The sequence below is a fragment of the Patiria miniata genome, unplaced genomic scaffold (assembly GCF_015706575.1).
Source record: "Patiria miniata isolate m_02_andy unplaced genomic scaffold, ASM1570657v1 HiC_scaffold_20, whole genome shotgun sequence".
In the NCBI taxonomy this organism is placed as follows: domain Eukaryota; kingdom Metazoa; phylum Echinodermata; class Asteroidea; order Valvatida; family Asterinidae; genus Patiria; species Patiria miniata.
Window position 1 is genome coordinate 8,749,650 of NW_024037059.1, and position 144,179 is coordinate 8,893,828.

The following is a 144,179-nucleotide window of genomic DNA, read 5'->3' on the forward strand; positions in this document are numbered from 1 at the left end:
AATTCTAACTGCAGTTATCAATGCGGGGGAATTGGCCCCGTTGACCGCTCGCATGTGTACAATTGGGCTCGGTCACGGTTGAATTTAGTACTCTGACAGCTAGTCGCCTGCAACCATATATCCCATAGTGGAGTTTGTTTGCAGTATGCTACAGATACAGTCTTATTTCAAGTCTAATAATCACTTTATAATTGATGTATATAATCAGCTTCATGTTAAGAAAAAGTTGAGGGGAGAAAATTGATGATGTCACCAGACCGGAAGTTTAAATAAAACAACCTTTAAACTTTAAAGGGAATATAAAACATTGGTTTTTGCCGTAATTTTAGAAGTGGATGGTTTTAAGTATTTAACAGCAAATATTGTTTCACTGACTTTTTTGAGGTTTTGTGTTCGTAGATGCTGGAAAAACCAAGAAAAATAATCATTTTCTTGTAGTCAGGTTCCCTGACCCCACTTAAGATGAAACAGAGCAATTTAAAGACGTCAGGGAATTGTAAGGTCAGGGAACCAGTCTGGCTGGCTTGCACCCGTTCACGGACGTATAACCAATTGCAAACAAAATGTGGACTGAATGAATTTGGTAAACTAGGGGCAGTTGTTGAAAAAAGTCAGGTTTTTCCAACGCTGGTCGGCTGACCAGTGTTGGAAATCGATACAAAAATACCACCTTTCTTGAAAGTGACAGCACACCGGGTTCCATGATTTTACTGGATGCTTTAGACTGTCATTCACTAACAGTCCAGTAAGGTATTTCATAATTATTTGGCAGGTTTTTTTTTTCAAGTTTGCAAATGTTGTATATTCCCTTTAAAACATGCTGAAAAATCAACCGCTAGAGATATAATCCACACCTTTGCATCAAATAGCACAGGTGACATGGCTCTCCAGCTTTCTGGTTAGCTCGTCGCTATGACGTCATCAAGTATCAGATTACAAGCAACCAATGATTTCTAGATTTAGTCTTTGAAAATCAATCTAAAATCAACAGTGAGTGATCTGATTTTTTTTTTTTTACGGGAATGGATAGAATAATCCATGGTTCTTATTTTTGATATAACATGCAAAATCGTGTGATCCTTCTTTTTGGTTGAAACCAGAAGTGATTTGTCATGTTATTTTCAATTTGTAAAAGATGTGAAATTGCTTTCAACAATGTTATTCTGTGGAAAGGGTGGGCTTTTCAAAAATCTGACCAGTGACGTCATGCATTATTCCAGCGCACTCTGGTGGCAGGTGATCACGGGTCTTGTGATGTAGTCTTAAAGGTGCATATATATGTATGTATATGTATCTAAAGAACCATAGGTCCGATTCGATTGAAACGTTGTACATGCATAAGGGACGTGTTATTGATAAAAAAGAATAATGCGGAAAAGCCCTATGCTCTGTTGCAAACAGACATAGATCTCTCATTTGTACTTGTCATCAGTGAACAACAGTTCACGTAAAGGCGCCTATGGCTGCCGGCCACATCGACCCATATATGACAACGGAGCACAGCCTGAGATCAAAAGTGTTTGATTTTTCCGGTGGAAGGAAAACTGGAGGGTCTGGAGAAAAACCCTTGTGTCACAGGAAAGAACCAACGCACAACAGACTCTACTCACATGTGATCTGCGGCAACAAAGTAGAACATGATCAAAATGTTGTGTTACTTTACATTTAAATAGCTGTGATGTAGTCTTAAAGGTGCATATATATGTATGTATATGTATCTAAAGAACCATAGGTCCGATTCGATTGAAACGTTGTACATGCATAGTAAGGGACGTGTTATTGATAAAAAAGAATAATGCGGAAAAGCCCTATGTTCTGTTGCAAACAGACATAGATCTCTCATTTGTACATCAGTGAACAACAGCCGCTTTGGTGGGAACATGTGGGGAGTGCGGACTAAGTGTGCCATGTACTTCACTTGAAGTCCCTGGACAAACTTCAATATAGGCCATGTCTTGCAAATGTCGTAGATGGCTTTGTTGGAGTGGATAAATGCATGCTAATTCATTTTTTTTCCTTTGAAAACCTCGAACCATTTGCCGTAAGGAACGACAGTAGGCTACGTTGATCCTTGTTGTTTGCTGCAAGTTTACGGTTCAGTTTTGAGCAGCATAGCATAGCGCAGAACGAACGATTGTATTTAAGAGCATGGCACGAGTAGTTAGCCAGATGTTACGAATAAGGAGAAGATGTTGATGCTCATGAAACTTTATCTGGGCTAACTGAATGCGGTACGCTACTTCAACATCTCCTGTGGATGGATCACTCTCGGTGAGCTGGACTCCAAGGTACCTGAACTTGTCTATGTTGATAAGACTATCCTCACCGATGGAGATGATTGTAGTTGGATAACGTTGATCTGTCCCTAGATGCTTATATCCCCCAAGCATTGGTTCTGGTTCTGTTGATCGAGAGACCGTATCAGCTGAACACATCATCCAGTAGAGAGGCAGTATTTTGTAAGGCCCCGATACTTCACAGGTACACCACAAGATCGTCTGCAAATCCAGACCATGATTGTATACATTTTCCGCGTGTGGGGTTGTCGATAGCTGTACGGAATTTTTGCACGATCGCTGTGGGAAACCGCATTGTTGTTATGCTGGAAGCTGTATTCAGAGAAATCGATCCCGTTTTCCTTCTTTGTAGCTTCAAACATGAAGGTGCGCATCTCGAAGTCAAGGTAAAGGTTGAAGAGGAAAGGTGACTCGGGTCCACCTTGACGTACACCAGACCCTGTCGAAAAGGTGACATCATCAAGGGTGTTGCTGCTTTTTTTATACAGTTTTTCCAGGAGGTCTATCAGCGCTGTTTTTTTGTGCCAGGCTGAAATCGTAGGCAGATGGAGTCAAAGAGCCATTTCCGCACAATATGATTGTTGCAGATTGTCACCAGTGGTTTGTGGTCTGTGTGCACATGGAAATCGGTGCCAAACAAGTATGAATGAAACCGGGTGATAATAAGTACAGTCGGCTCCCGTTATAGCGAAAACGGCTAGAACGAAATTCCGGTTATTACAAACAAATACCTTCGGTCCCGACAAAATTGTGCACATGTCTATGGGGAAAATTTCGGTTAAGACGAAAACGGACGGTACGAAATTGCTGTTAAAGCGAAAGGTTTTGGCGACCTGGTTGCGTAAAAATGCATTGTTAGCGACCCATTTATAACGAAAGGTAATCCTGGCTCACGGCTTTTTTCGTTCAATTTGAAAGCAGTACAATGTATTAGTAATCAGCAGGTGTCCGTCTTGTGTGAGTAGTTTCATGTTGCCGACGTAGATGTATTCAGATGGAGGTGCTAATCGGTTTGCCGGCGCACAGTCAAGTTAATCCCGCGCTGCAGTTAGGCCTGTCATCGCAGTGTTGCAAAGACGCGTGCCAGTCACCCGAGCCACTTGCACATCGCCATTGTGCCATTAATCAAAGACGTACTTCGACCTTTGTGAATGGGCTTTCCCAATTTGTACCTAATTCTGCCGGTTAACAACAAAGGCCCATCATCAAAGTGTTCCGATGACGAGTGCCAGTCACCCGCACCACTTGCACATCGCCATTGTGACATTCATCCAAGACGTGACCTTCGTGAATGGAGCCGCCAACGGAGGAACAACGGCCAAGAAATGTCACCGACTGCCTGAGCCTAATGCACCAGGTTCGGGACTATCTCTGCAGCCAGCCTGACATGGACGACGATGTCTATGATCACGCTGCTGCAATCCTGCAGTACCTCTCCAGTAGGCAGCAAGACAAGATGTCACAGCGGAAGATAACGGACTTCTTCAAGGTGTAACATCACCTTCCAGATAAATCAAACCAAACGGCTCTTTTCAGAGCCACCACATTTTCAACAAAGGGATTTGAATCCCGACTCAAATAAAAATAATGAACCCCCACCCTATTACCCGGAGCAAATAAAAATAATCCCCCTCCCCCAAATAGAACCCCTTATAAAAAATTGGAAATTAAATAAAACATAATTTACCCTCTCCCTCCCTGGCACAGATTTGATTTGATTTAAAAAAAAAAATGTAAGGTTAAACAAAAATTACAAAGCACCCCATTTCAAATCCAAAATAATATAAACAATCTTAGACTATCCCAAAATTCTCCAAAATGTAGTTTCATTCAAAATTATTCACGACCTCCCGTAAATTACTCCCCCACTCCCAAAAAAAATATTTTCTTAAATTATTTATTAAATTATAACCAAAATTGTCTTATTAAAAAACTTATTCATTTAAGCACCAGCACAAAATACGTTAAGCTATTTCGTAAAAAAGGAAACCTGCTGGGACGATACGAAACTGATCACCATCAACGCTGGACATTATGCATACATATGAAAAGCTATGAATAAATGAACTAGTGCACGCCAATGAGCTCGTCCGCTTGCGTGACGTTGAAATCGTCAGACGTTAATATCCAATCACGATGTAAGATTATGACATCATCACTCATTAGGACACTGACTCATGAGGGCGCTCTACCAAGTTGTAAAATCTACTCAGATCACGGACGGACCGGAAAAACTGGAACGTAAATGACAAAGGTTTCTCGGCCATGTGCTTGAAAACGCTTTTCACATTGTCACATTGAAATCTGCAAGACGAAAGGACAATACAATTTAAATGTCTCTCCATGACACAATTTGTGCTGGAGAGATTACTTACTTTGAACATCGAAGTGATCCAGGTCATCCGCTGTTGACTTCTTCCTCATCGATGATCAAGCAATGAAACGTCAGATCTTCGTAATGTTTATTTTATTTTCGTTTCGTTCATTAAAGATTGTTTTTTCACTTGACACAATGATACATTTTAAACATTATTTTTTATTTGACAAATCACATCATAGAGAGCATGTTTTTAATTGCTTTCAAACAGAAAAAGTCATTGGGTACATTACGTACGTTCACAAGCGTGCACAATAGGGCCAATTCAAGGTGAACAATGGACGGGAAACATTGTATCGGATATTACGAAATTCGGATACAACGAACATTTTGGCCGGTCCCGTGGTTTTCGCTATAATGGGAGCCGACTGTACCACAGCTACAGTTTCTTGCTCGATGTTGGAATAGCAGGCTTGGGCAGGTGAGAGGCTTTTTGAGGCAAAAGCGACTGGGTTGCCCTCTTGCAGGAGGCATGCCCCAAGCCCTTTCTGTGATGCATCAACTTCCAAGGTGGTTGGTCTATCGGGGTCGTAGTACTGCAGGCAGGAGTCACTGGTGATCGAGTTCTTGATGGAGATGAATGCTACTTGGTGATCCTCCTGCCCCAGGTACGGGACATCTTAGCAGAATAGATCCCTCAGGGGTGCTGCCTTGGTTGCGGAGTGTGGTATGTATGCAGAGACATAGTTCATCAGCCCTAGAAACTTCTGCAGGTCCTCTTTAGTTATCCTGTGGGGTCGGGATGGCATGGATGTCCTTGACTCACCCTGGGTCCGGGCAGATGCCCGAGTCGGAGTATACCGAACCAAAGAGGTTAATCTTGTTCCCCTTTATCTTGCATTTCAGCTGTTGAAGACTAGGCCCTCGTGCTCAGCAGTCTGCATGAGGCGCAGTAGGTTTGCATCGTGTTCAGCTTCTGTCAGCCCATATACAGCAATGTCATCGGAAGCAGTAAGCGGAGTTCGGAATGTCGTCAGTTCCTGAGATTATTCATTGAGGTGGAAAGACCAGTATCCTGCCTCGGCGTCTAATTTGGAGAAGAATTTTGCTTTAGTGAATGCTGGGTTAAGCTCTTCCAAGGTCGGTATCTTGTGTGGACACCACTTGAGGTTGTCGTTGAGACACTTGGGGTCTAAGCAAATTTCTCAGGGATCCATCTTTTTTTCACACTTGTGGTGATTGAGCTGTACCAGTCAGAGTTCCTGAGCGTGTCAAATTGCTTCGGGACCCTGCTTTTGAGGTCATCTACTGTCTTGATGGGTAAGTGTGACTCTGGACAGTTGTTCTCGGTTGGCAGCTCTAGGCTTGGCTGTACGTCTGTGCTGGGCGTAAGTATTGGTAGTGCAGCTTGGCTTACGGAATGGATGGTCACAATCCGGAGAGCCTTGCACACAAGCCAGCTATGGCTTGGCCTTGCACATCTACGATTTAACACTGCTGCTTTGACCACATTGAGTCTTTGTATCGGCACATAATGTGAGTGCACATTAGGCACGTAATGTCAGACCCGTTATATGCCGTTAGCCTTGCCTCAGTTGGTAGTGCGAGTGACTTCCACTTGTAGTCGTACATCTGCTTGATGGTACGTAAGGGCAGAGTGTTGGCTCCTGCTCCTGTGTCGACTTTGAGGCGGAGGCGCTTTGGGCCTGGCAAGTCTGGACACATCACATCCAGGGTAATGAATGCCTCGTTGGGTGCTGGCATATGCATGGTGTTCATATCTGACAGGGTGATAGAGTAGAACACGCCTTCCGAAGACGGGTCAGCTGTTCGTTCGTCCCAGGTCACAGACTCGTCTGCAGTGGTACCATCGGTCATGAGGTCCACCTGGCTTTTATTGGTATGACTCCCTGCTTTGCCACTTTGGGAGATTTGCCCTGGCTTTGCATGCACTTCGACTTTCTGCAATGCCTCGCCCGGTGGCGTTTGGAGCCACAAGACTTGCACGTATTGTTGAATGCTTGGCATTTGCCTGGCTGGTGCACGAGACCTCAGTTGGAACAAGCACGCTGGGTCTGTCGCATTGCACCGGCGTTATGAGGGGTGGTGCTCTCAAGAGATTGCAGGCATTTTTTGCTCGCTGCCACGGCTTCGTATTTTCAGCCTTCTATTAAAAGCTCATCTATGGTAAATTCTTTGGGTTTGTCAAGGAGATCTTTCTGGAACGCTTCGAATGGTGTGGCGGCAACTACCAGCTCTAGAACGCGTTCGCTTAGCTCATCAGGCTGAAAATTGCAGTGTTTCGCTTTGTAGCGGCACCTCATAACAAACTCGTCCAAGGGTTCCTGCGGTTTCTGTGTGTAGCGCATTAATTCTGGCCTGTGAATAAGGAAATTAACCTTTATCTGTAATTGGCTCTCTAATAATTTCCAAAGTCTGTTTGGGTCATTTTGTTCTTCATCACTCAGACCTGATGCATTTACCCTTTTCAGGCCTGTATTTCCTTACAGCAATCTTGATTTTGACTGCTACTTTGCTTTGGTCAGTTACATCATTGTCTATGAGGCAAAGGGTCATGCACTGTTCAAAAAGTTTGAACTCCTCTGGTACCGTACGTCTGGAACATGCCAGTGCATTTCCGGGTATTTCGCCACAGTGACTCGTTGGCTCGTTGAACTGATGCACAGTTCCGCCTGGTTGGTGGAGTGATATGCTTCAGGTTACTTGGCACCTTGTTGTTTGGCGGAGCGATACGGTCAAAGGTCAAGCAAACTGACTGTGTTGTGAATGCGGTGTACGTAAACTGTTATACAAGAGTATGTATCCCTACGCTATGTTATATAGTACTAATGCAATGGACGTAAAATAATTACTGATATAAAATCTGAGCACTTTACCTAATTTGGGTCCATGAATCTCTTAAAACCACACTACATAAGAAATGTCAATTCACAACAGGCTTAATTTTTGAAATTACAGTCAGTTTGACAATAGTTAGTGGTTCAATTCAACGACTGTGCTTCACCGTTCAGTTCACCGTGTCCTTGCTGCTTCCGTGCTGAAGATTCTGGTGGGCAGTCCAGTGCTTGGAGTCCCGTTGTGCGTGTTGAACAGTAGGTCCTTAGGGCTCGCTTGCTCACAGTGTGGTGCCGATGGGGGCCTCCAGGCTCGCTCACAGTGGGGGGGGGGGGAAGTAAGCAGGATTGGCGTGCTCAAGGAGCGCCCTCACTGTCGGGTTGGTGCGAAATCGCCTCGGAAAACATGGTTGCAGTTTGTAGTGACAACGCAATTGCGGGTTGTCGGTTTGCTCGTTGCCGGCTGGAGAGTAGGCACAGCATATACAGTCATGTTGCCGTGGTGGCTGCTAGGGACGCTGTACGGATGTCAGCTGCAGACACCCTCGTGACAGTCCTTGTAGAACTTCAGACTCAAAAAATATCGTTGATCAGTGGTCAGATGTGTTGAGTTCGATGGTAATGTCTTTATAACCTTTTCTGCTGCCAGTTTGGTTAGGCCACACAAAAAAGCTCCTATTTATGGTATGGAGCTTGCTCCAAAAGTAGCGCAGTGATGCAGGTTTTTTTGTCCTAAACTTTTTTTCTTAATTGTCGGCTGATGTTGCATATGATGCTTTGATCCCCTTCAAAACTCTCAAAGATATACTTGAGAGAGGAGCTTGAGGTGACCTCAGTAAGGCCCATAAGGCTTGAGAATTCTGCAGCCACTAACCATCTCGACCGACACTAACATTCTTTGGGATATTTGGATTGTCAAGACAAAATCAGAGAAAATGGTAACTTCAGACCATACAGTGACACAGACATTGTGCATGAGCTGCCAGGCTGGTCATTAGTCTGCTCCCTTACATATTGCGCTAATTAAAAAAGAGTTTGCAGGTTCCAGATACATGACTATCGTTCCCTCAGTCTGGCTTCCAGATGCACAATTACAAAATTACAACACCGTCTGCAAATGGTGACCGACTTCCTTTAGTGCAAAATATATTGGAGCCCAGAGAGGCAACATAAAGCTTATACTCGATCATATGTTAAGTTTGGAAACATTTATTTCAATGATGTCATTCATTACAATTATGTACAATCATGTATAAATTAAGAAAGATCAGTAGTAATATATATGACAGTTATGTACACAGTGATTACTAATAAGTGTAATATTAAATGACAACAGTTAGGTATAAGGTTAAGCAGACGCTTTTGTGCCCTTACCTATGGACAGACATACAACCAAAGTACTGTAACAAGGAACAAACAATACACAACGGGAGACAGAAAGTACAAGTGTGTGAGACAAGGCCTAAATATTAATGCACATATAACATTTCAATTTATGAATATGATTCGATAAAATGAGTTTTTAAATTTTTGACAAAGACAGATAGTGAGGGTAACAGTTTAAGAGAGTCATCTAAACTATTCCAGTACAAGGTGCCTTGATGAATCACACTGTTTTTTGACATTGACGTTCTGTTAAATTGGACAAACAAATTTCCCTTAGCACTACTTCGAGTGTTATATACATGAACGTTAGATGCTAAGGTAAAACAAGAATCAAAACAGGACGGGAGTAGATTATGCTTAAATTTAAACATTAATTTTCCTAAATTAAGGTAATATAAGTCATTACATTTTAAAACATTTAGTTTAGCAAATAATGGAGCAGAATGATCACGATAGCCAGCATTTGAAATTACACGAACTGCTCGCTTCTGTAAAGTAAGTAATTTGTTACACTTAGATGGCGAACTACCTCAGGTCAAGATTGAGTAATTTAAGTATGGTAAAACAAATGAATTATACAATGTTAATAAAATCTTACTCGGAAGATAATATTTCAAACGATTCATTATTCCAACGTTCTTTGATATTTTTGTCGCTACTTCATCAATATGATTTTTCCAAGTGAGATTTTCATCAATAGTTAACCCAGGAATTTAGTTATCTTAACCTGATTAAGCCTTGAGTTATTTAAATTCAGAGGAACAGATTGTGTGTACTTGTACTGATTGGCACAAAAAATCATATAATTTGACTTGACGACATTAATAGATAATTTATTTGCGAGAAGCCATGTACTGATCTTTTCAAGTTCCATATTTAGGTTACTAATTGCTTCATCAACATTATCGTGAGTGTACAACAAACTTGTATCATCTGCAAATAAACGAAATGTTACAGTGTCTGAAGTATTACATATATCATTAATATACATGTAAAGAAGAAATAGTAAAGGACCCAATACGGAACCCTAAGGTACCCCGCACATAATGAATCGGCTGGTTGAAGTTACAGATTGAAATGACACATACTGCTTTCTGTTACACAGATAACTTTTCAGAAGGTCCAAAGCTGTTCCCCGCATTCCATAATGATCTAATTTACTTATAAGAATATCGTGATTTACAGTATCAAATGCTTTAGATAAGTCCAAGAAAATGCCTATGGAGAAGTTATTTTGATCAAGTGCATTACATAATTTATTAACTACATAAGATATCGCTAATTCTGTTGAACGATTTTGTCTAAATCCAAATTGAGACTCAGAAAGAATATTATTTTTAGTGATAAAAGATACTAATCGTTTATAAATAAGCTTTTCAAATAGTTTTGAAAATGTAGATAGGACTGATATGGGTCTATAGTTGGTAATGTTATGCTTACAACCTTTTTTATATATCGGTGTTACTTGGGCTATTTTTAGATCATCGGGAAAAACTCCAGCTGCCAAACACTTGTTAAAGATGTCAGACAAAGGCTTAGATAAAGAATACTGTGCTTGTTTGATGACAGAAGAACTTAAACCATCAAATCCAGGGGCCTTCCCAGAAGGTATTTTGTTAAGATAATCAACAGCCTCTTCCTTGGTAATAGGTGTAAGAAACAGTGAATTTGGACATTTGTTGCTTAGGCCAAAAAAAAAAAAGTTCTGCTTCCGATTACATGCCTTTCAAAAATAGGGTCGGTCGGTCGGAATTTTTTTTTTTTTGGCCATTTTTTTTTATTCAGATTTAATGGGGTATTCAATTATATGCGAAGTTTTTAGCCTGAACTATTTCCATTGCACTACGAAAGCTATACACGAAATGGCAACAAAGAGTGAATAAAAACTACCTTTAATTATTGTAAATATATTTACGTTTGATAATTTCGGAAAATAATGGAAAATTCAGGTCGTTCGCACCATATGCACAACGCTAGTCAAGACGCGGGGAGCTGGCCAAAACTCCGAGGTGTGTGATGAGTGCGTGTGTGGTGAGCGGCCCACCATGGGCCGACAGACCTGTTTTTAAGGTCAAACATTTTGGGAAACACGCGGCGTGTATCACTCCAAATACGAGTAGTGCGATCTCAAAATGAACTCTTGAACACAGAAAATACATACACAGACAAGCTAGATCAATTCTGTAAATTAACTTGCAAAAATGTTCTTTCTCCATTGGTGTTTTCTTGGCATTTTTACGATGTCGAATCCGACCAGTTGACAGTGGCCTGCACTGCTAGCGCGCTATCGGTGGCATAGCTATGGACTGGTTACCGCATTTTCATCATGTCTTTAAAATTGGCCCCTGCCCGGCGCGGCAGGAACCAGTCGTCGCCACGTGATTATAATCGCCGTGACATCGCATTGCGAAGTAGCTATATCGTGAAGCGAATTTGTAAAAATAACAGAGGTTTCTTTTGGAAAAAAAGCGAATGTAAGTAAGAAAAAAAATAAATACGAGCATTTTTTTATGCAAAAGGTTGTTGAGAGGTATTTTGTGAAGACAGAAAAGACAACAACATTTTTTTTTTTTTTATTCAATCTTTTTTTTCTTCTTTTTTTTTTAATTGCCGATAAAATTTTTAGGGTCGCAGCCTAAAAATAGGGTCGGTCGGATAACCGGAAGCAGAACTATTCTTTTTTTTGGCCTTAGCAATGAATCAAAGGAAGTGTTACATAACGGGAGTTCACTGGAGAGGCTACTGCCGATGTTAACAAAGTAGTCGTTAAATGCTTCTGCAATTTCCTTGTCATTGTTATTTTCGTTACCATCCTGAAAGAAGTAAGATGTGTTTACATTTTGCTTGCGCTTGTTAAGTAAGGAATTAATAACTTTCCAAGTACCCTTGATATTATCTTGCACTTCGCTAAATTTTGTGTATAAATATTCTTTTTTGGCTAATTTGATTAAAGAATTCAATTTGTTTTTATACAGAGTATAAACAGATTTATTAGTCGCAGTTGGGTTCCTCGTAAATTTTCGGTACAAATGATTTTTTCGTCTGATAGAAATGTAAATACCATCAGATAACCATGGGGATTTACATTTATTGTATCGGCATTTAACATCTTGTAAAGGAAAGTTTTTATTATAAAGTTGTTGGACATTTGATAGGAAATCATTATACATACGATGTATATCGTTAATTGATATTACAGAATCCCAATCAATCATATTTAGATCAAGAATGAAGTTTTCAACATTACTGGCATTAAAAGTACGTTTTTGGAATTTATGCTGGTTCGGGACTTTCTTTGACACTGTTGGTTACTAAGAATACGGGGAGATGGTCTGTGACGTCAGTCATCAAAACACCAGAGGAAAGATTCGAAAGGTCATTGGTTAGAATGTTATCAATTAGAGTTGCACTATCAGCAGTGATCCTTGTTGGTTTGTCAATAGTTGGATAAAATGATTGAGATAAAATAATATTCATAAAGGTCTGCACACTATTGTCAATATCATACTCTAGTAAGTTGATATTATAGTCACCCATTATATAACATTTTTTATTTTCATAAGTGACAAAACAGTACTAAAGCATTCTGTAAAGTTGTTGGTTAAAACACAGGGGGGTTTATAGACAGTTCCAATAATAACATTCGCTTTACCTGTATTAATAAGTTCAATCAAACATGATTCTATATCAGAATTCTTAATTGATAAGTCATTGCGAACTTTATATACCAAATCCTCTTGTATATAGAGTGCAACCCCACCACCCCTCTTGTTTTGTCTACAGGTTCCCTCAATGACATAGTTTGGGATTTGTATTAGAGGGTCATGAATATCATTTAACCAGGTTTCCGATATTCCAATAACCGCAAAATCCTTCCGTAATATTAATATACTGATTAATGCTTGATACGTTTTTTCGTAAGCTACGAGCATTGAAACGTAATAATTTAATATCGGTGTTCGTAATGAAATGATCACTGAATTCATCCTGGTCGTAGTAATAGCAATTTTTTTCGGGAATATCAAAATTTGTATCTGGATCTATATCAGAAGTCATTCAATAGGGTATGTTTATTGGTTAATTTAAAAAAAAAATAAATAAATAAAAATATCAAGCACGAAATATAACTCACCAGAATAAGCAGGATAAACTTGTGATGTCGGCTTGTCGACAGTGAGGCACAAATACACACACATAAAAACACAAAACAAAGGACATGAATAGAGCAGTGGAGATTAAATGTAAGTGTACATTGTGATGCATCGTTGACTTCAGGCGTCTCCCTCAAGACGGAATGATCTGAACGGGCCATCTTGGATCTTGTACCTGATCATGGCTGGTACTGACCAAGGAATGTACGCAAAGTGGACCCGCTCCTCTCTTTGAATGCGTCGCAGGTGCATTTCCCTCAGCTGCTTGCGTTGGGCCCTGACTTTGGGTGTGACGTCGTCCGTTATGAAGATGTTGTTGCCCTTGAACTTGTTGTTCTTCAGATGTTTTGCTGCATTCTTTTTCTTGTTTTTTTGCTTTTTTGCAATTTTGCGAAAAAGCCTTTGTTTTTGTTCTTATTGGCTTTGCCTTTGTGTTTGTTCTGATTTTTTTCTTTCTTCTTCTTCTTCTTCTTGTTCCACCCAAAATCTCATATACTTTGTGCATGATTTTTCTGTGCGGCACTGTTAGCATTAACCTTTGTCACACATCATTGAAAGTGACCACAGGCATAGTCCCTATAGCAAGGATGTGTCCTGAAGAGTGACGTCATGGTGATGTCATCATGGGTCACGTGACGTCAACACAAACGTGCATATTTTGAAGTAATATATCTACAGAACTGTAAGTCCAATTGGGTTGAAACTCGGTATGTAGGTAGACCAGGATGTGTTATAGGTAAAATTGAGGTGACGTCATGATGACGTCATCGTGCGATCTTATGTAATTTTTTGAATTTTTGACCTTTAAGCCAAATCTCATGAACGCAGCATGCAAAATTAAAAATTCTTTTTGTATTTTGTTTGTTAGGTAATAGGTATTTGCACAAAATTTACAAAAACGTGTGACATCATGATTTTTTTTTTGAAAACACATATAAGGGAAAGTCCGATTGTCATAAAACTTGGTGGATAGCTGGATAATGGTACTAGTATGCAAAATCCGAAATGACGTCACCATGCCGTCAACGCATGATTTTTTATGATTTTTTTTATTATTTACAATTTAATTCCGCTTCCAAAATTTAATACTTCCTGTCATTGACTTGGGATTGACTTTACGCTTGGTACAAACCAAGACCACAATGCAAAAATGTGCACTGAAACATTATTATCAAGATGATGTCATCGTAAGGCATGTGATATCATCATAAACGTGCATTTTTAAAGTCTCATATTGAGAAAAATATCAGTCCGAATGGGTCAAAATTGCATTTTCGACTCTTTGCCAGTAATTCATTTGCACCACTCTTTGTCCAAGCAAAGACCCTAATTCAAACAACATTGTGTCATGATGACGTCATGATGACGTCATCCGGTATATATTTATAGGCAATTAAATTGTGACACTTTTAATATATAAAAATGCATAATAAATCAACCGTATGCGTTCACAGCATTCTGTTGCCGGCACGTGATAGAGTAGGTTGAAGTCTTTATTTCATTCAGTGTGTGTGCAATCATGTGACCCTTGCTTCCGGTCGAAAAAGGCCAAAACCGGAAGTGGCTTATTATTTAAAAGTGGTAATAGATATGAACTTGCTTTCAACTGTGTCTCTTGGCTGATAGTATTCTTCAAATCATCTACCGATGACGTCATGCAATCTTCGAGCGCCCTCTAGCGACAGGTTGAAAATTTTCAAAAATGTATTTTGAATAGATGTCTGTGGTGAAGTTTGTCGGAATCGCCTAAATATTGGTGTAAATGATGATCTTGACCCACTTAAGACGTGTGCGAAGTTTTAGGCGTATGACGTCATCAGACCGGAAGTTATAATGAAAAGACCCTTTTTCCTTTGAAAATTCCTGAAAAATCAACCATGGAAGTTTTTATATTAGTTTTTACTTTAAATGTCGATTTAAGGGTAGGTCTAAAACATTTCAAAGCTCCGAGGCAATAAGCGAACTCAGACATGCCCTGCAAACGCTTAAAACGTCAGGTTGACAATACCTCTGCTTTAAAACATGCACAGGACGTCCACAATGTACATGTACATGCACGTACGTTGTACATATCGTATGCCAGTCAGCCGGCAGCGCACGTGTTGCCGCCGAGGTCAAATCCTGTCCACAGTGACCGTTTCAGCCGATTTTCGGCTAACTTTGGCAGATTTTATGTTCACGCATAGTCAGGGACGTATTATTGATAAAAACAAATCATAATGCGGAATCATTGAAGTTACAACAGGCATAGTCCCTATAGCAAAGTTCTGTCCCGAAGAGTGACGTCATGGTGACGTCATCAAGTGATTTATTATGATTTTATGAATAATTAGTTTTTCCCATAGACTTTGTACACAGCTTTCTGCACCAGTCTTTTCCTATACAACACTGATATATCTTACTGAGTAGTTCTGAACTTTGGCCGAGAATGACTATGAGAAGGAAAAAAAATTGTATTTTTTTTATTCTCTTCCATTTGATTGAAAATATTCCCAAGAGTCAGAATATCAAGTAATATTTTATAAAAATGATTCAGTTTAAAGGGAATATACATCATTTGCTTTTGCTGTAATTTTCAGAAATGGTTGGAATTGGGGGGTTGGAAATATAAAGCAAATATAGTTACACTGACTTTTTGGAGGTTTTGGGTTCGAAAATGCTATAAAAACCAAGAAAAACGATCATTTTCCTGTAGTCTGGTTCCCTGACTCCATATAAGAAGAAACAGAGCAGTTTACATACATTGGGGAATTGTAAGGTTAGGGAACCAGTCTAGCTGGCTCGTACCCGTTCATAGGTTTGTAATCGATTGTAAACAAGTGCGATGGTCAATTGGGGCCAGTATTTGAAAAAAAAGCCAGTTGTTTCCAACGCTGATCGGCCGATCAGCGTTGGAAATTGATACAAAAATACCACTTTTCTTGAAAATGACAGTATACCAGGTGCCATGATTTTACAGGATACTTTAGACTGTCATTTACCAACATCCTATTAAGGTATTTCGCAAAAACTTGGTATTTTATTTTTCGATGTTTGCAAATGTTGTATATTCCCTTTAAAGGCAAATCACGTATTTAAAGGTGCAGTTTTTCTGCAGTTGGATTTTTAGCCCATTGACTTTGTACACGTTTTCAAGCCACCATTTTTACAACTTGGCGATCTGGAATCGTCATCAAAGTTACAGCCAAGGAAGACCCTCATTCAAAAATGATGCCAAGACTATGATGTCATTGACGGTCATGATGACGTCATCCCCTAATTATTATTGATTTTTGAAAATTTACGTGCATATTTTGAAAACCTATATCTACTGAACTGTAAGTCCGATTGGGTTGAAACTTGGTATGTGGCTAGACCGGGATGTGTTGTAGGTAAACAAATGAGGTGACGTTATGATGACGTCATCCTGAGATTTTATATGAATATTTGAATTTTTTGACCTTTTAGCCATATCTCACGAACGCAACATGCAAAATTCAAAATTCTTTTTGTATTTGGTCTGTTAGGTAATAGGTATTAGCACAACATTTTGAGAAATGTGTGACGTCATCATGACGTCATAAAAAATGCGATTTTTCAAAACACATATAAGGAAAGGTTCGATTGTCATGAAACGTGGTGGGTAGGTAGATAATCGTACTAGTATCCAAAATCCGAAGTGACGTCACGATGACGTCATCGTTTTTTATGATTTTTTTAAAATATTTATAATTTTATTCTGCTTCCAAAAATTGCACACTTTTTTCATCAGATTGACATTAAACTTGGTTCAAACTAAGACCACAATGACAAGATGTGCATTGAGAAGGGTTTCAAAGATGACGTCATTGCAGGGCATGTGACGTCATGTGATAAAATTATATTTCAGGAATTATTCTAAGCATTTTGAACAACCTTTAATTGCATGAAGCACTCTGAAAAGTGATTGCAAAAGGACCAACGAAACATAAATATTTGTAAAATGCGAAAAAGCCCTGTGTTCTGTTTGCAAACAGACATACAGCTCTAGTTGGCTTTTCCGCATTGTTGCGGAAAAGCCTTTCTTTTTGTTCTGATTTTTTTTCTTTCTTCTTCTTCTTCTTCTTCTTCTTCTTCTTCTTCTTCTTCTTCTTCTTTTTTCCCCAAAACCCCATAGACTTTGTACACGTTTATTCTACACGCCACTTTTGCCCTTAAACTTTGTTGCATATCGTTCAAAGTTTGCATAGACATAGTCCATACAGCATAGATGTGTGCGGACGAGCGACGTCATGATGACGTCATCATGGGTCACGTGACGTCATCATTCATGTGCATATTACAAAGTCCTATATCTACAGAACTGTCAGTCCGATTGGGTTGAAACTCGGTATGTAGGTAGATCGGGATGTGTTATAGACGAAAATTGAGGTGACGTCATCATGACGTCATCGTGTGATTTATATAGATTTTTGAAGTTTTGGACCTTTAAGCCATATCTCACTAACGCAATATGATAAATTCAAAATTCTTTTTGTATTAGGTTCGCTGGGCAATAGATAAATGCACAAAATTTGGAAAAATGTGTGACGTCATAATGACATCAGCAAAAAAGCGATTTTTTGAAACACATATAAGGGAATGTCCGATCGTCTTGAAACTTGGAGGGTGGGTAGATAATAACACTAGTACACAAAATTTAGAATGACGTCACGATGACGTCATCGGTCGATTTTTAAAGATTTTTTTTAATATTGCCAATTTTATTCTGCTTACAAAATTTAACACTTTTATTAATCCGATTCTTTTCAAACTTGGTACAGACTAAAACCACAATAAAATAATTAGCACTGCCAAGTATTGTTACGATGACGTCATCATTAGACATGTGACGTCATCGTTAACTTGTATATTTTAAGCCCCTATATCTCATGAACAGTAAGTCAGATTGGGTTGAAACTTGGTATGGGGGTAGGCCTGGATGTGTTACGAATAAATATTGAGGTGACGTCATCATGACGTCATCGTGTGATTTTATATATATTTGTGAAGTTTTGGACCTTTAAGCTTTATATCACGAACCCAGTATGTTAAATTTAAAATTCTTTTTGTATTAGGTTAGTTAGGCAATAGGTATATGTACAAAATTTTGAAAAATGTGTGACGTCATGATGACGTCATCAAACATGCGCTTTTTGAAACACATATAAGATAATGTCCGATCGTCATGAAACTTGGTGGGTGGGTAGATAATAACACTAGTACACAACATCTTAAATGACGTCACGATGACGTCATCAGTAGATTTTGTTACAATTTTTTTAATATTGCTAATTTTATTCTGCTTACAAAATTTAACACTTCATTAATCCGATTGTTTTCAAACTTGGTACAGACTAAAACCGCAATAAAATAATGAGCACTGCCAAGTATTGTTACACTGACGTCATAATTAGACATGTGACGTCATCGTTTGTACATTTTAAGCCCCTATATCTCATCAACAGTAATTTAGATTGGGTTGAAACTTGGTATGGGGGCAGGCCGGGATGTGTTACAAATAAATATTGAGCTGACGTCATAATGACGTCATCTTGTGATTATATATATATTTTATATATGACAAATGCAATATGCCAAAATCAAATTTCCATTTGAATGAGGTTTGTTAGATAAAACGTAAATGCACACAGTTTTGCCAAAACAGAAAAACATGACCTCAATTTGAAAAAAAAACATAATGCGGAAAAGCCCTATGTTCTGTTGCAAACAGATATAGACCTCTAGTTTTTTTTTCTTTTTGTCGCCAAAAATCCCATAGACTTTGTACACGATTTTGCTGTGCAGCACTTTCGGCATTCATCTTTGTCATTCATCATTCAAAGTTAGCATAAGCATAGTCCCTATAGCAAAGATGTGTCCCGAAGATTGACGTCATGGTGACGTCATCGACACGTCATCGACTAATTTATTATAGATTTTTGAATATTTAATTTTTCCCATAGACTTTGTACACAGAAATTAAGAAAAAAATGTCGATTTTCAAAGGGCTTTTTCGACTGTTTGCCAGTAATTCATTTACACCACTATTTGTCCAAGCAAAGACCCTAATTCAAACAACATTGTGTAATGATGACGCCATCAGGTGTTTATTTATAGGCAATTAAATTGTGACACTTTTAATATTTAAAATTGCATAAGAAATCAACCGTACACGTCCGCAGCATTCTGTTGCCAGCAAAAGGTAGAGTAGGTTGAGGTCTTTATTTCATTCAGTGTGCGTGAAATCACGTGACCCTTGCTTCCAGTCGAAAAGGCCAAAACCGGAAGTGGCTTATTTTTTAAAAGCGGTAATAGATATGAACTTGCTTTTAACGGTGTTAGTCACTTGGCTAATAGTATTCTTTAAATCATCTACCGATGACGTAATGCAATCTTCGAGCGCCCTCTAGCGACATGTTGAAAATTTTTAAAAATGTATTTTGAATAGATGTCTGTGACGAAGTTTGTCCGAATCACTTAAATATTGGTGTATATGATGACCTTGACCCACTTAAGACGTGTGCGAAATTTTAGGCGAATGACGTCATCAGACCGGAAGTTATAATAAAAAACTCTTTTTCATTTGAAAATTCCTGAAAAATCAACCATGGCAGTTTTGATATTAGTTTTTACTTTAATTGTCGATTTAAGGGTAGGTCTAAAATGTTTCAAAGCTTCGAGGCAATAAGCGAACTCGGACATGTCCTGCGCATGCTTAAAACATCAGGTTGACAATACCTTTGCTTTAAAACATGCACAGGACGTCCACAATGTATATGTACATGCACGTACGTTGTACATACGCACATACATCCTCTGTCAGTCAGCCCGCAGAGCACGTGTTGCCGAGGTCAAATCCTGTCCACAGTGACCGTTTTAGCCGATTTTCGGCTAACTTTGACAGATTTTATGTTCATGCGTATAATTGATTTTATGTTCATGCGTATAATTGATAAAAAAATCATAATGCAGAAATTAAAATGCAATTTTTCAAAACACATATAAGGAAAGGTCTGACTGTCATGAAACTTGGTGGGTAGGTAGATAATTGTACTAGTATTCAAAGTTTTAAGTGACGTGACAATGACGTCATCGTTGAGTTTTTATTATTTTTTAGATATTTATAATTTTATTCTGCTTCCACAAATTGCACACTTTCTTTCATCGGATTGACATTAAACTTGGTTCAAACCAAAACCACAATGACAAAATGTGCATTGAGAAGGGTTTTAACGATGACGTCATTGCAGAGCAAGTGACGTCATTTGATAAAATTATATTTTAGGAATTATTCTAAGCGTTTTGAACAACCTTTAACTGCATGAAGCACTCTGAAAAGTGACTGCAAAAGGACCAACAAAACATTAATATTTGTAAAATGCGAAAAAGCCCTGTGTTCTGTTTGCAAACAGACATACAGCTCTAGTTTTTCTTTCTTCTTCTTTTTGTTCCTCCCAAAATCCCATAGACTTTGTGCACGATTTTTCTGTGCGGCACTTTTGGCATTAATCTGTGTCATACATCATTGAAAGTTACCACAGGCATAGTCCCTATAGCAATTAAGGATGTGTCCCGAAGAGTGACGTCATGGTCATGGGTTACGTGACATCATCTTAAATGTTCAAATTTAAAGTCCTATATCTAGAGAACTGCAAGTCCAACGAGAGATCTATATCTGTTTGAAAACAGAACATAGGGCTTTTCCGCTCATTTTATTTTGTATGACTTTATGCTTTTTTGCCAATGGGTCATTCCATGTCAGACTAACGCACTTTTTTACCGCATGTCTTCCGATTTTGATGAACATTTCTGTGCTTGTAGGTCCTGATGAGCAATGAATGCACACCAACTTTTAGCCCGATCCGACCTACCATGTGGTCAGGGCCGAAACCACAAAAAAAGAACATTTTTAGAGTAAAATACCACCCTTTTGGTAGAAATATGTCAAAACCATGTCAATTTTCATCGAATATATGCAAATTTGGTTTTAAAATAATAAGAATTGCATGCTCAAATCAACTCTTTTGTCAAAATTTAATTTTGTGAAAAGGAGGTCACGTGACCGTAATATGTTTTCATGACCTTTGACCCAATTTATATAATAATGTATCATTCCAAAAATCAACGAAATGAAAATGACTTGATAGAGCATGTCTTCCTCTATCGGAATCTACTAAAATTCAATTGGGGTCTTCAAAATTTGCAACTTTATTATATAAATTGGGTCAAAGGTCATGATAACATATTAAAGGTCACGTGACCTCCTTTTCACAAAATTTAATTTTGACAAAAGAGTTGATTTGAGCATGCAATTCTTATTATTTTGATACCAAATTTGCATATATTCGATGAAAATTGACATGGTTTTGACATATTTCTACCAAAAGGGTGGTATTTTACTCTAAAATTGTCAGTTTTTTGTGGTTTCTGCCCTGACCACATGGTAGGTCGGATCGGGCTAAAAATTGGTGTGCATTTGTAGCGTAGGAAAATGACTCACTAAGAAAAAAAAACCTGAGTCATATGATTATGTCGCGATTTAGCTTTTTAAACTGGGACAAAAAAAAGAAAAAAATCAAGGAAACAAAAATAGACTTCTCACAAATTTAATTTAGTCTCAAAAAAAAACTTCCAACAAACAAAAAAACAACTTCTATCCTTAAGCGCGAAAAATTAGTTTCCAGAAATACTTAAATACAGAAATACAACGAATAAAACACTCAAAAGAATTTGCCAGGGATAAAAAAATGAACAATTTGATAAAAAACTAAGTTAAAAGAATAAAAACCCAAAGGAAAAAAAGGGGAAACAAAATTAAGGAAACCCACACAGCACTAAAGGAAACGACTCTAAAAGCACAGGAATGAACTAAAAACCTGCAACAAGAAAGTAAAACAAACAAATGGCAATTTAAAAACAGTTCTTATGAAACAAAACTCCTATGAAACTACAGTCCATGTACTAAAGTATCCTCTAAGCAACAATAGGGTCCAAATGCAAGTTTGCCACTGTGTGCACAAGGGATTAACACATATAAACTTCAAGATCCTGCACAGTCCTATGGGTCATCATGTATGCAAATCCTCTGGACTGCCTCAATAAACTATTACTTCTAGGAACAAAGGATTAAGGCATGGTCTAGGCTAAATGAATGGATACAGGTCTATGTACATGAAGTCAAAAAGAGCAACTAAAAAAATCTAGAAATATATGAAAATCTACTCAAAATGCAAGAAAAAGGAACTTAAACTCTGTGGATAACATACACATGAAACTTAAATGCAGGTAATCCTAGACTCAAGCAATTAAAACCTGGGCAAAGTTATATTACAAAACTTATTAGAATCACACAACTTCAATACTTTCAAAGAATGGACACCTCAAATGTTTAGAAACAAGTTGGAATAAAAATTTAAAACAGTAATCAAAAGTTTCAAAGTTTCTGAACAAAAAGGCTAGTTAAAACGACTTCTATAAGAAAAGAGCGGAGACACAAACGATTTCATGTATAGGAAAAAAACTCTATCTTAAGCCGTGTCCGCACTGGACTTTTTTTGGGAAGGTTTTACCGAGACAATGGTAAAATGAGAAATGGTCAAATGTGACCACTGTCCGCACTTGGACTTTCGACACGGGAAATTTTACCCAGATCGCGTGGGAGAAGTAACCGAGCTGTCACAGTGTCAGTATAATGACTCACCGTACACAGAAAACAAATTGCCGATCATATTTTCAGCCGCCGATACGCACAGTAATATTACACACGCCATTCATTTGCATGCACAACGTAATCGTTTACACGATATTATTTCATCTTGACACGCTAAATCTTGACGAAAAGGCCTATAATTCTGACGCATTTGTGATGCACGTCGTTGAAGCCATGCCGCTGTACGATGTTCCGTGCGGCAGCAGTGCCATCAGTATTCGTTGGTTCCCATCGCATGCTTACAGAATCGAAGCTATGATGTGGGCCAGGAACCAGTGACTACGGCCTACGTACGGTACCAGACCATGATGTTCCGTGACCATGATCGTAGAAAATAACATACATCGGTGGAGAAAGAGAATTTCCGCAAATTAATTCTCAGAACGTGATATCTCTCTTCTCTGTGTATGTATTTTGTCCGTTGAAATATATATTTTAACGAGATTTTACCGCTCGGACTTGATGATACACCGCAGCGTGTTTCTACAAAATGTTCGGCCACTGCACGTGCAGGTTCGTGCGGTCTATGCATAACAGGGCGCTCGGGCCGGACGTACGCTTTCCTGAGCTGCTTTTACCGACTCGCACTGTCCGCACTGGACTTATCGTCTCGGGAAAAGTGACCTGGTCAGTTTTCCTGGGCGCGTGGGAAGTTTTCCTGGGCAGCAGTTGGCCAGTAAAAGTAACCGCTGGACTCAGGAAAAGTAACCGAGAGGAAAACGTCCTAGGCTGTCCGCACTGGACTTAAAATGGGAAAAGTACCCATAGTCTCGGTTAGTTTGACCAAAAAAAGTCCAGTGCGGACAGGGCTTTAAAAGGAGCTAAAATGATACTGAACTGGATAATATGAGTATCATAAAGGCAAATATAAAACTGGAATTATACAATAATAAGAAAAGTAATGAAAACTCACCAATGACTGCACTAGCAAACAAAAGAAACAGCTAGGAAGACACTCTCCAGGTAGGAGGAAATATATGACTATATGATGTTAAGTTGTCTCACTGCTGGTCTGCTGGATAATAATGACTCTGGCATGACAATGTGGCAGCTTTTTATAGGGGGGACTTGTGGGCTAAAATAAACAAACAGGGGGTCACACTACCAGGAAAAGGGGGGGACATCTAAACTTCAACTAAAATGATTTTCTTTTTACCAAGGGGAGTTACTCCTATTTAATACACTATACATTACATACATGAAAAATATACAAGATAAATTTGGCCCTGCCACACATTCATTGCTCATCAGGACCTACAAGCACAGCAATTTTTATCAAAATCGGAAGACATGAGGTAAAAAAGTGCGTTGGTCTGACATGGAATGACCTCAATGTGGAGTCATGTAAATTATATTTGTTGGTTCAAAGTTCATAAAAAGTTATATTGAGCTAATAAAGCCAACAGATATAAAATGTATAGAAATTATTTGATGGCGTCATGTTGACATCACTTCGGATTTTGCATTTGATAACGTCACATACCCTACTATGACATCATCATCATGGTGATGACGTCATCATGATGCCACTTCAGATTTTGCATACTTTTAACAGTATCTACCTATCCACCATGTTTCAAGACGGTTTGTTATGTAATAGGTATCTTATAAATGTTTTTAAAAATCGCATTTTGATGATGTAATCGTGAAGTCTAACATTTTTCAAAAAAAATCTGCAGATACCTATTACATAACAAACCGGATACAAAACGAATTTGGAATTTAGCATGTTGGGTTCGTGAGATATGGTGATAATCTTCAAAACTTCAAAAATCGATATAAAATCACACGATGATGTCATGATGAATCACCTCAATTTTCACCTATAACACATCCCGATCTACCTACATACTGAGTTTCAACCCAATCGGACTAAGAGTTCTTTAAATAAAGGGTCTTCAAGTTTGTAAGTTTAAGATGACGTCACATGACCCATGATGACGCTATCATGATGTCACCTGTCAATGCACATTTTTGCGATGTGGTCTTGGTTTGTACTAAGGTTGAAGTCAAAGCAATGAAAGGAAGTGTTAAATTTTGGAAGAGCAATGAAATTGTAATATAAAAAAAACACATTAAAAATCAACTGATGAGGTCATGGTGACGTCTTTTTGGAATTTGCATACTGGTACCATTATCTAGCTTTCCACCAAGTTTCATGACGATCAGACCTTCCCTTATATTTGTTTTCAAAAATCACATTTTTGATGACGTCATGATGACATCACACATTTTTCAAAATTGTGTGCATATTATTATTACCTAATAAACATACTACAAAAAGAATTTTGAATTTTGCATTTTGCGTTCGTGAGATATGGCTTACAGGTCCAAAATTCCAAAAATTCATATAAAATCACACGATGACTTCATGATGATGTCATCTAAATTTTTGCCTATAACACATCCCGGTCTACTCACATACCAAGTTTCAACCCAATCGGACTTACAGTTATCTAGATATAGGACTTTACAATATGCACTTTTAGGATGACGTCACGTGACCCATGATGACGTCATCATGACGTCACCTCAATTTTCATCTATATCACATCCCGGTCTACCTACATACCAAGTTTCAACCCAATCGGACTGACAGTGCTATAGATATAGGACTTTGTAATATTCACATGAATGATGACGTCACGTGACCCATGATGATGTCATCATGACGTCAATCTTCGGGACACATCTTTGCTATAGGAACTATGCCTATGCTGACTTTGAATAATGTATGACAAAGATTAATGCCAAAAGTGGAGGCCAGAAAAAACGTGCACAAAGTCAATGTACTTTGAAATGGAACAAAAAGAAGAAGAAGAAGAAGCAGAAGAAGAAGAAAGACAGGAAAAAAAAAAACAGCACAAAAATAAAGGCTTTTCTGCACTTTGCGGAAAAGCCAATTAAACTGAAACTTGGTATATAGGTAGACTGGGACGTGTTGTAGATGGAAATTGAAGTGATGTCATCGTGACTTCATCATGTGATTTTATACATATTTTATACATATCTCACGAACGCAACATGCTAAATTCAAAAATTCTTTTTGTATTAGGTTTATTAGGTAATAGATATATGCACAGAATTTTTTTAAATGTGTGACGTCATGATGATGTCATCAAAAACGTGATTTTTCAAAAGACATATAAGGGGAGGGCCGATCGTCATGAAACCTGGTGGATAGGTAGATAATGGTACCAATATGCCAACTCTGAAATGACGTCATAATGATGTCATCGGCTGATTTTTTTAGGCATTTTTGATTTTTTAAGATTTTGTACTTATTATAAAATTTGACACTGTTTGACATCTGATCAACTCTAAACTTGGTGCAGACCAAGACCACATTAACATTTTTAAAATTTTCTAAAACAAAGTTGCATTCAGGTGTCATTCAATCAGATATTTATTTCAATTTGGATAGTATTTCAAAGATATAGACTTTGTATACGGAAGTACGTGTTTCTTTGCGTTTCCCCTGCCATGTGCCTCGTAAAGGCCAATGCACAATTGCGCGGGTCATGTGAAAGTAAAGCAGTGTTTTCCTGTTTTCCTCTGCCTCGAAACAAGCCGTATGTAATTTTCTAAAACGAAGTTGCACACAGATGACATTATAAAAATTGTTTTATTTCAAGTTGTGTAGTTTTCCAAGCTAAAAAAGATTTTGTTTACAAAGCAGTATTTCTCCGCGTTTCCCTGTGCCACGTATATATTAGGCCTATGTACGTTTCGAATGTATATGTACATGTTGTGTGTACAATTGTTGCGTGGGTCATTGAGAAAGTGATGCAGTGTTTCTCTGCGTTTTTCTCCGTGTTTTTTTCTGTGCCCCGTACATAAGCCAGTAAGTTTTGAACGTATGTATGGTACTGTATGCACGTATGTTGTGTGGGTAAGTCATGACTGCTAGTGTTTTTACAAGGCTAACGAAGATGAACTTCACTTTGTCTGCAAGTCAAGTACATACATGATCTGCCTGTGTTACAGGTAAATGTTGCATATAATTGGGTCGGGTCACAGGTATGGGATATATTCCAGGTTGATGTAGTTGAATTCTATCTGCAGTTACTAATGCAGGAGAATTGACCCAGTTGACCGCTCGCTCAGTTGATCGAGCATACAGTCACATGCGAATGATTGGGTTGGGTCACTGTGTTGAAGTTTGTACTCTTATTTCAAGGCGAATAACTAACAATTGTCTAAGCTGTTACAGACAGTGGCGTATCCAGTGGGGGGGGGGGGGGGGGGGGGGGGGGCAGGGGGGCAATGATTTGAAGTGTTTATAGAGTTCTGCTGACATCAATCCCACCAAACAAAAACCCGCTCAACAACCATAACAATGCGGCGTGAAATTGTCTATATATTAATATAGTATACATAATAATGGTAAGTTTTGAAGAGCGCCCCCATTTGGAAGATGGGTACCAGCCCCCAGCCCCCCCCCCCCCCCCCCCCCCCCCCCCCCCCCGCTTTTTTTATTTTACGGGGGTCAAGTGTCCGGAGAAAAAAAAACATGTCTACATTTCGGCACGGATGTGCAGTTGCCCCCCCCCCCCCCCCCCCCCCGACATCAAAAGCTGGATACGCTGCTGGTTACACACAGTGTTCTTGTTAATATTATTACTGCAAATGTTATTGAAACTCAGTCACACAATCATATTTATTCTTGGTACCCAGATGATTAGTCTCATTTCAAGGCTAAACATTTTGTATTTGTTAAGTTAACATTATTTACATAATTAACATGTAAATTTATAAAAATTCAAAAGCATAACTTCATTAAAAAAATAAAAATGCGGAAAAGCCCTATGTTCTGTGTCAAACAGACATAGACCTCTAGTTTTTTTTCTTTTCTTCTTTTTGTTTCATGCAAATACGCCATAGACTTTGTACACGATTTGTCTACACGCCACTTTTGGCATTCATCTTTTGCATACATCATTGAAAGTTAACATATGCATAGTCGTTATAGCACGTTATCAAAAATGCGATTTTTAGAAACACATATAAGGGAAGGTCTGAGTGTTGTGAAACGTGGTGGGTATGTAGATAATGGTCCGAGTATGCAAAAGCCGAAGTGACATCATAATGACGTCATCGGTTGATTGTTATAATTTTCTGAAGATTAAAATTTTTATTCTGCTTGCAAAATATTACACTTCCTTTCATTGGATTGACTTGAAACTTGGTACAATCCAAGACCACAATGAAAAAAAGTGCAATGACAAGTGTTGTCAAGATTATGTAATCGCAGGGCATGTGACGCCATCAAAAATGTGAAAAGTCTCATATTGAGGAAAGTATGAGTCTAAATGGGTTGAAAATTTGTATGAACGTAGTCTGATACGTGTTTTAGAGATAATTTTAACCAAAGTTATGATAAACTTTATCATGTATTTTTATATGATATTTAAATTTAAACCAGAAGTCTGAATTTTGGACGATTTTTCAATCATGAGAATCTTCTGCAAATGAGTTGGTTTGAGACATTTTGGAAGAGAATTTATGATGTTCAAAAATTAGTGGTGTAATTGGGTACAATTTATTGAAGGAGAGATTATTTTTGATACTCACATGCCTGTAATTATCCTCAGTTTTACAACATGCGACCTTGTTGGGAAGAGCTTGCTGGCTGGATGGGAGACTGTATCTCCCTGTAGGCGGTCTACGAAACACACGCTCGGATTTCTCACATTATACCAACAAAAAAGGGATTTTTTTTAATGGGAATAGAGTGATGAATGAATCGGTCTTAACGGCCAACAGCCATTTCAGGGTCGTGGCAGTGACGACTTGCCAGTTACAGGTCACGCAAAATCTATCCAATCAGAGCGTGAATTCATCTACCCTTCCCAGTGTCCTGTTTGCAGGGCGGGGGGTACGAGCGAATTGTACCCACAGAAAAATAAACACATGCTGTGGGTTGTACGCAGGCTAGGCAAGGCTTGGCAAGGCAGCGTAAACGAGCGGCACAGAACCTGATCTTGTACAGGAAATGTCTCTGTTTGCGTTGCCAAAACTCCTACACGTGGCGATTTGTTTTATCCAGATCACCAGGCATTTAGGGCTGCAAAAGGACACACATAACACAAATATTTATAAAATGCGAAAAAGCCCTATGTTCTGTTCGAACAGACATAGCTCTCATTTTTCTTTCTTTTTTTTCCTTCCCCTTTTTTTCCAATAGTATAACACGTGTTTTCGTTCTACACAGGACTTTGGGACTTTTTTTCAAATTCGATGGACTTCAAACCTGGCACACACTTAAACCACCATCTGAAGATGTATGCCAAATCATGATGTCATCCTGAAAGTGCATATTTTATGGCCCTATATCTACAGAACCAGAAGTCCCATTTGGTTCAAACTCGGTATGCAGGTATTCCGGGACGTGTTATAGACAAAAAGTGACGTCACTATGACGTCATCATGTGATTTTATATAAATTATTCAATTATTTTACCTTTTAGTCATATCTCATCAACGGAACGTGCTAAAATCAAAATCCTTTTTGTAAAAGGTTTGTTAGGTCATAGATAGATGCACACAATTTCGCAAAATGTGTGACGTCATCATGATGTCATCAAACAAGCGATTTTTTGATTCACATATAAGGGTATGTCCGATCGTTATGAGACTTGGTGGGTAGGTAGGTATTGATAAAGTATTTAAAATTTGATGTGACGTCATCATGACATCATCATCTGATTTTGTATTAGTTTTTCAAATTTTATTATTTTCTTCTAAATATAAAAAACACATATGCTTATGTACCGTACCTGTACGAAAGTGTCTAAGCGTTAAATTGGTATAGCGCCCTCTTGTGATTATGAATCTAGAAAATTCCAACGTGATTCTAATTGTAGTCACATTTGTCCTGAAATCATTCCGATAAATTTCCCAATTATTCCTTCAATCAAATGTAAAATCCCTGGTTAACCCAAATTTTCCTTATCATCTGTATGCCGTCCATCAGCGGCCATGCGTAGAAGCTAAAAGTGAGTAGATTTATAGATGATTTTGGGGGATATTTTGTGGGGGGGGTTTTGTAATGGATAAATAACGTGGGTTTCATCACATGTTGTTTTATGGGTACATGAACGTACATTTTATTGATCTTTTTACTAAGGATTATGCCCTCATACAGTGATGTAGTGCCTTGATGCTGGGCCTTGGCCTGAAGGCTGGATTTTAGGGCCTTGGCCTTGGCCTTGGCCTTGAGGGTTCAGGGCCTTGCAATTTTGAGTCAAGGCTCTTCAAGGCCCGTAGATTTTTGCATTTTCCAGATAAATCTGTTCGAAATTTTGCTGTTACCATTTTAATCGTATTACCATGGAGGAGGGAAGCACCCTATAGATTTGTGTGTTGGGCACATTTCCACTTTTGTAGCATCACATTTTGTTACCATTGTAGTAGATTTGCTGCAAAAATATTCCGTACACTTGTGGGGCTAATGAGATGATCACTTTAATTGCATATAACTATGGAATAGATCTGATTGGTTGTATATCGTCACCGACACCACGAAGTGACCTTAAACCCCGCGAAGTGAAAAATGTGTGTTTCGAGATACAAGCGATTTAAGTTGGTGATGTTTTGAAACGGTGATCTGAACATCGTATTAGCCTCAAAATTCATATTTTTTTACATTGTCTGAAAGCTGGGATCTTGAATGTCACGTTCATGTATGATTTTTTTATTGAAAACAAATAATATTAATGAGTTATCAACTAATTAACCTTAAGGTCACTTCGTAAAAACTCTAAAATCAGAATACGCGCTGTTCGAGTTTTCACGAAGTGACGCTAACCATGTGTATTAGCTAAGGGGTTAGCGCTACTTCGTGATGACGCCAGAAGTGAGTCGCGCGTATCACGTGACATTTGTGTTACTTCGTGAAAACGCAAAACCCGTTTTTGACGCGTAGTGTGCAGGCAGTTTACATGCAAAAGAATGGTATAGTACACTTCGTGAAAACGCATTTTCCGGTTTTGACCCATTAAGTTGCAAACGTTCATTAATGTTAATTAATGTTTTGACAAAACTAAGTAACTATGTGTTTAGTAACTTCTTGAGGTGATAGATTATGTGTAATTAATCACAAATCAGGAAAAAAATCGAAATCATAAAATATTGATTTTTTGATGTTAGTGTCACTTCGTGGTGACGGTGACGATATGTCTCCCTGATAAGTGCTAAAGATTTGCATGTATCTGTTTTAGATAATGCTGATATTTCTGACTATGTTGGGCCAGCAAATAAAAATTTCCCAAATCAGTTTCTTGGATCCCCCTTTTGTTACACTTGGGAGAATTGTGTGTCAATATAGAAGTAAATCATTATTTTGTTTAGTTAAACCATATTGAAGACCTGAACTTATACTTTAATAGATACAGTGCAGTCATAAAACGGTGTATGCCTATGCGAGCATGTTGATTGCAATTAAAGAAATGTTGTTCTTCGTAACGAGCAATTCGTGATGATAAGGGCAGATCCAGGGGGCCAAAAGGGGCCATGCCCCCCCCCCAAAAAAAACGAAACCATTTTTTTTTTATGTGATGTCGTAATAAAGGCAGGCAATGAGTTCACCACCCTCTTTTCCTAAAAAAAAACATCGGTTAAAATGGTCAGAAATTGCCTCAAATCTTACCACACAGCATCTCGAATCCAAAAATTTTTCGGGGCCCTTAAGCGGGCCCCAAAGCCCAAGCCGTAATTTTTTGACCCACTTTTTGGGGGGGGACCAAAATTTCTTTACCCCCCCCCCAAAATTGTGTTCTGAATCCGCCCTTGCGTGATGATGTGTCACTCATGTGACTATAATTAGCTCTATATCAGTGGTCATTTCATAAAACAGGGCCTTGGCCTTGGCCTCTAGGGTTAAGCCTTGGCCTTGGCCTCGAGGCTTGAGGGTCAAAGCTTTGGCCTTGGCCTTGGCCTTGAGGGTCAAAGCCATGGCCTTGGCCTTGAGGGTCAAAGCCTTTGCTCCAACACTGCCCTCATATTTAGCTGTTTCGGTGACGCACCGAAACAGCTCTTGTTTTCGTTAAGATTTTTAGCTGTTTCGGTGACACACCGAAACAGCTATTGTTTTCGTTAAGATTTTTTTAGCTGTTTCGGTGACACACCGAAACAGCTCTTGTTTTCGTTAAGATTTTTTTTTTTTTTTTTTTTTTAGCTGTTTCGGTGACACACTGAAACAGCTCTTGTTTTCGTTAAGATTTTTTTTTTTCTTTTTTTTTTCTTTTTTTTTTTTCTTCTCCTTTTTCAGACTTTTTCTCCATAGGTTTAACACACGTTTCTTCCACTCGATACACACTTAGACCACCACCCACAAATGGTCCTAGAAGAAATTTGTGATCGTGACGGTATCAGGTGTTGGGTTACGTCACATTAAAGATGTATTTTTCCCCATAGGGTTTGTACACGTTATAAAACACTCCACTTTGGCACTTTTGTAAATCCGATCGACCTCAGACTTGATACATACTTAGACCACCACCCACAGATGGTCCTAGAAGAAATTTGTGATCGTGACGTCATCAGGTGTTGGGTTACGTCACATTAAAGATGCATTTTTCCCCATAGGGTTTGTACACGTTTTAAAACATTCTACTTTGGCACTTTTGTAAATCCGATCCACGTTAGACTTGGTACACACTTAGACTACTACCCACAGATGGTCCTAGAAGAAATTCGTGATCGTGACATCATCAGGTGTAAGGTTACTTCACATTAAAGATGCATTTTTCCCCGTAGGTTTTGTACACGTTTTTCTTCAAATCATACTTTGGCACTATATGTCTGATTGACTTTTCACTTGGCAGATGACATTCGAAGTGACTTCATCAAGTGTTCATCATGTGCACAGAGTATTTTAAATATCCGAAACGGCTTGTGTTTGTCCACAAACACATTTCTAGTTTTTTTTTCCCTCCTTTTTCAGCCTTTTTCTCCATAGGTTTAACACACGTTTCTTCCACCAGTCCACTTTGCCACTTTTTCAAATCCGATTGATTTCATACTTGATACGTACTTAGACCACCACCCATAGATGGTCCTAGAAGAAATTCGTGACCGTGACGTCATCAGGTGTCGGGTTACGTCACCTTAAAGATGCATTTTTCCCCATATGTTTTGTACACGTTTTAAAACACTCCACTTTGGCCTCTTCGTTAATCCGATCGACCTCAGACTTGATACATACTTAAACCACCACCCACAGATGGTTCTAGAAGAAATTTGTGATCGTGACGTCATCTGGTGTTGGGTTACGTCACATTAAAGATGCATTTTTTCCAATAGGGTTTGTACACGTTATAAAACACTCCACTTTGGCACTTTTGTAAATCCGCTCGACGTCAGACTTGGTACACACTTAAACTACCACCCACAGATGGTCCTAGAAGAAATTTGTGATCGTGACGTCATCAGGTGTTGGGTTACGTCACATTAAAGATGCATTTTTCCTCATAGGGTTTGTACACGTTTTAAAACATTCTACTTTGGCACTTTCGTAAATCCGATCGACGTTAGACTTGGTACACACTTAGACTACCACCTACAGATGGTCCTAGAAAAAATTCGTGATCGTGACGTCCTCAGGTGTCAGGTTACGTCACATTAAAGATGCATTTTCCCCCATAGGTTTTGTACACGTTTTTCTTCAAATCATACTTTGGCACTCTATGTCTGATTGACTTTTCACTTGGCAGATGACATTCGAAGTGACTTCATCAAGTGTTTATCACGTGCACAGAGTATTTCAAATATCCGAAACAGCTTGTGTTTGTCCACAAACACATTTCTAGTTTTTTCTTTTTTTTCTTTTTTTTCTCCTTTTTCAGACTTTTTCTCCATCTATAGGTTTAACACACGTTTCTTCCACCAGTCCACTTTGCCACTTTTTTAAATCCGATTGATTTCAGACTTGGTACATACTTAGACCACCACCCACAGATGGTCCTAGAAGAAATTTGTGATCATGACGTCATCAGGTGTCAGGTTACATCAAATTAAAGATGCATTTTTCCCCATATGTTTTGTACATGTTTTAAAACACACCAGTTTGGCATCTTCGTAAATCCGATCGACTTTAAACTTAATTCATACTTAGACCACCACCCACAGATGGTTCTAGACGAAATTCGTGATCGTGACGTCATCAAGTGTCAGGTTACGTCACATTAAAGATGCATTTTTCCCCATATGTTTTGTACACGTTTTAAAACACTCCACTTTAGCCTCTTCGTAAATCCGATCGACCTCAGACTTGATACATACTTAAACCATCACCCACAGATGGCCCTAGAAGAAATTTGTGACTGTGACATCCTCAGGTGTCAGGTTACGTCACATTAACCCTAACCGCCCTGAATCCTCCAAAATCCTTTTTGCAAATTGGAGGAATTTGCAGGATTGAGGTTACATGGCAAAAGTGCGTTGCTGATTTCGGAGTACGCACTGTGTCAAGGTCTTGGGCCGGACCTTGTGTTGTGTATGCTCAGCCATGCATAAATTTAGTCCTTGATTATACTTGACATCCTCCGCACTGCTCCAGGATGTCACTGCCTCTGCCTCAGCCTATTGACAGTCATAGCCGGAGGATTTTGCAGGATTCAGGCAGTGGTCACCCCTCCATGGACCATATTCAAGAAACAACGGAGGAATTTGCAGGATTGAGGCTATATGCAATTTTTCCATGAGGCCAATTGGAGGATTTTGCAGGATTGAGGCTACATCCTAACAAAAAGGCCTAGGGAGTTAGGGTTAAAGATGTATTTTCCCCATAGGGTTTGTACACGTTTTAAAACACTCTACTTTGGCACTTTCGTAAATTTGATCGACTTTATACTTGGTACACACTTAGACCACTACCCATAGATGGCCCTAGAAGAAATTCGTCATCGTGGCGTCATGAGGTGTCAGGTTACATCACATTAAAGATGTATTGTTTCCCTATTGGTTTTGTACACGTTTTTCTTCAAACTGAACTTCGGAAGTACAAGTCTGATTGGGTTAAAACTTAGTATGCATATTCACATGGATGTGTTATAGATGGAAATTGAAGTGACATCATCATCAAATGTCATGTGAAGTCCCTTAAAGGGGCATTTTATTCTTTTATAGTTCTATATCTACAGAACTAACATATGTTCGATTTGGTTGTAACTTGACATGTACATATTATAATGTGCTGTTATAGATGACATTTATAGTGACGTCACTGATTGTTCATCCCGTGCTCAGAGTATTTCAAATATCCGAAAACAGCTTGTGTTTGTCCACAAACACATTTCTAGTTAATCATTATTGCTGGTTAATTTAGTGTAATTTGGGGCTTATAATAGCTTATCTAATCCCTCAGTTTGTTAGATAATTTAGTTGATACTGGGGGAAATTATTACATGAATCTTAGTCCATTTTGTGTTTTCATGTCACCTCATAAATGTAGGTTCCAATATTTATTATTGTATTAATTTGGTTTTCTTGTAGAACCACGGCCTATCACACGGCTTACACAACCTCCATTACAGTTCACGGCTCTCATTCCACGGCTTAAAGTCTTCATCAGTAAATCAACTCAGTTTTCATTAGTAAATTAACCTAATCAGCTCAGCTACTATCTTCATCATTGTAATTTGAGAACAATCAGTAATTAAAGGAGAGCAAATCAACCAATCATAGACTCGTCACCAGTCTCCTGTCCTGCACTTTCTTTCAGTACCTGTACATTCGATTTGATGAAACTCCTACGTGGCAGTGAATGCTTAACTATTAGAAACAGCTATGTGTTTGTCTACAAACACGACACATGTCTAGTTTTCATTTTTTATTTTGCCGAGGTGCATGGCTACTATGACGCATGCGCAGACCAGAAACCAGAGACTTTTTTGTTTGGCCTTAGAGGGTCATGGCAGATGTCTAAGGTCATATAATAACATTTTGCTGTTACTGCAAGAATTAACAGGTTTAAAAAAAAGCCCAGTCCCCCTTTTTATCGACATTTTAAATAATTAGGTTATCTCCCACTTATCCAAATGTATCCATACTTATTTTTACTTCTTCTGTGTGTGTATATATTGTGACAGAATAGGAATTTAGTCACCAACTGTATTCTTTAAACACATTAAAACACTGTGAGTCACTCACACTTTGCATATTGGGAATCCTTGTTTCTGATTGGTCAATTGAGTTTATGCACTGTTGTATGGCAAAGAGAAGTTGTACGCAGCCTATGTATGGAGCTCAAAGTCTATAAAAGGAGTTGCAGGGCTAGGATTTATTCAGTTGATTGCTTGATTCTCAGATGATTAGAATTATTGCTAGCATGGCAGGCCCACATGGTGCACTGTCAACTGGTCAGTCGGATTCAACATCGTAAAAATGCCAAGAAAACACCGATGGAGAAGGAACATTTTAGCAAGTATATTCACAGAACTTTATCTCTCTTGTCTGTGTATGTATTTTCTGTGTTCAAGAGTTCATTTTGAGATGGCACTACTCGTACTTGGAGTGATACGATGCAGCGTGTTTCCCCAAAATTGTCCACCGTAAAAGCAAGGTCTGTCACCCGCTGGCCACACATGCATTCACGCATGCATTACGGAGTTTTGGCCAGTTTCCCGTCTTGACCAGCATTGTGCATATGGTGCGCAAGACCTGAATTTTCCAGGGAGCTGAGATGGTATTTGGAATGTTTAATTGGCCCAATGATCAGGGGTAATAATAATACTGTAAGCGCTGTGATTTAGTTTACTAATTAGAGCGTTCTTAAATGCCAATTATTATTGTTATTTTTTAAGAATTATCGAACGTAAATATATTGACATTAATTAGGGTAGGTTTTATTCGCTTTTTGTGGCAATTTTTTGTATAGCTTTTGTAGTGCAATGCAAATAGTTCAGGCTAAAACTTCGCATATAATTGAATACCCCATTCAATCATCATAAAAAAAAATTGGCCAAAAAAAAAATTCTGACCGACTGACCGACCCTATTTCAAAAAGGCATGTAATCGGAAGCAGAAGTTTCTTCTTTTTGGCCTTATGATGGAATGACATGACAGATGATGATGATTAAAGGCTTGACCACTGTACTTGATATACTGTTTCTGTTCACCAATTACTAGTCCATCTTAGTGTAGGGTCTACTTAGGACTAAGTCAAGGGCAAATTCCCAAGGGATATAAGCTGCTCCACCCACATTCCAACCCTGCAGGCCCCGCCCACATTCCGACTCCACCGACATTTCAACTCTGCTGACATTCCAACTCAACCGACACTCGGACTCAACCGACACTCGGACTCAACCCACTTCCGACTCCACATTGTGATTCCCAATTCCCACTTCCATTCCCCTGCTCCACTGCCCTGACTATCAGTCTACAGTTGACTAGTTGATCCAGTCAACCCAGAAGAAGGGATAGCCATAATAGCCTGGTGCTGTGGCCAACAACTGCAGGGATAGGACACCAACGGGACGGCACGCTACCATTCAAACCAGCCTGACGCAGGAGAGCTGGCACGGCGCGTCACAATATAAATGCGTTATTGTTTTTATCATTTTTGTCTTAAATGTTTAATATCCACTGTTTTATTTAATATATTCGAATTTGTTTTGCTACCAGTGTTAATTGTATTTTTTGTTGTTTATTGCATGTACCACACTTTTATTTTGGCCTCAGGGCCACGATTGGTGTGAAAATAAAAAAATCAAAATCTAGCTACTGACCTGGTTAAAAACAGGAAAATCATACTCCCAACAACAAAATCTCCTTGTGTTTGCTAAAAACAAACGCAAAACTTGTAGTTGTTTGAGGTTTGCTACACTATATAAATGTATTATTTGATTTTGTTTACATGTACAGCTATGCAATTTGCTGTAGAGATGGGCTTCAAAGAGGAGAGTCTTGCCACCAATACCTCAATGTAAGTTGAAAGATTTCTTATATTAGCACTGTCAATGCGCAGTTATCATTTTCACATCAAGCAGGGTGTTCATTGGTGACTGCCGATGGCTGAATCTATACTTGCCGCCGCGGGATGTTACAAATGCCATTTCATCAATATTGCTCAAAAGAAGGTACTGGCAGTTCTAAATCGCTATACCGAATAATCACTATTATGAACATTTTCTGTGGATCCCTAGCTGTTCGTTATAGTGGTACCACTGTATTTGATACTGAAGATATTGTTGATTCTAACTGCACATACATGTAGTCTAGTAAGGATTGACGAAGACCCTGAAACTTTTGTTTAAGAGGTTGTGGAATGCTCGAAGACATTTCCGTAATTTTTCGGGTAAATGTAGCCTATATAGATGTGATTAAATATAAAAGACTATTGTTTCTATCATGAAATTAATACAAAAGGTACTTTTGAGAGCTGTTTTTCAGGTCCTGTTTAGGCTCGAATGTGCAATTTGTGTAAAAGTCGTCGTTGGGGGCAGCAAACAAATCTTAGTAATGTCGTATAATCCTCGCAGCGGATTTAGTTTAGCATTCGTTAGAACGTAGGGTTCGAGATCAAGATACAACAACTAACGGACAACGACACAGTTCTGCGATGTCTCTCTGATGGACTTTTATTCGATGAACCTAGAGTCTAACGGACTCTACAGACGGTTAATGGACGGTCCTTGACGGAATTTACAACCGGTCCATGACAGACGGTCTTCAACGGACCCCTGTATCGTGGGAGGACCTGTTTTCGCGGTGCCCTATTTCCGCGTCCTTACCTTCTGCGTTACGCGGCGCGCTGTAAACAACTCCCCGTGACGAAATAAACTTTTCTAGTTGCTGACAATCTCCTCTCCTCTCCGCTGACCAAAAAATGTGGAAAGTAAAGGCTCTACCGGTAAGTTGTACTTGTAAATATCAAAATTTGGGTTATTTAGGCCTAATTCGCAAGGTACAAAACATGTTTATATTGCTAGAGCCATAAATAATTATTGCATAATCATGGAAAGTTTCAGCTTACAAAGTTTCGAAAAAAAATTCGTAATGATCAAAATCACGTGACTGGTTTGAGTGCCGAGCATGCTTGGAAAAAAGTACGGAGGCCTATAAAAGACATGTGGCTTATATCATTTTTCTCACTGTCTAGAAAAATCGGTATTTTCCTCAAAATGAAGGAATGAATTAACATACAGCAAAGGCTTATTTTGTATAAGACGGTTATTAATGTGCATGTGAGATATTAAAAATATACATTTGTTCATGAAAAGAGCGTGTATTGTGCTTTCTTTAATAAGACTATACATTATCAGAGTAAAATGAATGATATAGGCCTACTTAAATAAATACTTAAATAATTACTCCAAACTCAACAATAATGCACAACAAAGGTTGATTTATATCTGATAAAAAGAAGATTATTAATAAAATATATTATATTAAAATATTATATTAACTAGTTTTATGAGCAACTGATTATGTGACACCAATAGCAAAATCTATATAAATGTTCTTATCCTATAGAACATGTGCACAAGCCCTCTGTTGCAATCCAGAACAACTTCTTACAGAAACTACTCACCAACAGCTTTGTCAAAAGCATTTTGTCTCGTGATTGATGAGAATGGGTCAGTTGGGGGTGCTGCGAGGAGGTACGGGGTCCCTGAGTCCACATTACGGGATCGTGTTCTGGGGAAGGTTGACCCCGAAGCAACAAGATCGGGACCAGCTCCTGTTTTCAGCCTCGAAGAGGAGAACAACTTGGTGGACCACCTGAAGAAGATGGCGCTACTGGGTTATGGATATAGCAGGGCCGAAGTTATTGATACAGCCACAATATTGACCTAATTAAGTACTAAAGATGATGTAGGATATATTTCATGTCAAAGGTCGAAGGTCAAATGAGGTTAGCTATGATTTACAGAGGTTTAGGTTTAATAAGAAATAGGCTACAATTAAAAATAAAACACGACCACTCAAGAAAACCTGAAAGTAGAAAAGCAAAGAAAAATATGTAAAATGTCATTTATTTATTTTTCATTTGAAATTTATAGCTTTAATACCATATGATATATTTTCGAAGTATAGAAGGTTGATTTTTGGAAAATATAAGATAGCTACCGACAATGGAGCCTGATGGAGACACGCCGAGTCATGACATACATTTATTCCACGTATGACTTTACCGGGACACCGTACCCCCCGCAACCCACGGAAATAGGTCATGCTCGACGCGTGGAGGCGCTTCGCGAGGACGTCGGAGATCGTTCCGTTGTGTGAAAACTGCGAAGGTCGTCCAGTTTTTATTGTTGTTTGCATATTGCCCATGAACTAAGGAAGGTAAATAGGACATCCATTGGTATCTTGCACTTGTTAATTTTTTTCAAAACAAAGAAAAAGCCCTATACCCGCGAAAACTGGTCTCTCGAGGATACATTAAGAAATAATTCAAAACATGGGTTTAAAATACTACTACAGTCATTGTACAATAGACAACAACACACAGTTCAAAGGTCATAGTACTGGTAACCAAAACACTAAAACAGTATATCAGCTGGTGCTCAATAGATGGAATGTGACAGGTTACATAACACTGTTTGGGCTAGACAGAGATTTGTCCTTGTCCTCAATTCAAGGCGTTTAAAGTACCAGGAGCAAAACATTGACTGTACCGTAAGATCAAAATAACATAGTGCATCAGCTACAGCACAACTTGGGAAACAGAATCAAATAAATACACTGCCTTGACTTGTGAATTGGAATTGAGTAAACATTGTTTCCAAAAATACAGTACTCAATATCTGGGATTTAATTGTGGATCAAGAACACAACGAATCAAGAGCTAACCTGGATAAAGTTAAAGAACAGCCTGTACAGCTACATGTACATCAACTTCAACTCCATTTGCGTAGCTGGAAGCTATATACAAAAGAATGACATAATGCTTGAACAAATGGTTCCACAATATTATCAATGATACACTAATTAAAGCTACAGTTCATCATTTGTAATTTGTGCATTTTGTTCGTTTGAAGCAACAAAAGAGTTCAAAATCTAATGAAGGATACTGAGCAACTTATCTGATGAAGTTTCCGCTAACCTTCAGCTGTACATTCCGAGAAAAACAGCATTCTAAGATCTCAATTTCAAATCCAAAGTTACTGAATCATGTTTTGAATTGTTTTGAATTGCAGCTATACGCGACGTCGCGCACTGATCCGACGAATTATAACAACCGCGCGCGCGTGTGCGTCGTTCCAATACTTGTGCGCGCTGCGCTGAATAACAAAACGAACTACTAATTTAAATTTTCCTACGGTGCTTCTTAAGAATCACCGTTGGAAATGCCTTCTTTCGTTGATTACTTCAAAATGACAGCTTCCCAGAAAGAATAATTTCACAGGGAGTTTAGTCCCCTTACTATCTTTCAACCAAGTTTGTTTTTCAACAATAATTACGCCAGTTACTTTTCGGATGGCTGCAAATGATGGACTATACCTTTAAGATACATGTTCAATTCACATGATCAATTTAAGTTGACTGCCGAACCTATTTTTGTAAATTTCTAAGTTCTAGCATGGTTCGAGTCAATCAAAGTGCAACAATTATTCACACAATAATGGCTCAAGCTGCAGATAACTTCATGCACAGAAATGCAAACAAATGATTAAAACCATGAACCACCAAATATAACAATGAACTTCAATCAACATTACAACTACAGAACACAATTAGCTCTCAATTAGAAACTTAGTCTCGAAATCACAACTCACAATAACAAAGGACAAGAACTCACCCCTCTATGGCTACGACATTGGCTTGGCTTCAGTGGCCTGCTGGATGTGGGTGCAGACTGGTCTTTTGGCCCTGATGCGGGACCTTAAATACCCACTTTAGTTGGGTGATGGACACTTCCATCCATTTGCCGATTGGCTACATATTAAATTGACTACTCCTTCCTTGTGAAATAATTTGAATATAAACTTTTTGATTGGCTAGTTTTTCAGGGAGTCCTGGGTGAATCTGCTGATCAGCAATATTTCTTCCAGGTCCCAACAACCTCCAAACCCTAATTGATTTGTCTCCACAGCTAGTGAAAGTGACATTCTTGCTACCAAAAATAGCTAGACATGGGCATGGGAAAATCTCTCTAAAGCAAAGGGTTTGGTTAGACCGAAGAATGAGACAGTGGTCTGGCAGGAGGCCATACCAATTACCAGCCCATTTTGGTGGTGAAAGGCTTCATGTATCCTTGAGGATAGAAAACAACATAAAGAAGCCAAACACATGTAACATGTATAACACATATTTTCATTTCCCGACAGTAAAATTGTAACGTAATAAACAGGACTCCCGATGCAGCATAGTTCATAGATCACTCCGGGCAACAAGAGGATGTTTGTTTACAATACACTGATCGACATGGGCAGCCACATGCTCCATGAACCATACTTGGCAACAGCTTTTACCCCAGACAATTCTAAATGACAAGTTCAGAATTTAAAATGGAGATATTTCCATTGATGTTTTGGTAGTTTCTATTGATAAGTCAAGTGTTTTGATAGTTACACAGTGTTTTGATAGTTTGATTTATAGTTTGTTGATGGTTGTTTTGTGATTGCTCTAACGGCCCAACCAAAGTAAGAAATGTCTTTCCACATCAACATCATTCACGCAAGCTAGCACCCTGAACAATGTAAAGCTGAGAATTCACAAGCGCACTTTTACGGGTAGCGAACGCATCAGACAAGGCTATGCCAAGGCAAACCTAATTGTGTCGGTGGCCAGCTTTAATCACACCACAGTTTTATGCCCCGCGGCGAAGCCGAAGGGGCATACTGTTTCCACCTTGTCCTTCCGTGGGTGTGTGTGTGGGTGGGTGTGTGTGTCCGGATAAATCTCGTCAGCGCGATAACTCGATAAATACTTAAAATATGAACTTCAAATGTGACCGGCTCTGCAAAAATGGCCCTTAAGTCCCAAATTCTTTTTTTGGAGTTATGTACATGGGTGGAAAGGGCACGTTCTAAGCTTTAATTTGGTATATATATGACTTCTGTGCGATGTTGCATTGCGAAGATATATCAAAATTTGCATATCAGGATTTGTTAATTAAAAGGAAATGGCTTACGTGGAAATGCCCCTAGAAACATTTACCACATGAATGGAAATAGTACAAAATGCAGTTTATTCAAAAGTCCCTAGCAACAGCAGGGTTCCTGTTTGACTATCACTCTGAAAATTTTACACAATGTTCAATGTTACCCTGGAATAGATTTCCTGATTTTTTTATCATTTTGGAGCCCTTCATCATTAATTTTTACTCATTTGCATAATTGCCTTAAAATCAAACTTTTTAGTCAAAATATAAAGACTTAGAGAATACACATGGGGCAGTTGGAAAGAGAAAAACAAGTTATCTCACAAGTCTCAGTTTTATTTTCTATAATGTAAGTACCGATTTGCTCAAGAAAATTACCTTTGAAAAAATTGTAAAATTTTTGGGTTAAAATACCAGGTTTTTGGTAAAAAAAACATTAATTTAATGTATTGCAGAGGTTTTATCATCAAATCGTTCACAATTACAATGTCATTATATTCAAGTAAGAAAAAAAACATGGTCTGACTTTTGGGTGGAAAAGGGAGCTTTATCTTTATTTTTTACTCATTTGCATAATTGTCTTAAAATCATTCTTTTTAGTCAAAATATAAAGACTTAGAGAATGCACATGGGGCGGTCGGAAGAAAAAAAAAAGATATCTCGCAAGTCTCAGTTGTATTTTCTATAGTGTAAGTACCGTTATGCTCAGGCAAACTACCCTTGAGAAAAAAATATAATTTTTGGGTTAAAATACAAGGTTTTTGGAAAAAAAACCTTAATTCCATGTTTTGCAGAGGTTTTATCATCAAATCATTCACCATTAGACATCACTATTACAATGTCATTATAGTCAAGTAAAAGACAAAACCACTGTCTGACTTTTGGGTGGAAAATGGAGTTTTTGGTATAAAATTCACTGTTTTTGCTTATAAAACTCCTGGGGGATTTTGGGGATCTTCTTTTATATTGTGCGACTTTGCTGTTAGGCCTAAATCTCTTTTTTGAAGATGTGGGTGGTTCTGAAAAGAACCGGTTGTTTTTGTCAGACAGTCAACACTGTCTGTCTTCATGATGGACTGCTGTTGCTGTGTAGGAGGGGAGACTGGGTGGAGAGGAGACTGGAAGATGATGACTATGGCTTCGGAACTGTTGGCAAGGGACAGACAACATCCTTGGTGGCGTCGCTGCAGAAGTCACGGATCTTGTCATAGAGGTACCACTGGCGTCTTGCATCAAGCCCAGGAGGAGTCTGGGGCTCAGGAAAGTCAGCAGTAGGGCGTCTGTCATGGGTCTTTAGGAGCTGGAAGCTTGTCTCTTCATCCTCTAGGTACTTTCTTGCAAAAACGACGCCAGGTTCATCAGATGTAAAACTTTAAATAAAACATAAATACAAAGGGGAACAGTAAGGTTAGAAATAATGCAGTTAATTTTTTTAGGTTTTTTTACTGCGGAAACAGTCGAATAAAGAAAAACCACAAAATAAATAAAATTACCGAAAATGCTGAAAACTCTTGATCCCTGGAAGTGGCTTGAAGAATGGGGACAAGAATGCCTGCCAATCAAACTGTGGAACGAAGGTGTTACCAGCTTCATCACCTACAAGCTGGGGGATGTTGATTCCAGTTTGTGTACTTCCAGTGACTACACGAACAACATCATCAAGGCAGGAGACAGCTGTTCGGCGGTAGCGCTGCTTGAAGAGGCCGAAGCACCAATCAGGGGCAAACTTTGTGTGTCCAACCACCATGAAATGCATCTCAATAGATCGATGGAGACCACTCATGCAACGCCAAAGCATGTACCAAAGGACATACCGATTCTTGTTTTGGCCGCTGCAGTTGTCGCAGTGAAGATGGGCTTTAGTCTCCCCTAAGCCATAGGTCCTGAAGAAATTGTCTAAGTAGCTGATCACGGCGTTGCTTCCTTTGGAGATGAGTACGGATTCGTCAACTAAATAGTTCAACTGTTTTGTGACGCCCTCACAATGGACACCAAAAATGCCCAACTTTCTTGGTGTCAAAAAATACACTGGGCCAGGCTGGATAGGGTCTGATGGAAAGTGTACTTGTTGGGCATAGTCAAATGAATAGTGCATGTCTATGGCGTTGGTGCAAGGAGTGTTGGGCCCAAGTTGAGTAACCCCAATCTGCTCTGCAGCCACCCTTGCATCCTGAACAAGGTCCCTGTAGAAGGTTCTCTCATGACCAACATTCTCCAGATGAGCTTGCTGTATTCTGCAGCGCTCCTGCTTCTCTGCATCTGGAAGATTTGCTGACCTGAATAGGAGGTTGGTTTTTTTTTGGCACTGCCAGCATACATCAGTCATAGGTTTGCAGCAAACGATGAAAGGACACACCCTATTCCACAGCTTTCTGAATGTTGAAAGTGCAACCACTCTGTCACCTGTGAAAACATAGCATTTAGATAAAGTGTGTACATTTAACACTGTGTATTACATGTACATGTACATTCTTGCATTTTATTATTACATACATGATATGGCAGGTAACAAAACCACACCGCTTTAAGTGTATCCCTTGGAAAATGTCAGTTGGGTACATAATCAATGTTCTTATTCAAAATTACCGCCGTTTCCGAAAAGAATGTTACAAGCTTTGGTTTTTATCAGCCCATCGTTGAGGTATAGACAAAACTTAGCAATCAACAGCCATATCCGTAGCAGCTAATTCGGACATGGTCTAGTTTTATTTACCTGACTCCTGCATTGCAATCTTGTACTTTCTCCACACATTCGCCTTTGTTTCACTAGAGGGGAGAACCCTGATGTCATCTCGCTTGAATCCTGGAATGCGACCGGGAAGAAGAATGGCATGCGTCTCAGAGTAGTTCCAGATGAAGCTACGCACACTGGAGTTGTCTTCATACCTCAGATGATTTTGGAAGGTTCGCCCAGTATTTTTGTGGATCCTTGGTTTACATCCATTCTCACGGTAGTGCTTCTGGAGAGCTTTCAGCATGTTGACACTTATACTACATAAAAAACAAAAACAAAGACATAAACCAAAAGAATTATAACAAAATGTACATCATGGGTTGGTTTGGATCACATCCACATGTATCAATACTGAATTTAATACAAGTCGTACTGACAGATGTGAACATTTTAAAATATTAAGTTTATTTTCCCAAACAATGATGACAAGATTTTTACTATTAAAAAAGAAACAATAAACTCTGCTTAAAAAACAAAAAAATTCCACAAAATCTGAAGTTTCAGTCTGTGAAATGTTTGTTGGAATCTTAATAAATTTTCTTTGGATATAAGTTTTCTACTAAACCTTACTTGTGTAAAAAGACGAATGTATCTCGACAGACTGGCTGGCCTTGAAACATGAATGACGACCTCTGGCGTACACGGTGATTTTGCTCATTCCTTCGTGTCGCTACGGTATGTTCGCTGTTAGAAGTAAAACAGCGGATCTGGCCCAACAGCAGCATGTCTTTCATCTCTATCGTCAGAAAATACAATAAAAACAGAAAGCGAACTTATTTTCACAGTTTGTTACTTTGAACACTCCTTGCTGTCACCGATTCAGCATTCAAACATCACAAGCTTTCGAAACGTGTGTGTGAAAAAACAAAATTGGCCCCTGATAAACTACAAGCACTTGCGGAAACATTGGCGTGTGTAAAAAAAATCTACAGTCGTTCTCCTAGTTCCGGATAGCAAACATCATTCAGGCTGATTTTGGCTCAACTACTCCACGAATTCAAGTGACATTGATTAAAAAGTTTACCTTGAGTGATGGAGAGACCATGAAATAATTTGCAAAATTTAAGCTCTTTTCATTTTGATTTTACGACGTCAAAAGTGCCGATGTCACTTTTCCTAGTTGCGGATCGGTTCAATCAGTTCCGAATCGATCAAAACTGCTTCATGCGAAGCAAAAAATCACGCGAGAAAATCCTTTTTTTTCAGCCAGAACCAACCAAATCAAACAGATTTTCTGATAAAGTATTATTTCATTATCCAAAAATCGTTCATGCAAGAGAATTCCAGCAAATTTTAAAAAGAGAAAAAACGTAAATGATTTTGAAACTTTTGTCTGCAGCGCAACGGCTCGAACTCATGCACGGACCAAAAATCTTTGACCCAGCACAGGATACGTCACACAAAATCGATTAACGCGCGTGTAGTCATGGTAGTTGGGTCGTAAAGTACACGCGCGATCCGGAACTAGGTAAAAGCATACGGTCATTCGTTGGCGAATTTTCAAATTAGAGACGCTACAACTTATTTTGATTGAACAAACATTCGATGGAAGAGTTTATACGATTGTAGTGAATGAAAAAAATATTCAAAACCACACTGTACGAGAGATATACCGAGGAGAAAATTTATCGTCGATTCGCAGCTCCTGTGATTTTCTTTAACCGTCCAAGCATGTCGGAGTGTGAGTCGGAAATCTGGCCAAAATTCCTCTTCTATAAAGATTTTATCGAAAAGATCTTTGGGTATAAAGAAGCTTACATTTTCCTTTTCAACATCCACTCCGTCAGAATGTTTTAATTGGAGACTAATCAAAAAGAGGTAGGTTTTTAATTGAAGTGATTCGGAACTAGGAAAAATCCGGAACTAGGAAAACGACCTATAAAAAAATGCTTGAGGCTTCTCATTGTTCTTTAAGGTGAGGAAAAGTCATTTGTTTATCAACTAAAAAGCCCCCTCAATAGCAGTTGTTAGTTCTTGGTGTAAATGGAGTAAAGAACTACTTTTTGTATAATAGAGACGGACCACATCTGGTGGGAACTGAGTGTACCTGTCCAATTCCTACGGAAGGATTTTGAACTAAGACTTTCGAAGTCCTCTTTGCCTTCGGACGTCTTTGTTCCAGGCATCAAATCATTCTTGTTAATTCCAGATGGAGAATTGTGGTGCCAATCACGACTTTGACATCATACATTAACTGCACAGGGACGATTTGAATCGGTCATTTGCAGTTATATTTACATCTATTGGTCACAATACCAGCAGCTTTTTTTTGGTAAACAATAAAGTTAACAATTTCAAAATTTGAGGAAATTCATCATTACGAATCAGGATGTTAATTGTTGGAGATCTCTGATAGCCCACCAGCTGGCAAGCGGAAGGCACCATGACTGACTGGTGTTAAAAAAACTGGTTAAAATTCACAGGAAAGAAAAGAGAAAAGAACTACTTTTTGTGTGGCGCACGTATCCATAAGAAAGCACCAAGGAACATGAGGGACTTGACCGGGGCACGCAACGTTGCTAACCGTACAACATTAGTTCTGGGACATGGTCGACCACTCCACTGCCATGATGTGTGCCATAGCGTATCAAAAACAGCCTGACGCTATGTCGTCTCTTTGGACTGAATATTCACCAGAATAACTTGGGAAATGCGTTTAAATCATGAAGAAAATTGCAGTAGGACTTTTGATGATCATCTAAAACTTGAATAATGAGTCCTTGGATAAAAAGTTGGGTTTTTTTTACGGAAACGTGGTAGACCTACCACTCATCAGTTGTCAATGCTCTTCTTTAGGCAGTTCTGGCTCAAATTGATACAAAAGAACAGCTTGGAGGTCACCGTTCCTTGTTCAATTTACAGGAATGCTAATCTCTGTGAGTCTTTGAATTTTTGTTGATGTTTTCACTGCTTGTCTTCGAGTCAGACATGTTGCTAGCACATGGGGCAACAGTAAACAGCCATTGTGTCCTGTTAATTACATCACAAATTTTCTGATTTTACCAAGTTGGCATGAAGAGCCGATGATTGTTAATTTCAATTATGTGCTCGCCGACCAACAAAAACTCCATGAATTTCAGTTTTATAAACATGTAAACGCACATTACAAAAAAAGTTGAGAGTTTGTCATTCTGATGTAAATGGGTCTACTCAATAATAAAAAAAGACGTTCAAGCATTCCACAACCTCTTTAACAAGCAAATTTTGGTGACAATGTGTTAACTGGCACTCCAGCTACCTCCCAATAATTTAAGCAAAATCAACCGTGGGGAAGTATGGTCATTAAAGGTAGTATACATTTGCAAACATAAAAAACAAAAAACAACTAGAGGTTGTAGGAACAACCACACGGCGTTGGGCCATTGTTGATGTTGACGTTGATTGTTGATGTTGATGTTGAGGGTTGAGGGTTGAAAAATAGCGCGTGGAGTAATTATACAAAGGATAGTTTAAAAGAGTTAGGTGAGGATCTGCACGCGCGTATGCTGCTGTACTGTAAACTTATCAAGTACAATCGTTACAAAAAAACATTAAATAGCTCATATCTCTCAAAGTAAAGGTCGCACACCATTGGCGCAATACAAAATATTGCTTGCCATACCCTCTTCACCCCAATGCGCATGTTTTTAGAAGAAAAAAACGCCCAATTTTGAAAAAGCGCCCAATTGGGCGCTTTTGCCAGCCCAATTTTTGAGTATCATATGACATCATCAGAAGTCAAAAATGTGCTTGTGTTAAGAAGTTGTCATAATAAACGTGTACAAAACACTGGTAAACACTTAAAACAAATTCGTCCATCAAACAGCCGTTACATGTAGTTAACATACAACAGTCGTAAAACCAGACACTCAAGAAGCGAGCACGGGGAAGTCCCTTTTGTACGCAATCATAGCACACTGTTTTTCGGGAATTCCCCTTTTTACAGAATCATCCCCATTTGCTGTACACACAATGTACGTGACATTTAATGAACGTTTCAAGGCATTGGCGTTTTCAAGTTCAAATTTCAAGGGGGCTGCAGGACATCTCCAAGTTTACTGATTGAAACGAAACTTTGGAAAGTTTTAGACCTATTATTAAAGTGCCATTTAAAGCACAAATCGAGATTAAATCTGTATGGGTTGATTTTTCAGGAATTTTCAAAGGAAAAGAGGTCTTTTCATTGTACTTCTGGTCTGATGACGTAATCAATTTTTTTCGCGCACAGGTCTTGTCTACATTAAGGTCATCATGTATATCAATTTTGAAGCAATTACCGCAAATTTCGCCACAGACATCAGCTGAAAATGCATTTTGACATTTTTTAACCTGTCGCTAGAGGGCGCTCGAACACTTGATGGCGTCACCGATCATTTTTTTGGAAAGCTCAACCTACTCAGAGACTAACATCGTTAAAAGCAAGTTCTTCATATCTTTTTCCACTTTTAAATTATTAGGCCCCTCCAGGTTTCGACCGGAAGGAAGGGTCACGTGATTTGACGTGCACGAGATACAATGAAGATCATGCATTATCATATCGATTCCCGCAAACTTCAAGTTCCAGTCTCTCAGGGTTGATTTTATATTGAATTTCAAAGATTAAATTTATTATTTTTTCAAGTGACGTCACGTGACCTATGATGACTTCATGATGACGTAATTGCAAATATGTTTTCATTTTGACATACAGTTCTGGAACCGAATTGTGTCTAGGAGAATAAAAAAAATTCTTACAATAACAATAGGTGTTGGGCTCATGGCCCAACACCTAAAAAGCTACCGCTACCACATTACAGTGAAATCTTATTAAGTCAAAACCATTTAACCTCAAAAACCCTATTAACTCGAAGTAAGAACTTATTCCTGTCAAATAAATAGCAAGTCATGTATGTATAAACATGCCCACGCTTACTCAAAATTTCGGACCAGAAGCTTGGTTAAGTCGACTCAAAAACGCCAGGTCCAGAGAAAAACTTGAAGAAACTGGAATCCAAAAGAAACTGGAATCCTTTTGTTAGGCCTAAGTTAAGAAGTAGTAGAGGGCGCTGTTTCTAGCTGCCTGTTTTGTTTTAACCGCTCTAGTTAAATTATCTGTTTTTACCCTCAAGTTTTTAATTTTTAAATCTATGTTCTACTCTTGCTTCGCTAGTTCATCGTGAGTAAATTTGCCGAGGAATTAGTAACATTAAGTATCATTTTTGGTGCATCATCGGACTGATTGTGCTTGAGCTTGAAGGACAATCACGTATAAGTGATTCATACAGCGCCATATTGAGGATGATGTCATTTCTTTGCTACCCGTTGGTTACCGGGCTCCTGCCCCCTGTTATCCCGCGGGATGGCATAAATGACTTACTCGACTCAGACCCATGGGAGGCTGTCTTTGAGACTATACGGGATCCTGGGCTTTAATTACGTCCGACAGGTGGCTGCTCCATTCAATGAGTAGCAGTTGCACACTCAAATTCTTGAGGGCCCCCCCCCCCCCCAAATATTGCCAACCTCACGGGAGGCGCATGTTTCGCAGACCCCGGCCGTCACTGACCATCACTCTCTAGCTTGGGGGGGGGGGGGTGTTTCACCCTCCACCCGCGCCAGATAGGTCGATGGGGCCCCGAACAGTGCTCAAGCCACATCCATGTATTGGAGATGTTGGCAGTCTCCAATGCTCTCCAACGTTTTGGACTATCAGTAACAGGCCAAGCAGTCCTGATTAGATGCGACAATGCCACGATGGTGGCTTATATCAATCGACAGGGGGGCATGCAGTCTGCCCAGCTGTGCGCACTCACATGGGAACTCCTCCATTGGTGAATGCGTCACAATGTCACACTTTCAGCAGTGCACCACCCAGGGCTAGGAGAATGTCAAGGCTGGTCCCTGCATGGGATCTGTTCGACGTGTTATCCACACTATCCAGATCCCATTTCGAACTAATTGACAGTACAACCTTGATACAATTATCCACTTAGGTTCCCTTGCAATGGAGACAGTACACATCCGGTGGGAACCGGGAGGTGCTCGTCTGATCCCTTAGATTTTTTTTTTTACCAACTATTAGTCCGAGTCATTGTCCTCCGGACATTTTTGTGCTGGACATTAAGTCTTTCTCGTCTACTCCTGATGACAATTATGGTGTCCAGTAAGGGCCCTTAAATGGTACATTAAATACACAAAAGCGCTTTGTACTGGCCATTCACAGCTATTTGTAACAACAACCCCACCGTACCGACCAGCATCACGTGACACGATTGCCTGCTGGATAGATTACTGCTATTAAATCATCCACGGACGTGTCAATGGCAGAAACCATTGGATCAATCTGTGCACACCATGTCAGTGCGGCATCCACCGCGTGGGCTTTCTTTAAAGGTTTTCTTTTTAGAGAGCATCACTCAGGCAGCGTGTTGAAAGAGTGCCAACACCTTCAGTGAATGTTGCCTCCGGATGTCCTCCAGACAAAGGGCAGAGCAGGGAGAGCAGTGATGAGGGCGGCTAGCCAAGCCTCCTCACATCCACAGGACCCTCTCCTACCAGGGACTTCCCTAAAATAGATGAGTCTCTTTATTCTGTTGCCTTTGAACCCATTGCATATAATACTGTGTATACATGTATTTTGTCATAATTGTGACCCACTGTACACCTATAGTTATGTACTGTGGACCCTATGTCAATACGATGCAATTCCTCGTAGCTTGGCCAGCGTCTTGGGTGGTATGCTAAGACTACTTTATAGTTATTGTCTTCAACATACAGAACTTCTGGGCTTCCCTGTCCACCCACATGTGGAGTAGCGGGGCCCATCCGGGGTTACGCCTCATGTCACGTGGCCCTGTGAGTGTACAATAGCATCTCGCATAACCCACTGCCTACACCACGGTGCTAGTCTATGCATAAGTAAATGGCTCTACAGGTAAGTAGATTGACGTGGACTCTTACTCCCCCCCCCCCCAAGGAGTGTGGATGGGGTCTAGGCACAAATACCCACCTGTAGAGATCCCTCCCTCCTACCCCACCATCCTCGATGTTTCTCTGCTCTATCTTAGTACTCGAGAAATGAGGACGCTCAGGAGACATACTTGCCGCGGGGCACTTTTGGGTAGGACACAAGAGTGCGCTATTGTGAAAACTCTTAGTGTAAATACCTGCCGGTATGGGGAATTTATATATGCATAAGTAAATGGCTCTACAAGTAAGTATTCGTTCGTAGACTCCATCCACACTTCTGTGTGTGTGGGGGGGGGGGGGGGGGAGTTTACATCTTTCCAAAAGCACAAGAAGTTACACTTCAGCACACATTCCACTTCAGTGCCATATAACAATGCGGGCACACTGTACAACACACGTATTATACGTACATGTGGGCGTGTTCATCTATTCAAACCATGGACGAAAAATACCAGCAAACAAAAAAGAACAATATCGTCCACAATTCCCAGCATACGTCCACGATTGAGGTCCTGTACAAAACATATGGGAGTCTTCCTATGAGGGACAATAGGACGTCCACGATCGTGTGCATGTGCACAGCATGTGCATACATGTGATTTAAACAGTTAGCAATTCTGACGTGATCAGTCTGCCATCCGCACCCTCCCTTGCGTTTACGCTCATGTACATGTATGCATCAATGCATATGCAACACCATCACTATGCATATATGCAGCTACATCGCTTGACCAATCAAAGTAACCAATTTGTAAAGACTTGTTCATTATTTTCAGTAGATATGGAAGGCTGGATAACAATCTGCAAGGGTTTTAAAAATGTTTAAATTGGTGGATTTGAAATACATATATAGTCGGGTGATCAGCTGTTCTTGGATTGAAATTATAAAGAACACGACATTCAAATATTATTCAAAACAAAAGCAGTGTTGTAGTCAGGTACTTTTTACCAAATACTGAGTACTGTTGAGTACCTAGGTTGCCGAGTACGAGTACGAGTACTTGTGCTTCCCAGTACAAGAACAGGTCTCCGAGTACGAGTACGAGTACTTCCGAGTACGTGTACTTGTATTTCGGAATACGGCACTGTGTACATTATGCTTGAAGCCTGTGATACAAACTAGGGTTCGTCTTTGTAAGCTTTTTCAATTATTTGAAACTGATTTCTTTTTTAAATCATTTATTTAAATTTTTTTTATTATGCCTCCGCCATGTCCTTCCGTGGGTGTGTGCGTGTTTATACGAATACTGACTTATGGGGTACCAGGAACAAAGGGCAACAATAGGGACAATGGTACCCTACAAGTCGGTCTTTAGAAATCTCAGTACCCCATATGTAAAACGCTATGGTTTGAGATTTCAATAGGAACAAAGGAGAATAAAAGAAGGGAAGTCAAGTGGAAAATAGTGGTACCCCATAACTACCCCAAAACACGGTTGTGTGCATGTGTGCATGTGTAAACATCGGCAATCATGGACTAGGGACAAAAGGGTTAGGGCACAAACAAAGGGGCCACGATTGACCGAACGTCCACGATCTCAAATCGTGTACAAAACCAATGAGAGCTGTTGCTAAAAAGTTAGTGTACAAGCAAAGGAGTGAGGATTAGGGACAATGGGGTGTCCACGATTGCCGCTGTTTACACACGTGGGTAGGTGGGTGGGTAGGCATACACCGAGTGGGGAAGTTTTTTATTGTTTGGCAAATTAAGACCGAGTTATGGGGACTTTCTGCTGTCCCCATAGCATTTTCGGTCCCCACAAATACCTTGCACAGACGAGTGTAAGTCCCCACAATTACGGAACAAGAACGTGTGTGTGTCCGTACAAATCGTGTCAGCGCGATAACTTGAGAAATACTTAACGTGTGAACTTCAAATTTGGTTTGTGGATTGTTCTTGGTAATCCTAAGAAGCCTATTGCATTTGGGGCCGAAAGGTCAAGGTTCAAGGTCACTGTGGCTAAAACAAAAGAAACTTTGTCAGCGTGATAACTTGAGAAATACCGGTACTTTACATGTGAACTTCAAATTTGGTTTGTGGATTGTTCATGGTAATCCTAAGAAGCCTATTGCATTTGGAGCCGAAAAGTCAAGGGTCAAGGTCATAGTGGCTAAAACAATACAAATCTTGTATTTATTCTGAGATCATAGGGATTAATTCATATAAAACCTACTGAAAACACTAATGATGTCAATGAATGTTCCATGTGACCCAAGTACATGTAAGTTGATGTTCAAAGAGTGGTGTTATGTCATGGAAACAGTCATGGTTGCGGGGCATTTGTGTTTGTAAACACACCTGACTTGTTATTATTATTCATGTATTTTCGGGTCCTAGGATTCCTCAGACTAAAAAAAAACGCAAGTACAACAAGCATTCAAATTACTGAGCAAAACATTTGAACGTGTGCGTGCGTGTATCTGTTTCTACTCCTCACCATGGGATGCATGTGCATTCTCCGCCAAACTTTGGCTGCGCGAATATACAGGGACAGTGCTGATTAATGTCAAAACAATCTGCGCGCATTTTTAGGAATAAAGATTATATTTATAATTACCTGAAATACTGTGCTGTGATTGGCTTCAAATGGATAGAAGCCAATTACAGTGGAAATTAATCTCCATAGACTATTTACTAACATGGAACAAACAAGCGCGTATGCTTGGCATATTGACCAAGTCTGGGTTGCTGCATCACACAACAATAACATGTACATGTACGTTTTTAACATGTTGGTCTGGATTTGACGCATGAGGGCGCGCGTTATGGTACGGCTTGTATAGTGTATACGTATGCGCTATAAGCACACATTTTACTATAGATACAGACTGAGCACAACCCAGAGTTGGCCAAGTCTATGGTGGACTTGGTGGATAGGAACAAAGTCAATCCCTCCGGCCATACCTCCACCACGTATAGTCTTGCCAGAAGCATATTTCCTTAAAGGGAATATACAACATTTGCAAACATCAAAAAATAAAACTACCAAGTTTTTACGAAATACCTTACTAGGATGTTGGTAAATGACAGTCTAAAGCATCCTGTAAAATTATGGCACCTGGTGTGAAGTCATTTTCAAGAAAATGGTATTTTGGTATACATTTCCAACGGTGGTCGGCCGATCACCGTTGGAAAAACCTAACTATTTTTCAACTACTCCTCCAATTTTACACTTTTTTCAGTCCAAATTTTGTTTGCTATTGGTTACATGTTCACGATCGGGTGCAGGCCAGCTAGACTGGTTCCCTTACCTTACAATTTTCCTGCATCTATAAATTGATCCATTTTATCTTTAATGGAGTCAAGGAACCAGACTACTTGAACATTTTTGTTTTTCTTGGTTTTTCCAGCATTTTCGAACACAAAACTTCAAACATGTTAGTGTAACAATATTTGATCTATTATACTAACCCCTCAAATAGTTCATTTCTGAAAATTACAGCAAAAGCCAATGATGTACATTCCCTTTAACTACGTAAATTAACCGCTAAAGTAAAGATTTGCTATAGCGTGCCACAGCGCCCTTCTGCGCCAACGCCCACAATAGTCAGAGCCCCCGCCATTATCGTCCTATTTCTTTAGCGCGCCTGAATCACACCAAAAGGAGGAGCCCATTGTGGGGAAAAGCGGGCGGGACGGTCCAACAGGTAAGTAGTCCCCTTGTGGACAACCAAACACCATAGTTTGGGGGTTGTCCACTTCGTTTCCTACTTACCTGTTGGACCTATAAATAAAATGTATAGACTGGCACCGAAAGTGGTGGTGGGAGTGGGCTGCAATTGAGTCAAAGGACACACAAATAAGGAATCCCCTCATGGACTACACATAGGCACATTTATAAACTAATATGAGCCTTGCTCACCCTACTGTTGAGTTGTTGGTACAACAGCCTGGGTTGAGACCTCTTTGGAGGGTTGTCTCTGGGCAGCCGATGGCATGGTGGCTGACATTGTCACCAGCCCGGTCCGCCCCTCTGTCAGGGGCGGATCCAGACTGCCATTTGCCGGGGGGGCTAGAATTGTAATGAAGGGGCCAGGACCTGCGAGCGCGGAGCGCGAAGCCCTTATTGCGTGGGGTCCGGGGCCCGCTTAAGGGCCCTGAAAAAATTTGGATTATAGATGCTCTGTGGTGCAATCTGAGGCGATTCCTGGCCACTTTCCACCGTTTAAAAAACGTTTTAAACAACGTTTTAAACATTGAAAATTCCATTTAAATTTGGGTTTTTTGGTTCTTTATAAAGTTTGTTATGTACTCAAAGTTGAGAACCATGTTCCATGTTCGTATTTTTTTCACAACTTTTTATTTTGGAATGGGATTCAGGCCACTTGTAGTCCGAGCCTCAGCCATTCGCTGCTCAAGGTACAAAAAAGGTGGGGGCACTGCTAGGGTGAAATAATAGCATAGAGGAAATTTGGCCGGAGGACTAATACGAGCGCAGAGCTCGAAGCCCTTACGGCGAGGGGTCCCGGGCCCCGGGAAATTTTGGATCGTAGATGCTCTCTGAGGCGTTTCCTGGCCACTTTCCCCTGATTTTTCTTTAGCAGAAGTTTTAAAATTATGAGGGGATATTTTGTTTCATTTGTTTCAAATACATATAGGCCTATACATTCTTGCTCCTATGAAGTTTCTTCTGTATTCAAAGCCTAAAGTTGAGAACATGCACATAATTTGTAATTATTCCGCGCTCGGTTGTATAACTGACATGAATTTAAATATTTCATTACAGCGGGTGCATATTTGGGGAGTGTGTCAAACTGGCATGAAACGTATCAGAAAAATATTTTAATAGAATCTGAAGTGGCCATTGTTTGATTTTGTTTAGTCACCAAGCCCGGAGCGTGAAAACGGTTTCACTTCATACGCATTGTACGCGGCAGTTGTCCGCGAGTCTCATGGACGTATGAGGCGCTAAAAAATACGCGAAATGAGACTCCACTGCAGTTTGTTTTACCTTGGTTTTATCCGCGTACCGTGCGGCCATCATAACCCGCGCATAAAGTCTTAAGGTCGGTTTTCACGGGGCACGCGAACGATTTGCGAATGATGCAAATGTCGAAAAATGGCAAAGTCCAACATTCGGAGAAGTTTTTCTCCGAATGTCTCTCGACAATGGAGTCATAAACCATTCTTGCGCAGTTTGTGCGAAGTTCTCACAACGTATGTGCGAATGTCGTGTGTACCGTGCCTGAACTACGGCCAGTCCACATACACGATCGACACGCGACTTAAATGCGAACAACGCGAATGTTCTTCTGATCGCTCCTCCTGGGAACTATGGGCCTCTTGCACACCTTCCATCCCCCCTGGCAGGGGGTTTGTCTTCCTCGTCTTGGTCAATCCGACACCTCGGCCACGACTCTTCCCTCCCTTGGGCGGCATGTTGCTGTCTTCAGTTGAAGTCAAATGAAGTAAATAAAGCACCCACTGTTTAACCTATGAGGCTATAGTATGGGCCTACATAGCCTGCTTGCCTACAATACAGAATTCACACAGAGTAGCAAATGCGCGAAATAGTCGTGCGCTTTATATAGGTCAAACGTGGTGTGGATTTGCCGCCAAACGTGCACCAAACGTTCGTGAGAATGTCTCAAGAAGTACGCAAAAAGTTTGCGGAAAGGTCAATAAATAATCGGGCGAACTTCGCTTCCGAGCGCGAGACATTCTCCAAATTGTCGGGGTCTGTTTGGGGATTTACGAAGAGTTTGCAAACATCGCGCACGTCTTGAGTAGGTCCTGCGCATATGACGAAGCTTTTAAGACATTTTTGAGAACAAATCACGAGCAAAACACGACCGGGGATGCTGGAAACGTTCGCAAGAAATTTCAAATTTTTTTGAAACTCCCACCGAACTAAAAACGATGACCGCGAATAATTGACGATTCTTCCGAACCCTCGCGATGGTTTGGCGATCCTTTGCAGCATAAAATACGAATGTTGGACTTTGCCATTTTTTCGACATTTGCATCCTTCGCAAATCGTTCGCGTGCCACGTGAAAACCATCGCGGGGTTCGGAAGCATCGTCAGTTATTCGCGGGCGTCGTTTTTAGTTCGGCGGGAGTTTCAAAAAATTCTGAAATTTCTTGCGAACGTTTCCAGCATCCCGGGTCGTGTTTTGCTCGTGATTTGTTCTCAAAAAATGTCTTAAAAGCTTCGTCATATGCGCAGGACCTACTCAAGACGTGCGCGATGTTCGCAAACTCTTCGTAAATCCCCAAACAGACCCCGACAATTTGGAGAATGTCTGGCGCTAGAAGCGAAGTTCGCCCGATTATTTCTCGACCTTTCCACAAGAAATTCGCCCGTGATTCTTGGAACATTCGCGTTGTTCGCATTTAAGTTGCGTGTTCTTTGTGTATGTGGACTGGCCGTAGTTCAGTCACGGTACACACGACATTCGCACATACGTTGTGAGAACTTCACACAAACTGCGCAAGAATGGTTTACGACTCCATTGTCGGGAGACATTCAGAGAAAAACTTCTCCGAATGTTGGACTTTGCCATTTTTTCGACATTCACATCCTTCGCAAATCGTTCGCGTGCCCCGTGAAAAGTGACCTTTAGGAGGTGCGTGAAAATTGCCACGCCTTTTGAATGATTGTTCTTCCTCAAACTCAAAACGCGTGGCCCGTCGGATCACCGTCCGTTTTGTCACCGATAGTATACATTTTAAAATATTTGCCGGGGGGGGCGTGCGCCCCCTGCGCCCCCCGCTGGATCCGCAAATGTCTGTTAAGAGCACATCTCTCAGGTAACGTGACAAAAAAGTCGTAGCTGTTTTCCAGCATGCTGCATATTTCCTTAACTAGGTAAATTAACCCGCTAAAGTTACAAACACATACGTATCTTTTAATTTACAATGTATACACCCAAAAACATGAGGTCATTAAACGAAAATAAATACATTTACAAATCTCTTATAAATCAAACAAATGTAACCAGAAACACACCTAGTACTATTTAGTGGATTTCTTTGTGTATGTGTAGCTTTGGCACAAGTTGTTCAAAGGAATAATGACCTTGTTGTTCCTTTTTTTCAGCAATGAATGGAAGCAGTGGAAAGCAAACAACTGTCAACCTAATTTTAGACAGGTAAGGTCAATTTTGTTTTGTTAAAGTATTTACTTGTGATCTCTGTTGCACATGAATTACATAGAAAGTTGGTTGTAAGGTTAACATTAAAGGGAATATAACAACATTTACAAAAAACAAATTGACCAAATTTTATCAAAAAACCTTACTGGACTGTTAGTGAATTACAGTCTAAAGCATCCTGTAAAATCATGGCGCCTGGTGTGCCAACATTTTCAAGAAAAGTGATATTTTTGTATCAGTTTCCAATGCTAGTTGTCTGGCCCCCCAAAAGTCGCTTTTTGCAAATACTGCCTCCAATTGAACATATAGTTAGTCCGCATTTTGTTTGCAATTGATTACACACGTATGAAAAGGGTACAAAGCCAGCTAGATTGTTTCCTAGATTGTTCCATTTCAATTTAAGTAGGGTCAGGGAACCAGATTACAAGAGCGTGATTGTTTTCCTTGGTTTTTCCAGCATCTACGAACACAAAACTTCAAACAAGTCAGTGAAACAATATTTGTTATGAAATACCAATTCCCCAAATCCATCCATTTCTAAAAAATTACAGCAAACGCACATGTTGTATATTACATTTAAGGGCTAAGATCACTTGCTCACAACAATTTCTGTCCATTAAAGAATACCAATTTCAAAAATGCAAAGCAGGATGGGACAAACTAGACTGTCAATGTTTGAGCCTAGTATATTATAATTCTGCAGGTTGTGGGTTTGAATCCAGTTTGGGGTTATGGTTCGTGTGCCCTTGGGCAAGGCAGTTTGTCACTTATTGCTTCTCCCCACCAAGGAGTAAACCTGTGAGGGCAGAGATGGTTGTTTTTAGCTGTATACTCCCCAGGGAGCTGAGATTGTGGAATGTTTCAATGGCCCAATGAGCAAGGTAATAATGAAAGCACCATGAGCACCAGGGACCTTTTTACTAATAACTTCATAATTATGCATGCATGCACATTAATGGGCCTGGCGGCAAAAAGCAAAAGCAGTCCATTAAAAATGTACAGAGCTACAAATATTCGGGTCATTTTCTCTCAATATGTGCAGGATTTGTCAGTTTTTTTTCTCTCTAAAAAAGCTCTCAAATCACCATAGGCATTACTTTCTGGCCTAACTGTTTTTGTTTTTTCAGAGGGGGGGGGGGGAGGGGCACTAAACAAAAACTTAACAAAATTGCTTTCGTCCTGTGTGCACGAAGTCAAAGGAAATTAGCAAGGTTCCTTTCTGCAGGCATGAAAAGAATATATTATTGACAACCCCTGGGGTCAGCCCGCAGTTCAGCCTGGCGTGGACATGTATACACGTCATTGGTTTCCATTGTTGTTGTACACACTTTGTGTTGAACTTGAACTTGGTTGCTGTACAAAGCCTGTCGTAGCAAAAATCGCTGTTCCAAAATGTGTATCTTTGTTGAGGTGTATTGTTCAAAGACTCTCAAGGAGCCATTTGCTGTCAAACTTATTTGGCTGATATTTTTTTTTCTTGATATATTTGTCAAAAAGAATCCAGTTATCAAGTGGTTAGGTTATAACAAACATTATTATATAAAACAAAGTTCTCTGATGGGAGACGGTCCTGAATCCTGGGGGAGAAGAAAGGACCCCTTGCAGCATCAAGTTAATCAAAAATTACTGGTTTATTGGGAGACTATTCAGAAGGATGCCTACAATGGGACAACAAAGTCCACCCGCATTAAGGAAACAAGTAAACTTGTAATAGACTCCTACAGTTGGAAAATATACAAAAACTAGAGATGTGTTTGTGGACAAACACCAGCTGTTTTGGATGTTTGTAATGTCTCTGTGACGATGACGACACGATGACTTCAAATTTCATCGATAACACATGTCACGCACATAACATGTAGATATATATATACAGATTTTAAAATGCCCCTTTAATGTCATGTCACATGACTGTGATGACCTTATCATGACGTCACTTCAATTTTCATATGTAAGACATCCCGGTCTCAGTTCCTACCAACTGACCAAGTTACAACCAAATCCAACCTGTAGTTCTACGGATAGAGGCCTTAATGTATGAAATGCCCCTTTAATGTTAAGTCAAATGACATATGATGATGTCACGATGACGTCACTTGAATTCAAACATCCTGATATAGGTACATATCAAGTTACAACCAATTTGGACCATTTAGAAAATGCACCTGTAATATGATGTCACATGACTTGTAATGACGTCACCTCAATACTGATATACCCCGGTACAACACATCCCTGTCTATGTACCCACTAATTTTCAACCCAATCGGACTTGAACTTCCAAAGATATAAGGCTTTGAAATATGCACTTTTATAATAGGACGTAACTTGACACTTGATGAAGTCATGATGATAACAATCTTCTAGGATTATGTGTGGGTCATGGTTTAAGTATGTGCGAAGTCTGAAGTTGATCATATTTAAGAAAGTGACAAAATGTGTATGGTTTGACAAAAAATATTGTGAGATGGCTTAACGGTCCAAAAATTCAAAAAGTAATATAAAATCGCATGATGACGTCATCATGATGTCACCTCAGGTTTTACCTATAACTTAGCCCGGTCTAACCACATACTGAGTTTCAACCCAATTGAACTTACAGTTCTGTAGATATAGGACTTCAAAATATGCACATTTGTGATGATGTCATGTGACTGATGATGACGTAATCCTGACGTCACTCTTCGGGACACAACTTTGCTACAAGGACAATGCATATGCATAGCTTAGTTTGAATGATGTATGACAAAGATTGATGCCAAAAGTGGCTTGTACAAAAATTGTGTACAAAGTCTACAGGGTTTTGCGTGGCACAAAAAGGAGAAGAAAGAAAAACTAGAGATACTATGTCTGTTTGCAACAGAACATTGGGCTTTTTCGCATTATGCTTATTTATTAGTAACAATTTGTCTTTGTACCAAGTTTGAAGTCAATCCGATGAAAGGAAGTGTACAATTTTGGAAGCAGAATAAAATTCTAAATATTAAAAAAATCTTTAAAAAAATTAACCAATGACATCATTGTGACGTCACTTCGGACTTTGCATACCAGTATCATTATCTACATACCCATCAAGTTTCATGACAATCGGACATTCCCTTATATGTGTTTTTAAAAATCGCATTTTTTTGATGTCATAATGGCGTAACACATTTTCCAAAATTGTGTGCATATACCTATTACCTAACAAACATAACACAAAAGAATTTTTAATTTAGCATATTGCGTACGTGAGATATGGCTTAAAGGTTCAAAAATTCATATTAAATCGCACGATGACGTCATAATGACGTCACCTCAAGTTTTACCTATAACACATCCCGGTCTACCTACATACCGAATTTCAACCCAATCGGACTTTAAAGTTGAAATTTGATGAAAAGAAATTGAATTGTTTTAATACCATAAAACAATATCCAGCCTAATCTAGACTACCAAATTAACAATTGATAAAATACAAAGAAAAACAAGTTTAGGTCACAATGCTGAACTTGCTAAGAACTTGGCCATACAGATGCCTTCAAATGGGAAATCATGGTGACTCACAGCTTCACACAGTTGTGTTGTATGATAGTTAATTAATTTGTTCACAATAAACAGGTAGTCCGGGATCCTAATTTTTACCAGGAGCGAGAACAAATGCAAGCGGCCCACCAAGAAATAAACATCCCATATTACATTTAGGAGAACAATTTCATTCGAAGCGTCGAAATAAATGACATTTTTTTCCGTTATAAGTACACTATCATGGGCAACCAGAAAGTGACGCCCTCCTTAAGTTGTAACAGCTCCCAGGAAAGGCGAAAAACCCACACAAAAAACCTCATTAGTGGGGAAAAATGGGAACATTCCCTTCCGGCCTATAGTCAAGGCGACCAAGTTTTCCTCAAACTCTAGAAGCAATCTGTATAGTGTGTCATTGTTAAAAGGAACTAAATAGATGTGTGGGCTTCATCACTTTATTCTCGCTCCCTTCTTCTCGAATGATAAATACACAATTGAAAGCAGCCAAAACAATGCCAATGCAGCAATTTAAAAAACTAGAGCTGTATGTCTGTTTGCAAACAGAACACAGGGCTTTTTCGCATTTTACAAATGTTTGTTTCGTTTGTCCTTTTGCAGTCACTTTTCAGAGTGCTTCATGCAGTTAAAGGTTGTTCAAAACGCTTAGAATAATTCCTAAAGTATATCTTTATCAAATGATGTCACTTGCCCTGCAATGACGTCATCCTTAAAGGGAATATACAACATTTGCAAACATCGAAAAATAAAACTACCAAGTTTTTACGAAATACCTTACTAGGATGTTGGTAAATGACAGTCTAAAGCATCCTGTAAAATTATGGCACCTGGTGTCGAGTCATTTTCAAGAAAATGGTATTTTTGTATACATTTCCAACGGTGGTCGGCCGACCACCGTTGGAAAAACCTAACTATTTTTCAACTACTCCTCCAAATTTACAATTTTTTTTCAGTTCAAATTTTGTTTGCTATTGGTTACATGTTCATGAACGGCTGCAGGCCAGCTAGACTGGTTCCCTTATCTTACAATTATCCGACATCTATAATTGATCCATTTTATCTTTAGTGGAGTCAGGGAACCAGACTACATAAACAGTTGTGTTTTCTTGGTTTTTCAAGCATTTTCGAACACAAAACTTCAAACATGTCAGTTAAACAATTTTTGATCGATTAAACTAACCCCTCAAATAGTTCATTTCTGAAAATAACAGCAAAAGCCAATGATGTACATTCCCTTTAAGACCCTTCTCAATGCACATTTTGTCATTGTGATTTTGGTTTGAACCAAGTTTAATGTCAATCCGATGAAAGAAAGTGTGCAATTTTTGGAAGCAGAATAAATTATATATATCTAAAAATTATCAAAACCAAACGATGACGTCATCGTGACGTCACTTTAAACTTTGTATACTAGTACCATTAGTTACCTACCCACTAAGTTTCATGACAGTCAGACCTTTCCTTATATGTATTTTGAAAAATCGCATTTTTATGACTTCATAATGATGTCAGATATTTTTTTCAAAATTTTGTGCAAATACCTTTTACCTAACAGACCAAATACGCAAAGAATTTTGAATTTTGCATGTTACGTTCATGAGATATGGCTAAAAGGTCAAAAACTTCAAATATTCATATAAAATCTCCGGATGACGTCATCATGGCGTCACCTAATTTTTTTTTACCTATAACACATCCCGGTCTAGCCACATACCAAGTTTCAACTCAATCAGACTTACAGTTTTGTAGATATAGGACTTCATAATATGCACATAAATTTTCAAAAATCAATAAAAAAAATTAGGTGATGGCGTCATCATGACGTCATAGTCTTGGCATAATTTTTGTATGAGGGTCTTCCTTGGCTGTAACATTGATGACGATTCCAGAACGCCAAGTTAGAGAAATGGTGGCTTGAAAACGTGTACAAAGTCAATGGGCTAACACGTGTACAAAGTTAACAGGCTAAAACAAATCCCACTGCAGAAAAATTGCACCTTTAAATTTGCCTTTGAACTGAAGCATTTTTATGAAATATTACTTGATATTCTGACCCTTAGGAATATGTTCAATCGAATGACAACGCCAAAAAAATACGATTTCTCTTTCCTTCTCATAGTAATTCTCGGCTGAAGTTCAGAACTACTCAGTAAGATATCAGTGTTGTATAGGAAACGACTTGTGGAAAATCCCACTGCAGAAAAACTGCACCTTTAAATACGTAACATAGGGCTTTTCGGCATTATGATTTTTTATTATACGTCCCTGACTATGCGCATGCATGAACATAAAATCTGTCAAAGTTAGCCGAAAATCAGCTAAAACGGTCACTGTGATGTGGACAGGATTTGACCTCGGTAACACGTGCTCTGCAGGTTGACTGACATACGATGTATGTGCGTAACGTACGTGTATGTACATATAGACGTTCTGTGCATGTTTTAGAGCAGAGGTATTGTCAACCTAAAGTTTTAAGCGTGCGCAGGGCATGTCCGAGTTCGCTTATTGCCTCGAAGCTTTGAAATGTTTTAGACCTACCCTTAAATCGACAATTAAATTAAAAACTAACATAAAAACTGCCATGGTTGATTTTTCAGGAATTTTCAAATGAAAAAGGGTCTTTTTATTATAACTTCCGGTCTGATGACGTCATTCGCCTAAAACTTCGCACACGTCTTAAGTGGGTCAAGGTCATCATATACACCAATATTTAGGCGATTCCGACAAACTTCGCCACAGACATCTATTCAAAATACATTTTTGCAAATTTTCAACCTGTCGCTAGAGGGCGCTCGAAGATTGCATGACGTCATTGGTAGATGATTTGAAGAATACTTTTAGCCAAGAGACTAACACTGTTGAAAGCAAGTTCATATCTATTACCATTTTTAAATAATAAGCCACTTCCGGTTTTGGCCTTTTTCGACAGGAAGCAAGGGTCACGTGATTTCACGCACACTAAATGAAATAAAGATCGCAACCTACTCTACCATTTGCCGGTAACAGAATGCTGCGGACGCGTACGGTTGATTTCTTATGCATTTTTAAATATTAAAAGTGTCACAATTTAATTACCTATAAATACACACCGGATGACGTCATCATTACGTCATCATTACGCAATGTTGTTTGAATTAGGGTCTTTGCTTGGGCAAAGATTGGTGCAAATGAATTACTGGCAAAGAGTCAAAAATGCCCTTTGAAATTCGACAATTTTTTCTAAATTTCTGTGTACAAAGTCTATGGGAACAATTAAATATTCAAAAATCTATAATAAATTAGTTGATGACGTAACTATGACGTCAATCTTCGGGACACATCTTTGCTATAGGGACTATGCTTATGCAAACTTAGAACGATGTATGACAAAGATTAATGCCAAAAGTGGAGGCCAGGAAAAACGTGCACAAAGTCTATAGGGTTTAGGTGACAAAAAGAAGAAAGATGAAAAAAAAAAAAAATGAGAACAGAGAGAAAGGCTTTTTCGCAAAATTGCGAAAAAGCCAATTAACCACGGCAGTTGTGCAACTCTACAGCCCACAGATAACTCGAATTTAAAATCACAAATCGCAAGGAGTGCGTTTGATTTTTTGGAACAAATTGGCAATGTTGCAGGCCGGTCATCTTGTGATAATTGCTAGATTATTATTGATATCAGCCAGCTGTATTCATGCAATGCATGCGATATTCACGCCACTTTACCACCTTCTACCATCATACCATGCATGGTTAAGACATTATACTCAGCAAATTATTGTTTTCACTTCATTTCATTTCATTTCATTTCATTTCATTTATTATTTCGCAGGTCAAATTTACAATGGGTAAAACAAAACAAAAAAAGATTACAGACAGTATAGACAATATACTTTTGTTCCCAATATTCTTTCTTCTAAATAAAGCACATAGCATGTAAACAAACATTACACACTGCGGCTAAATGCATGCGTGTCAAGACCTGAGGTCATGCAATGCGTGTTGCATAATTATGCAAAAAGAAAGCCCACGCATTTGCACATTAGGCACAGCATACTTTAAGCCAATGAAAAGTTTCGCCCTGGCGTGAGGACACACGCGTACGGGCATCCCAGCTTATCAGACGTTTTGTCACACAGTTCAATTTAGAGGGAGAACAATACCTGTATCCATCATAATAATAATAATAAACATGACTTATATAGCGCACAGTATCTGACAAAATGCCATTCAAAGGCGCTGGTCATTGCAAAGGGAAAGTCAGTCCAGGAGTCAAAATGCCCGGATGAAGAGATGAGTCTTGAGCTGTCGTTTGAAGGATGATGGATTATGCTGTGTTTCTGAGGTCAAGCGGTAGTGAATTCCATAGATGGGGTGCTATATGATATATAATAATATCCTCAACAATAATAAATAAACGATGTGGTCCGCAACAAATATCCTCAACAATAATAAATAAAAATGGTCAGCAACTCTAAATATCCTCAACAATAATAAATAGAACAATGTGGTCCGCAACTCTAAATATCCTCAACAAAACGTTTACTTAAACTAAATAACTTAATCTCTACATTTAGAAAAGACATTCTGATGTTTAAGTCAGCAGCATCACAGTTTTCAATCATCGTCTAGTTTCCGTAGTCTGTACAACTAGCATGACAGTCATTATTGAATCCATGTACATTTATACACACCGTCCAGAAAAAGTTACTAATTTGGCACAAATATTTATCTTTGTCCTACATACATCAAAGATACATGTCATCTACAAAAACGAATTGTCTTGTGTCTACCATACTGAACAGACACAGTTTCCGTTAACGTAACTTTTTCAACTTCAAACAAACAGCGAAAGAACAAAATTTCTTTCCACAGTTCTCATCACGACGAGCGTATACACCAGAGCTGTAAACACTACTCTGATGGTATACGCAGGCCAATGCTATTCGCGCCTCGACTTTTGAGGGCGCTACACATTATTAAAGAAACATGCGCTTCAGACTCATCGCGTCCAAAAGCGGCAGGCTACTTCTATTAAATTTATTTCCCCCCAATTTGTATTTCAAGACCCAATCTTCACTGTGTTCGTTTTTGTACCAACTTGTATCTTACCAAATTTTCTCTGATGGTCACTCGGGAACCTTTGAGGTTGGCTGACCCTGGTGCCGGCTAGATAGTGCCATCGATGAACTCTAAAGCTGAGGGTGGCTGTCCCTGGTGCCGGCTAGATAGCTCCATCGATGAACCCTTAAGCTGAGGGTGGCTGACCCTGGTGCGCTGGATAGCCGGGCTAGATAGCCCCTCGATGAACACTTGATGATCTCGTGCGGAGTAACTCAATTGACTGAAATAGTTGAGGCTAGCTTCATGATGATGGTGACAACGTGTCGATCTGCATCGTTAGACTGGTAGGAAGCCGGCATTGTATTTTACACCCCAAGCGACAAGGTGTGGTGGCTGACTTTAGATTGCTTCTCAGTCGATGAAACGCAAAGGGTTCGGCGATGCAGGTACACCCCCCTGCTACACCTGGCTGGGGCAGTAGAGGGAGCTTAACCCCTCACTGGTGTTAAATTAATAACACACCCCCCCCCCCCCCCTCACCTAAGAGGTATAACTCTCCTGAGTTATAGGGAACTTCACAGGTTACTGGATGTGCCTGTTCACTGGTACTGTGCTAATTTCGGTATCTTTTTGGTTGGCACCTACTTCGCTGACTTCTTCGTAGATTAGTTTCTTGATTTTCTGCCAAGGGTTTATCTCGTCGTCCAGTCCTGCATCCCGTTGTTACTTGTACTTTCGTTGAACTTCTTTTGTTTCTGTTGTGTTCTGCAGGGCCCATCCTGACTTCTTTTTCTTCCCGGCTACATTTGGCATCTTGTTTACTGCTTGTCCAAAGCCATTTGAATTGCTTGGCTCCACAATATGGCTTGAGTCGATTACTGTGTACGACCTTTGGTTTTGTCTTCGGCCCTCTCTGAAGCCTGTAAGTGACATCACTCAACCTCTTGGTAATAAGGTACGGGCCTTCCCAGTATCTCTGTAGTTTGGGACTTGTCCCTTTCTTCGTTGGGTTGTACAACCATACAACATCTCCTTTGTTGTAGCCAACTGCATTTGCTTTGTGGTCATAGTTTTTCTTTTGTTTTTCTGTCGCTACTTTCAGATGTTCTCTCGCATACCATTGTGTGGTTTCCATGTGCTCGAGTAACTTCTCTGTGTACTCTGTATGTTCACTGTTCCTTTCTTCTGGGGGTCGCTCAATTAGCAAGTCCGTAAGTAAGTCTACTTCACTCTACTTACCTGTAGAGCAATACTACTTATGCATATTCCCCCTACCGGCAGGTATTTTCCGGAAGAGTTATATACAATAGCGCCCTCTGGCACCATACCCATAATACCCCGCGGCATGCGTGCCTCGTGAGCGTCCTCTTTTCTCTTAGCGGCAGGTCGGGTAGGACGTGTCTAAAATAGCTCCTGTTTTCCTCGTCAATTTACTACCCTTTTTCGCTTAAGAGAAGTTTATAATAAAAGAGTTAATAAAACAACAGTTTGTAGAGTTTCTCATCATCTTCTTGGTTGTATTTATTTGATTATTATGAAGCGTTTGGGGAGAACCGATCTGTCACAAACCGGGGGGAATTCCTCTCCCACGGGACGGACCGAGTTCTCGGGGGACTCTGTCATTAACGCTACATCGTTACAGTCCCTCGTCCGGCAGCAGTCCCTCGTCCGGCACCCTCAGCCACTGCCGGCTGGGGGCGTTGGCAGTTCCGCTGACCAGTTAAGGGGACCTCGGTCTCCTTCTCTGGTCAATTCAAGCGGAACACCCAAACAAAGGGCACGCTCCGGCAAGGTTCGTCCAAAACATACCTCCTGTGCCGGAGAAAAGCCTAAAAAGGGCCGTCAGCACTGCTGTATCGCCTGGCCCTCCCCCGTTCATGGGGCAGCCCGAGGGGACTAACCGCCACGCTTCAGTGGGCTCTAGTCACCCATGCCCTCCCGACACAGTGCTGAGTACCACTGGTTGCTGGGATGGGCTATTGCACGGGCTACTGGACCGTCCAGCTCTCGCTCAGCCCCCGTGGGGCCTGAGGTACTGGCGGCCGGGTACGTTATGAGCGATGCGGAGCCGGTCGCCCGGGGGGATCCCGGACCGATGGCCCTCGTTCTATCTCGCTCTGAGGGACCACTCTCGTCATCGGGTTTTGTCCGTTGCTCGGGGGTCCCGGTGCCCCAGGTGTCTTCTGACTTGTAGTCAGACACACCCTGGGTCCGTTCTTCAAAGAGGAAGAGCAAGAAGAAGAAAGCTGATCGCTGATCATGCCGTTCTTCTTCAGATTCTGACGGTTCCTCTGACCGGTCCCGCCAGGGCAAACGCTCCTGACGTGAGGACTTGATCTCGAGGTCTGTTTCCTGCAGGCATTTCAGTCGATTTTACCTACACTATCGGCTATGTCTGCAGGACGCCAGGCGGGCCCTAATGGTGGCCTCCCTGGAGTGGCGAGCCACGCCCCACAACCCTCGGTTGTTAGTCTCGCCTTACAAGTCTCCGGCCACCGGTCACGGTTGGGTGACCCGTGAACGAAGGGACATATACAGTTAGCCGTGCTCCGGGAGTCCTTATCTGCAGTGAATGCTTCATAGTCGTCATTCATTGGTCACGATTGCGTGGCCCAAGCACAACGAGGTACGTGTACATGTACAAAAATGAAAAAACACATGTTCGTACATGTTCATGTATACCACACATGGTTGCGCTCTATACCGGGAGCCCGGCCTACGGCGAACGGAACTTCGCATTCACCGGCCTGGGCCACGGTCGCGTGGTCCAGTGACAAAGGGACCTACCGCACACAGTTAGCTGTGCGCCAGGATCCCCGCTTGTGTTTAGTCTTCACCCATCTGCATAATATTATGTACAATGTGTGTGTATTATTTCCGAGGGTGTTGCCCAGCCACCACTTTGTGGTTCTGTACAACTAGCCCCTCCAGACGGCTCTCAGTCACCGGGGTCATTTTGGCCTTCGCATTCGGCTGATTCATCCGATGATGACGAAGAATCAGACCGGTTACAACGGCTGTCCAACGCGGAAACGAAATTCCGTTTTCATTACACAGGTACTTAAATTACCCTCCACCAATGAGCCCCCTCCGCCTGATCACAAATTTTTCAAATCAAGCGCAGGACGGGCTCCGCATCTAACAATGACAAGGTGTTCCCCATACCTTCGTTGGATCAAGTGTGAAACACAACGAACAAAATGGTGTCCATTTCTCAGGCGGGAACGGCTTCATTATTTTTTCTAATCCGGACGAGTTTATTGCACCGATCCCACCGCGGCATATGCTACCGGGATGAGGACTCGGTTTTTCGACCGACTCATTACAAGCCTTGCAATTGTTCTCGGCTTCATTATCGGTCATATACATTTATAAATGCACATGTATTGCCTGGCGGGCACGTTAATGAAACGTCCGTCTGAGTTCAGTTGCGAGCCGTGAACTCTGTAGCACCCCTACATTAATCACGGTTGGGTGACTCAAGGACAATGGGACACGCCGCGCAGTGACTTAACCGTGCGGCGGTGTTTCTTGCTGTACTGAGATCGCTACATTTTTTGTGTACATTGTACATGTGTGCATTACTTGTGTATGTACACTGTCCATTGTCTCCGAGGGAGTTGTTCAAAAACTGACTCGACTGTGGCCGTGTGCAACTCGTCCCTCCAGATATGTTTTACGGTTCTCGTTTACGGGGTCTATTCGACTCTTGCATAAGGATGGTTCATCAGATGACAGCTGCTCTTCACAATGAAGCGACTGGGTGTTGTGATACTTCCATAGTTCAGGCATGTTGTGGACCACATTCGAAAGATTGTGCCTGTATTCAACTGCCTGCTGCTCTTCAAGTAATAATGTGATCATTACCGTTTTCCGTTAGCGAAATTCGGTATTTTTTTGTCACATCTTCCCTCTTCAATGCAGCTAAACACAAGCTACCAGCAGTAGAGGGACCCCATTATTCAAGCAGCTCCTCGTAAATAATACTTGCAGAAGCTTGAATACACTTTGCAGTAGAATTAAAGTGGGCTCGGCGATACGCGTTCAGCCTCCCTCTTTATCCTTATGAAGTACATTAGGTTTAATGTTTTAATCTTGACTCGACAGTCTTAGCGGACGTAGTGACCGCTATTTTCACTGTCAATTTCAGACCCTAGCAATCTTGGCCCGCCGGGGTAACATGCTTGATGGACTGTTTCTCCTGTCGAAGGGTGCCCGCCAAAGATTCGAGTCCCACCTTTTAAGTTTTTAACGGACAAAGATCTTTTCTTTTGCGGTGGATATCGATGTTTACATCCATATTGGTCGATGGCGACTACATGTACTCAGATGGTCAATCTCAGATAGCCATCAACCCCACGGTCAGGCCAGCGCAGGTGAAGAACAAACAGTTGTTTGTTTTCTCAACTGCATACCTCTTGAAGTTTGCCCAGATGATTTTGTGTGGCCTTGCTAGCAACATTTTCTGTATGTCATGCCACATAGGATGAGGCCTTCACTGGTAACAACGATTTCGATTCGGCTTCAGTTGTTTTGATGACTTCCATAAGTGACCTACCTGACTCATGACGACCTCCACCCATCTGTCTCGTAGGAGCTCGTCAGAGAGACTTTGAGGCTGACATCAATACCATCGGGCCAGCACAGTGTTGCGCCCGTCTTGTATTTCCCTTGGGAAGATGTTGATGAGATATAGTCGACTGTCTAACACATCAGCATGGGGAACGAGCCCTGGCCTGAAGGGTACACAACTGCAACTCATTTTCAGGCCAGAGCACTGAGAATTTCGCGGTTTTCAAACAAAGATTCTCGCTGCAACTTCATGGTGGCTCCATCCAGCCTTTTTTCCGCCTCACTCCTGGCCTCTGCTCAGATAGTAAAGGCGATATGACTGGGCTGTGGAAACAAAGATTGGTGGCATTCACCTATTTGCTTGTATCGGCCCAGTCCTCACTGCATTCAGTGCAGGCCATGACCTGACTTGTGCAGCACCTCCTATGGTTCGACGTTGCCAACCTCACAAGGGTGGGCCTCTCACAGATTGCAGGCTTCATTAACTATCATGGCGGACATGTTACCCTGCCAGTTAACTGCCCACAACCCGCATCTATATTCGGTGGTGTGCCAGATGATCCTGGTTCGATGTGACTTTGACACGGTTGTAGTTAACATCGATGACCAGGTGGGCAGGCAGCCTGCACAACTGTGTACACTCACTTGAGAAATACCCCATTGGGGTTTTCCTCATAGCTTCTTGCTTTCGACGGTCCTCCTCCCAAGCAAGGACAACTAACCACATGTCAATCTGACTTGTTTCATGAACTAGTCACAGATTTCCAGGCTAATGCCTGAGGGTTCCTGACCCCTACACATGGCACACGAATACGATGGTGATGAAGACAGACAGGCTACTTGTATACACCTTCCTGTCGTCTTCCTCTTGTCCCTCGGGTACTTAATCAACTGGAGCAGAAGGATGACAAGGTCCTCTTCTTAACTCCATGTTGACCCCATTGATTGGTTTTCCAGGGCTATAACCATTCCCTTGGTTCACCAGCTGGAGGTACAAATGTTCTTCCGAGCAGAACAATATTCTGTTCCAGCACAGCTTGGGTTTCCTTCACCCAGCTCCGCAGGAATTTCGCCTGATGTGCTGGATGCTGTAATGCTCTCCTGTTCACATCAGATCTTTCTCAAACAAGCTACGGCTTTTACAGCCTGCAATTGAGGGACTTCTAACATGACAGTAGATTACTTAATGTTTGAACCTCCATGTCAGTTAACTTAAGGGGATGTTTTAACACCCCTGAATTGCAGGACCTCTTCAACACCTTCTTATCCAAAAGTGTTATAGAGATCTTTAGAGTTCTGTTTCATTGGTCCCTACGGTTGCCTTTTTTGTAAGCAGTTGTTACTTCTTGATATACATGTAGTAAAGAACTGTTTTCTGTATAATATAGAGACGGACCACATCTGATGGGAACCGAGTGTGCCCATCTGATTCCTACGGGAGGATTTTTGTTTTTTAACTAAGACTGTCGGACTCCTCTTTACCTCCGGACATCTTTGTTCCAGTCATCAAATCATTGTCCATTCCGGACGGAAAATGTTGGTGCCGCTCATGACTTTTGCATCTGATCCCTAAGGAAGGTTTTTTGAACTAAGACGGTCGGAGTCCTCCTTGCCTCCGGATGTCTTTGTTCTGGGCATCAAATGATTCTTGTCCGTTTCAAGACAGCGAATTTTGGTGCTGATCATGACTTGATGTCTGCTCCCTAAGGAGGGATTTATACTAAGGACTGTCCGAGCCCTCTGTGCCTCCGGACGTCTTTGTTCCGGGCATCAAATCATTCTTGTCCAGACGGAGAATTTTTGGTGCCAATCATGACTTTAACGTTACATTAGCTGCACAGGGATGCTTTGAATCGGTCACTTGCAGTTACAAATGTATTTGTCACGATAACCCTGCCATACTGACAGGCTTCTCGCGACACGTATTTGTCATGACAACCCTGCCATACAAGCAGGCTTCTCGTGACATGTTTTTTGTCATGACGACCCTGCCATACAGGTAGGCCTTTCATGACATGTATTTATCATGGTGACCCCACCATACCTGCAGGCTTTCATGACAAGATTGCCTGAAGGTTGGCTACGGTCATCCATGTATGAGGGCGCTGCCACAGCGGCGACCACCTGATGTACAAGTGCTCTGTAATTTTTGTGTGATTTTTACCTGTTTTGTGGGCAATGTATGTATATTTGCACTTCTCATCGTGTTGTGTATGTCTCCAAGCACAATGTATATCCGGATTTTTATTGTTTTGATGTTTTTCCTGAGTGATTTCGGCCAAAATTCTGCACTGCCCTATGACGAAGGAGTTGTATGTGAGTGGCCATTGCAAGGTCGTATTGTGTACGGACGCAATGAGCTATTAAACCTGCGCACTCAGGCGTCTGCCCCACCCGACTTTGGTATTCCTAAAGAATTGAGGACAAGAAAGAGAGGTAAGAAGGGCGGAATTCGTGCCAGAATCGGCGACGAAAATTCAACCCACCACTGCCTTCAATTATTGCAGGTAACGCCCGTTCTCTATGCAATAAACTAGATGAACTGAAATTGGCCACGACCTATCTGCATGAGTATAGAGACAGTTGCCTTATGTGTTTCAGTGAAACTTGGTTTCAAGATGTCCACACTACCGCTTTTCTGATATCGATGGATTCCAATGTGAACGTAATGATAGGTCAGCCGAGTCTGGCAAAAAATCAGGCGGTGGGGTCTGTATGTATCAATCAGAGATGGTGCCGCAACATCACTGTCAAACACCGTTTTTGTTCACCTGATGTTGAACTGATGACAGTCGGCCTACGGCCATTTTATCTCCCACAAGAATTCACCCAGTTGTTCGTGACAGTTACATATATTCCACCGAAATCGAATGTGAGTTGTGCCGCAACCAAGCTAGCAGAGATCGTCCAAAGTTTGGAAAGGAACGCTCCTGACTCCGTGCATCTTATCTTAGGTGATTTCAACGAGTGTAACCTACATACAGAGTTGCCCCATTTCTATCAATATGTCGACATCACTACCAGAGGTCATCGGACCCTGGACAAATGTTACGGCAATATCCCCAATGCATACAAGGCCTGTGGAAGACCGGGACTTGGAGCATCTGATCATGATATGGTATATCTCCTACCCAAGTATAAACAAAAGTTGAAACAAGCCAAGCCGACCACAAAAACAGTTCGGAAGTGGACAGACAGCAATATTGATTCCCTTCGAAATTGCTTCGAGTGCACCGACTGGGACGTCTTTATGGACACAGATTCCCTTGATGAAGCTGCTGATACCATCAGAGCATACGTGAGGTTTTGTCAGGACCTTACTGTCGAGGAGAAAGTGGTGAAAATATATCCAAACAACAAACCATGGCTGACAAAAGAGATGCGTGAACTGCTGAAAAGGAAAAGGACAGCACACAAAGACAGGGATCTCCAACAGAAACACATTACACAGAGGCAGATCAACAAACTCGTACACCCGTGCAAGAGACAGCACGGAAGGAAAATTCGGGACCAATTTCGGCAAGGAAATTCGAAACAGGCGTGGAAAGGACTGAAAACCATAACTGGCTATGCTGGGGACAGTAAGTCCAACCTCAAAATTCCTCAGGACAACCTTAAAACATTCCTGAATGAACTGAACTCATTTTATGGGCGATTTGATAACAACTTGAGTAACATGCAGACATTTAATGGGTATAGCGATAACGTCAATGAATCCGACAAAGTGGCCTTTACCGACTTTGAGGTTGAATGTGTTCTGGGTAAAATTAAATCCAATAAAGCATCAGCGCCAGATGGTATCCTTGGGAAGGTTCTTAAGACCTGTAATAAGGAACTGAGTGTGGTCTTTCGACGACTGTTTCAGTGGTCTCTAGACATATCTGTAGTTCCTAGCATTTGGAAATCGTCGATCATTATACCAATACCCAAAATATCAAAACCAGTCGTTTTAAACGATTTCAGACCAGTAGCACTTACTCCAATCTTTATGAAATGCTTTGAGAAGATTGTTAAGAATATTATCTTAGCCCAAACAAAGCATGTTGAGGACCCATTTCAGTTTGCCTACCGTGCTCATCGCGGTGTTGAGGATGCTTTGATGACACTACTACATAGAATATATCAACATCTGGACAGACCTAAAACTTATGTTCGGACTTTATTTATTGATTTTTCGTCTGCATTTAACACGATCAATCCAAACATTCTCATAGGCAAACTCAGTGGTATGGATATGAATCCTCATCTTGTCCTCTGGATCAAGAGTTTCCTTGCGAACAGATCACAACGGGTTAGATTTGAAAATTCATTATCTGACACTATTGTTACAAATACAGGTGTTCCTCAGGGGTGTGTTTTGTCCCTCATTTTATTTTCTTCGTACACTAGTGATTACACCTTACAAAGTGGCTCTTGTGCTTTGAACAAATATGCAGATGATACTGCATTGTCTGGGATGATTTTTAATGACAACGAGACTGCCTATAGGAACGAAGTTTTTAAACTAGTTCAATGGTGTGAAAATAATTCTTTGGTTCTTAATGTGAAGAAAACAAAGGAAATGATCTTTGACTTTCGTCGGGACAGAAATCATATTGAGCCAATTGTAATTCACGATGAAACTGTGGACATAGTGACTGAATATAAATATTTAGGTACGTGCATTGATAATCGTCTGAACTGGAATTCAAATACAACAACTATTTTTAAAAAGGCCAATCAAAGAATGTACTTTCTCAGGAAACTGAAATGTTTTAAGGTAGATGAAACAATTTTAAAGTTATTTTATCAAAGCACCATCCAATCTGTTATTACTTTCTGTTGTGTTGTCTGGTTTAACGCACTCCAGGTGAGCGACCGCAAGAAGATTGAGCGTATAACAAAGAATGCTTCTAAGATCATAGGCTGTGAGCTGAATGCGGTGCAGGATATTTTGGAGGATACAATGCGCGCAAAGTTTGTGCTCATTAAAGATGACGTAACTCATCCACTTAACTCATCTGTTGTTGTTAACCAGTCTGGGAGGGTACGGCAAATTGCCACAAAAACCAACCGATTCAGGAATGCCTTTCTGCCATGCGCAATTAGCGCATTCAACTCCAGTTTGCATAGATAATTTGAAATATAGCGTCCGATAGGATTTAACTACTCTGCCCTCGGGAGAGACTTCTGCCCAGTCCGGTCGCTCTTATCTTGACTCTTTCCAAAGGGGTATCTGCCTGATGTTTTTGTCATTCAGTTGCGACCCTCTCAAGTCTTTGGCTGTCCATCCGAGGTCTCCTGAACTCCAGCCCTCTTCAGACTTTTCCTCTGGGGTTTCTTCTCCGGCCTCGGTAGTTCCAATCACGGAACAGTACATTATTGGTAAATCTTGCACCTCGGTATTTGCGTTGGGGTCAGTGCTTACATCTTGTATGTCTTCATTTTTATCAACTTCATTTGTGCACACGGGTTGGGCTGAGTAACCATGCACTCCATCATCATTGCCATTACATGACGATTTTTCTTTGTCGATACACTTTTCTTCTTGGCTCATCACTTCTTCATTCTCTTTGCAAATAAGCAAGACATCAGTTGGCTCTAAGTTATTGATGGCTGTTGGCTTCGGTGTGATGACATGATCATGCATTTCATGGTCATTGTGCTCAATTCTTTCGCACTGTTGACATTCGTCAAATGGCCGGCGAGATAAGCCGTCTGCATTACCGTGTTGTCTGTCGGGTCTGTGTTGTATGTCGAAGGTATAGGTACCCATCACTTCTAGTCATCTTGCCGTCTGACCTTCTGGGCTCTTGAAGTTCATTAGCCATCTCAATTTCCATGGTCAGTATGTATCAGGAATTTTCTGCCATAGAGGTAGTGATGAATTGTTGCACTGATTATAGCCAGGAGCTCTTTTCTCGTCACACAGTACTTGCGCTCAGCTTTGCCAAGTGTACGGCTGAAGTATGCAATGACTCTTTCTGTGCCATTTTGCACCTGCGATAGCACTGCACCAATTCCATAGTTGCTTGCATCGGTATCCAATATGAATTCATCTTCTTCAGTAGGATACGCCAAAATTGAAGTGGATGTGAGGGCCTTTTTAAGTTGCTGAAATGCTCTGTCACTTTCTTCTGTCCAGATGAACTGCTGTTGTTTTTTCAGTCAGCTGATGCAATGGTTTTGCAATGCCTGCAAAGCCTCTTACAAATCTTCGGTAGTACAAGCATAGGCCCAGGAAACTTCGGTGACATTCTTTGGTGTTGGCCAGTTTCTTACTGTAGCTGTCTTGATGTCATCTGAAGCTATGCCCTTCTCACTGATGGTGTGGCCCAAAAAGGACACGCTGCGTTGAAATAGATGGCATTTCTTTGGGCTTAGTTTTAGCCCAGCTGTCTTGAGTCGAACTAATACTTCTTCAAGTCGCCCAAGTGCTTGTTGAAAGTTGCAGCCATAGGATACGATGTCATCGATGTATGTCAGGCACGTTTGCCATTGCAACTTCTATCAAATTAGCCGTTGGTTCAACTACAGCCAGTCCCATAAGCCCTGCTTCTCCTTCCAGTTTCCCTGGTAGCAATACCTCTCCGCCTGGTGGAATGCTCACAGTAGTGTCTGCAGTGATGCGGCATGATGATGCTGGTGCCCGTGCAGTGGCTGTGCACGCTATGGGTATGTCGTGTAGTTTCATTTTTGCCTTACCCACATCTAGATTAAAGTTGTATTTCATCATGAAATCATAGCCCAGGATACCGTCTAGGTCGATCTCAGCCACCCATACATCATTTTGTACCTTAGGGCTCTGCTTGGCGATTTTAAGTTGAAAACTCCCACGCCCAGTGGAGAGTAGGGGCTTGCCATCTGCTGTTACCATGGTGATTTCGTTATTCTCTAGTCGTGGTCGCGTTGATTCTGGTATGGCGTAGTAAATCTCTGGCCTCACTATTGTTATGTTGGCCCCTGTATCCACCAAAAAACTCATACCAACCCCTTCTAGATGTCCGGCGTTTCTCTGAAGTGAGCTTGTATCATTTCTCCATGAACCGGCTTTTGGGCATTCTCGTCGGAAATGGCTGGTCTCGTGGCAGTTCCAACACTTCACGGTGCCTTTGTCTTCCTGGCGTGCCCATCTTCGTTGTGTTGATGATCTGGGGGTAATCATAATCATGGCCATTATCCGTCTTTCCTTCCCCATTTAGTTGTTTTTGTAGATTGTTGAAATCTTTGGTAATAGCTGTCGTTCCAGTGGTTGTGTGGCTGCTGTATCTGTCGTGTCAGAGGATATCACTCTGGCAGCTGGTGCTGACCATCTTATTTGGCCCTGTTGTCTCTCTGCCGTATGAAATGCCTCAAGCTCAATGGCAACTCTCACGGCATCATCAATGTTGATCGGCCTGGACTGAAACACTCGCCAACGGATGTCAGCATCATCTAGAGCATATATGAAATGCTCTCTTGCTAGTGTTTCTTGTAGCTCGTAGGGTGCCGTTGGGTATGCCCGTCGTGTCAACCGCCTTATGCTCTGGGCCAACTCGGGAAGTTTCTCATCTCGCCCACTCATTCGGTTCTTTAATTGAACACGAAACATCTCCGTCTGGTTGTCAGGGCTAAATCGTCGACCGAGTGCTGTGACGAGAGCGTTACAATCTCGTCGTCTAGTGACATCTAAGTCACCCAGCATGGCCTGTGCTGCGCCCCGTAGATTAGCGGCCAGGTACATCGCCTTCTCTCGTGCACTCCACCCGTTGAGCTCAGCCAATAGCTCAAACTGCACAAGATAGTCTTCCCAGGGGCTCATACCATCATACGTCGCTGGCCGAACTCTCGGCTTATTGCCAGACCGGGCTGACATGTTGTTCTGTGTCGATCTCTGTTGTTCCATGTTGTACGGTGACGGTTCTCGTTGTTCCATGTTGTCCGGTGACGGTTCTTCATTATCGGCAGTGCCCATTGCCGCCAGTTGCCGCCACAACCTCTCATTTTCTTCCTTCATCAGGTTGATTTCTCGTCATTCACATTGAAATGAACCGATTTCTTGATCGGAAGTATTCATCTTCTTTTGTCGTTCTGGTAGCGTGTACAATACCTCCGTCGAAGTCCGGTCACCGCTGCCACCAAATGTAACGGGCGTGGAATTACTAGTTCAAGTACTAAATGACTAGAGACTAGACAAGAATTCTGACTGGAGAGATCGTGTTGTTCAAATAATAATAATGGTTTTATTGTCTTCCAAAACTGTTGGCACACACCGTGCCTAAAGCGTATAATCTAATGTCTATGTGGATAACGATGAGGCGGAGCGCCAATGTGCATTGCAATCGAATGTTGAGTAAGACGCGCTCCTTATTCTGGGTGAACTTCCTCACCGGGCCAGAACCGGTCACGATCTGAACACCGAGCCCTGAGGAGCTAGCGTATCATAATAAAATGTTTCTTGCAATGCTCTAATAATCATTCTTCTTCACAATAATCTCTAGGTCTTGACCTAGAAAGCATAGATGAACTAAACTTGTATAAGTCATTTCATTTAACAGCTATTCTACCAATAGTTTATCATAGGCCCTATTATCAATACGTGGTCAACTGTATTGACATTAATTCTTCTCAATCAAATATGAGTTGTAAGTCCTATCAATTAAGTTTATGAAAGGAACCTGTATTTTATCAGAGTGAAGAATAAAGTGTGCTTACTGGAAATTAATCATGACTTGCATTTTCGTTACAATGTTATAAGTGAAAACATACACTTTGAAAATATGTTTTTGACTATGCACAAATTCTATGTATTGATAAATATCAATAAAAACATAAATAATTGATTTATCACAAATAGCCCGACCGTTATAAGGTGTCATCATGTAAATTCTTTTAAAGTATGGCCTCCTTTGTGGAAATATGCGAACATAAATTACATGTACATTTGTACATATATCCAACTAAATATAGTTCCCCCCCCCCCCCCCCTCTGGCTGCGGAACTAAGCCAGCAGATGGAAAGTATACCTCACTGATCTATTCTGTGCACGGAGTTTTGTTTCTTCATGAAGCACCTCAAGAATGTGCAGACAATCCAAATTACTTGACAATAGATTTGTTTTATAGGCTATGGCACAAAGCCTTGAATTGGGCAGTCTGGCATTGGCCTTGAACAGACTCTTGGTATGTACTCCTGCCTCTTGAAATGATCATGCAAAATAAGATTTAATACTTAAAATACAGGTGAAATCATTAAAAAAAAGAAGGACGACTGATACGTTATAACCTTGTCTTTTTCTCATAGAATGTGCAACCAGACCCGACTAAATCTTGTGGACCATACCACCCAGACTATGCAAGGTCACATCCTGTTGAGCCACGCTACAACAGTGAGGTAGACAAGGGCAACCATGACACCATTGGAATGCTTGTTATAGATAGAGATGGCAACATTGCAGGTGGTACTACAACTAACGGAGCTAACCATAAGGTACCAGGGTAAGTCAATCAAGCAATGATGTAGCATAATGATGCAGCTTATCTTGCCATTTCGATCTTTGAAGCTTTTGTGGCCCCTTTCACTATATACTAAAAATGACAGCTGAAGTTTTAAAAAACACCATCTCAACATTCTGTCATCATCATGTTGGTTTTAAGGCCGTTGTCCAGTCTGTTCTGGGTTGGCCTGCTTTCTCCCTATGGCTCTCCTCCACTTGGCCCTGTCCGTCACATCCCTCGCATTGACTCCAAGCAGTCGCATGTCATCTGACACAGAGCTCTGCCAAGTCTTGCGCGGTTGGCCGACGGGTGTGGACCCACCCACAATTACGTTGGTACACCTCTTGACCCAGTTGACATCCTCCTTTCTCTCCACATGACCAAACCACCTCAGCCTGTGCCTCCTCAATACGATGCCGATCCCCTCCACTCCCACTCTCCTCCTCAGCTCCTCGCTTGACAGCCTGTCAGCCAGAGACACCCCACACATCCACCTGATCATTCTCATCTCTGCTCGTTCCATCTGCTGGATGTGCCCCACCCTTGTGGGCCATGTCTCGCAGCCGTACACCATACTGCTTCGGACACAGGCGGTGTAAACCTGGCCCTTCATCTTCAGGGGCGGCGCCTTGGATGTCAAAAATGGGGCCAGCTCCCTGAACTTCTTCCACCCACTCCTCACGCGTGATGTCACTGCTGCATCTGCTCCTCCCTCAGCACCCAGCATGTCACCCAGGTAGCAGAACGCCTCCACCACCTCATACGTGTCACCGCAGACCTCCAGACCCGCTTCTCTCTCCTCTGGCCGTAGACCATCACCCCGACATCTCTTACAGACGAACGTGGCGCTAGCAGCCTGAAGACTACCCTTCAAGCCACTACATCGCCTGTGAACCCACTTCCTACACGTTGTACACTGGATTGAGTTGGCAGCTACACCTTTCCCACACACACCACACGGCCATGCACCAGAGCTCAACATTGGCCCACCGCTGACGCGACTAACTATCACCTTGGTCTTCCCGGCGTTGATCTTCAGAACCTTAGATGCCAGACACACTCTCCATGCTGCCATCTTTGTATGTAGCTGCTCCCTTGTCTCTGCTATAAGGACTAGGTCGTCCGCATACAGCAGTTCCCAAGGCAGCCCGCCTCGCGTCTCACTGGACACCACGTCCATCACAGTAGCAAACAGCAGGGGGCTCAGTACCGAGCCCAGGTGTACACCAACCTTCACCTCAAAACTCCTGCTATCCCCTGCACCTGTCCTCGCCACCGTACTAGCACCAGTGTACAACATCATCACTGCTCTCACCAGCCATTCCTCCACACCCCGCTTCCTCAAGGCCCATCGCACAACCTCCCTTGGCACTCGGTCAAAAGCTTTCTCAAGATCCACAAACCCGAGGTAGAGCTTCTTCTTCTTGGCCAGAAATTTTTCCTACAGCTGTCGTACAATGAAAATGGCGTCAGTAGTTCCTCTACCCGGCATAAAGCCGAACTGCATCTCGTCAATCTCCACCTGCATCCTCAGACGTACCTCAAGCACTCTCTCCCACACCTTCATTGCCTGCTCCAGGAGCTTGATGGCCCTTAAAGAGCCACACTCTAAAGGGTCACCCTTGCCCTTGAACAGGGGAACCAAGATGCTGTTCTGCCAATCTGTGGGAATACGGCCTTCTGCCAAAATGGAATTGCACAAGGCCGTCATCCACTGTACACTGACACCTGCAGAGGCCTTCATCATCTCACTAACCACTCCAGATGGACCAGCGGCCTTCCCAGACTTGGTGTGCTTCAGTGCCTGAGCCACCTCCCATTCTTCGATAAGGCAAAATGGACCCTCCACCACTTCACTTTCCACCTCCCTGTCCCACTCGTTCTCCACATTGAGCAGCCGCTCCATGTATCTCCTGCACACCTTCAATATCCGTCACGATGTTACCATCCTCATCCTTGACACAGCTCGCACCAGTCACATCCTGCCGCTCCTTTGCCATCTGCTTGGCAATCTTAAAGAACTGCCTCCTACCCTCACCACTCCGTAGATCCGCTGCAAACTCCCTTCTCTTGGCATCTTGTGCCATCCACACCTGTCTCCGTGATATCCGCTTTGCCTCGAGGTACGCTAACCTATCCGTCTTCTCGCCCGATGACTTCCATATATTAAAGCGGCGCCTCTTCTCATCAACTGCATTCCTGACCTCTTCGGTCCACCACCATGACTCCTTGTGCCTAGGCTCACCCTTCGTCCACCCACAGACCTCTTCTGCAGCTTGCAACCAGATATTCCTTGGCACAGACCACCTACTATCCACACTCTCCTCCATCACAGCCTGCTCTGCCAATTCCTCCACCCTTGCTCTAAACCTCTCGCTCACATCCTCCTTGGTTAACCGCCACACTCGCAATCTCGGCACTTGCTTCTTCTTCACCTTCCTAGCACCAACCAGAGCCAGAGCCAGGTCACCAACGACAAGACGGTGCTGTGAAACACACTCTTCTCTTGCGATGACCTTGACATTCTTCACCATGGTGTGGTCCCCTTTCCTGACCATCAGGAAGTCGATAGCACTATTGCTTCCACTGGAACTGTACGTCACCAGCTGGTTGGAGGTCTTCCTGAAGAATGTGTTGCATATCACCAGCCCGACCGCGTCACCAAACTCGAGGATCCGCTCACCCGCGACATTCCTGTCACCATAACCCATGCCTCCATGCACGCCATCATAACCATCTGCAGCCGCACCCACATGGCCATTGAGATCACCTCCCACAATGACACCCTCTCTCTGTGGCAGCCTCGAGACTACCCTAACCATCTGATCCCAGAAGGAATCCTTCTCTTCCTGTGACCTCCCGACCTGTGGGGCATAGGCCGAGATAACGTTGACCACTCTCCTCCCGACCAGTAGCTTCACCAACAGGATCCGTTCACTGACTCGCTGAACCGCCATCACCTGGTAAACCCACCGTTCTGCCAGCAACATCCCGACACCTCCGCTCCCGTCATCAGTGCCCATCCAGAAGAACTTATACCGCTCACCCCTCCTACCAAGCCACCTTGCACTACCTCCCTTCCACCTTGACTCCTGCACACAGCACATATCCACTCCCCTCCTCACCATCCCCTCCCCAGACCTTCTCGACATGCTGCCAATGTTCTACGTTGCCACCCTCAAACGCTCAACCCCCCTCCTGTTCTGACCTCCCCGCAGGACATCGGGCGAATAGCCGTCATTACTTACTGCGGCTTGGCCTCCTCCTCCACCTTTATGTTTGACGAAGGCTGGTGGAGCGGCCCACGGAGTACTTGAGGCTGTACCCCGCCTATTCATATTACTAGCCATAGTTTGAAAATTGGAGCAAGATTTCACAGCCGGATGCCCTTCCTGACGCCAACCACAAGATGACTCCTACGTCACGCTGTGGGGAGCGATGGTCATATTCTGATCCGTGACCATACAGATATAAGCAGGCCGATACTGCACGGGTTTGAAATCAGAGTTTCCTTCTCCTAGGTGGGCTGCCTTACATGGCTAACGAGCCCCACCAACCCTGGTTTGAAATCAGAGTTGTCCTTCTCCTAGGCAGATCGCCGACCTAGGCTAACGAGCTCCACCTACCCGGGTTTGGAATCAGAGTTGTCCTTCTCCTAGGCGGACTACCAACCAAGGTTGACGAGCTCCACCTACCCGGAGCAACTGGTTATAGCGCCAGAAATTCGCTGACACCCTCTGCCATTCTGTAAAAATGGGAGTTGGCACGAGAAGCCAGGCAGTAGGATTTGATTAGGAGAGGCTAATGTTGAGACGCCGTGCTATACAATGGAGTACTTCAGTGGAAATGGAGCTGCTCGATTCTCCATACCGCCCCAGCACATCCTAAACCTTTAACCCCCTGTAAGTATTGTATACAAGTGCCTGTTGTTCATGACATATAGGGTACCAACATAACAAGGCACCAAAATTTTGGCAGAATATCTGTCAAGACATTGAGTTTAAAGCATGGTCATCCCGCATGCTTGTCAGTTTGTATATCACAGTGTGTTCAGCCTGTAAAACTGGCTGCGAGTGTGTGCCGTGTGCTTGGCAGTGGCTGCATGTACTATATTATGAAATATTTATTTGTATCAGACTTCTAGTGGTGAAAATAAATCAAAATATTGTATGTTTTTGTAAAACGTACCCGTGTGACTGCAATATTATGTCAATAAAGTACCCAATATTAAAGTACTGCAATATTATTCCCACACAACATTACGTGAATTATCCATTAGAACCAGACCCGAGTTTGCCTATGACAAACTCGGGTCTGTACTCACCGGTTTGGGACGGAGCAGTTTTCAACACAACCTTTCATCTGACCAACAGTCCTGAGTCCTCCAATTTTAATACGATTTTGCACATTCCCTAGGGAGTTAGGGTTAAGGAGGCGTGGACAGGTGGTTTATGGGATCGTTCAGACATCGTTTTAAATTCCCTTAAAACACCGGTTGAACTCGATTCGGTGTAACTTTCTCACTAAAACGATGTCTGAACTCAAAAATAAAATGGCAACTTAAACCCCCTCGGAGGGAGGGTTTAGCGAATAACCAGAACGAGTTTATCTCCTAGTACGATGTATAAACAGTTTTAGCTAAAACGCTTCCCGTTTTAGCAAGCGCAGTGACCCGGAGTTACGTAACACCTTCTCTGTGGCGCACTTTTGTATTAAGCAAACAACGTACCATCGGCTACAAGTGAATCTCCTAATTCTCCTACCATTAGCCATTCATGAAAAAAATCCTACTTCAAGTCCAATTTCTGCAAGTTTTCTGATCACATGGTCCAAGTTACACATCATGCTCACTCGCACACACAATGCGATGACAAAACATGTAGATACCAACGCAACAACCACTAACCAGAGCATAATTATCACAATACTCTAATATATTCAACTACCAGCACTGTTAATATCACATATATTTTCACGTGACTGACATGTTGTGCTGGCAAGTTGTTGCAGTAAAGCTTGAGTGAAATCTGTTTAATGATGTGTGGTTTCGAACACTGGTTTTCGAACAACTTTTCAGAACATTTTTTATGTGTTTTTGCACCACGAAAGGAACAGAAAATAGCCCTCAAAATGTAAACACAAATGGTGCAAGGCCGATGTATGATACTTCCAAAAAACGGGGAAATCGCCACGGTGGACTAGTGACCGTCGTCAAGTTTACCGTGTGCCATGCTCTATGACCGGCCGAGGCTGCGATGTCAAACACGGCATGGCAACACACATCACGACGGTGAGAGGTTAATAATAGACCACGTGTAGCGAGCTGTAAAAACAAAAGAGTGAAGGCTCTTTTTAGTGTGCGTTTTTTGCCGAGGCGAATGTTTTACGTGACCTTAGAAAAATGAGATAAACTACTTCGAGCTGAACTTGCTATACTTATTACAATGTCTGGATGCTCGGTAGTTTTATTATTACGACGGGCCTCCCGCGGTGAGCGACCGTTTTAACTTTTACCGTTTTAGCTAACACAGTGTCTGAACATGGCCCATGGCACCACTGCCTGTGAGTTTACTGACCAAAAATGTCTACACAAATCTACTAGGTTGTTGTTTATACTGTAAAGTAATGGAAATAGTGTCAAAAGGGGGTGGATCCAGAACACAATTTTTGGGAAGCCAATAAAAAATTTGGTCCCCCAAAAAAAGTGGGTCAAAAAAATTACGGCATGGGGTTCGCGGCCTGCTAGGGCCCCGAAATGTTGTTTGGATTCTAAATGCTCTGTGGTGCGATCGAGCCAATTTCTTACCACTTTAACCAATTTTTTATTTGAGCAAAAGATGGTGGTGTACGCAGTGCCTGCCTTTATAGCGACGTCACTAAACAAACTAACAATTTGGTGCGTTTTTTTTTTGGGGGGGGGGGCATGGCCCCCGTTGCCCCCCCCCCCCCCCCTTGATCTGCGCCTGGAAATAAGAGAGAATCCTCCAAAAAGTATTTCCCAAACAAGTAGATAGTGGGTAGTTGAAATTTAATTTGAAAAGCTACATGTACTTAGGCCAGAAAAAAAAAATTCTGCTTCCAGTAACATGCCAATCAAAAATAGGGTCGGTCGGAATTTTTTTGGGGGGGTGGGCCAAATTTGTTTGTGCTGATTGAATGGGGTATTTAATTATATGTGAATTTCAGCCTGAACTATTTCCATTGCACTGCGAAAGCTATGCAAAACAATGGCCACAACTAGAAAGTGATTAAAAGTTACCTTAATTATTGTGAAAATGTTTACGGTCTAAAAATATTGAAAAATTCAGGTCGTGCACAACGAAAGTCATGATGGGAAACAGGCCGACACTGTCCGTACACCCTGCGTGATGCATTGTGTGTGGCGGGCGAAAACCTCGTTTTGACGGTAGGACATTTTGGGGAAACACGCTGCAAACTCACTCCAAATACCAGAAAATACATACACAGAACAGAACGATCAAGTTTTGTGAATTAACTTGCAAAAATGTTCTTCTTCCATCGGTGTTTTCTTGGCATTTTGTACGATGTCTATTCCGACCAGCCGCATCGCATAGACTGGTTACCGCATTTCCATCATGACTTCTTTGCCTTTCGGGAAGCAGTCATCGCTAGTGCTGCATACAGTACAGCATTATAACACCATGGTCATTATAACGCATGTTTTTCATAACTGCCACATCGAATTGCATAGTTTAATCGCAAAGCGAACTTGTAAAAACAACAGAGGTTTCTTCTAAAAAAACCGAATGTAAGTAGCAGTGTTGGAGGTCTCGAGGCCGGCCTCGGCCTCGAGGCCGGCCTCGAGGCCGATTTTCATGGCCTTGGCCTCGGCCTTGGCCTCGGAGGTGCAAGGCCTCAGCCTTGGCCTCGGCCTCGGAGCCTTCCGGCCTCGGCGAATCGGTCGAGGCCGGCTCGAGGCCGCCCATTTTGATGTGTTTTCTATTCTAATTAATTTTAATTTTTTACCGTATCAAACCCTCGAGATTCTGCCGCAGTGGGTTCCGTGAAACGAACGCATATACAATGTACGCACGAATGACCTGGAAATGGTTGCATTGAACGTACTCACGTACGTAGCATCTTCGCCTAGCCTGCGCTTCAGCTTTCCACGTGCGTGCAAGCGTTATAACTGTTACCGCGTGCCAGACTACATAAGTCTGGCACCAATCCCATCTGCGAACAATAACATGTGGTAGTAGACTAGTCTGGTTGCAGTGTTGTACAAATTTTTCTCGTTTCGCCTCTGTACCCCGACCTTTCAAAATGATTTGCGGCAAGGTGCGGCAAGCTTAATCATTTCTTTTTATAGGCCACTATTTCATTAAAAGTCTGAACTTTCTGGGTACGATCGAGTGTACTAGTCCGTACCATTTTTTTTCATAAAGATATGATAAAAACCGTTACGATTTATCAAGTAGATTTTATTTTTACACGGTGATTTAAATGAAAGTTCCGGCTCACACGGTAATGTTTGGCGCAAATGGTCGATATGGAAAGCGCGATTTCAGAATTCGTTTTTCCATCCAAATGAATGCAAAGTTCTGAATGAATGTTTTAATAATAGGAGTCAGTATTCCTCGTGGTACCAGGATACTTTTTTGTATTTTTAGAGCCTACTTTAGAGATACTTTTTTGTATAAGCACGGTTTGAAATTGACTAATGTTGCGTGGTTACAGATATACGGCCAAAACCTCTGGACTCCCTACCTCTTACCATGATCTTAAAATTCTTCGAAGCCATTGGATTCAAATCGGATGATCCGAGAATTCATGGTCATTTTGATGAACTGAGTGATATCATGCACGCATGTTCCGTGTTGCCGTGTTGTTTGGGGCGGGATTGGCCATTGCCAGACTTTGTCTGGTACCGCGGTATTAACAGTGATAATGCGTGGACACTTATTCCGTTGTGTGGAGCGGGTCCCGTGCGTAACGGCGGGCCGTCTGGCATTGTCTGGTTGCATCGCGGTGTTTGCTCGGCGCGCGCCTGGACATTGCGAAGGTCGGGGGGGGGGGGGGTCGTAACTTTTTGGTTATGAGTGGTAAAAACCTGATTCAAAAATCAAGTTGTTGTTTATTTAATGGGGATTCCTATGATATTAAGCATTTTGATAGGTTTTGAAAATAAGATTTATAAAACATGCTAAAAGTAAATAATGTAAATCTTACAGAATAGAAACTCAAACTTTGGCCATTTAATTTGTTGTATCAAACACCTATGAGCCTGATCCAAACGCCATTGATTTTGTTGTGTAATTTGCTTTCAGTGATACAAAACTTGAGATTTCTTTCTTTAAAAAATAAAATTCGCCGGACTCCCTACAAGAGGAAACCCATTGCAAGCTGTGAATTTGTAAGCCAGGCACTCCAAAACTCAGTGAGTTCAACTAAAAAGATGTTAAAACTCCAACATAATCTTAGCCTTGTTTTAGTGTTTTATATTTTATTACGTGTTTTGATAGCTGGCCTCGGCCTCGGCCTTGGCCTCGGAGGAGGTGGCCTCGGCCTTGGCCTTGGCCTCGCGGTTGTGGCCTCGGCCTCGGCCTTGGCCTCGGAGGTTGTGGCCTCGGCCTTGGCCTCGGCCTCGGAGGTTGTGGCCTCGACTACAACACTGGTAAGTAGGCAAACGAATAAATACAAGCATTATTGACGCAAAAGGGGTGTTGAGAGGTGTTTTGTGAAGACAGAAAAGACATAAGTGTTTTTTTTATTATTGTTCTGCAAGACACATTTCTTCTCCAGAACTGTTGTCAAAATGAAAACATATATGAACTTCAATTGTCAATACATGAATGCACAACACACTGAAGATGTGTTTTTTTGCAATTACGTCATCATGACGTCATCATGGTTCACGTGACTCACTTCAAAATATAATAAATTTAATCTTTGAAATTCAATGTAAAATCATCCGTGAGAGACCGGAACTTGAATTTTGCGGGAATCGATATGATAATATATGATCTTCGTTTTATCTCCTGGGTGCAAAATCATTAGCTATTGAGCCACATGTAACAGCTGTTTGATGGACCAATGTATTTTAAGTGTTTACCAGTGTTTTGTACACGTTTACATGACAACTTCTTAACGGAAGCACATTTTTTACTTTTGATGACGTCATATGAAACTCAAAAGTCCGGCTCGCAAAAGTTTTTTTTTTTAATTTCGGCATTTTTCTCTAAAAACAAGCGCATTGGGGTAAAGAGTGTATGGCGAGCAATATTTTGTATTGCGCCAATGGTGTGCGACCTTTACTTTTTGAAATATTAGCTATTTAATGTGTTTTTGTAACGATTGTACTCGATAAGTTTACAAAAGGTTAAAAAGCAAACATGCTTTGATCAAAAAGTGTCCTCATACAGGCAACCTGTGGACATTTCTTTTAAATGGATTAAAGACCATGCCATGGGGCACACATAATAAGAGTAAAACAAATTTTCTAGAATTTCCCATTTTTGTGCAATCCACAAGAAACATGGTTACTCACGTTACATTTTGTGTGACCCATCTCAGAATTTTATGGCATGATTTTTTTTGGACTAAATTATCATAATTAGTATTTTTCTACCCAATAGGCATCAGAACTACTAAAAACTCTGACTTAAATTTGCATTTTGGATCTCCAATGGCAAGTACTCCAAGATAAAGATTTTCATCTGACATTATTCTGATACTACCGTATTACAGTGCATACTGATCCCTTATCAGGAATTTGATGTTTCCTCTTAACTCCAGCTGTAATTTAGTATTTTTTTAACTAAAGCTGAGCCAATTGGTTCACTCCCATCAAACAGAAAACTCAGTTTGAGGCTTCTAACAAAGCATTGCGCATCTTTAACTGCTCTGGATTTACATCACATGAAGAAGTCCAGGACAGCATTTGAATTTGCACCAGTAATCCAGTCTAAACGTTCCTCAGCACATAGGCCAGTTCCAAGTGTTGTTTTGGCCCGGTATCCAGCAGATCCAAAACTCTGTGTCTTTTCGGCATTGTGGAGGTGTATATTCATCGTACATGATTACTCAGACACCTAAATAATCAGCAATCTACCCTGGGCTGTTTTTATCATTTGGGAAACCCATCGGCATCGGCAGGAATAGATGTCTCACATTACAAAGCACATTTTACTCGTGCAGCTTCTATGTCTGCAGCAGCAAGAGCAGGAGTTTCTACAGCTCAGATTTTACTGACAGCAGACTGGTCATCTGTGAACACCTTTGAAAAGTTTTACAAGCGAGATGTACCATGTTCAGAGGAATATGGAAGAGCAGTCCTGTCTTCGGCTTAGCTGTGAAATATACATGGTGTGTCTTGCCGACAAGGATGAAATATAATGGTTCTTACCCACCATATAATTGAATTATATGAGGCCGAGGAGGAGAGACTCACCTCCCTCCCTCGGTGCCTCAGTTCTCTTCAGCCTCCCACCCATCTTGAGTCCTCAGCCAGGACCAAAAGCTTAGATCTACAAATAGTTTCATGAGTGGTTTATACTGTGCGCGCCAGGGCTAATTTGCATTTTATGAATGAAGGAATGAACCGTTTTGTGTATGCAAACTGTAATACTAAGGGACAATAGTACTAGGTGAGTCTCTCCTCCTTGGCTTTATAAAAAAAATTATAGTTTTTGCAATTGTCACACTTTTACTCAATTTTAAGGGTGTGAGAGATTTTACTTTCAGATATTTCATTTGAAAATATGTGGTACTTTTTAATAAAATTTTAAGCCTAATATATGTGCCATAATTGCAATTACAATAATCACTCAGGATTGGCGAACTTGGCTGAGAAAGCTTATTTATAATCGCAACGGCCAATTCGGTCGGTCATGTGTCCCAACTTCATGATATAGCCCATAAGCTGAAGGTTTAAAAAGTAGCTCATAATTTGTATAAGGCTTCAAGTTGCCTGCTTTGCAGGATGGGAGGCTTCACAGGTGAAGTTCGGCTTTGCAGATGAATGCCCGCTTCACACATGTCATGTATGAACAAGTCTTACTGTTACCTCATAATCAGAAGTATAACGCAAATAAAAGGACATCAGAAAATACTTTATCAGAGAACTGTAAGACTCTTAATCAGTATGTAACTACCTAGTAACTAATCTTGAACTGTTTCTCTTTGCATTACAGTCGTGTTGGGGATTCACCAATTGTTGGCGCTGGTTGTTATGTGGATAATGATGTAGGTGGAGCAGTTGCCACGGGTGATGGTGATGTCATGATGAGATTCCTTCCAAGGTATTCCCCATGCAAATTGATTAGAAATACTGGGTTGGGATGTGAAAATCATGAATTTGAAAACTTCAAAGATTGGTACTGTTTTATCAGCAGTATCCGCATCGCTGCAGTCATGGATGATTGAGTACCTCAGATCTCAATCAAACGGTATGACACATTTCCTGATAACTATCTGATGGCTTCTCATAACCTAAAATCCATGCCTCTTTGGGTGAGGAAAATACCGAGTGATGTTGCTGCAATACCAAAAAACCGACAAACTCGATATGGAATTTCAGTACCCGATATTTTGGTTTGAATTCCAGTATTTGAATTAGATTCTAGGAAGTAGCTATTGAAAACATTTTGTTGGCCTTTTGTTTTGTGATAAAAAGGAAAAAACATTTGATTAAATCCTCTGCATTTTTTTGATTTCAATTCAAATTGCTGCATGACATTCGATCAGCATGTGCTGCACAGTGATCACTGTGATTGCCAGTACAGTCACTCAGCTCATCTTTTTGCCGGCAAACTCAAAGTGCCGTCCAATTCGGGCGATTCACAATGCAGTGCGCCACCAAGAGTTTGCCATGGAGAGTTTGTTTTTCCCAGTGCATTGTGGGAGATAGTTGACAAATTCGCAGCGCAGGACATTTGAAATTGTTAGTTTTTCCGGTCAGTAAATTTGTAAGCGTATGATTCGAGTATATGTTTGCCTTTTTCTTTTCTTTTTATCAATATGGTGATTTTTGGTAAGGTGGCAGAATGCCGTGCCCCAATCTATGACAAATTAGCTCAAGTTGTCTACTGACACTCGTTCAACTGGGCCATGGTTTGTCGACCATAAACCTGAAAACCAGACTCTCCGTGGCAAACTCTTGGTGGCGCACTGCATTATGAATCACCCGAATTCCCCAGTGCTTGGAGCAATCATCAAAAGAAACCAATAGTGTGGTCCAATCATTCTTCATTGTCATTAGTTTGTGACAACCGACAACATCGTAACCAACAAGGATGGTGTGCTTAACGGTGATGTGTACGTTCTTTAATATTGTCACTGCATGGTACTGTTAACCAACAAAGTCCTGAAAAGATAAAATACAAAAGTCCTTTGTAAATATTTTGCTTCATGAGAAAGAACAAAGAATTCACAAATAAGAACTTCATGATAAAATAAAGATTGAAAGTTAAACTCAAACTAGCGAAAATATGCTTTTAACTGTTAAGTTAATGTTGATTCAAAGCATGTACAAGGCAAGTGATTGCTTTAGACTTGGAACTCTTAAGCACAAAACACTACTTCAGCTAAACTGCATAAAAATATTAGTAACTCTGTGCTAAAGGAAAAAATAAGCAATTACCAAATCTTAGTCAAAACAAACTAAAAAGAACTCTTAACTCTAAATGGTTAAACCTTGAAAATAAGAGGAATAAATTCTGAATAAGTAAACCAAAAGCTAAGTATGATCTATCCAAGGCTATTCCGAGTGTTACTTTTCTTCGAGTTTCGAGTTTCAAGTTAAGTTTTTGAGTTTCGAGTTAACTTTTCGAGTTTCGAGTTGACTTTTTGAGTTCGAGTTAAGTTTTTGAGTTTCAAGAAGTTTTCGAGTTTCGAGTTGACTTTTCGAGGTTCGAGTTAAGTTTTCGAGTTTTGAGTCGACTTTTCGAGTTTCGAGTTAAGTTTTCGAGTTTCGAGTTGACTTTTCGAGTTAAGTTTTCGAGTTTCGAGTTGACTTTTCAAGTGTCGAGTTAAGTTTTCGAGTTTCGAGTTAAGTTTTCGAGTCAGGGCCCTTGCAGTTTCTCCCATTCCATACACAGTTTACATGTACCGGTAGATGTAAATTAGTGGGCCCAACACATTATTTTAACACTAAAATGTTACCCATTTTAAAAATACATGTTGCTGCTTAATTTCATTTACTGTCCTATAAATGAAGAGGGGAAATTTTGAAGCTCCAATGTTCCTTCGTCCCCTCCCTTTGAGCGCACTGCAGTAACAGAATAGAAATATCCCTAAAGGCAAGTACCTAGTGGCCAAGCACCTATGTTTGGAAAAGTGTTAATCAGTGTCAGCATGGAGCTTTATTTATCTTTATTTATATTCTCACAAATCACGGGAAAACTTAATCAGTATTCTTCAATAATCTTACTATAAACAGAAAAAAAGGCTTTACTGACTTGCAAATATTAACTTTGCTTGTGACTAGGCCTATAGAAACAGTCAATTTTTAATTATGAACTTTTAATTGTCTCGCTAAACTGACAAACAGATTTAGCCATGTGTATGAACTCCATGGTGAAATATAAACATATTTAATCTTGTAATCAGTGGACAAGAGCCAGCTGCTTTGGGCATAAAGGAAAGTAGAGAGGTCAACATCCTTTCATAAAACTCAATTAGGGGAAATGAAGGATAACCTTGTAAAGTGTACAAAAATATATAACACTATTTGGATAATTTAACTTAAATACTCTTACAATTTTAAAGCAAACTTGCACAGATTGAGCGTGATAAATCAAGAGCGAGTATAGCTCCAAGCTTTAGCTGGTGCTTATCAACTTTAGTTCATACAGTTATTTTTGTTATGCTGTGTGGTATTACATAAAAGGTAATTAGGCCTACATGTACAAAAATGCCCCCAAAAAGAAAGTTGACACTCATAATATTGAATAATGTTGAATGTGATTGGGGACGTCATTTATACACCTGTGGGGAATCATATAAGCTGCATTTTGATACCTTGTTTGCTACCAAAGACTTTAAATTTTTCAAGATTAACTACGGTTTGTGACAAATTATGCAGTTTGAAAAGTTGCCAATACGCAAGTTGAGTGGAAATTACTGTCTGACAATGTGACACTGCCCGAAACTAACGGCAAGGAATATCTATCACACAGTGCTTGCCTGCATGAGAGCATGTGAAATTGAATAACCCCGCTTGGTATGGGCACTGTACAGTCCATATAATTACAGGCATTTATTTTTGGTTACGCTGAGCAATTTCTCCTAGCGTATATCTTAAATTGCAACTTTTCAAACTGCACCGTTGGTCTAATTAAAGTTAAACCGTTGTCATTCTTGGACCATATGCTGTCTCTGGTAGCAAACGGGACATCAAAATCTGATAAAATTACACAAAGATGCTCTTTGATGTATAATAATACATGCTGACTTTTGTTACTCTTCATTGTATTGAATTAATAGCATGTAAGCATACAGCAAGGTATAATTAACTTGTATGCATTCCAATGAGCCTAATTGTGTGCTACATGTGCACATGTACACCCAGATATATATGGTCCCTTATTTAACACTGCAGTTGCAAAATAGGTGCTGCTTATACTCGGACTCAATAAGAATGAAACTCAAGACTATAATGAATTTTGTCAAAATACATGCATTGTGACAAAATCTCTTATACTCGGACTCAATAAGAATGAAACTCAAGACATAACTTTTTGTGCATCTTCGCCACAGCTTCAAGTTATTTATTTCAAACTTTGTTCATTCGCCGGATACCGAATTGATATGGGCAAGCTGGCATCAAGTCATAGGGCTAACAGGCCCAAAAGAAACATGTTAAACATATAATGGACTCCCAGGTCCCGTACATGTACGTCAATTATCAATTTGGCTCCCAGGCCAACCATTAATGAATGGGCACGCATATGACCCAGTCCACATCTGTGGGGGACAGCCATGGCTGCGCTATGGAAATACAGCACATCCGGCCCCTGGGGTACGTAAGGGGGAGTGGCTGCCCCTTACAAAGTTCAAATCACATTGTATTACTAAAAAAACATCAACATCAGTAACAATATCAGCAACAATATCAGTAACATACCCATAAAACTAATGCTACATGTAAACTCATGTGTGTACATGTACATGTATTAGGCATGGGCTGTCTTCGACTCCTGTTGAAGATGCCACATGTGCGCAGCACGCCCTAGGAAGAAGAAGACCACACTAAACAAGAACATATTTACAATCTTCCTATCACTGCACTGAACTTAATTCCCTTAACACTGAATGTGTGATGCAATGCAGGAGACAAAATCAGACAGCAGTAACTTCGTTCCCATATTACTGAGGTGAACCCCATCATACAAAAACAGAGCATGATTTGTCCTCTGAATCTCATCATGGGCTAAAAATGAAGCCCCAGACAGCCTGCAACGAGATCGCGCCCACCTGTTAATTGATCGGCGGACCTGGTCCATGGACTTTTGATCCTTTGCACCAAAGTAAAACAGGCGTGGCAGAATAGCTGACCACATACACCAACATGGTATGGGGGTAACTTTGACGGCAAAACTGCATGAAATATGCAGTACGCTGCCTAATCTGAAACATGTCTGCGCTGACCAATTCATTTTTACTGATATGAATAATTAAAATATTTGGGTGACCACGGGACCCCATGGAGTGTAGCAACTCAGGGAGATTACGCAGCTCAGCCCCACTCTTGCCTCTCCAAAATATCCTTACAGGAACACCAAGTGGCTGACGAGCACAACAAACAATTGAGTCACCAATTATCCAGACTGCCGCAGGACCTGATCATACAAACATGTCAGTAAAAGTGAAAAATGGCAATTAATTCCCAACTGGCAGGGATCAAGCATGCAATGTATGTGGACGGATATATGTAAGAACTGCGTGTGAGCGCCAACAACCCAAATTTTGAATGTGTGACAAGGGAACCCCTAATGTGAATGTTGTTGCAGCACCGATCCGAAACGAGTGGGTTTTGAAGTTGTGCCCTATGAGCCCCAAGTGTACCAGTGCTTTTTTAAGCACAGCACCAAATTGAAATCTTGTCAGTGGGCTCCCATCAAAATGACAAAAGAGTATACCCTGGTGATTAGGGCGCAGCATGACAAAATCATGCAATGCTTGAACAGGACAAAGCTCTTTCTCAGTAGCTTGAGCTAAATGAATTACTTAGGGGGGGGACCGGAGTGATTTGTCTTACTACATCGGAAGGTAATTTCAACTGAATGGCCTGCCAGTTGAGTACAGCAGAAATGAATGTCCCCTATTTGAAGGACTGACTCCTGCACTGCCTGCTTTGAATTTGCTGCAAACTCCCCGACCCGCATGAAACCAAAGAATGCACCGAGCATTACTGCTTTGAACATTGCACTTTCGTAATAAGATGTGCACACTAATGGCAATGACTCAATGATGCTGACCAAAATAGGCAATGAAATTGGCATTCTACTATCATGTTTGGGGGTATCCCGACGAGCTCCCTCAAGGAGCTTGGAAATGATAAAATCCTTAGACAACCAAGCCACAAATTCCCGAACCATTTGGACTGATGCTGGAAGCAGTGTCGCATGTCTGCTGTGCTGTTAAAAGTGGAAAAATGCATGCCAGCCACTGGCATACGTCTTGTGAGTGTTTGCTGTCCAAGCCAATGATAATAAACGGCTTATCTCCAACCCTACCACACTTGGGGAAGAAGAGGTAAGGGGGTCATATGTGATGCTGCTTGAGGTGCCACAGCATGAAAATGCTCCACCTGAAAACGGGACAGAGATTCGGCGATATTATTGTGCACCCCTGGAACATGAACAGCTTTAAATGTAATGTTAAACTGGAGGCATTGCAGTACAAAAATTCGAAGCAGTCGCATGATCTTGGGACACTGAGACGTCTGGCTATTAATTATATGTACAACAGCCATATTATCAGAATGAAAACGTACCCTCTTATTGCCCAATTGGGTAGCCCAGCATTTAACAGCCACAACAATTGGATAGAATTCCAAAAAGGCAATGGATGGTGGATTTGCGAGAACTGATGACGGCCAACGGCCTTGCGTCCATTGACCCTGGAAATACACCCCAAAACCAACACTTGCTGCTGGATCTGTAAACAGCTCTAATGTTTGATTGGATTCCCAGTCACCATCATGAAATGCTGATATGCCATTAAATTGGGTTAAGAATTCCAACCACATCCCCAAATCCTGCTTGGCCCCAACGGAAAGCCGTACTCTATGGTAAGGTTTAGTTAAACCCTGTGTCAGTGAGATTAAATGCCGCAGGAATGTTCTTCCCGGCGCCACCGCCCTACACACAAAATTCAGTGAACCCACCAATGATTGCACTTGCACCAAGGTAATCTTTTTCTTGACCATCACTTCTTGTATTTTTTCTTAAGTACTACCACTTTGGCTATTGGCACACGCACCTGCATGCGCTGGGAGTCAATTTCCAAACCCAAATAAGTTATAGTTTGCTGTGGGCCTTCAGTCTTCTCAACTGCAAGAGGAACCCCCAATTTTGAACACATTGCTGAAAACTTGTCCAGCAGGTGTTTGCATCCAGCCCATGATTTGTCAACAAAGACAAAATCATCCAGGTAGTGAGTGATTGATGACGACCTTGAAATTTCACAGATGCAAAACTCCAAAAATGTGCTAAATTTCTCAAATAGTGCACAAGATACTGAGCAACCCATTGGTAAACATTTGTCGAAGTAAAATTTATCTTGAAATGTGAAACCCAGTAACTCAAGTCTGCCAGGGCTACAGGAAGCAGCCGAAAGGCAGATTTAATATCGGACTTAGCCAACCATGCCCCAGTACCATTTTCACGAACTTTTTCAACTGCTTTATCAAAAGAAGCGTAATGAACGACACATAAATCCTTATCAATAAAGTCATTAACAGACCCCCCAGCTGGAAATGAAAGGTGGCGTATCATACGGTAAGTACCAGGTTCATGTTTGGGCACCAGCCCTATAGGTGAACATTGCAGTTGAGGAATTGGAGGCCTGTCAAATGGCCCAGCTATCCTACCTAGGCTCTTTTGTGATCTTTTCCAAAACCACGTGTGGAAGCTCTTTTGCGGATCTAAGACAGTCAGCATTTCGGCCAACCCGAGGGCCATTGTAGCCTAATGAAAAACCGGAGGTAAACCCTTCTTGTAATGTCTTTGCATCTAACCTATTAGGGTATTCTTTCAGCATGTGCTGCAGTACATCTAGCTTAATTGGTGTTGGGGGTACGGAATGCCTGAGGTTGCCCTGCTCCCATTCCTTTTGGAGGCGCTTTGGCGATGGCAGTATGCATTGTTTTTGCGCTCTGCGTCGCAAGATGCAAACCCTTATTCACGTATGTTTCAGCCCCATAGACCGTGCGTGCATTTAGTTCGTCTTCCCACGCATGCGCAATGGTTTCCCCCGCGTCGTCGGCTTGCAAACAGCGGTAGCAGACGACGCACTGAACGATTGTCTGGTTTTCATGTCTGAAAATGTATCCTTCTCAAACGTACTTAAAAGATGATTCAAACCAAAAATTATCAGTAGACCAAGTGATCAAAGATATAAATTGTCTCTACAGTGTGGTAACGGTGCTAAAAAGCTTTTCAAATATATAAAAAAAACAATAATTATGGACGAAAAACGTACAAATTGAAAAGGAAAAACATCGTTCGCTTTTGAGTTTGGTTTACACATCTGGACAATTTGCCGGGTTTACCTTAGATCAGCCGTAGTACCATCGGAAAGGATGATAGATTATTTTCATTTTACAGGTGATTTGATGGAAGAAGGAAACCTGTAGCTTATAAAAATCGTCAGTTTTCGAGTAAACCCATTTTGAAAGCTTCGTGCACAAATACTCTGCATTTCAGGGCTGGGAACCAGTCAGTTGTAAATCGTTTCAGTTAAATGTATACATTTCCAACGCATCTAAAGATTACAAACGGAGCGCCGCGCGCCGCGGCGCGCGTGGCGCGTGGCTAGCCATGTTTACGGGCCAGATTCCAGGGTCTGTGTACAGGTACGTGCACACTAACGTTACATTCAACGAAAAAAACGTATAACGTGAGACCTTACTTTTCTCATTGAAACGGTTTCCGACTTAAATGATATTTATACATTGCACTTTCCGTGGCATCCTTTACCATTTTTCAGTGAAGACAAGTTTACAATTATTCGGCAAAACTGAAAAATTATCCCCTAAACTGTCGCCTGTTTTGAATTTGTGACCCAATACTTTCGTACTACACGACACAGAAAAACAAAAAAAATGCATCAAATAATCTCTGTTTTTTTGCGCTAAGGTTTGCAAAAGTGACTTTGATTCCTTAAATTCCTGTCCACGTGAAAAGAAAAATTTATCAAAGTACTTCGAGCGTGATGTTGACCGATACTAAAGTGGGTCAAAATGCGACTGCAGGCATCCATGTTTACTGATTATCAGTATTTCATATTTTGAGTGCGCATGCGCGCAAACTAAATGAGCGGCTGAAACATACGTGTATTGCCAGTGGTTACAGCCCCTGCACGTTGAAAATTACTATGGCACACATGTACACTGTGACTGCCCTGGTAACACCTGCTGCACTTGTGCAGAAAACGGCATCCCTTAAAATGAAACCCCTTAAAACTATTAAATGCGAAACAAAGGCCTTGTTTTGGGACCAGGGACCCAAAGGAAATGGAACTACTGCAGAGGTTGGTGATGTTGCTTGTGACTTATGCAGCAGCAACTGTAAGCCACAACTCAGTGTCAACAATTCCCCATGATCGTGCAGGGTTAGCTTCCTGGCGTAATCTAAATAGCTCATCGTATGCCTTCCAACCCCACCCAGGGAATGGGAGGGCTGCTGCTCGGATAGTTTCTGCGTATTTAAGCAATTTACCCCAACGAGTTGGATGTTTCATGAGAAAGACCGACATGTAGGTATGGAATGCAGATTGCCATTTGTCGAATGAGTCAATCTTTTTTCGTGATTTGTTAGCCTGCTTCACTATCATTTTGCCCCCAATCAAAGCAAACTCTAATTCTGGATTTGTATCCCTCATAGAAACAAGGGCGGATCCAGGGGGGGGGGGGCCAAAGGGGGCCATGGCCCCCCAAAAACGAAACCAATTTTTTTTTTTTTTTAATGTGACATCGCAATAAAGGCAGGCAATGAGTACACCACCATCGTTTCCTCAAAATAAATTGGTTAAAGTTGTCAGAAATTGCCTCAGATCGCACCACAGAGCATCTAGAATACAAAAAATTTTCGGGGCCCTTAAGCGGGCCCCGAACCCCACGCCGTAATTTTTTAGACCCACTTTTTTGGGGGACCACAATTTTTTTGGGCCCCCCAAAAAATTGTGTTCTGGATCCGCCCTTGCATAGAAATGACAGTAGCTGCACTATCCTGAAACAACAGTGAAAAATCCACATACATGCCCTGCCAAATCTTCTCTTTCAGAGAAATCGGAAGAAGAGACCCTAACGGGGCACAAGTACTGATAGTTGGCATAGGCTGTGGGGTATAGGAATGCAAAGGTGGACTTACATTTACATTATCTACCTCATTAACTACTGGCAACAGGCCCGATCTACAGGTATCATCAAAACATGCACCCTGACTAATGCTATTGTTAGCCATACTACCTGACATCTGGGAGGACACTGGCCCGCCTGAAGCTTGTTGAAAGCTGGTAGGGCATGAAGGGGTATTCTGGATACCTGTACTTGGACTGGTCCCTGTGAAACACGCTGCAGCCATGGCAGTATGGGCAGTGTGCACCGGAGATGTTGGCCCAAGTGTCACATTGGTGGTGCTACCCATTTCCCTATGTTGCTGGTAGCTTACTTGCCATACTTGATGAGGAGCTTGAAAACTAGCTACCATGTTCGCAGGATGGCCAGCATTGGATGTAGGGGGCAGTAGGAGGCAACACAGTGGGGGCAGCAGGGGGCAGCACAGAGGGGGAAGCAGGAGACAACATAGTGGGTGATGTGGTCATCACTGAAGGAGCCACGGGATCATCAGGAAGAACACTTGAAAGGATCCTGGCCTTTGCTCTTGATGATCGTCTTACCGGTTTCCGTCCCACCTTAGCACCAGCAGGCTTAGCGGATTTAGCCAGCCTTCTTTGTCGAGGCATTGCTAAGATTTCAGTCTTGGGATGAAAAAGGTTGGCGACAAGATTTCATGGGGGGGCTGTCGCCCCCCCCCCCCCCATGGCTACGCCACTGCAGCTTTTGGAGAAAATTTTGCAGGTATTTAAAGGGTTAAACAATGGGATTTGTTTGTGTTGTAATAGAGTATTTTATACACCTCACATTATTAAGCTGTTAGAATTTACACACTGACCCTCATGACGGTGTAAATTGCAAAATAAGCCGGTTGAAACCATGAGTAGCAGTAAACCCATGTTTCCCCAACTATAATGAATTTTGTCAAAATACATGCATTGTGACAAAATCTCTTAATTTTACGTCCTATTAATGGAGAGGGAAAATTTGAAGCTTCTACTGTTCCTTCATCCTTTGAGCACACTGCAGTGCACAGAATAGAAAAATCCCTAAGGCATTTACCTAGTGGCCAAGCACTGTTGATTTCTAGTGTTTGGAAAATAATGTTGATCATGGAACTACATGTACATGTATCTTTATTTATACTCTCACAAGTCAGGTGAAAACTGAATTGGTGTCCTTCAAGAATCTCACTGTAAAACAAAAAAAGGCCTTACTGAGTTGTGCAAATATAAGCCTAGAAACTTACATTGTATTTTGTTATTACGAAGATTGAATTGTCGTAATGGCATATTTTAGCCATGTGTATGACTATTAAATCAGTGGTGGATAAACCATGCCTACGTACCTCCATGGGTAAATCTTGTAATCAGAGCTAGTAGTACAAGAGCCAGCTGCTTTGGGCATTAAGTAGAGAGGTCAACTCAAAATTGGAGAAGTCAACTCGAAACTCGAAAAGTCAACTCGAAACTCGAATACTTAACTCGACACTTGAAAAATCAACTCGAAACTCGAAAAATCAACTCGAAACTCGAAAAGTCAACTCGAAACTCGAAAATCCAACTCGAAACTAGAAAAGTCAACTCGAAACTTGAAAACTTAACTCAAAACTCGAAACTCAAAGAAAAGAACCCCCTCAGCTATTCCAGTGAAGTACTTGGATAAAGTAAAACAAAAGCTTGTCCTGCACCACATGTGTTCCAGAAAAGAATGAATACATAATTAGCTTTGCTCAACAAAAACATAAGACAACCTCCAGTTGGTCTACTCTTATCAAGAACAGTCTATAAACGATGGCCAGCTAGGGGGAAGGTAATGTTGCAGTGACCACATATCAATTGCTGGAGTGAACTCAACATAGAACACTGTACACTAGAGTCACTATATCGATAAACAATGCTGTGTAGACATAAAGAATATCGATATGTCAACTTCCTAAACACAAGCAACACTCGGCATTTAGCCTTGGGGACTTTCCATGGGTCCTACTAAAATGCCTCAACAAGTGTCAACAGGCGTCAACAAATTTTGTATAAGTTTTTGAACATCAGAAAGGGCTTTATATGAGTAAGATTTGAGGCTTTGCATGGTGGAGATACTAAATGACAACAGTTGACCATGTGCAAATAATTTCTCAACTAAGAGAATGGTTCTGAAAAGAACCAGAGGTAAAAACTCGACGTTCCGGTCGGTATGCTCTGACCGTCTTCAGGAGAGTGCCTAAACTCTTTCTTAGAGTTTAGGCACTAAATAATGCATGAGCACTGATTTAGGAATTAACCAATAATAATCTTCCAAGTCGAAGGGTCACATGACTTGTCACATGATTTACTAAGAGTGCCTAGTGCAAGAGACTAGAAACGTGTGCATTTACATAAGAGAAAACATGGAGAGAGAAGTGTGCAAATACAGAGAGAGATGTGTGCAATAGTTGGGATCAGAGTGCAAATAAAAAGTGTTTACATAACATCTCGAGCAACCTTGATGGTGTGAGTGACAAGCTAAAAGGTTACCGTGTCACAGGTTTTTGACACCACAGGATATGTCTTACCGCGCCCAGCTACACGACCACGCAAGGGTAACATTCCATTCCCTCGAGCTAAGTACGGAACTGGAAAACTGGACCTGTTAGAGTTCATGGGTAACACACGGGGGAGAGAAATTCTCCGTGCTGCTGAGCAGTCCTCGGAGAATGCCAAAGCACACATGCTATGGGGAAAGGAACTTAGCTCGCTGGGGTGAAGGGAGGTGTGGTCAGTCGCGCACATGTACATCGCTACATGAATAATGCATGTAGTAGCGCGTGTGGTATTGCATCATGTGCTGTGCTTGGTAAAAGTCCCTGGAATATATGTGCAAGTTGGCAATTTAAATTTACAATAAATGGGTAAAATACAGGAACTATAAAACATGACGGATCCAGCTCTTTAGGAGCCGACCCGACCAAACCTACCAACTGGTCGGGTCCTCACGCATACTTTTGGAGCTTTTCTAAAGGGAGAGTGCATGTGTGCCCCAGGGGATTAAGATTGTTATCACCACTAATCCTATAATGAGCGTGATAAGAGATCCTGCCTGAACGATTCAGCTTACAATTTTGCAACTAAATACCTTGATATAAATTCATATAAATATCTTATTATTTACGTGTGTGAAATGTTATTTTGTTTTCTTTCTTGAACGGTTAAATTCCATAAAGTAATGACAGAGAATGATTATTATGTGGTCATATTGAAAGTAGTTCCAACACTCACCCAGCCAGCTGTGTTGTCCACAGGAGGTTGTTTATTTAAGTGATTAGGGGGATTATCTTGCTGGACATGGGTGAAGTGTGTTTACTCAAGGACTCCCCACTGGGGTTGAAAAGTATGTGTGAATCCATCTAGGTTTTCTAAAGGGCTGTTCAGGTAATGAGACAACAATAAGATTGTGTACTTCATGGACAGAGTGAAACCAGAGGGCGCAGGATTTCCATAATCAAGCATTCTGGGTTCGCAACAAAAACAACTTCTAACCTCGGAAGGAATTATTAATGTAAACAGGTATGATAATTAACGAAGAGCTAAAATAAAGTGAATGTGGTGAAGAAATCGTCATTCCTCAAAGTCGTAATTGGAAATATCTGGCAAAAGCAATAACTGGAACTTAACAATATGTGACAGTGGAAAATGTGACACGACAAGGATGGTGTACATTTACTGTGTCTAGTTCTTTATTGGTGACTGCATCTTAAAAGTGAAAAACCCTGAAAAGATACAAAATAGAATTTTGATATAAATACAATGCTTTAGCCTTTAGGAAATACCAATCCAGCAAAGTAAATTATAAAAAGAAACAAATAATAATCCTCAAAAAATCTAATGCAATCAATAGAGATAAATCGAACTCAATAACACAATTTGCTTCTAACAGTAAAGTCAAGTTAAATTCCAAAATGAATTAATACAAGGCATGTGAATGCTTTAACTTGCAAAGACAAAACTAGGAAATAACTAAAGCAAGTGTGCAATGACCTCAACACATATCACTATGGACTCGGCAAACCATTGACTTATATCAGTCCACTCATCATTCTAACCTAAGGATCCATAAAGAAACTAAATTAGGAAAAATGAATTAATATCGTAAAGAACAGGATTATAGAGAACTAACATAACTAAATAATATGCTAAACAAATATGCAAATGGCAAATAAACTTGATTAAGTATAAAAAGAGAAATACAAGTAATATGCTGCATCACAAACTAAATTAAGGACTGGTGTGCCAGTCTAATAAGACACTGCTGGTATCTTAGGTCACACGCTCCAATAAACACTGGACAAAAGAAATCTCTGCAGGGCAATAAACACATGTGGCAGACTTCCTGCCTCCCTGTACATGTACTAAGGTATGGTGTCTTCATAGAAACTGTGGCAACTTAGGGGATTAAGGGTCTAAACAGTGGCCATACTACACTGCACTATGGACATCTACACAGGACAAGAGAACTATGAATTTATACACTAAAAGTATGAATCTAAGAATATGTTCATAAAAAAGTGGAAAATGGAAGATAAGGAATATACAGTAGTAAATTAAGGAAAACTATTCTTGAACTTTGTGTACTCAATAAGTTAACTAAATGTGAACAAGAAATAAAGTGGATATAAATCAAAGTAAGGGAAATCTAAATCTTTCAAATCCATGGAAACAGAATATATCTCTAAACAAAGAAAGTCATTAAAAGGATGATCTTCCTAAATATTACAGTGATAAATACAACAACACAGAAACTAGGCTTCCTAAAGACTACCATCAATGAATCCACTTATTCAATAACCAGAGTAAAGTTTAAGAATACTCAAGCTAACTTCAGAATTAAGTGTTCACAAAGTCTCAATAATAAGAAACTTAGGAACTTTAACAATAAGAACAATTCTTAAAACAATATAAATGAATTTTTACCCCAGTCGAGTCATCCAAGAAATCTTGAGGCAACTAAGTACATGTAGAAGAATGCAGGAGAACACTGTATATGATGTGAACAGTACCAGTGCTAGTGGTGGAATGACTCACTCAAGACAAAGGCTAAGTGTGAGCTTTACCTTAAGCCGGTCAAGCGAGGGCGCTGGGCAGGAGAGATATGTAAATGAGCTATCACAAACAAAATCTGCAAAGGCCCTGAACAAAACTTATAAGGAAGTCTGGAGATCAATGCATGGGATAAAGAGATTAACAGTCAAAGAATAAACCGAATTACTTTCTCAAAATATAAAGTTTGAGGAAGCTAGAGAACTAATATAATAATTTCTTAATACTGTAGCTTGTAGCCTCGGGGTTGTTTATCACACAGTCAAAGAGAACAAACACAGGTTATATTCCTTTGAAATATGCTCTTTTATTCCACAGGACTTTACAGCAATACAAAAACACTTCCTAACTTCTCAACTCTCAACATGTGACAAACTAGTTGAAATTTCCACACACGACCGTTGAAGGTGTATATAGCGCCCTCAGTTGGGCGGTCGTCTCCGACGCTACATCGCCCCCTCCCAGGATCCTTGTTTGCCCTCAAACAATTAGTAGGGCTGTCCAGAGGAGAAAGTTTGCGGGGTCTCACCCTCACAGCTTCGGTTGCAGGTTCAAGGGGCTGGGGCTGGTGGTGGGGATCTCCAAGGGGATGGGGCTGGTGGTGGGGATCTCCGCTGGAATTCCGTGCAGTGGAACAACGCTTCCCAGAACTTGGCAGGGACGTGCGAGGGGTAGCGGGTAGGCAGAGGGGTACCCGGTGGAAGGAATCCTCCCAGAGACGGCTGGTTGCCGATGGTAGGGTCCACAAAATACTGCATATATGGCCCTTGGTAGGTCTGTAGCAGACGCGCTGGGCACTCGTATGTATGTCTAACTCTGCTGCGGAACAGCTGGTGCCCGTGTGCATCTTCTCCAACGCCAACATGCTCCAGCCCCCAGCTGTCCCTGTGATGTTCGCATAGTGGCTCTGCCATTTCTGTAGCCGCATCCTGAGTGCGCCGCGCCCAGCCACCCCCAGCTCAGCCGCCCAGGGGAAGATGTGGTCCAGCGGGACCCATCCGGAAACGTGATGTGGGAGCCTACAGGAATACGCTGTCCCGCTTCCGCTGGCGTTTGACTGGTGGTATCCGCCTCATTATGCCAGTCCAGCGCCTCTTTCTTCCGTGTTCAGCTCCAGGCAGCCAATCTGGGCCATCCGTTGCAGTCTGCGGCCGTTCCCACTGGCAGCTAGCTTCAGCTGTGGATGTGGCCACTGGTTGTGGAGTAGCGTGAGGCCGCTCCGAACGGCAGCTGGCCTCGGCTGACGTTTCCATTGCAGGTCTGTGGGTGGAAGGAGGCCGCTCCGAGCGGCAGCTGACCTTGGGTGTCTTGTACGAGACACCTTGTACGAGGCCGCTCCGAATGGTAGCTGGTGTCGCTTTGGTCGACGGTTGGTGGCTGGCACGTGGCCGCTCCTGATGGCAGCTGGCCTCGGATGTCTTTTCTGCCGCAGGACGGTAGCTGGCATGAGGCCGCTCTGGATGGCAGCTGGCCTCGGATGTCTTTCCGGTTGCAGGTTGGTAGCTGGCACGAGGCCGCTCCGGATGGCAGCTGGCCTCGGATGTCTTCTCGGTCGCAGGTCGGGGGCTGGAGCAAGGCCGCTCCAGATGGCAGCCTGCCTCGGGTGTATTTTCGGTCTCCGGTCGATGGCTGGCACGAGGCCGCTCCGGACGGCAGCTGGCCTGTGCTGCTGTGGGATAGTGCTCTACATTTTCTGCAGCCTGATCGGGGAACTCCAGCTCCTCATCGCTGGCGAAGATCTCTAGGACATCTTGCTGCACGGGCGCCACTAGCTGCACTCCACTGCACACCCGCTCATGTTTCCCCCGGGTATCTGACCGGAAGAAGGCTTGGCCGCAGCCCCTTCCACATACTAATGGCTTCACTGTGTGTGTCGCCTCGCAGGAGGTTCTCCGGTGACGCCGGAGGTTGGACTTTCTCATAAAGGTCCTCCCGCACTTCTCACAACTCACGGCTTCCATTCTGCAGGGGGAAGAAGAAGAGAAAAGGTTATTTAGTTGATGGTGATACCTGTGGGGCTTGACTATGGGCCGGCCACGCCTAGTTTCCTGTACGGGCTCCGTAGGAACCTCGGTTGGCTCAGGGTCTTCCACCCTAAGGCGTCTGTGTCTGGGCACCCTCACCTGTCGCGGGCCGGCAGGTTCTACGTCCCCCTGGTTGACGATTCTTCCCCATCCAGGGATTGAGGTTTGACAGTTTCAGCCACGTGCACAGCTTTGGTCCACCAGTCCGCCTGCACTTCCCCGAGGTAGGGCTTGAGGCGGTTGTAGTGTACCACCTTCGGCTTGGAGTGAGGCGACTTCTGGATTCGGTATGTCACATCATCGATCTTTGAGAGCGTGATGAATGGCCCGTCCCACCAGCACTGTAGTTTTGGAGCTCTTCCCAGGTTCTGTTTGGGGTGTACAACCAGACCTGACTCCCTAGCTCGTAGCCGCTTCCGTGGAGCTTGAGGTCTTAGCACCTCTTCTGTTGCAGTTTACTTGCCCTCAGGTGGTTTCTGGCAAAATTGTGAGCGTCTCTTATTTTCTCCCTCAGCCCCTGAGCGTAGTCGTGTGGGTCCATGGGTTCAAGTGTTTCCTCTTCAGGGGCTCAAACCACCAAGTCCAAGGGTAGGCCAAATTCCCTGCCAAGCATGAGCATGTTTGGTGTTGTCTTTGTGCTCTCGTGCCTAGCAGAACGGTAGGCCATCATCGGGTATGGCAAGTGTTCGTCCCAGTCGTCTTGTTTCTCCTTGACGAAGACACTGAGCATGGTCTTGAGTGTGCGGTTAAACCGCTCTACCATGCCGTCAGATTGGGGATGGAACGGCGTTGTACGTGTCTTGTGGACGCCCAACAGTCGACAGACACTCTGAAACAGCTCTGCCTCAAACTCCCGCCCCTGGTCCATGTGGATTTCGAGAGGAGCCCCGAATCGAGTTATGACCTGCTTGACCAGAACTCGGGCCACAGTCTCAGAGGTCTTGTCAGGGATGGCGAACGCTTCGACCCACTTGGTAAAGTAGTCGGCGATGACCAGGATGCTTGTATTGCCCTGCTTGGTACTTGGAAGCGGCCCAGTGATGTCAATGGCAATCCGTTCCATGGGGGCACCCACCATGTATTGCTGGAGTGGGGCTCGCCTTGGCTTGGGGGGAGACTTCTTGGACCCGCACTTTTGGCATTTTCTACACCACTCCGCGGCCTGGCGCTTCATTCCTCTCCAGTACACATGTGATTGTCGGAGCCGGGCCACTGTTCTGGCTGTTCCAAGATGGCCGAACATTCTGTTGTCGTGTGCTAGGTTCAGGACATCGGCAACCTTGGCCTGTGGAACTACGATTTTCCAGGCTGAGCCACGCCCGTCGACCTCTTCCCACCTGACCTTCAGAACTCCATCAATTAGTTTAAGTGTATCCCACTTGGCCCACCAGAACTTGGTCCTTTCACCCAGCGCTGAAACTTCCTTCCAAGCTGGTCTGGGACCCCCGTTCTTCAACCAATGCAAGACATGCCGCAGCTCTGTGTCCTCTTCCTGTGCCAACTGGATTTCGGAAGCCTCCCACGCTTTCATGAGCCCGTCGACACACTCAACTTCCCTTCCACCTGTTGTATCGGCCATGTCCTCCTCATCCTCAACTCCCCTTGTCGGCGTCTGCTGTTGACCCTTGTCGTTCCTCTTTTCCCTCTCCTTGTGTTGGAGTACACAGCAAGAGTCAGTTGTCTCCCTTTCTTGGTCTGACTTGCGATAGCACTCCTGCTGCTTGTTGAGGGATCTCCCACATTGACCGCACGGAACTCGAGACAGCGCATCTGCATTGGTGTGTCTCTTCCCTGCACGGTGCTCAATGTTGAACTCCCTGAACTGGAACAACCATCTCAATGACCCGTGATCAGTTCGGAGCAGGAAGCGCTTGCCGAGCAGATAGTGCTTGAAGTATTGGACGAAATGCACGATGGCCAGGAGCTCTTTTCTTGTGGTGCAGTAATTGCGCTCTGACTTGCTCAAAACACGGCTGCCATAAGCGATCACCTGCTCTCCTTCTTCCGACTTCTAAGACAAGACGGCCCCAATAGAACATTGACTGGCATCAGTGTCCAGGATGTAGCTCCCATCGAGTTTCGGATAATGGAGGACCGGGGCAGTAGTCAGTGCATCCTTGAGCTGTTCAAATGCTTGTTGACAGGTTTCCGTCCACGGGAATGTCTTGGCGTCTTTGTTGGTAAGGGCATGCAGTGGTTGGGCAATCTCCGCAAAGTTTTTGATGAAGCGGCGGTAGTAGGAGGTCAGCCCTAGGAAACTCCTAACCTGTTTCACGTTTGCCGGCTGCGGCCAACGCTGTACCGCTACCACCTTCACTGGGTCAGTCTTCACCCCACTTGCTGACACTAGGTGTCCCAGAAAGGACACCTCGGTCTTGAAGATGTCGCATTTCTTGGGTTTTAGATTAAGGCCTGCAGCTTGGAACCGGTTGAGGATAGAGGCCAAGCGCTGGTAGTATTCTTCGAAGTCGATCCCCCAGACGATCACATCATCCAAGTACACCACAGCTGCCTGCCACTGTAGGCCTGCTAACACTCTTTCCATTAAACGCTCGAAGGTGGCAGGTGCGTTGCACAACCCGAAGGGCATTACGGTGAACTGATAGAGCCCAATGTGGGTGCTGAAGGCTGTCTTCTCCGTATGGTCCGGGTCCATGCTAACTTGCCAATAGCCACTGGCCAGGTCTAGCGTGCTGAACCACTTGGCCCCACTTAAGACGTCTAGGTTGTCCTCAATCCAGGGTATTGGGTAAGCGTCCTTTGCTATTACGTCATTTAGCTTCCGGTCGTCCACGCAGAACGTAAGCGTCCCATTCTTTTGATTAGTCGTTATTTGAGCGAGAGGTGCTCAGTAGTTTTTAAGTTAGACAAAAAGTATTGGAAGGGGGGGACTTTCTTTTTTGGTTGAGTGTATTTGGCCTGTCACAAGTTGTTAACTTGTTGTTCAGCACAGATATTCTTACAGGCCTGTATCAATCCAATGTGCCAACTAAAAGAATTTCCCCTGGCCCGCTTATCTCAAAGAAAACAAAATTGAATTACTTTTGCAAGTCATCTGTCAATCATTGATGGAAATCTCTTCTATCCAAGAAAGAACTTATTTGAGAGACACTCGTAAGTTGATTCCCTGGCTGAATTTATTCCCGGCTGAATTTCTTCCCCTCTTTACCCAAACCATAATTCAAAATGTAAATTGATCCCAAGAAAACCAATCTAACATATTCCAAGTAAGTACAATTTGCAAAGTACATTATTCTCTCCTCTTCAAGGAACTGAATCTGGGAAAAAATAATCCCCAGTAAATTTCCAAATGTTCCCATTGATTTCCATTTATTTGATTTGCAAATAAATCATCGGGGTAAAACCGCTGATTATCTGGCTTTTGTCTCGCTTGAACAAAGTTCAGGAAAGGGACCATGCAGTCACCAGTCTGTACGTATGTCCACATGTATGTCCGTACTGACCGGGACCACTTGTGGGGTACTGGTACAAAGGGAGAGGTACCCCGCAAGTAAAATCTAAAAAAGACAACAATACTCCTACCCCACAAGTCCTTCCCATGATAGTGCTGGTACAATGATGCGTTAAAACAAGGCACATTCCTCTAATCATGGTGCCACTGTCATTTTGAACCACAAAAATCTCTCTTTTTATCTCAGCAACATCGCCTAAACAATTAACCAGAGCCAACGATGCATAATTGTGGTAACACTGAGCATATTATTCAATATCATCATTACAAAATAATCAATTAAAATTATAGTTAAAAATGACCATACAAAATTGACATCTGTATCTGGTGAAGAATGTGCGGGCAGTGTAGGTGAAAGGTCACCACCAAACTTTATTTGTATAAGGCCGTGTGGATGGTGTCAGGGCACAACATGAATAATATGCAGGCATACACATTTTAAGTAAACACCAACTACAGTAACATGTAAATATTGTACGCTGGCTATGCAATACCTTCCTTACATTTGGATGACTGTATATTAAAGAGGGGACCTCAGTAATAACGCAAACAGTGTGGGAGCACTTGTTGGAAATAACTGACCCATGATGGTTTCCTGTTCATTATTTCTGCTATCTGTGACGTGCATGTACATAACTGTATAGACTGAGAGCTGGATAGTGTTTAATCAAAATCTTGGGAACAAATCCCCTGATTGTCTTAAAGCATAGTATCATCGACCCTGATCACAGAATGGCCAGTCTTAAGTTTCGCTAGATCAGACAAAGGCCCATTGGCGCCCCTGCCAAATGTGGCCAATTTTGCATTTAATCAAAATTTTGAGAACAAGAACGAAACCAGTATCATTTGATAGCTTGGAACTTGTAGATTATGGAATTATAATTTAAGAATGATTTTAGATCAGACTAATTAACTTAACAACAGCCCGAAAAGCGCAGAGGGTGGGCGTGGCCGTCACCCCCTTCTTTTCCTTTTCACTGATACCGTTGCAATGCAACAGTAGAGGAGAAAATGAAACCAGTTTGTACTGATGCCTTAACACTCATGGAGTATAAAAACATAACTTAAGGGTGGTTTTAGGTCAGACTAATTACCTTCAGAGCAGAGTTTATGAAAATAGGGTATAACTTCGTCATGAAATGTCTATTTTCCAACACAGGTAGGCCTGAATGTTAACTTTTCCCATTGAAAAGTACATGCACATGAAAGCGTGCATGACAGTGTTGTCTAACAGATCGAATTGAAACTGTGCAAATGTACTACAAAATTTAAATGGGTAAAATGAAACAACTTTTACTGATGCTTTGGCACTAGTGGAACATGAATATAAAACTTAAGAGTTCCTTTTGGTCAGACTAATTAATTTAAGAGCGGCGCAAACAGCACGGAGGGGGCGGGGCTGCAACCCTCCTCCGAGTACATTTTGGTCGCTATCGTCGCAATACATTTATTAAATTCTGCCAAGTTTTTCTGACAGTTGTTTTGATGTCATGCGGTTATTTTGACACCAAATTTATGAAAGTAGGGCATACTTTCGCCACAAAATTTTCAAATACCAAAATGGGAATAGGCTTAAATGTTAACTTTTCCATTATGAGTGCCGACTGAATAACAATGACAACAAAACATTTTAACAGGTGGAATTGAAACTTTACAGATGTTGATAGATGTTCGGGAGTCGTTTCATTAGAGGTATCAACTTCTGCTTAAATAATAGGTAATAATGCGAAAGCACAGGTAGCAGGAGCTGGTGAATTAAAAATAAATTATATAGTACATAATTATCAGTTTCCGGTTTGAAGCTAAAGATTTAATTGAATCTTAAGGGGCAGTGGGTATAGGCTGACGGAGCTGTTAAGGTCAAATATCGTAAAAAGTTTTGCACTTTGAGACTAAAGCGTAAAACGTGCGCTGGTTCTTCATGCTATGCAGATAATGATCGGATGTGAGAAAATATTTCGTATTTGCCTTCTGGTCACTTTCGAAGGGTCAACTAACTTTGTATACCCTGTTTATTGATATTTAAAGATGTATTATTCAAACCCTACTTTTCCACGACCCATATCTAATCTTACAAAATGAATTCTTAACATAATAATGAACTTTCAAAGGTGGGGAAAGTTCATAGCTGGTGAAGTTATTGGCGTCGCCGGGATTTTTTTGTAGAGGGGGCAAAGCACAGTTCCCCCCCCCCCCATAAAAAATACCTGTACTCTTCCAGCGTATTTTGATTTTTCGAAGGCGGACAAGGACATTTGCCCCCCATCCCCCCCCCAAAAAAAATAACTCCCATTAAATAACCAGTAATCACTTCGCGCCTCCAGTTTGGGGGAGCAAGCGTCCCCCCTTGCCCCCCCCCCCCCCTCTTCCCGACGCCCATGTGAGAGATCAGCGGTCTTTGTATACCCATTTTCCACTGTTACTTAAAAATGCCAACTTTTCATGTCCTAAGTCTAAATAATGAATCAGAAATTAATTTGGACTATTGTCATACAGGATCTCACGAATTTAGACCCAAAGACAATTTTGTTATTTAGAGTATCTGATCCCCATGTCCCCTGTTTTCATGCCCGGCGACACAGGCGCAACAGAGCGTACATATATCAATTATAAGAAGCAAGCCAGACAAAGTTACAACAATGCACCAGTGAGTTTGGTAAAAGGGTTACAAAATGTGGCTGGTTATAGTGAACTTGAAATAATGTTTCATGGTTGGGTAAAGCGCTTTGGCTACTTTGATTCCGTGCAAAGATCATAAATCAGAAGTTTTGAAGAATAAAAATGCTATTAAGGTAAACAAAGTTAATTGAACTGTCCCAGGGCAACGGAAATCAGATATGCTCTCCCCACATCAGAAATTATAATGGACAACGGAATATCAGTTTAGTACGTTTGTGAAGTTTCAATACAACCTGTTGAAATGTTTTGTTGTCCTGGTCATTTAAAGTCAGTCGGCACTCTCATGCGCCCTCCGATGTACGTTATGGAATGTGTAAGGGCAGCCTTCAAAATTGATTACGCGAACTGTTCGCGAACTTCGCGAATATTTCCAGAGCTAGCCAGTTTGCGAACTTCGCGGAGCTACTCATCCATCCGTGGTCAAGTTAATGAGGTAGCGCGAAACTTGCGCCTTTGTTATGTTAATGGTCGTACTGAATAATTCACAGCACTTGCACGTCTTATTATCATAACGCGAAGTCAGCGAACATGCGTGCCGATGTATTTTCCAGAGACTGTTCGCAATCAGTGTCCAGAAGTAGCATGTGAAATGTCGATTTTTTTATTGCAGGAATTAGTCAAACAACCGAACGGATATTTGGACAACTTTCTGTTTTGGTATTATATAGATGTTTCGGTATTATATAATGCAATCACTCAATTGTCAAAAATAAAGTTGAAGGAAACACCAATTGTCCAAAAACAAATTAACGTAAAAACACGAAAGATCGTTTTAAAAGATCGTTTCAAAAACTTTTCTCTCCATTAAGTGTAATAATTATTTTGATTACTTTTTTACAATACTACCCGGGAACCTAAATTACGGTATTATGCTTAACACGGTTCAAGTAAATGAAACATTAAATGATTGAAATACATTGTACATGTAATTATTTTTATTACCTTCGGTTTAAAAATGAACCGAAACGGGTTTGGAAAGAAATGCGAATAAACTGAAGACAACTGTTGATAAACTCTCTATCGGGAAGTACAGAAACTGTCACTCATGAATTTTTACGAAACCCACACGTCACTAAAATATCCTTGGCAACATTGTTACTATAGATATGCCTTGCGCAAGACAACCTATATATGGGATGTGTGGGCGGGTCTTATTGTCTATCAATCAAATCAGTTTGGCGCGAACGTTTCCCAGCTCATCTCATTGGTGGTGAAATGTCGTCATGACGATAAACCTGTCTGTCTTGCGCAGCGCCGGTGACAATATTTCAAGTTCCCACGCCCTTATATTTTGGCGAGTAGCCAAACTGACCAGAATCCTTTTGCGCCAGACATGACAAAGCATGCGGGCGTCGTTTGGAGCTGCCGACGGCTGTTTACTGTACAGGTTGTATCAGGCTACGTAGCTACGCGGAGTTCGCGAACCTCAGCTGTGCTGCCGTCGTGTTCCCCGTGCCAACATACATGTACATCGACCAACGTATAAAGGTTGCATGGGACCTGACTTCCAGCGCAACGTGTGCTCAGATTAATAATGCCCGTTCCTTTGGGTCGAACTACTGACTGCGTATATTGGGCGCCGATATCAAGGCATTCCGAAGGGACGGCTGGTCTGGTGCAGTGTGAATTTAGGGGGAAAAAACGGACGGTTGGCCATAAATTGTGACCATTTGGAATTTTTTTTCCCGGAACAGAATTAAGATTTTTAAAACATGCTTAAAGTATACAAGTATAATGTAAATCTCACTGAATTGAAACTCCAAATTCGGCCATTTAAATTGTTGTATCTCCAAAATGCAAACACCTATGAAGCTAGCTGATTCAAGCTCCATTGATTTTGTTGTGTAATTTTCATCATGGTGATACAAAATAGGATAATTTTATTTTTCGCTAAAAATGATATTCGTCGGACGCCCTAATCCAACATCTTTGAAGAATAATAAGTGAATTTGAAATGAAAAATAAAACCGCTCCCATTCATGGAAGTCTAAAAAAAAATGGTTTCGTGAATTTTTTTTTTTTAACCATATTACCCATGTTGATTAAAACAATTATTGTGAAAAAAAATGTATTATTTTATTAGATTATTTCGTTTACTGTCGGTGTCGTACAAAACAAAGCCGTAAAAATATCGAGACCTCCATATGACTTGTGCCCACTTATAGTAAAAGGAAATGCTGGAGGATTCGACGACGAGAAGGAAAAAAAAGTAATTACATTTGTATTGAGCCTTCAGAACAACATAAACAAGTAGTGAAGTACACGCATAGCATGCAGTGGCTTGGACGGTACACAATAGATAGTCTACAAGATTAGTGTGCGCATCTGTGCTGCAGCGTAGCACTAGAGTCAGCTCCCCCTGCAACCTTTACACGTTGGTTGATGTATTGATGCAGGGATCACGACGGTAGCACAGGTTCGCGAAGTCCGCGGCGCTGTAGCTGTCAACGTAAATCAACCGGCTCGACGCATCGTAACCATAGAGAAGCACACAAATACTGGCTGATGTAGTTTGACACAAGATGTAAATAAAAGAACAAGTTCGTCCTTCCATTCTTTGCTCTATGCTCCTTGGTGCAGTACCACACCATAGGCAGTAACGTCATTTGAGAGAGAGAAATTTTATGCAATTTTTAGTTCTCAAAATATAATTCATCCATCAAATTATGATTTTTTTTCTGACGGCCTTCTTTTTACGTTCGAGATTTGGCATATTCATCAGCGAAACCATTCTTGTCAGTAATAGTACAGCTTTTAATATTTTATCAGAAGTTTAAAGAATTTAGGGTCTTGCCAGTATACAGTTTATTATAGTTGTTTCAAATTGCGACCTTTTCAGCAACAGTTTATAGGAAGAGAACAGATCAGATCCACTCCAACTTCATGTTTAATTTAAATCTTTTGAGGCGGGGGGCATTTTTTGGTGTTCCCCCCCCCCCACTTTTTCTTCCCCGAATAAAAATGTTGTAGCCTACAATAATGATTCTATTGCTCAGAATACATGTAGCTGATTCAATTACTCCAAACTCAAAACTTTAAAAGATGATCTTTGGTGTTAGTGGTCAGAAATTGCCTCAGATCACACCACAGAAATTGCTTTTCTATAACTGCATGTCTCCCCAACTATATCTCCCATTTACATTTAATTCCCCACATTTTCATCCCCAACACTACGCCCTACCCGATCTATGATCGGGTAAATCAGCTTGTTTATAATAACTCCCGTGAGCGAGAAGCAGTCGTTCCACCCTCGCAATCCAACCCCGGGAAATGTGCCAAAATGTTTGTGTATGGGCGGCCGGACGCACTCAGACAATTTCGAGAAAAAAAATACCCTCACGTTTCTCGTAGATGATGGATGGCGTTGAGAAAAAAAGCTCACTCGTGAAATTCACCACAGTAATAGTTTCGTAAAAGTAGCTGTTCAACTGAACTTACCCATATTCAGTACAGTATATTTATTGTGGAAAATATTCGCAGCTTTTTATTAGTTTATTTCGTTTACGCTGTCGGCCTGAATGACAAAAATTCATGTACATGAACAGCCATGTAAATAACTCGGGACTTTCCCATTTTGAGCACGCAATGCATGAGCACGCAATGCATGAGCACGCAATAACCGTAGTCAGCTCCAGGCCGAACAATGCACTGAGGTTATGGGAACACATGCACATGTGATAGGGCTCCCGCGAACATTGCAGAGTCTATCACCAAATGCAAAGAAGCACCCGTATCCAGTGAGAAATGACACGAACGAGGTGCAGAATTTTGCCTTCCTTGGCCGACTGAGTCTTCACATCGTAGATCAGATGATGTATGTTGTTGATGTACTAATCATCTTGCCTATAGTACTGTAGCAGTAGCAGACCAACTCTGCAGCCGCCCATGATACGTGTAGTGTCTACATTCCCATTATTATTATGCCCAATTCACTTCGATGTGTATCAATTATCATACAATTTAAGTTAATCGTGTATATTATAATAATTATAGTTTTTGATTCCCGTTCATAAATAAAAACCCTGCCGCCTAGCTCATATTCAACATATCTTGGTGAACTTTGAGTTCAATGATGCAATAATAAAGTAACTTACTAATTTCATATTTATTTACTCATTGAACTTCAGTGTAAAAGAACAATCATATTAGAAATGTACATATCCTAATGGAGATCTTTGACGAGAAGAAAATTGTAAAAATTGTAAAAAAAAAATAATAATAATGTACAAGCATGCAAAATCCACCCCCCTCCTCAAAATTGCTTTATTTCAGACTTATGAGTTCACCCGAACACAATAAAGAAAACAAAAACTGAATCACAATTTATCCGCCCATAGAAGTAAAAGGCTTCAGAATTCCATGCGGAGTAAAAATGCAATCATACATGATATAGAACAACATACATGTGCATGCACACGTTGTACTGTACAATCCGAAAACATTACAATTGCGCTTGAAGTCAGCTCCCATGCGACCTTTTACATGTTGGCCCATCCATTGATACAGGGATCACGACGGCAGCACAGCTAGCTAGCTAGCTGAGCATGAGGTTCGCGAACTCCGCGTTTCAGCCCAACAGCCTGCACATTAAACAGCCGTCGGCAACTCCACACGATGCCTGGCGCAAAACTGGTCTGGCTGGTTTGGCTCCTTGCCCAAATAAGAGCGTGGGAACTTGTGAAGCGCAAGACAGACAGGTAGATCGTCATGACGACGGCGTGTCACCACCAATGCGACGAGCTGTGAAAACGTTCCCGCCAAACTGGAGTTCGCTGATAGGCAATAAGACCCGCCCAAACATCCCATATATAGGTTAACTAGTGCAAGGCATTTCCATAGTAACATTATTGTCAAGGATATCTAGTGACGTGTGTCGGCTTTGTAAATATTCATAAAACAGTTTCTAAACTGCATAGTCAAAGTTGATTTAACCGTTCTCTTCAGTGTCTTACTATAATAATTTCTTTCCAATTCTGTAACGAAATTTTCATATACATGTATGTTTTGAAGAAACGGGAAATGATTTATTCTATCCTAATTGGACGCTTTTTATTATCCCTCTAAAATTACAGTTGATTTTTTAATTGCTTTTACGGTCATTAAGCATAAAGATTAATAATTGTTCGGCTAAAATATTTGCGTTTGGGTGCATTACCTCCTTCAAAAGAAAATTTGTTATGTATTGCTAAGGCATTTCAAAAAAGACGGAAGTATTTTCGGAGTGAAACTCTGAGCATGGCCGGGGAGATCCGCAGCAACTTGAAGTTGTTTTATTGATAAACGTATTAGGCCTGATATAATCCTCTTCAATTCTACCTTAGGAGGAAAAATAGAAAGGGCTACATGCAGACAACATCACCAGTAAATAAGTTCTACAGAATGCGGAAATCGGAAGCCATGGATAGTACACTTTTCCGTATCACGACAATCGGTGCTTAATTATATAAAAAAAAAAAGTGCAGTTCATATACAAATAATATAGATCGTATTTTGAGGCGAAACGCTTTCTGAAAATACATTTTGGCAGTCTTTGTGCTTGATGAATACCGCAGGTGTGAAGTTAAAATATTGCCCAAGGGCCAAGAAACTTGCGGCAAGAATTTTCATTCCGATTTCAGGAAGTTGATTTCAAGTTTTCAACATTATCAAACGATGTGACGGAAATTTGCCACTTATCAAAAAATATTCGGGAACACAGCGCCTTGCTAGCTCCTGGTTTAACAAATACCGCCGACGCAACTAAGCCTGAATATTACCGGAGCACTGACCGGTAGCTTACGCGAACTCCGCGTACGCCAGTTTCGCGCACTTCGCGAACCCAGCAGCTGTAGCATATTAGCATAGTTTTAGCATAACAAAGGCGCATTGTCATGCGATGCAAATGAACCTGCACAGCTCGAAGTTTACTCCTAACTTGGAATCAAAATTAGTTCGCGAACTTCGCTGACTTCGCGAGGGCTCAATTTTGAAGGCTGCCCTAATGGAAAAGTTAACATTTAAGCTTATACCTGTTATGGTATTTGAAAATTTTGTGGCGAAGGTATGCCCTATATGCATAAACTTGGTTTCAAAATAACCGCAAGACATCAGAACAACTATCAGAGAAACTTGGCAGAATTTGATAAATGCATTGCGACGGTAGGAGCCAAAATCAAAACGGTACATGGAGGGGGGTTGCAGCCCCGCCCCCTCGGCACTGTTCACGCCGCTCTTAAGTTAATTAGTCTGACCAAAGGGAACACTGAAGTTATATTTTCATATTCCACAAGTGCCAAGGCATCAATAAAATGGTTTCATTTTCCCAATTTAAATTTTGTAGTACATGTGCACAATTTCAATTCAATCTGTTAGTCGGCACTGTCATGCATGCTTTCATGTGCATGTACTTTTCAATGGGAAAAGTTAACATTTATGCCTACCTGTGCTGGAAAATGGACATTTCATGACAAAGTTATGTCCTATTTTGATAAACTTGGTGTCACAATTACTGCAAGACATCAGATCAGCTGTGAAAGAAACTTGGCAGGATTTAACAAATGCCTTGCGACGATATGAGCCAAAACGTACACGGTGGGGGGTTGAGGCCCCGCCCCCTCCGCGCATTTCCCGCCGCTCTGAAGGTAATTAGTCTGACCTAAAACCACCCTTAAGTTATGTTTTTATATTCCATGAGTGTTAAGGCATCAGTACAAAATGGTTTCATTTTCTCCTCTTCTGTTGCATTGCAACGGTATCAGCGAAAAGGAAAAGAAGGGGGTGACGGCCACGCCCACCCTCCGCGCTTTTCGGGCTGTTCTTAAGTTAATTAGTCCGATCTAAAATCATTCTTAAGTTATATTTCCATAATCTACAAGTTCCAAGCTATCAAATGGTACTGGTTTCGTTCTTGTTCTCAAAATTTTGATTAAATGCAAAATTGGCCCCACTTGGCATGGCGCCAATGGGTCTAGCAAAACTTAAGAATGGCCAGTCCACTTCGGGCCATCTCTTACCTGCTAATTCCTACATATGCATTATTCCTTATTGGCCGCAGGCCATACCCGCTAGATATTACGTCTACCACAGTGCCCTCTGGGCCAATACCTGATACCCATGATGCAAAGCGGCATATTGTCCTCTTTTCTTCTAGCACCGATCAGGTGTAGTCGTATTCTATTGAAGCTCTCTCAATATACAATTTTCTCTAGCTCTAGAAAAGCTTATTCTCCTTTAAACTTACTGTTGGTCTACTACCGAGTTCTTGTTAGTTTGTTACAGTGTTCCTCAGATTTTCTTGTTATTAAATTCAGTGTTCAGAGTTAACTTTTTGCTAACGTTCCTCGTTTCGTGTATTTTTCAAGATGGCGGACGCAAGTAGCGCCCGGCGTGGTCTCACCCCACCAAATTTTGTTACTTGCACAAAGTGTAGAATTATTAAACCCCGATCCGGGCAGGATGCGCATGATTTATGCCCCAAGTGTAGGGTTTGTTCACGGGCCCACCCGTGCGAGATATGCGAAGGATGGGCTTCCGATGATTGGAATGGAGTCTCAGCATGGCTGGTGATTCGGTACGGAGCGGTTCTTCGGAGCCCTTTGGCCGACAAAAGTCTTCCCTACTAGGCTCTGCTGACATGCATGATAGGCCGCTGTCCAGCACTGACGCCAAGAGTAGAGGTAGAGCTGTGCCTGGTACGCCTCCAGCTACTACTAAGACTAAACGAGCAAGTAAATCTGCCAAATCGGCCCCAAAAGACATGCCTGCTAGGCCTCTGTCCTCGTGGCTTAGTTCTGAGAAATATTCGGCCGGCAATTAGGGGTCCGGAGACATGCCGACTCGGCCGCTGTCCTCCAGTCCTGGGGCCGAGGGAGCCTCGGCCGATAACTCGGTGCTCGGCGACATGCCTGTTCGGCCTCTGTCCACGGATACCGGTGCCGATAAAGCCCCAACCGATATTCCGAGTGCACCGAGCCAGCCCATCGGCGGGCCCGGAGCCCGGAAGAAAAGGTCGAAAGCTGGCCAGCCCAATATGTCCAGCATAGTCGGCCCCCGATCTCGGGCCCGTCGGGGGCCGTCTAAAGTTTTTCGCAGAGACTTGGGCCCGTTTTTGTTCCGACAGGTGGGTGCTAAATTCCGTATCTCTTGGATATGCCCTGGAATTCACAAGCACCCCTCCGTCGGGCACAATCTGTCGCCCCACTCCAGTGCCCTCCAATCCAACCAAGCGTCGGGCATTAGAGTCCGAAATTGTATTGCTCCTCCAGAAACGCGCAATACAAATAGTTCCTCAGGAAGAGGTCAACGTAGGGTTCTTCTCCACGTTCTTTCTAACTCCAAAGAAGAACCCCGGAGAGTGGCGTCCCATCCTGAATCTTCGTCCGCTCAACAGGTTCATCCGACCAAAAAGATTCCGGATGGAAACACTTCGCACGGTGTTGGATTCCCTACCCATTCAGTCATGGGCTGCGACTTTAGATCTATTAAAGGACGCCTACCTCCACGTACCCATTCGGGACTTGCATTCAAATTCCTCCAATTCCTGTATGCGGGAGTAACCTACGAATTCATCGTTCTTCCATTCGGGCTCGCAACCGCACCAAGGATTTTCACGCGGTTAGCGAAGGTTGTGGCAGCCATCCTTAGACAAAGAAGCATTCTGATCTTCGTTTATCTGGACGACTGGTTGATTGTGGGCATGTCCGAACGTCAGGCATGTCAAGCAGTCACCACCACAATGGAAATTGCAGGAAGTCTGAGATTTTTCATCAACAACGAAAAGTCACATCCCATACCATCAACTCACCCAACCTTTCTGGGGGCGGATCTGGAACTATCCTGCGGCATAGCCTGTCCCACTCGGGAACGACTGGGGAATCTGGTGGAATGTGCCGTTCTGCTGATGTCAGCCGACACAGCACCAGCAGTGGCTTGGCTCCGCCTCTTGGGCCTGATGGCCAGTACGGTAGATCTAATCCCTTACTGCCAGTTGTACATGCAGCCAATACAGCTGCATCTTCTTGACCACTACAGGCCAAAACACGACTTACTGTCCAAGCTCGTGCCAGTGCTCCCCCTGGTCCGCCATCATATCATGTGCTGGAGCAACCCACCCTTCTTAACACTCGCCAGGCCCCACATAGACCTATTCGCCTCAGCCCGGAACAATCAACTCCCAGTGTATTGCAGCTGGGTTCCCGACCCACAAGCTTGGGCAATGGATGCTCTTTCACTGAGTTGGGGAAACAAGTTTGCTTACGCGTTCCCCCCAATCTCCCTCTTACCACGGGTGATAGCAAAAGTGGAGATGGAACAGTGCAAGCTTTTACTGATCGCCCCCTTTTGGCCAAGACAACCATGGTTTCAAAGGCTCACCTGCCTACTGATACACCCTCCAATCCTGTTGCCACAGCGGACCGACCTCCTGAGTCAACCCGGGTTGGGATTTCTTCACCCAGACCCAGAGAAACTCCACCTAACCTGCTGGCCTTTGTCGAATCTTCCCTCCGACCAGCAGGCCTTTCGGCAAACGCTGCAACCCTGGCAGCCAAGGGCCGAAGGGAGTCCACACGTCGAACGTACAATGGCAGAGTACAACATTATCTTAGATGGTGCAGAAGGGAAGCTGTTGATCCCTGCTCTGCACCTTTAACCACCCTTGGGGACTTTCTAATGGCGCTCTTATCGCAAGATCTGTCCGTGGCAACTATTAGGGGTTATTGCTCGGCGATTGCTGCCATCCACAAGCGATTTCTGGATGGTTCAACTGTTTCGACTAGTAATGCACTATCTCAACTTCTCAAGGGTATGTGTTTATCGAGCGGCCCCCGCAACGCCGTCTGGTGCCCTCTTGGGATCTGGGTAAGGTCCTGCAAGTGTTAGCCAAGCCTCCATTTGAGCCACTTTCCGGGGCTTCCCTGATGAACCTGACTGTGAAGACGGTTTTTCTTCTAGCTGCGGCCACAGCCAGAAGGCGAAGTGAGCTCCATGCTCTTACAATTGCTGATGGACACATCAGATGGGAGCCACATGGTGTCTGACTGATACCTAGCCAAGGTTTCCTGACCAAAAACCAGTCAGCCTCGTTTCTCCCCCCCCCCCCCCGACATCTTCGTTCCGCAGATAAAGACTGTCTCGGCAGTTGTGGAAGACAAGTTTTGGTGCCCTTTTCGGGCGCTTAAATGGTACCTTGCTCGCACTAAAACTCTCCGAGGTTCCATTTGCCAGCTGTTTATTACAACTACATCACCTCACTGATCAGCCACCCGGGATACTATTTCTCGTTGGGTGGTTAGGGCCATTCAAACGTCTATCTCAGACTGGCCAACTAAATCAACGGGGCCAGTACATGCCCATGAAACTCAGGCTACTGCAACGTCTTGGGCCTTTCTCAAAGGGGTTCCCATGCACGAGATATTGCAAGCAGCGGCCTGGAAGACAGCTTCCACGTTTGTCTCATGCTACCTCAAAGATGTCTTGCAGACTGAGGGGCAGATGGGCCGTGTGGTCATCACAACTTCGATGCCCTCGACTTACGAGAAAGACCATGATGATTGGGTAGACCCGACTGGCCAAGGGAGATGCCGGAGTGATGGGACGATCCCTATCAGACAGTAACCCCCTTCTTTTTCGGTGAGTTACCATGTCACTTACATCGTATTCGCATATCAGTTTACATGTACAGGTTTCTAATGGTGTGCACGATGGGCTGATACTTTCGGTGTTTTTTCACTGCTATTTTGAGGTTCCTATGAAAATCTCGCCTATACCCTCCTCCTTTCAGTGCTAATCTATGCATATGTAGGAATTAGCATGTAAGAGAGGGCCCGAAGTGGACTACCTCAAATCTGAAGGGATTTGGTAGTCCACGAGGGGCCGATACTTAGCTGCTAATTCTCCCTCCCTCCTACCCCACGTTGGGCGTGGGATTTCTTGTTTTTACGCTTTCAGAAAAGAGGACGATATGCCGCTTGATGGGTATCGGGTAGTGGCCCAGAGGGCGCTGTGGTAGACATAAAATCTCGCGGGTATGGCCTGCGGCCTATAAGGAATAATGCATATGTAGGAATTAGCAGGTAAGTATCGGCCCCTCGTGGACTACCAAATCCCTTCAGATTTGGGGTATTCTGTGATCAGGGTCGATGATACTAGGCTTTAAGACAATCAGAGGATTTGTGCCCGAAATTTTGATTAAACACTATCCAGCTCTCCGTTTAGTACCCCCAACCATGCCTTGATTGTGATGTGCATTTGCATTAAGCCCAACTAGTTTTAAGAATATAATGTAATTTCATCTGATTGAATTATAGGCATGTAATCTACTGGTACAATGGCTAAACTACAAACCAAAAAGATGGTCAAGGTGACTTGAGAACAGGCATTTAAAGATTTATTTTATAAATTGAGAAAGCACCCAAGATCAAGCTCCCTCTTTAAATTGGCCAATATGATGTAGTCTTCATCATCCCAGTGTTGTCCAAGACTCTGTGTTGTCCAAGATTCTCCCGGTGCAGAGTTCCTGGTCCAGGGTAAGTGATGTCCTTAAAAGATGCAACATCTCGTTCCCACTGTAAGAGGAGTTCGATATCTAATCCATCTCCGGAAACCAAAGAAAACCAAAATAAGTTCAACAGCTTGGTGATAAGAATTGTATGATCTACTCTGTCAAACGCATTGCTGTAGTCTGTCGCCACAAGTGTAAATAGTGTCAGCATTACGAGCCAAAGTGTCCATTACATTAGTCAGGTAGTGAGTAGCTGAAACACCCTTTTTGTTCCCAAACCGTTGAGGGTCATGCTGGTAGGATGCATTTGATAACAAAGTTTTCTGCAACTTTAGCCAAGTAGTCAGTGAGTGAAATTGGTCTGAGTTTATTGATGGTAGGTTGATTAGTCTTGGGAACTGGGATGACTACGGCTTTGTTTCCACTGTGATAGGAGGCTGCCTTTGTCAAATGATTGATTGATGATGTCACATATTGGAATAATCAGTTCACAAAAGGAACTCGTGAATCAAGCACAGGGGGAATACAGTCGACTCTTACTTTTTGTTGTTGACTTTTTGGAGCAATTGGGTATTATTGTTTCTGAAGGGATTCTTTGAAATTGTAATTATTTTGGTTAACTATAGCGCAAATTCGTGCCAAGTGACATTTTGCTTTTGTTTTGCATTTGCTGGAATCGGGCAAGAGAGGGCGCTAATATTATTTCCGGGTTTAAGTGTCTCCATGTGTAATTGAACTTTGACTTTTTACAGCAATTGGTGATTATTGTTTCTCTGGAGGGATTCTTTTAAGTTAATAATAATACATAAACAAAAGTAATAATTTGGGATTAACATTTGTACAATGTATATGTGGTGGGGCTTTTGAAGTTCTTGGAAACCTGTTTTCATTGGGATTTTTTTTCGGCGGGGAGGGGTTCTTTATTTATTTAAAGATTTTGATTTTTTAATTCTCCGGAATAACCTTTTTTGGGGGCGGGGACCACGGTATGTTTTAAACTTTATTTTTTGTTAATAACTTTGCTGCTGCATTGTTTACTTCTGGAAAAAGTCGGTGATTCTCCCCTGGATGCTCGTCCCAAGCTGCTCCTCTGACAGGTAGTCCATGATGCCAGCTGCGTTGTGGTAGACCTCATCTGTCATGTTGGCCCGAGTGCAAAGGAAGTGTTGCACTTGAGTCATCATGTTGATGCACTGCCGGACAGTTAGTTGTTCTTTCTGGGCCTCCTCTGCTTCCGCCGTCTCCTCCTCCTCGTCGTCATCTGGACCATCGCCTGCTCTCTCCGCTGTTATCTCCGCTGCAATCTCCTCATCACTTGGCTCGTCTGTCACCTGAAGATCTGTATCCACAGTTGCATACTCTTGGAAAGTGTTGGGTAGGTTCATGTAGAGAGCCAGACGTTCCCAGATATTATCTAGGAATCGTGGTTGTGGTGCTCGTACTGGCTCGAAGCCTGCTTTACGGAAGCAGTTGGCGATACAATCTGTGTGAACCATATTGATGGCCAGCAAGACGTTGATGGGCTGAGGTGTTTCCCCGGCGTCGTAGGCATTGAGAAGACTCTGTAGCAGCTTGCGACGGTAATGAACCTTCATGTTCATTATCACACCTTGGTCCATAGGCTGAAGCTGTGATGTCGTGTTCGGTGGCAGGAACTGAAGGGTGATGGAGTTTAGGTGGGGGACTTTCGGATGGGCTGCGCAGCTGTCTACGAAAAGAAGAACTTTCCGTTTCTGCCTGGTGTACTTCTTGTCTAGACGGCGAACCCACTCAGTGAATAGATCAGATACCATCTACGCCTTGCGGTTGGCACGTACTATTTGGGCCAACAGCATTGTGGACATTGACCTTTCGAAGTTCCTTGTAGATTTTCCAGGGGAAAATTGAGGGCAAAGTGACAGAGTAGGCAAATAGATGGTGCACAGTCGAGCCGGGGGATGTCTGCTGTAACTGATAGGAATTGGTTGTTGATGGGATCAGCATGGGTGTCGGGAGGGGGTAGGCAAGGAAGGGGCGCTTCCCCCCCCCCCCCCCCCACACACCGAAAAGTAGGGGGAAAAAGGAGGATAAAAAGGAAATAAAAAGATGCGCAAAGTCCTATTACTGTTAATTAAATGGGTTGGGGAGGTGGAGGCAATGTCCCTGCCCACCCTCAAAAAATGATAAATCGATAATATGCTGGGGAGGGATGTGCTTTTCCCCTCTAGAAAAAATCCTGGCGATGCCCATGGGCATCAGCTATCAATTTGATTGGTTGATGCCAAGGACATCAATTATTGAGTTTCGTGTATGATTACCATGTTTTGGGGTTGGATTTTATGTTCAACGCGACCATGATAAATCAAATTGGGTTTTGCCCTTGGACCGACGTATAAACACTGTATACTCAGTGTATTACCTCCCGAGTGAAAGTTTGAAAAAAAAACACTCGGGTGGGACTCGAACCCATGTCCTCCTGCTTTCTAGTGCAGATGTCTTACCACTCGACCACCGAGCTAACGGGATCGGTTGGCTGGTTCGAATCTGATGTACATAGCAGCGGGTACCGCATAAACTATTATAAGATGGAATTTGCATTGGGGTGATGTAAATCAAATTGGGTTTTGCCCTTCACCGACATTTAAACACTGTATACTATGTCGCATGATAGTAGTGATAGATACCATGATAGATAGATACCATGATAGTAGTTATTTTGTTCAGTTATTATGGCTTTTTTCCCCTTGTTTCTGAGCAACTTCCACAATAATTGTTTTTTGTGGTGGAAGGCCACCTGTTGTTTACGTATGATTCAGTCGCGGTTCTAGAGCCTATATTTTAGGGTGGCTAGCAGGGGGTGGATTTTGCAGGGAGGTGGGCTGAAATGACCAGGTTTTTTTTCTCCAGACACTTAGGCCACCGAAAGTCAATGGGGGTGGGGCGCTCGTACAGTATTTTCAGTTGGGAGCACTGATAAAATCCTGCAATCATGCACACTATATTACCGAATAGTGTACAAATGCTCCCTCTTGCAACTATTTTTTTTTTTAAATTGGGGGGGGGGGGGGGGACAGTTCGCATGCGACATCACCTAACATTTAGTTACTTCCATTTTTTAATTTTTGTCTATTTTTATCCGGGGGGGGGGGGGGGGGTGGTAAGACCCCCCGTAGAACCGCAACTGGTATGAGTCGTCCACGGTTGCTCTTTGTTGTGAAGCATGATGGTGTGGCTTTGTGCAGTGTGTTGTAGAATGTAGTTGACTTCTGGTCAGCCTCGTCTTCTTGAAGCACTCCTCGAATTTAGTTTGGTTATTCATTGTCCGAAGTTGCGAATATTTGTGTCTGGAAGAGAGCGAAAAAAACACACTTCTCATGAACATTTGGCATTTATGGTGTGAGATTTGTGGGTAGCCAGAGTACATTGTAGTGGTTGCTCATGTCGATCAGGGATGTGATCGTGGATAGTCCAAGAGCCAGGGGTCATTTATTTTTTGGAAATGACCAAGTGTTTAGTTGGTATTTTTGGAAAGGTTACACCTTGGGGAACTGAAATTGAATAGTCTTATGGTAACCTGGCGGTGGACCTGGATACCAGGAGCAGATAAGTGACGTCACATTAGCAGTGATTCGGACATGCAACAGCTGTCGGGTTGGAAATGGATTGTGCACGCAGAGCCTATGTATTACTGACACGGCGGCTGTTGAATGTCGTACTCAACGATGCACAACACTGAGAAGAATGCGGGCCATGTTTATGTTCTACTTCCTATTTAAATGAGTTCATATCAATAGACGAGCATTCAGAGGAGATGTCTGAGTACTATGAACAGCATATTTGAACATTTGATCACGCTAATGTAGGTGTTTGTTGCCTTTTTTAGACCACGGATAAATCATTAAAGAAACCAAAATTCCTCAACTTTAAGACACATAACTTGGTAATTTAACTTATAACCTACAAACAAACACAACATGTCAAAAGATTATTCGGTGACCAAAATTGGGTTGGCCTTCACTTCTTGAGTTATTTTGCTTGTATAGTATTTTTTTTTTTGTATCTGTATCAATGCATATTTTGTTTGTATCTTTAATTATTTTGTCAGCTTTTGTAAAGCGCTCCGATCTTTGTGGGGCGCTATAAAAATGCCTATATGTATGTATGTATGTATGTAATCTTGTACACGCGGGCTCATTGGACTTGCTTGCTTGAGGGATCGAGTTCTATAGAACTTGTTGGCATTCTGTTTGATTCGGTAAAATCCCCTCCCAAGACGGTCTTCAATGCTACTTTAGCGGACCTGGGAAGTCACTGCACAGCCCTCCCCACCTGCAGCTGATGGCGAAAACTAGTGCCTGCTAAACCTTCAGGTGCAGGTGCGCATGGAGGGATGGGGTGCTAAAACATCTCATGAATGCAGATAATACAGAGACCAAAAACCTCCCTCGCGGAAGATGTCTTCATTCAGGAACAGAGATGGTTGGTGTTCTGGCACTGCTTTGATGTTATTTGTGTGTGGCTCTGGAGTCGCAAGTACTACAATCGCTGGGGTAGGACAGGCCACCTTTACTGCCCTTGGCCCTCATTTGTGACTCAGAGTAGCTGGCTCACTCGAGGTCTTGGGCAAGATGCGAAACTTACAGTCGAAAGTCCAAATCCTGTCGACGCTTCTTAAGTTCAGTCATGGTGGCTGTATATAGGATTTTGTGGAACCTCCTAATAAATCCCTTGCATGTCGGTTAGGCATGTGGAGTGTTTCTTGTTTTGCCCTAAATTCTATTAATACCCAATATATTACTAGGCCGGTCAACAGAAATTACAAATTCATAATGTATAGCTAAAAGTGATACCATTTAAAAGATCTCTCCAAGGCGATTCCAAAACTGTTTACCTTGTATCTCTGGGGCATACAGATTTCGAGATATGGTGATTTAAAATCTCCGGAAAACGTTGTTTTACTATACCAAAACTCGTTGTTTTGACCAAAAGTGTCAAAATACTGTTTTTTCAAGGCTATAATTTCATATTAATACAATTTAACAAACTTAAAGCAGCCATTCCCTTGAGCAAACATCCCATATATTACCAAAAAAACAAAAAAAAAAGTACCAAAATACACATAATGTAAAATAGAGGGTCTTGAAAATTACAATTTATGCCATCAAACCTGCTTTAGTCATTCAAAAACAAGGAATTTACCCCAAAATTGTGTTTTTGAAGGTAAAATAATTCTGGGTTAACATGGTGCATGCTAATTGTTCTGCAGGCTTTGGGTAGAGGTGTGTCTCTATTTTCCTCTTTTCACATCTGGTATGTATGCAATATTCATCATAATTGTTATGAATCACCAAAAAATGAGATAAGTCTCTATATTCATGCGTTTTGAGGATTTCGAAGCTACTTAATATGCAAAAACTGTGTAACAGTAATACTACATAATGTATTTCCTTGCAAATTGGTACACAGTGGTGTTTTAAGATGCTTATTAAGATGGCATTAATTAAATTGGGCCTTCACCTTTGCTTATGCTACTAATTGGCAGATTACATTTGTCATATGCAAATTAGCTAATTAATATGCAAAAACTGCATAATGTCAGAATGGCATTACGTATTTTTGTGCAATTTGGTACTCATAGGTGTTTTAAAATGGTTATTATGGTGACATAAGTTAAAGTGGGTAATCACCTTCTTTATGCTAATTAATAAACAGATTATGCTTTTTTATATTCAAATTAGCTTGTTAGTATGCACAAATGTCTGGGTGTACGTGTACGAGACATCCGTGTGTGTACATGAGATCAAATTTGGTGTGCTCTCTGTAGTTATGATAATCTTTGACCCTATATGTATTTTTGGGGCTAACCTGTATCGCTTAAATTAGTTCCAAATCATGATTTTCCCAGTCAACCTTTAGAGCATAGGGGTCTAACTCATCGTAGCCGTCGTACTCCACCATATAAATGGTATTGCCTTGCTCTGCCAAGTCAAAATCATGATCACTAATATCCAACATTTCCAGTTCGGTTGCAACTCTGACAACAGTCCCTTTATACCAACGTCGCTCTTTTTTCCCAGATTTAGTTGTTATTTCAAACCGTTGTCTAATTCGTTTGCCTACAATGTCTACAGGAAAGGGTATTGTCTTTTTAACAATGTTCTTCCTTTTTTTGGGTTGCAGCATATCTTCACTACCAGTGTGTTTCCTCTTCTTGATGTCATCAGCCTCAGCAATCAATCTTTCACGGAGCCTACTAACATCTCCATCTTTTGCATGTATGTTATTGCCTGGAGCATCCCTCAATTCTGATAGGCTTCCGGTATTCATTATTTGACTCCATTGTTCCAAAACAAATAGCAAACTTTCAGTGATGTCATCCAATGGCCTGTCTTTTCCATCTTTAGATCTACAGTAATGTTTGTATGTGACATTGGGTACACTGACATTAAACTTGTAGAACTGGAGCTGGTTACACAAAGCATCAACTTGTGATGAATAATGCCCATCATACTTCTTTAGCAATTGATCAACATCTGCCTTAGTTTTACATTGTCCGTCATCTTGAATGGCATCCATTGCTGACTGTTTTCGTTTGATTCGTGTGACCTGAAGATTTTCCTTGTGTTTTTTCTTGTCTTGAATAGCTTGTACCCGTAATTCATTCAGCTTCTTTTTCCGTTGCTTATGTTTTTCAAGAAATGACCTAGCCTGTGATATTGCACTAGCAATAAGTTGTTTCTTGACATCCTCTGGTTGCTTAATCAAGTATGCAGCTGTGCAGTTGTTAGTATAAAGCAGCATTGCTTCCATGAAACACACATTTGCAGTCGGCATCTTTCTAATGAGCCTATCAAGGCCAGAGAAGTCCCTCTCAGAAATGTCATTATTCCGTGGTACGGTTGATGTCATTCTGCGAAGATCTTCAGATGGGTTGGGGTCGCTCCATTTTCCATGAAGAAAGTCGAATAATTGCCGCTCGCAAACTACTAGAAAACTTGCACAAAGTACTTGTACCAACTGCTCAACAAGTGCCTCTTCTTCAGAATTCATTTGTTGATATAAACTATCCCAAATGGCATCTTTCACTGGCTTTGCATCCTCAAATAGCACTGCAGAGCCATCCAATATGTCTGCAGGGTTCGTAGCAGCTTCTGTTAGAAATTCTCTAAGACGCTCATAATACTTGTGAAGGTCAAGAATGTGTTCCTTACGGCTGCTCACTATGGAAAGTGGTGTTGTAATATGCTTTTCAAGCAAAGCCATGGCATGGACCTCTGCAAGAACAACGTTGCTCTGCAAATCTTGGAATATTGCCCTGTGGAGTTTGTTTGTGCAGTCTAGGCTTTCAAGCAGTTCTCCCATCGTTGCCCTGTGGAAATAGACAGCAAAACTGGCTTCAAACACAATGTTGAACCTATTATGTTCAAAAACTGGTAGGTAATTCTTGACATCTGTCTGCTGTAGTACTTTGTCAAAATCTTCAGGGATTCCATGAGGCATTTTGGCAGCAGGGCCAAACACTTCACAGGCAGTACGGACGAGCCTCAATCCACATGGTTTTTCACAATTCCATTTTGAAAATTCAGGAAGGGCCTCCATCCCAACTAATGAGCCAACCACATCTCTCAATTCCCCTTCCCACAAAGTCAATCCCACCTTAACTCTGTCAGCTAAACCAAGTAGAAAGTGTTTTCCACAATAAAAGTCATTAATCTTGGCCAAAGATGAAATTGCTTCTTTGGACAAGTTGTCATATCCAGGTAATACATTCTTTTCTAACACTTCTTCTCTCCAAACTTCTAGTTGTTTTACCCATGGCAGACTAGTTGGGCCTCTGTCAGTCATTGTGTTTTTTATATTCAATAACATTCGCTGGACCGTGGACTCCTGGTCACTCTCATCCACACTAATTGTTTGTGCCAGCTCAGTTAACATATCAGCAGTCACATCTCTTTGGATTTCTGCATTGCCAGATAGAGTCTCAGATAAGTTGGTGGAGAATGAACCTTCATCTGTGCTGACTTGAACACTCCAAAAGTGTCGCTGCCGTTTGGTAGTTGCATCTGTATGAAGTGTGGCATTGTTACTGTTCAGTAGCGCCTCAGCAACTTGTCTCTTGGCTAGCATATCTGCCTCCAAGGCCATTAGCTTGATGATGGTTTGTTTTGGCAATCTGTCGACTTTCAATCCTGCTATATTTTGAAGCACACTTCTGATTAGCTCTGACACATGCCTTGTTCCTACATTTCTGGACAGAAAATCATAGCAAACAAGCCTGATGGCATCAGTATATCGCCCACTTTCAAAGGTCTTGATTGCATTGTCTTGCATGCACTCTTCCAGTTGACACTGCAAGTGATCATTTTCAATGACGACTTCATGAAGCTGCTTTTCCAGCAGTCTTGAATTTCGTTGTCATCCATTGTATTTAGTGTTTTTACTTGACTTCTGTAGTAGTAGACGCGCTGTTGGGAAGATTTTGTTTTCTTTTTTTGGTTCCGTAGTTCGTTTTGAAGTTTTTCAATCCTTGACATCATTTCCTGTCTTTCACGTGCTAATTCAACTTTATACTCTTGAATATCATTGCGAAGATTTGTTATGCAGCCTTCTCTATATGATAGTTTTTTCTGCATTTTAGAAGGTTCGAATGTTGAAAGTTTGCCTGACTTTTCAATTATTTTTTTTCTCAAACTTTCCTGTTGCTTGTTCAGCTTTCCAAGTTCAGCCTGAAGAGTCCTCTTTTCAATTTTACTCTGACAAACCTCCTCAACCAGTGAATCAAACTCATGTGACAATAAGCCATATTTGGACTGCATATTTTCTATCTCCTCTTTACATGTATCTAGCTCCTCCTTGTAGTTTTGTATTTCCATGTCTTTTGCTTTTATGTGCTCAACAAGTTTCTGCTTTATTGGTGAGCTATACTCCTTTTGATATATGTTGTCAGCCTGTTCAACTGAAGTTCCTGCCTCATCAGCCTTTCTTGTGGGTGGATTATACTTCATTTGAAGGTACTCTCGTCCACGAACTGTGCGCTGCCCATGTAGCTGTGAAGCACGACGTCTTATTCGTATCCATGATGTAGTGAATGTTTGCAATGGAATATTCATAATATTCCTGGCAGGAAACATTCGGTGTGCCCACTGTTGGACAAGTTGCCAAGACTTCCCCGCTTTTGATGCATGGGTTGTTAGTTCAGTGATCACCATATTCGTGATGGATTCTGATTTCTCTGGTGTCAAAACATCTGATCCTTCCAGCCATTGTACATTGATGCCCAGTTCCAAACAAGCAGCTCCAATTTCACCATCTTTCAAGGCATATATACTATTAATAGTACATTTTAACTCCTCAAGAGATTTCACTGAGTTGATCTTGCTTCTAATACATCTTACAATGTTGTGCGGAATCTTAGCGATTGCTCTGTCCACACAAGCTAGGGCCAATGGAAGTGTAGAAGTCAACAGGCCGGCTTCTTCAATATGATGAAGGAGATAGGCACCAATCTCGTAAGTAATGGGTGCCTTGATGGGAAATGGAGCACTGAAGTCTTTAGAAAAGAAAAGAAGGGAACAAAAGAAAACAAAGACACAGCCTATTTTATGATGCGAAGATAGAATTTTAAAAATTTATAAAAAGTGGAGAAATCTAAACAAAAACTTACAACTTAATACATGTAATAATGGTTATGAACATGAACTATGTTAAAAAATGAATACAGGCAAGATTATTAAATGAACTTGTAAATCAATTTTAATTCTTTTTATTTTTAACAGGCATGATCTTCAACATTAAAACCCTAAACATTAACAACACACTTGTGGATTAACTAATTCACATTTTGAAAAGTGCATGAAGAATTGTTCAACTTCAAATGAAAGTAATCAAAACTAATTCAAAAAAAATCAAAATGATAATGACGCTTAAACAAAAGTACATTCAGTATTGTTATTATATATTGGTAAGTATCATCATCAATGGATGGTCACTTGTATAAAATTAGTATCTTGATATGCACTGATTCTGCTATTGTTATTATGAGTGTGGAAATATAATAAGAATAATAAATATAATAAAACAATTTGTATAGTGCCAAATCCGTCAAATTGACGCTCAAGGCGCTTTACAGTTAAACAAATTAATATAAAGAAAACAAATTAAACAAAAACATTGAATATGATAAAAACAAAACAAAGAAATAAAAAGAGTTATGTGTGTTGTTAAATGAATGAATGAAAAGTGTAATGAATGCCATGATCACCATTCTCCTGTATAATCCTGATAATGTTATCCCTTTCTTGCTCCGATATGCCTAGACTTTTGGCAAGTTGTCGGATGTCTCGAGGAAGCAGCTTCATTTTATTTTCATTAATTCCTATTCTGCATGTTTTTACAAAAAAATACAAAATAAAGTAAATCGTGTATGCCTACTTAACTATTGTTAAACAATGACATTTTATTTCTACACTTCAAAGCACTAATCTAATTTACAAGATAAAAAATAATGAAGTACTTGTTCACAAAAACCCTGAGAATCAGCCGAATTTCACATTTGTAAATAAGGAAGACTCTGCTAGGGTCGATGTCAGGCCATTAACTTTTTTGCATTTGTAAATAAGATATGAATAATGCATCCCGGATATTCCAAAATTTAGGGGTGTTACAAATAGAACAAACATTTTTTAAGTTAATTTCTTTGTTTGGAAAAAAATTATTGTCATCTCAGTTCTCTTAATTGTTATTGTGATTAAAATCACGGTTTTAATTAATTAATTATCTTTAGTTCCCGATAAAAAATTATATATTTATATAACATCACAAAGCGCACACCCCTCCCAAAAATGGTATAGCCCCCCAAAGCACGCGATACCGTTGTGCAACAGGATGAACACACACACACACACATACACGACAACACATGTACGTAGTATATGTACATGTACAACGTGCGGCCTGTCAGGCCGATCGTTACTCTGTGCTCGTGAATGTCACTCACGTAAAAACGTTCACATTTCAGTGGAGATACAATTTTCAGATGCTTTTTTCATCGTGAATGGGCACTTAAACTGTACAAAAGGTTAGTTTTTATGGTAGGGGAAATACTCGATTATACATGTGAGGTTGCGCTGAGGAAATTACTCACCCTTTTCTCGGAGATAGCAAGTGAAACTTCTTCTGCACGTTCTAACTTATTGGTCGAGCTAAACCCCCCAACAGCGCATGCGCCAAATGAAAGCTCAGGATCTAAGCTTTCGAATGAGACCTCTTGCGGTGAGATTGAACAATGACATCACCAGAATTATGGCGATCGAAATTTCATGGGAACATTTTGTGTCGGCAACGGTTTCGTGAAGCTGAGCTCCGTGCTGCGTATACTCAAGTTCAGAATGCTATAAAATTTATATTAAATATACAAAAATAACGAAACTTTCACAACATATGCAACCTATAAGTTTATTTTATTTCCAAAAAATTCACAGTCATAGCTTAAACAACAACAAAATTACAGCAATTTCAAAACAGCTATCTGTGTTGGCGATAGTCCGTATCCAGGTTTTGTTTGTGTGAGTAGTTGACTGGCCTAATATTACACACTTAAATGGAGCGAATGTTCAACTGAGCTCAAGGTGGTCTCAATGTGTTTATCCAAGGGCGGATCTGGCGCAACCCCCAAACAAAAACGAACCCAATTTTTGTTTTAAGGCGACGTCGCAATAAAGGCAGGCACTTCGTACATGGCCACCATTTTTTCCTCAACATAATTTGGTTAAAGTGTTCAGAAATTGTCTCAGATCGCACCACAGAACATCTAGAATCCCAAAAAATATTGTAGCGGCCCCGAACCTCATTCCGTAATTTTTGGACCCCCTTTTGGGGTGACCAAAAATTTTGGGGCCCCACCCCAAGAAAAATGGTGTTCTGGATCCGCCCTTGCTTGTATCAAAGCGTGCCACAAGTTGAATTCGGAACCCGGACTAGAGGAACAAAAAAAATAAGGAAACAATCTGTAAACTTCAAATGTCATGGGTCCTTTGTTAAGGACCTTTTGTTTTGCTTCCCTGACAGAATGTATTTACTAGGCAGGTTTAGGATGATATAGCAAGCCTAGTGTCATTATTGAAAAAATTATGTTTGACTCTGCTGGTGTAGATTCGTTTCAAGTATTAAAGTTCAGGTTCTGAAGAGTTGTTGCTAAGGATTATGCGGCAGCCGCTGCTAGACAACATACAAAATAAAATTATCCTGGTCACAATGATCTCGGAGGTGAGATATCTTATTCATATGACTCCAATATCTTCTCTTTCTGTTCATCTATTGAATTTTGAAGAAAATAATTCTTACACGTGGCCCATATTCTTTGCAGTGCTGCGCATCGGCCATATTTTTATCATCCTATGTGACGTCACTTATCTGCTCCTGGTATCCATGTCCACCGCCAAGTAACCATAAGACCAGCCAATTCGAATTCCCCAAGGTGTAAACTTTCTAAAAAATACCCACAGATTCATTTTAAGAAAGTTAATCAGGTTGTGAAGGGTTGTTGCTAAGGATGATGCGGTTGTTAGGCAACAAAAATCTTAATTATAATGATCATGTGGTCTTGGAGGTGAGATAATTCTTACAATTTCTCAGGGATCTCTTCTTGAAGTTCTTCTATTTATGTGAATAAAAGGAAATAATCCTTAAACATTGGCAGTTTTCTCAGTGCTGCGCATCAGCCATTATTTTTCATGCGCTTGTGTGACGTCACGTATTTGCTTCAGGTATCAAGGCCCACCTCCAGATAACATTAAGACTAGCAAATTTGAATATACTTAAATAAATATAACCTTCCAAAAATACCACAAACACGTAGTTATTTCTACTGTAGATTTGTATTTGAAGAAAGTAAGTTATGCAGGTTCTAAAAATTTGTTGCTAAGGAGGATGCTGTTGCTAGGCAAACACCTACATTAGTGTGATCAAATGTTCGAATATGCTGTTCATAGTACTCAGGTGCTCAGACATCTCCTCTAAATGCTCGTCTATTGATATGAACTCATTTAAAAAGGAAATAGAACGTAAACATGGCCGTGTTCTTCTCAGTGTTGTGCATCGTTGAGTATCGTACGACAGTCAACAGCCGCCGGGTCAGTAATACATAGGTTCTGCTTGCACAATTAATTTCTGACCCGACGGCTGTTGCATGTCCGAATCACTGCTAATGTGACGTCACTTATCTGCTCCTGGTATCCAGGTCCACCGCCAGGTTACCATAAGACTATTCAATTCGAGTTCCCCAAGGTGTAACCTTTCCAAAAATACCAGCTAAACACTTGGTCATTTCCAAAAAATAAATGACCCCTGGCTCTTGGACTGGATTTGTTTGTAATGATCATATCCAGGTTAGCATTGTTGCGAGTTGAAGAGTCGACCACCTGCTTAAGATCATTACTGGAGCACAGTTGTGTGATGTCAAGTTTATGGAAATCTCCAAGGAGGGTCATTCCCACAGTCAGATAATGGATTTGTAGTAAGCCTGAAGTATGCACAAGGTGATGAATTAGTGTAAGACAAAGGTTCATCAGTGGTGTGCACTTGACCTGCTCTATGTTGACGATACCGGCCTTGTCTCACACTCTGCGCAAGATCTGCAGAAGGTTCAAGATAAGTTTGCTGCAGCGTCTGCTTCCTTCGGACTGACTATCAACACCAGAAAAACTGAGGTACTCTACCAACCAGCACCTGGAACCCCATACACTGAGCCGAACATCTTGCTAAATGGGGAGCCACTTAAGGTCATGGACTCCTTCGTGTATCTTGGTAGCACCGTTTCCAGTGACTGCAGTCTGGAGAAGGAGCTGTCCATGCATATCCGCTCGGCCTGTGCTGCTTTTGGCTGCCTGCGAGACCGGCTGCGGAGTAGGCGTAGCATTACTACAACAACAAAGTGCAAGGTTTACAGAGCCGTTGTACAATCCTGCCTCCTGTGTACAGCTCAGAGTCTTTCACGCTCTACCGTAGACACATCCAGCACCTATCCAGGGTCTTCCTACGGCACCTGCGAACCATCCTCGGTGTCAAGTGGTCTGACTCTGTGACAAACAACAAGGTCCTACAGCTGGCCGGACTTCCCAGCATCGAGGCAATGCTCCTAAAGCGACAGCTCACCTGGACTGGTCATGTGGTCAGAATGGAGGATGACAGAATGCCGAAAGCTGTGTTGTACAGTGAACTATCGCAAGGACAATGCAAAGTGGGACGACCAAGGCTCCACTACTATGACTGCACAAAGAGGTATCTCAAGGCTGCTGGTATTAATGTCCAGCAATGGAAGAGTATAGCCAAGGATAGGACCCATGATGACGTCATCGTGACGACACTCTTCGGTACACAGTCTCACTAGGGGGTCTTTACATGGGACAAGTTTCATTAGAATACAAGTTTGTTTTAGGTCCAAAATGCTGCAAGGAACAAAACGTGTACAAAGTCTGAGGGATTTGGGATAGAAAAAAAGGGATAGAAAAGAAATAAGACAAAAAAATCAGAACAATGCTTTTTCGCTTTCAAACTGCTGGACGCAGTTTATTGATGACGTCACCAGTAATATGCAGAGCGGCTCACAGACTGATGTGTGTTCCTTGACTTCTCCAAGGCATTTGACAAGGTCAGGCATCACAGACCATTGGAAAAACTCAAGTGGTATGGCATTAACACATAACTGAACAACATATTTCAGGCAGTGCTTGTGGCTGGTTTCACCTCTGGCACTGTCCAGTCACATCTGGGGTACCACAAGGGTCGGTACTTGGGCCGTGCCTCTTCCTGTTTTACATCAACGACATTGTTAGTTGTCTCACTTCAACAACATGTCTCTTTGCTGATGACACGATGCTGTCTCTTGCAGTAAAGAATGAAAGTGACACACATCTTCTTCAGGCTGATCTCAACTTGTTATCTACCTGGGAGAAGACTTGGCAAATGAAATACAACTCGGGAAATTCAATTCAGGAAAAGTGTGAGGTAATTAGCATCACAAGTAAAAAAAAATAAAAATATTGTCTACAAGTATACTCTTCCTGGTAATGAAATCATACATGTGCAATCATGCAAATACCTGGTTGTCACCATTGCACCTTATGTGAAAAGGAACAATCACATCAACAACAATATTGCATCAAAAGCCACAACCTGCTTAGGCCAAAAAAAAAAGTCTCCGGTTTCTGGTATGCGCGCGTCGCCGTAGCCATGCGTGTCGGCAAAATGAAAAAGTTTTTTTTCAATGAAAGATGATGTCTCAAAACCGCCAAACTCACTGGTTTGACTGGAATCCTGCTGCTGCACAATTTGAACGTGTTTTAATATGGGGTTATGATCGAGAATAAGCTGGCCTCTCTGGACTCCCATATGTTTGCACTAAGTTTAGTCGGGCACCATCTGCAGTCATCAGCCGACATTTGAAGCAAAAAAAATAGGTTAAAAAAAAAAAATCACTTTTTGGGCAAGCTCCATACCAGAAACCGGAGACTTTTTTTTTTTTTTTTTTTTGGCCTTAAACTCCATAAGACGTAACCTCAAAGTCCGCAACTCACACATCAAGCAATTAGGATACAAATCTCTTGTTTGGCATCTTATGGAATACAGCTCAGTAGTCTGGGATCTGTACACAAAACAATCTTAGTAGTCAACTGGAAATGGTGCAGAGGTATGCAGCAAGATTTGTTTTGAATCGCTATTCGCTCTTTTCACACTCTGCCATTGGGCATGCAGAGCCTCGATCTGGTAACATTACACAATAAAAAATAGCCGGTTCAGTGATCTGAACCCCGACACATGAATTACTGAGCCGGCTATATCTATTGTGTAAAGTTGCCAGATCGAGGCTCTGCATACCCATGACAGAAGTGTGAAAAGAGCGAATTATCAGACCTCAAGTGTTGGAGCAATGCTGAAATCTCTTCAGCGGTCATCACTTGAAGATAGGCGTAGAATAGCAAGACTCACGATGTTCTACAAAATTCACCGTGGTTTGGCTGCCGTCAACATGCCAAGTGAGTCCAAGAATTTAGATGCTCCTAGCCAAACAGAAAACTCACAGGCTTACAAAATCCCATCTTGCTCCAGAGAATATTTCCAGATGTCTTTCTTCCCCCACATTGTAAGTCAATGGAACAGGCATCCCGAATCTACTGTAGAGGCTTGCAACCCTTCAAAGTTTAAGCAGATGTTAACTAATGGGGCCCCAATGTCAAAAAAAGTAGGCTATGCACTCCATCCTCAAGTTGCACACCCACCAAATTTTAAAAATGAAAGTTGTCAAGAAGTGTCACTTCAACATACAAAATTGAAAAATACACAATTGAGTAAGTTTGTATGTTATAAATTAGGAGACATTGTCTTCAAGAGAAAGGGACCTTCAAATGCAAGACCTTGAATGAAGCCTTGTTGCAGTACAGCAAAGAAGCTGGAAAAAGGATGCAACAAAAGGGGAAAGAATATTTTTAACATTCTTAGTGGTACTTTCAAAATTCATTCATCTAAACTGTAAGTTTTTGTTGTAATCAAATGAATTCACATGCTTGTGGCTTATCTTTTGTGCTAGATCAGTCACCAGTGTGCGTTTCTTTTTTTTTTTTATCAAAATGAACCGAAGGGTATGATGTGATTCAAATTCTAAAATGTCTTATTGTTGTCTTGCAAATTAAAATAGAGCATGCTCTTTTCCATTATGCACCCCGAACTTGGCCTGGCGGTGTGTGTATCTGCTTAACAGACAGGTACAGTACAGGTGTATACAGGTGTAACAAAACATTCATATTCTCTTGATGCTTATTAAACCAATTGCACTGCTCCATC

The 144,179-nt window shown here is 41.5% G+C and overlaps 2 protein-coding genes across 2 annotated transcripts; one reads left to right on the top strand and one right to left on the bottom strand.

The window, feature by feature from the left end:
• The first annotated feature begins 37,580 nt into the window (after positions 1-37,580).
• LOC119727326 (putative N(4)-(beta-N-acetylglucosaminyl)-L-asparaginase GM21137) lies at positions 37,581-93,502 on the top strand. The gene is made up of 5 exons (XM_038199180.1): positions 37,581-37,644; positions 59,474-59,525; positions 81,924-82,117; positions 93,271-93,378; positions 93,469-93,502. Exons 1-5 carry the CDS (start codon positions 37,586-37,588, stop codon positions 93,500-93,502), a joined length of 447 nt encoding a protein of 148 aa, XP_038055108.1. The 5' UTR covers positions 37,581-37,585.
• Positions 93,503-128,398: 34,896 nt separating this feature from the next.
• LOC119727329 (tigger transposable element-derived protein 6-like) lies at positions 128,399-129,157 on the bottom strand. The gene has a single exon (XM_038199181.1). It carries the CDS (start codon positions 129,155-129,157, stop codon positions 128,399-128,401), a length of 759 nt encoding a protein of 252 aa, XP_038055109.1.
• Between the last annotated feature and the right edge of the window lie 15,022 nt (positions 129,158-144,179).

Excerpts from the sequence above, each read along its gene's own strand:
- LOC119727326 (XM_038199180.1), top strand. The coding sequence starts at position 37,586 with ATGCAATTTGCTGTAGAGATGGGCTTCAAAGAGGAGAGTCTTGCCACC. Across the intron at positions 59,526-81,923 it reads GTCAACCTAATTTTAGACAG|AATGTGCAACCAGACCCGAC; the intron begins GTAAGGTCAATT and ends TTTTTCTCATAG. Across the intron at positions 93,379-93,468 it reads ATGATGAGATTCCTTCCAAG|CAGTATCCGCATCGCTGCAG; the intron begins GTATTCCCCATG and ends CTGTTTTATCAG.
- LOC119727329 (XM_038199181.1), bottom strand. The coding sequence starts at position 129,157 with ATGGTATCTGATCTATTCACTGAGTGGGTTCGCCGTCTAGACAAGAAG.